Source organism: Ursus americanus, chromosome 2 (assembly GCF_024610735.1).
Source record: "Ursus americanus isolate L20-20 chromosome 2, mUrsAme1.1.p, whole genome shotgun sequence".
NCBI lineage: Eukaryota > Metazoa > Chordata > Mammalia > Carnivora > Ursidae > Ursus > Ursus americanus.
The window spans coordinates 8,774,912-8,887,813 of record NC_142128.1 but is presented as its reverse complement, the minus strand read 5'-3'; the positions used below and the strand labels follow the sequence as shown (position 1 = coordinate 8,887,813).

At 55.0% G+C, this 112,902-nt stretch overlaps 5 protein-coding genes and 1 non-coding gene across 17 annotated transcripts; 5 read left to right on the top strand and 1 right to left on the bottom strand.

Moving 5' to 3' along the window:
• Window positions 1–5,996: 5,996 nt before the first annotated feature.
• Window positions 5,997–14,689, bottom strand: SSC4D (scavenger receptor cysteine rich family member with 4 domains). The gene is made up of 10 exons (XM_045786243.2): window positions 14,512–14,689; window positions 12,887–12,922; window positions 12,311–12,616; window positions 11,531–11,608; window positions 10,489–10,803; window positions 9,346–9,423; window positions 8,702–8,776; window positions 8,260–8,571; window positions 7,112–7,189; window positions 5,997–6,469 (listed from the first exon to the last, which is right to left on the bottom strand). Exons 1-10 carry the CDS (start codon window positions 14,675–14,677, stop codon window positions 6,153–6,155), a joined length of 1,761 nt encoding a protein of 586 aa, XP_045642199.1. The 5' UTR covers window positions 14,678–14,689; the 3' UTR covers window positions 5,997–6,152.
• A 15,287-nt stretch (window positions 14,690–29,976) lies between these two features.
• On the top strand, window positions 29,977–30,082 carry LOC123784795 (U6 spliceosomal RNA). Its single transcript, XR_006777555.2, has one exon. It is a non-coding gene; the product is annotated as a U6 spliceosomal RNA (small nuclear RNA).
• Window positions 30,083–31,382: 1,300 nt separating this feature from the next.
• ZP3 (zona pellucida glycoprotein 3) lies at window positions 31,383–39,343 on the top strand. The gene is given in 9 exon segments (XM_045786273.2): window positions 31,383–31,703; window positions 33,320–33,438; window positions 35,048–35,151; window positions 35,225–35,402; window positions 35,502–35,619; window positions 38,230–38,321; window positions 38,448–38,590; window positions 39,124–39,303; window positions 39,306–39,343. Coding segments are annotated over 9 exon segments (1,278 nt in total). The 5' UTR covers window positions 31,383–31,397.
• Window positions 39,344–48,270: 8,927 nt separating this feature from the next.
• Window positions 48,271–84,313, top strand: DTX2 (deltex E3 ubiquitin ligase 2). Of its 10 annotated transcripts, none has more exons than XM_045786248.2 (11): window positions 48,271–48,407; window positions 49,644–49,730; window positions 60,584–60,940; window positions 63,074–63,710; window positions 69,633–69,733; window positions 74,334–74,474; window positions 77,914–77,987; window positions 79,364–79,522; window positions 80,097–80,258; window positions 81,921–82,010; window positions 83,078–84,313. In XM_045786248.2, the coding sequence occupies exons 3-11, from the start codon at window positions 60,673–60,675 to the stop codon at window positions 83,303–83,305; spliced, it is 1,860 nt and encodes a 619-aa protein (XP_045642204.2). In that variant the 5' UTR covers window positions 48,271–48,407; window positions 49,644–49,730; window positions 60,584–60,672; the 3' UTR covers window positions 83,306–84,313. The 10 variants fall into 10 exon arrangements, with proteins under 10 accessions (XP_045642204.2, XP_045642200.2, XP_087724143.1 ...); XM_045786244.2 differs by having other exon boundaries at window positions 49,566–49,730; XM_087868017.1 differs by lacking the exon at window positions 60,584–60,940.
• A 1,063-nt stretch (window positions 84,314–85,376) lies between these two features.
• On the top strand, window positions 85,377–94,059 carry UPK3B (uroplakin 3B). Of its 3 annotated transcripts, XM_087868001.1 has the most exons (7): window positions 85,377–85,721; window positions 85,865–86,014; window positions 86,234–86,471; window positions 87,532–87,611; window positions 88,443–88,572; window positions 89,040–89,864; window positions 90,452–90,652. In XM_087868001.1, exons 1-6 carry the CDS (start codon window positions 85,634–85,636, stop codon window positions 89,197–89,199), a joined length of 846 nt encoding a protein of 281 aa, XP_087724127.1. In that variant the 5' UTR covers window positions 85,377–85,633; the 3' UTR covers window positions 89,200–89,864; window positions 90,452–90,652. The 3 variants fall into 3 exon arrangements, with proteins under 3 accessions (XP_087724127.1, XP_087724129.1, XP_087724131.1); XM_087868003.1 differs by lacking the exon at window positions 89,040–89,864 and having other exon boundaries at window positions 90,452–94,059; XM_087868005.1 differs by lacking the exons at window positions 88,443–88,572; window positions 89,040–89,864 and having other exon boundaries at window positions 85,379–85,721; window positions 90,452–94,059.
• An 8,525-nt stretch (window positions 94,060–102,584) lies between these two features.
• Window positions 102,585–106,870, top strand: LOC123777236 (uroplakin-3b-like protein 1). Its single transcript, XM_045773751.2, has 6 exons — window positions 102,585–102,700; window positions 104,259–104,411; window positions 104,601–104,820; window positions 105,347–105,423; window positions 105,704–105,824; window positions 106,602–106,870. The coding sequence occupies exons 1-6, from the start codon at window positions 102,619–102,621 to the stop codon at window positions 106,708–106,710; spliced, it is 762 nt and encodes a 253-aa protein (XP_045629707.1). The 5' UTR covers window positions 102,585–102,618; the 3' UTR covers window positions 106,711–106,870.
• The last annotated feature ends 6,032 nt before the right edge of the window (window positions 106,871–112,902 follow it).

The window sequence follows — 112,902 nt, the reverse complement described above, 5'->3', positions numbered from 1 at the left end:
AATGTCCAGAACAGACAAATCCACTGAGACAGAAAGTAGATTAGTGGTTGCCAGGAGCTGGGGGAAGGGGAATGAGGAATGCCAGCTAATGGGTATAAGGGTTTTTTGGGGGGAGGGGAGATGAAATGTTCTGGAATTAGGTAGTGGTGATGGTTGCACAACCCTGCAAATATACTTAAAAAACCACTGAGCTGTATACTCCAAAAGGGGAGAACTTTATGATATGAGAATTTTAGCTCAATAAAACTGTTATTTAAAAAGGAAAAAAAGGGGACACATGGGTGGCTCAGTTGGTTAAGCATCTGCCTTCAGCTCAGGTCATGATCCCATGGTCCTGGGATTGAGCCCCGCATCGGGCTCTCTGCTCACTGGGGAGCCTGCTTCTCCCTTTCCCTCTGCTGCTCCCCCTGCTTGTGCTCTCTTTCTCTCTCTCTCTCTCAAATAAACAAACAAAAAATCTTTAAAAACAAAAAGAGAAAGGAAGAAAGAAAGAAAGAAAGAAAGAATGAAAGAGCAATGAGCACAAAAGTGGCAGAGTGCTTGCAAAACAGGGAGGAGAAGGAAAGAGGTAATAGGGAGAAAGGGAGGGTCCCAGCACTGACATAGGCTGTTAGAGCTAGAATAGAGAAAAATGACTGAGAATTATCTGGAAATGTGAATGTGTGTGGGGGGGGGGGTGGCGGCGGTGGTGGTGCGTATGACTATATAAGGGCTTTGTAAAAACAAGGCATCTAGTTTTCAGTTTTCAGCTATTCATTGGGCCCTTGCTCCAAATCATCAGCCAAGTGTGGTATAGGCACAGCCTGGAATTGGTGAAACCAGGAATGAAGGGCTTAGTTAGTGAACAGGAGAAAGGAGAGTTACAGGGGAGGCCAAAGCAGATGAAAGATTCAGAAAGTCAGGTGTCTGGGTGGCTCAGTCCGTTGAACATCCGAACCTTGGTTTCGGCTCAGGTCATGATCTCACAGCTGTGGGATCAAGCTCCACGTAGGGCTCCAAACTCAGCACGGAGTCTGCTTAAAATTCTCTCTCTCCCTGCCCCTCTCCCTCTCATGCGCTCTCTCTCCCCCAAATAAATGAATAAATCTCAAAAAGAAAGAAAGAAAGCAATCAGCCAAAGTCAGGAGTTCTTGGCAGAATCTAAGCTCCTGAAGAATTCCTGCAGTTTTTGGTAGGGATGCTGGTATCCTAATATAATGGGAGATAGCCACCTGGATCCTTTTTTTTTATTTTATTTTTTTCAGAGAGTGCCAGGGCGGGGCAGAGGGATAGAGAGAATCCCAAGCAGGCTTCACACTCAGCCTGGAGCCTGAGCTTGATCTCAAGACCTTGAGATCGTGACCTGAGCCAAAACAAAGAGTCAGACGCTCAACCAGCTGAACCACCCAGGTGCCCTGGTGGCTGGGTCCTTTTAAGTAAATTTTAAGAGGCACAGCGCATTCAGCAAGTTGAAAGAGGTGGAAGATAGTCAAGAGGCTGACATCTGGGGCACGTGTATCATTCATTTTCCAATGGACTCCCATTGCCCTTAGAATAAAACTTCTCCCCACAGCCTAGAAAGCCCTGAGCCATCTGGCCCTTCTGCAGGCCAGGCTAAATCCCCACTGAAGGACTTAGAATGTTCCTCCCCAAACCCTTCTGTGGCTAAAAGGTTCGTGGCCACCTCCCTCTCATTACTGAGGCCCAACTCAAGCCTCACCTCGCTGGGGACCTTCTCTGACCACCCAGTCCCTGCCTCACACCCGCTTTATGGCCTTTACAGCACGAATCACTAGCTCAACTTCGCTGACTACGGATACGCTCAGGGGCTTATCATTGGTCTCTTCTCCTCTTGAAAGGAAGCTTGCAAACAGGAAGCTGCTCCAGGCCTCTTCTTGCTCTGGGCGCTGTGCTTGGCCTGGTACACAGGTGCTCCAGAAATATTTGCTCATGTCTTTCACTCACCCAACAAATATTATTTGAGCAGCTGCTGTATGTGGAGTCCTGTGCACCAAGTTGGGCATGACAGCTCCAGCCACAGTCCTCAAAGGCCCCCTGAGCTAGTAGAAGAGACAGCCAAGTCAGCAGTCTCAGCAGGGCTGAATGCTGTCCCCAGGGAGGTACAGGGTACGAGGCTGGCTGTGTCTAGCGCAGACCGGGAGGAGGAGGTTTCGGAGAGGGCCTTCTGGAGAAAAGGAAAGCTAAGACACGAGGCTAAATAAGAGTTGACTCAGGGGAAGGAGGGAAGAGGGTGACGTGTATCCCAGGCAGAGAGAACAGCATGTGCAGAGGCCTGGTGGGAAGGGAGCCCAGACATTAGAGGAATTGAAAGTAGTTCAGCCTGGCGAGAACCTGGCAGCAAGTGGCAAGAGATGATGCTGGGAACACAGGCAGAGCCAGGCTGGACAGGACCTTGCAAATTGAGCTAAGGAGTTGAGGAAGAGCACTGGGGAGCCATGGGAGGGGTTTGAGCAGGGCCATGACAGCATTGGGCTTTGTAAACATCTCGCTGTTGTTGTGTTGTGGGGAATGGGCTGGAGACAGGGAGCCAGTGAAGAAGGCATGGTGAGAAATGTGGGGTGGGGAGATGTGACCAGATTCCAGCAAGGGTTGGGAGATAGAATCAGTAATGTTTGGTGACTGATTAGTTTTGGGGGGTGGGGATGGCTGGGGATAACACCCAGGTTCCTGGCTCAGGCTAGTGGTTGGTAGTGCTACTTACCAAACAGGGAAACCCAGGTTTAGGTGGGGATGACAAAGTTCTGAGTGGGACAGGCTGAGTTTCAGGAAAGCCTGTCCTACTCAGGGACGGCAAGTCAGCAAGCAATTATTATATGAGTTTCTCAAGGGCAGAAGCCCTGTCTTATTTATCTATGTGCTCCCAGTCCAGGCAGGCCCTAGCCCACAGAATACCAAAATGGACCCCAGAGCACAGCCATAACAAGTTGACAGCACTAGCCTTGATAACTGGCTGGAAAAAAGGCTTCAGATAAACCCCACAGTGCAGAAAAATGTAGGAGCCTGAGTATGTCAGACAGGATGGTCTAGGTTAGGTTGCTCTGATAAACAACGCCCACTCTCGTTCACAATAACAAAGATTTATTTTCCACTCGCTCTAAGTCCATGGTGAGCCAACAGAGGTTTTGGTCCAGGTGACCCTCACTCGGGGACACAGGTTGATGGAACCTCTACCGCCTGGAACATCAGAGGTCACCTCGAAGGAAGGAATTTGGCAAACCGTGCTCAGGTCCTTGAGGGCTCCTATCTGAGGGGGTACTTCCACTCACGTTTCACTGTCCAGAGCATGTCATAGGGCCATGCCTCACTTCAAGAGGGCAGGGAAGTGCAAATCTACCATGTGCCAGGAAGGGGAGCACTGGACACGTTGGTGACCAGTATTAAGGGGCATCAAAATCTTAGGTTTTAGAAGAGAGCACCTGGCTGTCTTGGTGACTTTTTGAACTCAGGGTTGTGAGTTCAAGCCCCACGGTGGGCATAGAGCTTACTTAAAACAAAACAAAACAAAACTCTTAGGTTCTAGTAGTGGGTCCATGGAGTTGGACAAATCAGTGTCCCTCTCTGAGCCTGTTTTCCCTGTCTGTAAAAAAAGATGATAATCGGGGTGCCTTAAGCGGTTAAGCATCTGCCTTCGGCTCAGATCATGATCCGAGGGTCCTGGGATCGAGCCCTGCTTGGGGCTCCCTGCTCAGCGGGGAGCCTGCTTCTCCCCCTTCCTCTGCTCCTCCCCCAGCTTGTGCTCGCTCTCTGTCTCTCAAATGAATAAATAAAATCTTTTTTTAAAAAAAAGGCTGATAATACTTCCTTGCAGGGCTGCTATGAGGGTTGACAGAGCGTCGATGAAAGCAGTTTGTTCAGATGGGAAAGAGGAGTCCAGGGATGGGGAAGCTCTGATACTTCTCGGGATGAGGGAGAGGCACACTTGAATGTCGGTGTGGCCAGAGCGGCTAAGCAGAATCTGACTGTGCTGCACGCGGCGCTGGGGGCTACAGGGTGGCTGGAGGGTCCCCGTCCCTCTGCCCTGCGTCCCTGAGTCCTTCAGTATTTTTGTTTCTTTCATTGCTCTGGACCTCATCCTTCCAATGACACAGTGGGTCTCAGAGCTCCCTGACAAATGGAGACAAAGCCATTACTGCCAAGTGCTGATGTACTGTGGGGCTAAAGTGTCTGCCTCACTCCTTGGCTGGGAGCCAGGGCCGAGGTCTGGAGCCTGTGGAAGGCAGAATAATGCCCTCCTCCACCCTCCTCCCCCAAGATGCCCATGTCCTAATCCCTGGAGCTCCTGAACATGTTACTTCACAGGGCTAAAGAGATTTTGCAGACGTTATTAAGTTAAGGCCCTTGAGATGGGGGAGTATCCTGGATGATCCAGGGCCTCCCATAATCACAAGGGGCTTCAGAGGATGGAAGAGGGTGGCGGGAGCGTCAGGAAAGGAGATGAGGTGATGGAAGCTGCGGTCCAAGAGATGCACTTGCTGGCTGCAAGGAGGTCACGAGTGGGCGTGGGACGCAGACAGCCTGGAAAGGTATGGAAATGGATTCTCCCTTAGATTCTCCTGAAAGAACACCAACCTGCCGATACCTTGAGCTTAGCCCAGGGAGGCCCACTTCAAACTAGTGACCTCAAAAACCATAGGATGGGGGCCTGGGTAGCAGTTGGGTGAGCATCCAACTCTCGGTTTCGGCTCAGGTCATGATCTCAGCCCCAAGTGGGGCTCCGCACCCAGCGAGGAGTCTGCTTCTCCCTTCCCCTCCGCTCCTCCCCCTGTTCACTCTCTCAAATAAAGAAATAAAACCTTAAAAAAAAAAAAAAACAACACCCTGTAGGATAACGAATTGGTGTTGTTTTAAGCCATTCCGTTTGTGAGGATTTGGTACGGCGGCCGTGGGAAAGCCAAGAGCCTGTAGGCCGGACGTGGAGGGCAGGGGCTTGACCAGGACAGTTGCTGTCACCCAGCAACTTGACCAGGACAGGCAAGTCACCCACCCTGAGGCTGAGAGGGGTTTTGGCAAGATCCCCCACTTCTCTATGCCCTTGGAGCTCCAGGTGAGAAGCCCCAAGAGCAGCCCCTGGGGACGCCCCAGTGTTGCTCTGCTCTCATCTCTCTGCCTTTTCTCGAGTTTTGCTTCTAGTGACACTGCCCACCTTGCCATGTGCCTTGGAGCGGATCCTTTCCTTCAGCAGGACCTAAATTTCTCTATATGCAAAAGGAAAGCAGGGATGGGCTAGGGGACCCTCTGCGGCCTTCCAGGCCTCATATCGTGAGTCAGCATTTCCAGGATGTGTGGGCCTGCTGAGAGCTCTCTGATGATGCTCTTGAACCAGCCTCCACCCCCGAGCGGGTTTCCTCCAGAGTCCTAACCAGTCTTTCCTGCCGCTACAAATGATGCGCTTGTGCCCACAAGTTAAAAGACGGCGGGGGGGGGGGGGGAGGGGACAATGCTTTATTGACTTGGCACCTATGAACAGGTGGCTACAGGCCCCCAGGGTTCTTTGCTGCTGCAAAGTGGAGGCTCTGTGGTGGGGGCAGCGTAAATCAGAGATGCTGGTTCCAGCTGCATGGAAGGGCCACTGTCCCTGCGTTGGCCCCTCCAGTCCCCTTGTCCAGCCAAGCACCGAGTCTGGGCCCTCATGGAAAAGGCCAGGGCAATGACCCAGGTTCTTCCGCAACCCCATGCAGGCGAAGGTAAGAGCTGTGGGCCTCTCCTGCCTTCCCTCTTCTTGGGGATCCCAATATGGGGGGGGGGAAGGGAGATACTCCATTTACAGAGAGCCCCTGAGCCTCCTGGACCAGGGTCCAGGAAGGCAGGGTCAAGTGGCTATAACAGGAGCCCCATCAAAGAAGAGAGTTAAGAGTCATTCCCTTCCCCCCTCCCCCATTTTATGTTTTGGCTGAGCAGAAAGTGGGAGCTCTCATTACACTGGGCCCATGGTAGTTGATGACAGGTGAGGTCACACAAGAAGTTGATGGGTAAGGCTCATCCTCTAAGCAGGCTCCCCCAAGCAGGACCGCATTGTCTGAGCGGGCTCTCTCCCAGGCAAGAGGAGGGAAGGGTAGGGTGAACTGAAGCTGTCACAGGAGGAGGGCTTCCTGGAGGAACAGGGGCAAGCCACAGCAGGCTCCCAGAAGAGATGGTCTGCAGAACAGGCTGGGTCACAATGACTGGCACAGGACACTCGCATCCTCACTGTGGTCACAGTTGTGGGCATCCCAGCGTATGTGAGAACAGAGCAGAAGAGCACTCTCGTCCCCACGGCACTTGACATTGTCCAGGAGGATAGGGCCTCGGCCTGGGCCGAAGTGGGCCTCGCCGGGGGCTGCCAGGGCCTGGCCACAGCCCAGCTGGCGGCACAGGACAGTGGCTGCCCGCAGGTCCCAGGCGTCGTCGCAAACGGTGCCCCACCGTTGCCCTAGGAAGAGTTCTACACGCCCCTCACATTGGTGGGCTCCGTTGGCCAGACGCAGGTGCCCTGCGGAGAGACAAGGATCAGGGCTTGCAGGGGCTGGCCCATGCCAGGCCACTCTCATGCCAGGCCACGGAAGGGGTAGACAGAAGAGGCAAAGGGTGGTGGCTTGAGACACAGCATTTCCCCGGGGGCCGATGGATAAGGGCAGACAAATCAGATTAAAATAGGATGGGCAGCAGTCCAGACTCAGTCTCTGGACGCAAGAAGAACGTGTACCAGCCTTTGTGGGGTGCTGTGCAGATCCCGAGTGCTTCATGTCTGCTTTTAGGCCTCATTTCACAATCCCAGACCCTCAGCCCCAGCGCTGCTCTCTGGAGACTGTGATTGTGTCCCCTGAAGGTCATCATCTCCTCTCACCCACAGGTTTAAAAGTGAATTCTTTCATTTCTCTCTTCAGGAAGGTGCCACATTCTCTTACTTTGGTCCTATCCCTAGAAATCACTAAGATTGCTCCCTTAAAACCCCCCCTACCTCTTTCTGGACACCATATCCCTACTAATGAAAACAGAGACTAGCACTGAACAAAGATTCTCAAACCTGGTGCAAATCTGTTGAGCTGTGCAACCCCAGCCTATCATCTCCCTCAATTCTGGTCCTTCCTATCCTGATGCCTCTACCTCCATCTTCGGGGCTGAGAGCACCTACCGTCCCTGGGCCGAGGAGTGGGCCCCCGGGTGGTCTCAGAACCATCCTGCTGGACTTGCAGTCCCAGCTCCTCTGGGCCTGGCTCAGCAAGCACAAAGAAAAAGAGGTGCCTGTCACATTAGGGAACTTGTTCCTTGAGGCCAGGTTACCTCCTACCCTTCCAAGGGAAGCCTGATTTAGGGGCAGAGAGGACCTTACAGGACCCTGAAGGACAACTGCTCTCTGCCACTTGGATCAGAAATGGGGGTTGTTGGGGCACCTGGGGGGCTCAGTCAGTTAAGCATCAGACTCTTGGTTTGGACTGGGGTCATGGCTTCAGGGTCGTGGTGGGGCTCCCCGCTGGGCGAGGAGTCAGCTTCCCCTCTCTCTTCCTCTGCCCCTCCCTCCCTGCTTGTGCTTTCTCTCTCAAATAAATAAATCTTAAAAAAAAAAAAAAAAAGGAAGGAAGGAAGGAATGGGGGTTGTTTCTTTCACCCTGGGACCCAAAGCAGAACCCTTTGTAGCTACACCTTTGTGGCCAAAGTTATTAGGCCCAGGGCACCAAAGGAGGGGTGAAGCTATCAAGTCCCACACCAATCAATGAACAGAAGCATTTTAAAATAGATCAGACTCTACAAACACCCCTTTCCAATGATTCCTCCCAAAGGTCAGACGCTTGCTCCCCGAAAGCTGATCAACTAACTCTCTCTGCTTACTGGGGCTTTGTCGGTCCTTGACTCAGCAGAGCGAAAGCGCCCCGGCCCTACCCTTCACACAGATTTCCAGACTTTGTCCTCGGCTTTCTGCCTCTCACCTCCAGCCCGCCCCTCACTGCCGCAGAGCCGGCGCCCTCCCCCAGCCCCACCCCACTCTCACTGCAGAGGGCGCTCCCTTCCCGGCTCCGCCCGCGCCGCGCAGCCGCAGAGCGCGTCGATGGTCGGCCTCCGCCTCCCTCTGCGGCCCCGCTCACGCCGCCGTGCCGCAGAGAGCCCTCACGCACGACCCCGCCCATTTCTCAGAGCCCGCCTTGTCCCGCCTGCGCTGCAGTACGCGCCTGCGCGCGGCCCCGCCCATTCCTGGGAGGCCGTGCCGCGCTGCCCCGCCCGCGCTGCAGTAAGTGCCTCTGCTCGGTCCCGCAGAGGCCTCACCTGAGCAGAGCGCGCTCTCACCTGAGCAGAGCGCGCCGGCGTCTTCATGGTGGCCACAGTTGTGCTGACCCCAGCCCAAGTGGAAGCAGTCGCTCAGGCGGGCCTCCGTTCCGGCGCAGCCCACGTTGTCCAGCAGCACGGGGCCGCGCCCGTAGCCGAAGTGGCCGAGGCCGGTGGCGCCCAGCGCAGGCCCGCAGCCCGCCTCGCGGCAGGCCACGCGCGCATCCGCGAAGTCCCAGTCATCGTCGCACACGGTGCCCCAGCCCCCGGCGTACATCACCTCCACGCGGCCGCGGCACGGGCCTGGGCCGCCCACCAGCCGCAGGCGCCGGCCTGCGGGGCGCAGAGGCCCGTGGCCGTAGGGGCTGGGCTGCGGCCCTTGGCTCCCAGAGCCCCAACCCCACCCTGCCCCACCCTGCTCCACCCTCCCCCACCCCCACAGAACCCCGGCCCTGCCACTTACTTTTCTTCCCCGCGGCCCAGGTAGCTGTGGTTAACAGTGCCATCTCCCTGGAAGGCAGGGCACCAACTCCTGTAGCTGCAGAGACAGGGCATCTAGAGCATTTGAAGGGGACAAGGAGGCCTTCTGGCCTGCAGCAGGGCACAGGGACGCCTATGAGATCCCCCAGCTGTATCACACCTGCACCCCACACTCAGCCTCAATCCTAGTGTCGCCGTGTTGTCACGCATGGTCCTCAGGAGTCTTGATTGGAATGAACCGAGTCCTATTTCCAGGCATTATCCTGATTTCAATCCCAATGATAGTTCCAGACCAAACTCCAAATGTGCTTGTAGCTTTCATTCAACCTTTAGCTCAACCCTCTCAAGGCCTCTCAATTTCCAATCTCAGCACTCACCCAAATTTTACCTCAGAGCTTTGAAGAAATCCCTTACTATCTCCTCCCACCTTGCTGAACTTTTCAGAGTTCTGGATTTCATCCTTGCTCCACCTGCTCATCGTTCTCTCACCCACCTCTTTACCATCTGGCCTAAAGACCTGGTTGGCTAACCAGGGCCCCCTTCCAGTAGATGGAGAACAGCCTTTCTAATTCCCAGCCCTGCCCACCTTGCCCCTACCATTCCAGCCTGGAGGGCTGGGCTCCTTACCCTCTGGCTCTGTGTGCCAGGCCCAGTCCTCTCTTGTGGCCAAGGGTGGCAGTGCTGTGAGAGTCGGGGGGTCCAGCACTAGAGCAGAAGAGAAGGGATCAGGGTCAGAGGCCAAGGTTTCTGGTCAGCCTTGGGCTGTCAGGGGACGATGGGGGGATCTCCCTGGAGAGGATGACAGATTTTACTTCCAGAGTTAGGGGCTCAACCCTGGCTGGGGTCCAAGGTCTGCCCTACTTGACAGTGTTTGTAATTTACTTGTGGTGCACAAGTGTATGCTCCACAGTATCAAGGGCTTTGACAGATGTACTTTCACTTCTCTCCAATGTTTTCCAGAAGCCCAATGTGAGCCCACCAGGGAAGGCCATGCAGGGAAGTCCTAAGGGGCTTACAAAATAAGATTTCATTCCCATCTCACAGATAAATAGGACTAGAAAGGACAAGGGTCATGCTGGAGACTGTGCAGCAAGCTTAGCTGTGGCTTTGCCAGGGCTCAGTATGTGAGCACGGGTAAGGCTCTGCCTCACGGGGCTTAGGATTTCCTATCTGTAAACCAGGAATGACGGCCCCTGGTTTGCTGTGAGGCATGGGCAAACAATTTGTATCTTGTAGAGTGGAGACCATCTGCAAAGTGCCATTTCTGGTCCTATTATTCCTATTTGCTCAGAGAAACTCTCAAAATGGGAGAGGGACCAGGTGGGTGAAAATACTGTTATAAGAGTATCCAGGATTACAGAGAGCTATGTATGCTGTGTAAATCTGGGGCCACCCCTGGGCTGCAGTGAGAGAATTCTGGAGTACCTCTGGTGCAATTCTAGAGAAATATTACTTCACTCTTTAGTGTTCCATGAAGAGTACCTAGAAATTGCTAGAAAATTCCGGGGGCATTCTTGGGGTACTGCTAGATAATTTTGGAGTTTTGCTGGCACAATACTGTGAAACCTACCACAAAGACTACTGGGACTTTCAGAGGCACTTCTAGAGCAATACTGAGACGTTAAAAGTAATTTCGGGGTCTTCCTGGAAAGCACTGCGGAGCGTCAAGGCAGCCACCAAGCCCCGCCCGCCTCCGCTTCCGCCTCCGCCTCCGCCTGTATCACAACACGGCCCCGCCCCGCTCCCCTGCGTCCCGCCCCCAGCCCGCACCTGCGCAGAGCGCGCCGGCATCCTCATGGTGGCCACAGTTGTGCACGCCCCAGCCCAAGCTTAGGCAGGCTGCCAGGCGGGGCTCGCCGCCTTCGCAGTGCACGTTGTCCAGCAGGATGTGCCCCGTGCCATAGCCGAAGAAGGCGTTGGTGGTGGCGGCCAGGGCGGCCCCACAGCCCAGCTGGCGGCAGACCACGGCAGCGTCCGGCAGCCCCCAGTCGTCGTCGCACACAGTGCCCCACAGGCCGCCATGCAGGATCTCCACTCTGCCCTGACACGGGCCCGTGCCCCCCACCAGGCGCACGCTGCCCTCACCTGGTGGGGTTGGGGCCAGGGAGCATCTCCCACAGGGCTCTGCCTCCCCCTGCAACAGCGCACCTGACCCAAGGCTTCCCCAATGCCTCAGGCCCCGCACGTACCCACAGTGCATGGTGCCCCAGGACCTAAACCCACGGAGGAGCTGTTCACGCATTTACCCCAGGGCACTGCCTCCTCACAGTCCCAGATTGGGCGAGGTTTGTGGGATCAGGACAGATTGGCTTTGAGTGTGTCATTTCCTAACCGTATAGCACATGCTGTTTCCTCACTTTCTACTGCAGTGAAAGCTGTCTCACCTTTCCAGGTGCATTGCCAACAACTTCTTCCTCTAGGAAGCCCTCCTTGATCTCTGATCGATGAGACCCATTTCCTCCTCTGGACTTCCTTGCCTATTTATCTGTCCATCCTTTAGGGCACTTTCCCTTTTCTCGTTCTACATCATTATTCACATTTCTGTACGTATCTTTCCCATTGGATTAAGCTCCGGTCCTCACCTCTCTCACTAAACTTGTGCTATTTTTAATCATCCCACGGGAATGGGCTCCTCTCTCCCCATCCAGACTGTGAGCAGCCTGGGGGGCTGCGGGAGGCAGCATGGGGAGGGAGTGACCCAGCTCACCCATTGGTTATCCCTCTCTTCCCACCGTCAAGAGTAGATATGGGATACTCCCCTTGGGGTCCTTCTCTTAAGACCCAGGTGGTCCCCCATGTTGCCCTTACTTACCTTTCCCATTCTGGGGGGTTGTAGGGGGCACCCTACTGGTGAACACTTTCCTTGTTGGGGGCTGCGTGGGCAAGAATTCTGGGAAGGAAGCAGGGTGGAAGGGGGGAGGATACATGGATCTTTCTGTTCTTCATCCTCACACCCACGGGTGTGTGAGCAGCAGGGCATGGACCCCTAAGGTACCTGCCATAGGGCCTCTGGCCACACAAAAGGTCAAAGCCAGGAACCCTGGGGTATGAGAGGAGAAGGGCCCCCCTGAGTCCAGAAAGCAGTAGCTTCAGATGAGTTCTTTTAGTTTTTCGAGCAGCACCCCATTACTTGAGAATGTATTAGAAATGCAAATTCCCAGGCCCCACCCCAGACCTGCAGAATCGGAAACTCTGGGATGGGGCCACAGTCTGTGTTTTAATGAGCCCACCAGGGGATTGGAAAACTAGAACCATTGCTGTCAAGGTCAGTGCCTCTCAGAGATTTCTGCTGCAGCTCCATAGCAAATAGACCTCACTGCCAGTGTTGTCCCCACTTGTTTGATTTAAAAAATGGGGAGAGGGCACTGCTGGAACATTCAATGCCCTACAGAGAAACAGTAGTGCTGGTTTTCCTTCAGTCAAGCTCACACAATGAAGCAGAAGAACCACTGGGACCGTGACAGCTAGGCTGGGGCTCTTGCCCAGCACTATGCAATGCCACCCCTGGCTTGGTCTTCCGCGTGGAAGTCCCTTCATTCATCCAGCCTGCAACCCTGCTGCCCGCCCTCCCTGGTCACGGGTCTCCGCTTACCATCGCACAGGACAGCCACGTCTTCGTAGTGGAAGCAGTTGTGGACGCCCCAGCCTCGGCTGTTGCACTGGCTCAGCGCGGCTTCCTGCCCGCCGCACTCCACGTTGTCCAGCAGGATGGGGCCTCGGCCTTGGCCGAAGGCGAGGGGCCGCGGCACGGGCAGCGCCAGGCCGCAGCCCAGCTGTCGACACACCACGTTGGCATCCACCACATCCCAGTCATCGTCACAGACGCTGCCCCAGGAGCCGCCGTGCAAGACCTCCAGGCGCCCCCGGCAGCGGCTTGGGCCCCCCACCAGCCTCAGCTCTGTGGAGAGGGTTGAGCTGGCACCAGAGGGATCGCTGGGCCTGACCTGCAGGACGCCCACCTTGCTGTGAAGCCGCGGGAGCGTGAGGGCCTTAGGATCAGTCCCTTCGGGGCCTTATTTCTCTCCCTGTCAAGTGGGCAGACTAGCGCCATCTGTTTGGGGGCCGCTAGAGTTGTGGAGGGCTGGTTAGCCATCACTCTCCGAGGATCTGTGGGAGCATCTGAGTTTGTGGGGGGCAGGGTGTGGGCAGGAGGGGGAGAGGCACCTACCTGGAAAGGGCAGTGGGGTGGGCTGCAGGGCACTGGCTGAAACAGAATGAGGAAGAGCATTGGTCCCCTACCCCCTCCCTGGGCCTCCTGGCCTGGGAACACAGCCTTCCATCCCCCCATGGTCCTTACCATCATCCCCCTTCTCTTCCCCTGCCTTCTCCAAGCTTCTCTCTCTTCCCGGCTGTCCCAGTGGGCCTCCTTGCTTCACCCCTCTCCCATCACCCCAGAGAGATCCACCTGAAACAGGGGTCTGCTTATCCCGCTCCACTGCAAGACTCCACGTGCCCTGCAGGAGTCCCAGACCCCGAACTTTCTCTACAAAGCCTTCTAGTATCTTCTGACCAGCTTCCCCTAACTTTTTTTGGAAACGTTTTATTTTTAAGTAACCTTTACATCCAAAGTGGGGCTGGAACTTGCAACCCCGAGGTCAAGACACACACTCTACCTACTGGGCTTGGTAGGCACCCGCCTCCCCCTGGACTTCTTTATATCCCATCAGTCTTGTCTCCGGGTCTTTAACCCTGCAGTCTCCTCTGCTTGAACAGTTCTGTTTATTACAGCCCTGCAGCTCCTTCCAGACACAGCTCGGAGCCCCCTCCCCTGGGAAGCCTTCCTGGAGCCCTCAGCTAGAAGTGCTCTTTGTTTCCTCTGGATCCCTGGGCACCATCTCCAGGCCCTTTTCTGAGCCTTCTGCCTGGTGATGGGGCCGTGCCTGTCTCATCTCAGTGTTTCCCACCACCCCCCACCCTTCACCCCAGAGCCTGTTACTGGGCAAATGGTCAGTAGCTCCACCTTAAGTGTATCAGTTGGCTTTGGGATTCATTATAGGATATCCTGCAAAAGATTTACCTGTACAAGCCCTTCTGTTTCAGCCCTCATGTATGTATTTGCCTGGCACTGCGCTCATCACTTTCTGTGGCCTGGCTCCCTTAACCATTAGGACGATGCGTGAGATGCGCACATGGGGGACCTTAGGTTTACGGAGTTTAGACAACTCGCACAAGGCCACACAAGTGAACAGGGAGGAGAGCTGGGAGTCCAACCCGGACAGCCACACTCTTCTGCACCACACAATTCTGGGCACGTGGCCTGAGGGGCGGGGAGGTAAACCAGGAAACTGGCCTAGCGTGGGACATTGAAAACCCCATAACAGCCCCTCACTTGTATGCAGGGAGTTACAGTTCTCAGGAACATTCGTGTACATTACCTCATAGAATCCTTGCAACGGTGCTCCGAGGTGTGTACTAGTGTACCCATTTTACAGATGAAGAAACTGAGACTCAGTTTCTTCTTTCTCAAGTTAGGATCGTCCCTAGGTCCTTTGGTTCTGTGTATGCCACCAGCTGCCTTTCGAACAGCCATTGCTGAGCCCACTCCTTTCCCTCCTTCCCTATTTCCAATGTCCCCTAACTGCCCAGACTCTGTACATTGAGCCCTCCCCTCCAGCACTGAGCCCTCCACTTCCCCAACCCAGACCCTTAACTTTCATCAACCCCGAACAAATGTCAGCTGGAAAGAACTTCGGAAACCACCTCATTGACAAACCATGTCCCACCATAATTTTACAGCTGGGAAAACCGAGAGCCAGAAAGGGGATGGGTCAGGGGTGCGGGGAGGGCACTCACCCAGCGGCAAGAGGAGGAGGAAGGACAGGGCTGGGGGGAGGGATGAAGGGGTGTTGCTCCTGTCTCCCGGCCTCCACCCCCTGCTCTTCTCTGCCAGCTGGGGATCAATTTGCATCTCTGCTTCCTTGGGCATCCAGCCAGGGGATGGCCTTTCAGAGGGTCCCATCAAGGGGCAGTGGGGGAGTCACAGCTGGAACATCTGGAATTAAAGATACCCAGTCACTTCTTCCAGCTGGAAGGGGCCCAGTGAGAACTTCAGGGGGATGTGACATTTCCGCTTGGATCTGGCATTCCGAGTGGAGGCAGCAGCAGGGGCGACAGCTGGGACCTCTGGGAAGGATGGAGCACAGGACTCTGATGAGGAGTGAGGTCTGGCTGGAGCAGAGGGTGTGTGAGAGCAAGTGACAGGAGACAAAGCTGGAGGGCTGCCTGGTCCCAGACCAAGACAGGCCTGGAGGTGGTGCCGAGGGCTCAACGCGTCCCAAAGCCCAGTGTTGGTGCCACTGGTGGTAATCTACACAATTTTAGCGGGCAATAAAAGGATGTTTACTCTTTTCTTTCTTTCTTTCTTTCTTTCTTTCTTTCTTTCTTTCTTTCTTTCTTTCTTTCTTTCTTTTTACAGTGCTTTTATTTATGGCAAAGGCTTCTAGTTTTCCATTTATTTGGAGCGATATAAAGTTTCTCTTTAAAGTTAATCTAAATAAGAAGAAATGAGTCAATTTAAGGGGAAAAAAAATCAAGGAAATATGGCTCCCATGACTCTCAAATATGCCAAAATGGTGAAGGGGTGGGAGAGTAGATGCCATTTGGGATGCTCTACCCTTTTGGGGTAGGAAGCCCTTGAACACGCTTTCTTAAGTTTTGGATTGAGTTGGGGCACCTGGCTGGCTCAGTTGGAAGAGCATGTGACTCTTGATCCTGGGGTCGTGAGTTTGAGCCCCACGTTGGGTCTCAATAAATAAATAAATTTGGGGGGGCGCCTGGGTAGCTTAGCTGGTTAAGCCTCCGGCTCTGGATTTCAGCTCAGGTCATGGTCTCAGGGTCGTGGGATCAAGCCCCACGCCAAGCTCTGCACTCAGCACAGAGTCTCCTTGTCTCTCTCCCGCCCCCTCTCAAATAGGCGAGTGCATAAAAATCTTAAATAAATAAATAAATAAATAAATAAATAAATAAATAAATAAATTTTGGATTGAGGTATACCAGCCCCAAAGTGCGTCAATTGGAAGTGTAGAGCTCAGTGAACATTCACACCATGTAAGCAGCGCCCTGGTAAGACCCCCACATCCCCTTTCCTGGCAGACCTGCAGCAGGAGTCCGATACCGTGTGTGGACAGTAGTGGGATGGTTGGGGGGCGATGGGGGTCTGGTTTAGCGGATGGGTCTGTTTGGGATATACTGAGAGGGAGATACCTCCCAGCAGGAGATAGCCCCCATCTCCCCCTAGCTTGGCCTCCGTCCTGGTATACAAACAGTCTGGTTGGGGAAGGATTGAAAACCAATCTGGATGTGGACATGGGGTTTTCAATACTCCATTCATGGGGCCCAGTACAGCCCCCAGTGAATAATCAGCTTTTGTCTTCCCTCTGCCTGACCTGGGGACAGCTGGGAGACGGGCAGTTTGAGGACGATGAGGAGGGGTAGCCATGGGCCAGTCTTTGCAGAGGGGCTCCTTAGCGATCTGGTCCTGCCCCTGCCTCTCACCCCCTGGGACCCCAGGTGGAAATGAGGTTTAACTGTTCCCTGCCATCCGTGAACTGACTCTCTGAAGGTCTCACACTCCCTCCACACCCTTTATTAGTGCACATTTGCCTTTACAGCTCGGGGGAGGGGGCAGGCAGCATAACACAGTGCTTAGAAACATCGGCTCCACCACCTACTAGCTGTGTCACCGCACCTCCATAAGCCTCACTAACCTCATCTGTAAAATGGGGCTAGTAATACACTTAGCTCCAACAATCGTTGCTGGGTTAAAGGAGCTAGTTTATAAAGGTTTAGCCCAGTGCCTGGCCCACCATAAGTGTGGTAGCTATTTTATTGTTACTACTCTCTGTGGACCTTTGAGGGCAAGGGCCACATCTTGTTCGATGGCAGCATCTGGCACAGGGTGGGTACTCAGGAAATGTTTGTTGAATGACTGAATGAAGTTTAGGGCTGCAGAATCATAGAATGAAGCAGTCAGAAGAGGCCCAGGAGATCATCAAGGTTAATTTCACATCTGACCCGTAGAAATCTTGTCATTCTCTCTCTCTCTCTCTCTCTCTCACACACACACACACACACACACCAGCAAAAGTGAAGTATTCATACCTGGGGGAATGTTCTGGGCTCTTTCTGTCCCCTCTTCCACGGTCAATCCAAGGTCAAATCTCAAATCACTTTTTCTGCCCCCAGGAGTTTAGGAGGGGGAAGGATCCCCCAAATGCAAATCAACACAGACCTTTCTTCTTCTTTTCTTTCCAGAGCTGGAAGATGAGCAGAGGCAAAGTCCCCGTCCATGGAGCTGGCTGGTGGCCCCAGCCTGTCCCCACCCGACCTCGGGGGCAGAGGGAGGCAAAGGGAGAGTGGAGGTGACCCGCACAGTCTGGAGCAGAGAAGGGGCACCCAGGCAGAGGAGGAGCTCAGGGGTGGGGGGCAGGCGTGGACTCTCAGGGCCAGGCAGCCCCTCCTTCCCCTTCCTCCTACCCTAGGGCTCGGGTTTCAGAAAGGCAGCTCCGCCAAGCATCCCTGAGCTCCTGCAACAGCCCGGATCCGTCCTTAATCCTGTCATCCTGGGGAGTCCCCTTGATCAAGCCCTGACCCACGTCCCACGGGGGGTTTGGAAACATGGTCACAGGAGCCAGAGTGTGTGCGGTGGGCTTCCCATGCAGGTAGGGCCTCTATTCTTGCTGCTGATTTTGCCTTACTGTTATTCGTCTTGAGTTCTGGTGCTTTTTGAGCTTTGGGGCTTCTGTCGTTATCAGTGACGACAGGACCTGCACCACAAACTCTCAAAGCCAGAGCGCCCCCGCAGGGCACTTCCCCAACCTGGCGGGACATCCACGTCAGCCCCAGCAGGGGGTGCACTTTAAAAATATATACAGATACCTGCCACCACTACTTCTGCTACGGACGTTCACGGATAGGGGCCCCCAAAGTGTATTTTTGAAAAGCTCCTGAGGCTCAAAGACGTTTGGGGACCAGAGATGTAGTCCAAACCGTTTATCCTGCAGGTGGGAAGACGAGGCTAAGAGAGGGAAGGGGATACACGGCCCGGGTGCCTCGAAGGACTTAGTTTCCTGGCTCTTGGGCCTGATCCTGCTTCCCATTTCTTGGAGAAAGAGAAAACTCTCTGCAGGAAGGTCTGCCATCACCCTGCTCCCCAAACCATACAGCCTCGTATGTCTGCACCCACCCCTCCTTCCCTCCTGTCTCTTTCTTCCACCCCTGGTCTGACAAACGGCTCCCCCGCAGTCCAGACCCCATGTCCTTCTGCCTCGTCAAGGACCTCCCTCTCTCCATCTGTGCATCTTTTCTCTCCCATATTCAGCAGCTCTTTCCCAACTGGATTCTTCACACGGGGCTTCCAGCATCCTCTGGTATCTGTCAGTACAAGCAACCGACAGAAAACCCTTTCTGAAACACCAGCCTGTGGCTGGTGGGTCCTCAGGGTGGAAAGGGTCTGGCCCTAGTCTCCCTATTATGCTCTGTCACTGGCTGGAGGAGGCCTGGGAAGTGACGCCTTGGTTCAGATGCTCAGGCCTTGGAAGGTGCTAGAACTGGAGGCTGCCAGCCACCTGTGCTCCTCACAGCTCATCAGCAAGTTCTTTCCACCGGAGAGATCCGAGCAGGCGAGCATTGGTGTCTCTTCTTATAAGGACACTAATCCTGTGGGATGAGGGCCCTACACTTATGACCTCATTTAATCTAAATTACTTCCTAAAGGCCCTATTTCTCCCACTCTCTCTCTCTCTCAAATAAATAAAATCTTAAAAAAAAAAAAAAAAGCTGGGAAGACTTTCCCAGAAAACCCCCAACAGATATCCCCTCAAGTCTCCTTGGCCAGAATCAGTCACTTGCCCATTGCGATGTGACTGGTAAGGGAAGGGGAGCCCTAGGCTCAGTTCCTGGCCTCCTTCTCTGTCCATACTCCCTCTCCAGGAAGCCTTGGACAAGCTCAAGGTGTACAATTCATTGGTTTCAGTATATTCACAGAGATCTACAGCCATTGCCATAATCTAATTCCCGAACATTTTCATCACCCTCCAAAAGAAACACTGTACCCATTAGCAGTCAATCCCTCTAGTCCTTAGCAACCACCAATTTTCTTTCTGTCCCCATGGATTTGCCGATTTTGGGCATTTCAGATCAACGCAAGCCTGCGATATGCGGGCTTTTGTGTCGGCTTCTTTCATTTGGCATAGTTTTCAAGGTTCATCCATGTTGTAATGTGTGTCAGTACTTTGTTCCTTTTTATTTATTTGTTTTATTTATTCATTCATTCACTCACTCATTCATTCATTCATTTAAATATTTCTTTCCACATTATCATTTTTTTTCACATCATCATGTTTTTAACAGATTTTATTTTGGGGGCGCCTAGGTCTCAGCTGGTTAAGCATCTGCCTTCTTCAGCTCAGGTCATGATCCCGGGGTCCTGGGATCAAGCCCCGCATCAGGCTCCCTGCTCAGTGGGAAGTCTGCTTCTGCCTCTGCCCCTCCCCTCCCCTCATGCTCTCTCTCTGGATCTCTCTCTCTCAAATAAATAACTAAAAATCATTTTTAAAAAAGATTTTATTTTTAAGTAATCTCGACACCCAATGTGAGACTCAAACTCACAACCCCGAGATCGAGAGTCACGTGCTCTCCCGACTGAGCCAGCCAGGCTCCCTTATTCCTCTTTATAGCTCAGTAATATTCTGCTGTATGGAGGACTACATAAATGAATTGATAGAGTCCTGTCTAGATTATATAAGAAACTCTCAAAATTCAGCATTAAAAAAATCAAGCACTCCAATTAGACAACGAGCAAGCCATTAAAGAGACATTTCACTGTCGGGGGATATACGGATGGTAGATGAGCACATGAAAAGACATGCTAGGGGCGCCTGGGTGGCACAGCGGTTGAGCGTCTGCCTTCGGCTCAGGGCGTGATCCCGGCGTTATGGGATCAAGCCCCACATCGGGCTCCTCCACTGGGAGCCTGCTTCTTCCTCTCCCACTCCCCCTGCTTGTGTTCCCTCTCTCGCTGGCTGTCTCTATCTCTGTCAAATAAGTAAAAAAATCTTAAAAAAAAAAAAAAAAGAAAAGACGTGCTAGCCATTAGGGAGGCACGATTTAAAATCAGTATGAGGTGGGTGCCTGGGTGGTTCAGTCGGTTAAGCGTCCAGCTCTTGATCTCAGCTCGGGTCGTTGGTCTCAGGGTTGTGAGTTCAGGCCCTGCGTTGGGCTCCGTGCTAGGCATGGAGCCTACTTCAAAAAAGAAAATCAGTATGAGATGTCATCACACACCTATTAGAAGGGCTAAAGTGGAAATAGTGACAATACCAAATGCTAACAAGGATGTGGAGAAACTGGATCCCTCATACGTTGCTGGTGGAATGTGAAGTCGTCCAGACACTCCAGAAAATAGGCTGGCAGTTTCTTCAAAAATGAAGTATACGCTTACCATACAACCCAGCAATTGTACTCCTGGCCTTTATCTCAGAAATGAGAATTTATGTCTGTACAGGGGCGCCTGGGTGGCTCAGTCTGTTAAGGATCTGCGTTCGGCTCAGGTCATGATCCCAGGATCCTGGGATCGAGTACCGCATCGGGCTCCCTGCTCAGCAAGTAGCCTGCTTCTCCCTCTGCTTGCGCTCTCTCTGTCAAATAAATAAGTTATTAAAAAAATGAAATTATGTCCATACAAAAACCTACATATGAACGTTCATAGCAGCTTTATTTGTAATAACCCAAAGCTGGACACAATAACAATGTCTTACTGTAGGAAAATGGTATCAAGCCATGCCCGGCACAGCTATTCCACGGAACACTTCTTAGTAACAAAAAAGAACAAACTATTGATAGAGACAATAATCTGGGTGGCTCTCAAGGGCATTATGCTGAGTGAAAAAGACTAATCTCAAAAGGTCACACACTGTATGATCCCATTTATATGACATCCTTGAAATGACAAAATTATGGAGTTGGAAAACAGACTAGTGATGTCCCAGATTTAGGGATCGTGGAAGGGAAGGGGGTAGGTGTGGATAAAGGGGTAGCATGAAAGAAATCTTTGTGATGATAAAATAGTTCTGGGTGGCTCAGTCAGTTGAGCGTTGGACTCTTGGTTTCAGCTCAGGTCATGATCTCAGGGTCCTGGGATAGAGCCCCGTGTCAGGGTCTGCACTCAGTGCAGAGTGCACTCGAGATTCTCTCTCTCCCTCTCCCCCTGCTCCACCCCCGTGTGTGTGCGCACTCTCTTTCTCTAAAATAAATAAATCTTTTTTTTTAAATTTAAAGATTTTATTTGTTTATTTGACAGAGAGAGAAACACCCAGCGAGAGAGGGAACACAAGCAGGGGGAGTGGGAGAGGAAGAAGCAGGCTCCTAGCAGAGCAGGGAGCCCAATGTGGGGCTCGATCCCAGAACGCTGGGATCACGCCCTGAGCCGAAGGCAGACTCTTAACGACTGAGCCACCCAGGCGCCCCTAAAATAAATAAATCTTAAAAAAAAAAGCTCTGTATCTTGATTGCCATGATGGTTACAGGAATTTGCATGTATGATAACACGGCAGAACTATACCCACACATTGTATAAATATCACATTCCTGGTTTTGATATTGTACTGTAATTGCATAAGATGTAACCATAGGGGGGCTCCTGGGTGGCACAGCGGTTAGGTGTCTGCCTTTGGCTCAGGGCGTGATCCCGGCGTTGTGGGATCAAGCCCCACATCAGGCTCCTCCACTATAAGCCTGCTTCTTCCTCTCCCACTCCCCCTGCTTGTGTTCCCTCTCTCGCTGGCTGTTTCTATCTCTGTCAAATAAATAAAATCTTAAAAAAAAAAAAAAGATGTAACCATAGGGAAGCCAGGTGAAGGGTACACGGGACCCCCTTACGTATTTCTTCACAATTTCCAGCGAATCTCTAATTATTTCCAAATGAAACTTAAAAAAAAAATCTTAGCTGATTTACTAGAGAAAAACAGACTAATACTTAAGAATAAAAGTTGGAGGGGGCTGGGTAGCTCGGTTGCTGAGGAGTCTGCCTTCGGCTGAGGTCCTGATCCTGGGGTCCTGGGATCCAGCCCCGCACTGGGCTCCCTGCTTAGTGGTGAATCTGCTTGTCTCTCTCCCTCTTCCTCTCCCCCCTGCTCATGCTGTCTCGTGCTCTCTCAAATAAATAAATAAATAAATAAATAAATAAATAAATAAGGCATTGAAAAAGCTCGAGAGAGCAGAGAGAGAGAGAGAGCGCAGGAGCAGGATGGAGGCGCAGAGGGAGAGGGAGAAGCAGACTTCCCGCTGAGCAGAAAGCCCGATGGAGGGCTCCATCCCAGGACCCCGGGATCATGACCTGAGCCGAAGGCAGACACTTAAACAACTGAGCCACCAAGTAGGGATCCGCTGAAACCCATTCTTGTGAAATAAAAGTCTCGTTGTGAAATGCCTTTGCACTTCTCCAAAACGCAGTTTCCACACACACAGAACACGCGAAAGCAAAATCCAGAGGATAGAAGAGCCACATGTTTCCCCATAGAGTCACCAAAGCTGCATTCTTTGATCTTCCCAGAGACGACTGTGGGGAGCACGGTTGGTGAAGCTCTGGTTTTGAAGGAGAGTTTCATAGGACAAGAACCAGGGGCCCATGATGTTCATCCCCCACTTTCTTTCACTAGCAGCCTAAGGGCTGCCAAGGCAGAAACACCCCAGGGGAAAGTGCTCTTGGACTGGGCGGCCAATGGCTTGGAGGAATCTTCTGGCAGCAGCAGCCACATTCTGAGAATTAAGCAGGCCTTGTTGGCCAGGAGCTGCATTGCTCTGATGCAATATTTAAATATTTTTAAATTTTATTTTCAATTGTAATAAAATACATGTAATATAAAATTTACCACTTTAATCAGTTTTTAAAAGATTTTATGTGTTTATTTTAAACTTATTAAAATTATTTATTTAATTTATATTAATTAATTAATTTGAGAGAGAGAGAGAATGAGCAGGGGAAGGGGCAGAGGAGAGAGAGAGAGGCAGACTCCCCGCTAAGCAGGAAGCCTGATGCCGGCCTCCATCCCAGGACCTGGAGATCATGACCCGAGCCGAAGGCAGATGCTTAACCAACTGAGCCACCCAGGAGTCCCTATTTATTTATTTTTAAAATATTTTATTTTTAGAAAATATTTTATTTATTTATTTGAGAAAGAGCTAGAGAGGGTGAGCAGGAGGAGGAGCAGAGGAAGGAGAGAGAATCTTGAGCAGACTCTGAGCTGAGCAGGGAGCCCAAACGGGGCTCCTTCCCACGATCCTGACATCACGATCTGAGCCAAAACCAAGAGTTGACGTTCAACCAACTGAGCCACCCAGGCGCCCCTATTTTATTTTTTATTTTTTTATTTTTTAAAAAGATTTTATTTATTTATTCGACAGAGATAGAGACAGCCAGCGAGAGAGGGAACACAAGCAGGGGGAGTGGGAGAGGAAGAAGCAGGCTCATAGCGGAAGAGCCTGATGTGGGACTCGATCCCGGAACGCCGGGATCACGCCCTGAGCCGAAGGCAGACGCTTAACCGCTGTGCCACTCAGGCGCCCCTATTTTTTAATTAGGCTCCCCGCCCAACGTGGGGTTTGAACTCACAACCCTGAAATCAATTATCTCATGCTCCACTGACTGGGCCAGCCAGGCGCCCCCTCCATTTTTACTTTAGACACTTCTTTATTTTTTAAGGTAATTTTTGAACACCCTGTAATAAAAAAGCCAAAATGTGGTACAAAATATGTTTTCCTGAGCTGTAATCAAGGTCACATACTTGCTTAAGTGGACTGTAAATTTTATATATCATTTGACATTTAATAAGGAAATAGTGAAAAGTTCCCCACACACCTCAGCGCCCCTTTCTTTTGGTACCTTTATTTATTTTTTTTAAAGATTTTATTTATTTATTTGACAGAGAGAGAGAGACAGCCAGCGAGAGAGGGAACACAAGCAGGGGGAGTGGGAGAGGAAGAAGCAGGCTCCCAGCGGAGGAGCCTGATGTGGGGCTCGATCCTGGAACGCCGGGATCACGCCCTGAGCCGAAGGCAGGCGCCCAACCGCTGTGCCAGGCAGGCGCCCAACCGCTGTGCCACCCAGGCGCCCCTCTTTTGGTACCTTTAAATTTCTTTTCACTTCAGTCACTGCACAAAAGAATGTGCCAAATCCCAGCCGATCGAGACCTCCCCAGTCTGGCTGAAGTCTGGCGGCAGAATTAACCGGTAGAATCAGCAGCATGTGGGTTTGTGTGTCTGGCAAATTCCAGCCGCCCTACAATTTATGGCTACTCTTATTCTCCTTCACATACCAGCTATTTTGTCTTCCCAGGGTGACATGCAGAAAGGAAAGTCCAATTTGTTTTAAAGATTTTATTTATTTATGTGACAGAGAGACAGCCAGCGAGAGAGGGAACACAGCAGGGGGAGTGGGAGAGGAAGAAGCAGGCTCCCAGCGGAGAAGCCTGAGGTGGGACTCGATCCCGGAACGCCAGGATCACGCCCTGATCCAAAGGCAGACGCTTAACGACTGCACCACCCAGGCGCCCTGATAAGTCCTATTTTTTTTTAATTTTTATTTATTATTTTTGAGTAATCTCTACAGTATATGTGGGGCTCGAACTCATAGCCCCGAGATCAAGAGTCACATGTTCCATCCCCTGAGCCAGCCAGGTGCCCCAGGAAAGTTCTATTTTTTAAAAAAGATTTAGTTATTTATTTTAGAGAGAGAGAGAGAGCAAGAGAGAGAGATCAAGAGTAAGGGGAGGACAGAGGGAGAGAATCTTCAAGCAGACTCCCCACCGAACATGGAGCCCGACGGATTGAGCCACCCAGGTGCCCTGTCATGGTAGCTACTTTCATTAGTGATAATGAAAATGTCCTAGTGTCCTAAAAAGTCACCTCTCTCTTTAATGCTTTGTGCTTTTTCTTGCCGGGGGGCGGGGGGCGTCATGTTTAGCAAATACATCTCACTCTGTCCCGGGAGGTTGTATTTCCTTCCACAAATTTTATAGTTTTCTTCCTACACATTCAGCTCTTTAATTTATCTAGAATTCATTTTTTTTTTTAAGATTTTATTTATTCGACAGAGATAGAGACAGCCAGCGAGAGAGGGAACACAAGCAGGGGGAGTGGGAGAGGAAGAAGCAGGCTCTTAGCAGAGGAGCCTGATGTGGGACTCGATCCCAGAACCCCGAGATCACGCCCTGAGCCGAAGGCAGACGCTTAACGACTGAGCCACCCAGGCGCCCCTCTAGAATTCATTTTTATGTATGAAGTAGAAATCCAATTTTCCCCCATATGGATAATCATTGCCACAGCTCCTTTTATTAAGTTGTCCATCTGTCCCCTCTGTCATGTGTCATATTTCACATATGCAATTGGCTGTTTCTGGGCTCACTCATCTTTTCACTGCTGGTGTGTTTCTTTCCTATCAGCACCCCATTTTAATTACCATGGCTCTAGAATATGTCTTCATAGCTGCGAGGGTGTGTCTTTCGCATTGTTCTTTTTCTTCAAAAGTCTTGATTTCCTTGATCCTTTACCCTTCTGTATAAATTTTAGAATCACTTTGTCAGGTTCCACACACACACACACACACACACACACACACACACACACACACACCTGTGGGGATTTTGGTAGAGATTACAGATTAACTTTGGGAAAATTGAGCTCTTTATGATACTGTGTTTCCCATCCATGAATATGGAATAGCTGTCTGTGCATTTAGATAATCTTTGATGGCTTTCAATAAAGTTTCATAAAGTATTCCTCAAAGATCTTACGCATCTTTTGTTGGCATGATTTACGCCTAGTAACTTCATATTTTATTTCAGCAATTGCTTTTGGAAACCAGTGAAAAACCTTCTTCTGAAAAGGGTTGCCACGTTTTCCCTTTCACTTGAATCTGACCTAGAGAAGGTTTATTTTTCATTTAGAAATCCTGTTTACCCTTGACCCTGATTCAGCAAATATGAACATTTTGCTGCATATACTTTCTCTGTATCTGTCTCTCTTTTTTAAAAATTTTATTTATTTATTTATTTGAGAGAGAGAGAGAGAACACAAAGGGGAGAGGGACAGAAGGAGAGGGAGAAGCAGACTCCCCACTGAGCAGGGAGCCCGATGCGGGGACTCGATCCCAGGACCCCAGGATCATGACCTGAGCTGAAGGCAGATGCTTAACCCACTGAGCCCTCCAGGCGTCCCTCTGTATCTCTTTATATTCGTATGTGTATAAATGAACATATACAAGCATGTATACACACACACATATACACGTACAAGTGTGCACACACACACATATATATACGTACTTTTTCCAAAAACTGGACACCATCCCCTCACATGAGAAGCCACACGATGGCGGTTTATCCCACCAGTGGGACGATGCCGATTCCACTGATGGTTAGTTAACTTCGATGATGTGGCTCAAGTGGTGTCTGCCAGATTTAGTCACTGTGAAGTAACCATTTACTCCTTTGTAATTAACACAGAATCTTGAGGGAGAAACTTTGAGACTATGCATTCCAGCTTCCATCAAGGAGTTTTTTTTTTTTTTCCTGTGTTGTTCTTATTGTGGTAAAATGTACATAACATAAAAGTTACCATTTTGGGGCGCCTGGCTGGCCTAGTCAGTGGAGCATACAACTCTTGATCTCAGGGTTGTAAGTTCAAGCCCCACGCTGGGTGTAGAGATAACTTAAAAATACAATCTTGGGGGACCCGGGTGGCTCAGCTGGTTAAGTGTTCGACTCATGATTTGAGCTCAGGCCATGATCTCTGGGTCGTGAGCTCGAGCCCTGCTTTCATCTCTGCTTAAGCTTCTCTCTCCCTCTCCCTCTGCCTCTCCCCCACATGCATGCCTGCTCGCTCTCTCTCAAATAAATAAATAAATCTTTTTAAAAATAAAATCTTTATTTGTAAATAAATAAATCTTTAAAAATAAAATCTTTACTGGGTGCCTGGGTGGCTCAGTTGGTTAAGTGACTGTCTTCAGCTCAGGTCATGATCCTGGAGTCCCGGGATCAAGTCCTGAGTCGGGCTCCCTGCTCGGTGGGGAGTCTGCTTCTCCCTCTGACCCTCCCCCCCTCGTGCTCTCTCTTTCTCTCATTTTCTCTCTCAAATAAATAAATAAAATATTTTTTTAAAATTACAAATAAAATCTTTATTGATTATATATTTATATATTTATAAAATATTTATTATGAATAATAATACTATGACTAAATAAATAAATAAAATTTACAATTTTAGTCATTCGCAAGTATATAATCCAGTGGCATCTAATTCATTCGCACCATTGGGCCACCACTGCCACCATCCATCTCCGGAACGTTTCCTCCAGCTTTATCAAGACATAATTGCATAACATTGTGTGAGTTTCAGGTGGACGACAGGTTGATCTCATATTCATATATTGCAAATGATTATCACCACAGCTAACACCCCCATGGTGCCATCAACTAATTTTTATATACATGATAATTCTTGCCTGAATCTATTACTATGATGACTGCAACTGGTCATTTTTTTAAAGATTTAGTTATTTTTCTGAGAGGGAGAGAGAGAGCGCCCCCGAGCATAGCAGGGGGGAGAGGCAGAGGGAGGAGAGAGAATCTCAAGCAGACGCTGCTGCCGAGCACAGACCCCTAGACGTGGGGCTTGATCTTGCAACGCTGAGATCTGACCTGAGCCAAAACCAAGATGCTCAACCGGCTGTGCCACCCAGGTGCCCCCAAATGGTCATTTTCTTACTTTTTTTTTTTTAAAGATTTTATTTATTTATTTGACAGAGATAGAGACTGCCAGCGAGAGAGGGAACACAAGCAGGGGGAGTGGGAGAGGAAGAAGCAGGCTCCCAGCGGAGGAACCTGATGCGGGGCTCAATCCCAGAACGCCGGGATCACGCCCTGAGCCGAAGGCAGACGCTTAACGACTGAGCCACCCAGGCGCCCCACAAATGGTCATTTTCTTTTTTTTTTTTTTTTAAGATTTTATTTATTTTTTCGACGGAGATAGAGACAGCCAGCGAGAGAGGGAACACAAGCAGGGGGAGTGGGAGAGGAAGAGGCAGGCTCATAGTGGAAGAGCCTGATGTGGGGCTCGATCCCATAAGGCCGGGATCACGCCCCGAGCCGAAGGCAGACGCTTAACCGCTGTGCCACTCAGGCGCCCCACAAATGGTCATTTTCTAACTGAGCATTCCCCCTGTGATAGTGTTCTACTGTAAGGAAGTTTCTTCCCTTTTATGGAGAAAATTTTCCCATTTATGTGTTTTCATGTATCGTCCGAATGGATGCCCATAGATTCTTACTTTAGTCAATTGGAGTCCTTGTTGTCTTCATTCATTTTCATAACAAAGTTGTCCCCAACTTGGCCAGTGGGACCGCCCCCCCCCCCAATTCAATTTGGCTTGGGTCCTTTGGACATGTCCTCATCATTTTGTGAACATTTTTTGCCATAACAAGATATTCCAGATTCATCTTGTACTTTCCTGGCCCTTGCCCTGGAATCACCCAGTCCTCCAAGGAGCCCTGAGTCCCCCTGTTAGAGAGGAAGAGTATTTGAAGACCAATATCTGGGCTCTAAGGAATTGTAAGGAAACCACTCTGGGCTGGTGGCTCCGCCTTTGGTGATTCTGGCCACCAGGTGGCAGCACTTCGCAGAAAAATGCAAAAGACCCAGAATCTGGGCTAGGTTGGGAGAGTGGGGGCTCCTCACACCCCCTCACCAATTTCTTCAAGTCTTATTTTTTATTTGTTGGTTTGCAAATTCTAAGCCCAACATGGGCCTTAAACCCATGACCCTGAGATCAAGAGTCACATGCTCCACCAACTGAGCCAGCCAGGCGCCCCATGTCCTTTACCCTGAAGCCTTCTAGGAGGGAATAGCTCCGGGGCACAGAGGGAGAGGGCATGGACCCCAAGGCTTCAAGGAGGCCTTCATTTCTAGTCCCCAGCCCACCCCACTCTATTTCCAGCACAGTCCACAAACACAGCTGTGGGCTATAAGCACAGAGAGGCCCCTCCCCCAGAGAGCCACCACTCCTAAGACAGAGTGTCTCCAACTAGCTGTTCTTTGGGGCTTTGGGCCACAGCTGGCTCCCTCCCTCTGGACCTGGTAGGTAGGTTAAAAAGAAAACCACAGGCCCAAAAAGGCATCACTTGTGTTAAGGGCCCAAGTCAGTAAACCAACTATACTTTCAATCCCTTGGAAATGTAACCTTAAAAAAACCCAAAGATTTGTTTATTTATTTATTTTAGAGTCAGCGAGAGAGAAGGGTGGGGGAATGGAAGGGCAGAGGGAGAGAAAGAATCTCAAGCAGACTCCCTGCTGAGCACGGAGCCCCACGTGGGGCTTGACCTCACAACCCTGAGATCGTGACCTGAGTCGAAATCAAGAGTCAGACGTTTAACCAACTGAGCAACCCAGGCTCGCCAGAAATGTAACCTTTAACTAGCCAATGTAGGAATTTCCTGCGCTAGGTTCAGCACTAGGAAGCTTACTGAAAGACCCCTTCCATTCCCCTTGGGGGGTGACCTTGCCCAAAACAATGAATTCTTTCTAATGATTTCCTTTGTTCCACTTCCTCTCTATTTTTAATTTTTTTTTAAGATTTTATTTATTTGAGAGAGAAAGAAAGAAAGCATGAGCAGGGGGAGGGGAAGAGGGAGAAGGACAAGCAGACTCCCCGCTGACCTCGGAGCCCAACATGGGACCCGATCCCAGCACCCTGAGATCATGACCTGAGTCAAAGTCAGACACTTAGCCCACTGAGCCACCCAGGTGCCCCTCCCTCTCTATTTTTAAAAATCCCTTCATTTCCTGTGGCTCTTTGGGGTTCCCCTCTATCTGTTAGATGGGATGCTGCCTGATTCATGAACCAAACAATAAAGACAATTAGCTCTTTAAAATTTACTGGGTTGGGCGCCTGGCTGGCTTAGTTGGCAGAGCATGCAATTCTTGATCTCGGGGTTGTAAGTTCGAGCCCCACGCTGGGTGTAGAGATTACTTAAAAATAAAATCTTTGGGGCACCTGGGTGGCTCAGTCGGTTAAGCGTCTGACTGGGTTTTGGCTCAGGTCATGACCTCACCGGTGGTGGGATCCAGCCCCACATCAGGCTCCACACTCATTGGGGAGCCTGCTTGAGATTCTCTCTCCCTCTGCCCCTCCCCCAACACGCGCACACGCATGCGCACACGCTCTCTCTCATAAATAAATCTTTAAGAAATAAAAAAACAAAATAAAAATTTTAAGTGCTCGCTTTAGCAACACATATTCTAAAATTGGAATAATACAGAGAAGATTAGCATGGCCCCTGCTCGAGAATGACACTAAAATTCATGAGCATTCTGTATTAAAAAAAAAAAAAGATTAAAATCTTAAAAAAAATAAATAAATAAAATTCACTGGGTTGAATTTTTGTTATTTAACACAGCAAACCCAGAGGGGAGGGTTTCCCCGAGGTGAGCTGGGAGCTGCTTCTCTGTGCCGGCGGCCTCCGCACCCCACACTGCCCCCCACAACCCATGTTGGTTAAGTCAAAGGAAGTTGGGGGGTAATCTCTTCCCTTCACTTATTATCCCACGAGTAAACTAGAGTACATATTAAAAAAAATACCCCCCCCAAAAAAACCACCAAGGGACTGTTTAAGCAACTTAAACCTATGGTTTGATTACTTCAGAAGTAAGCATTTGCAAGTGAGTCCACACTTCTGTGGGAATTAGGCGCCATTAATTTTTTTTTTTTAAGTTATCTCCACACCCAACGTGGGGCTCGAACTCACGACCCCGAGATCAAGAGCCGCATGCGACTGAGCCAGTCAGGCGCCCCGGTGCGATTAATTTTTGTAGTCCTCCTCCCCTCCTTCCTGGCAGAGTAGTCCATCAGTGTATGTTGACCCTGCCAGTCTTTCTTCACCCTCTCCCACCAGGACTGGTATAGTAACCACCGGACCTTCTTCTCTGGTCCTACCCCCTCCAGCCAGCGCCCCCCAGGCCGCCCTACCCGCCTAAACTGCCACTCTCACTCCCTCCTGGGGAACCGTGGCTCCGGCACCTCTGAGCTCCCGGGCTTTTCTCCCAAGCCCGCCCAGTGCCCTCTCTTCACCTCTGTTCACACAGCTGCTTCTACCTAAACTGACCTCCCCTCCTACCTCCCGTAAAATTGGGCAACAACCCCTAAAATTCCCTGGTCTCCTAATGAGGCCTCTTCCTGTTCTCTCACTTGGAATGGGCTCCATGCCACCCCTGATCCGTCCCACCCTCCTCCAATCAAGGCCCTTCTCCCCATCTCCCCCGTAGACCTGGGACTGCTCTTAACTCCCTCGCTGGGCCAGCGAAGGGCTGACACATGGGAGTGGGAGTAGGGAAGGGGCAAGACGCTATGAGTGAATACGCTGCCCGCCCACGCTTGTCAGATTTAACTCGAACACAAATCACTTGGGAAGAGAGTAAAACACCAGATTCTGACTCAGTAGGTCTGGGGGTGGGGGCTGAGAGTCTGCAGTTCTAACAAGCTGCCAGGTGATGCGAAGCTGCTAGATTGGGGACTGGCCCCCTGATTGGTTGGGGAAGGGAGGCAGGTGGGAGCCCAGGTGCAGGTGGCATCATCCGGGGTATAAGACCGCTGGGTGGTGGCTGATCAGGAGTTACCAGGGGGAGTGACTGGAGGAGCCATGGGGCTGAGCTATGGGCTCTTCATCTGCTCTCTGCTCTTGGGAGGCACGGGGTTGTGCTACTCCCAGACCACCTGGTGGGGTGAGACCCCCTACCCATTGCCATCTAGGCCCCCCGTGGTGGTAGAGTGTCTGGAGGCCCAGCTGGTGGTCACTGTCAGCAAAGACCTGTTCGGTACTGGGAAGCTCGTCAGGCCTGCAGACCTCACCCTGGGTCCGGAGAACTGTGAGCCCCTGGGCTCTGTGGACACGGATGATGTGGTCAGGTTTGAGGTCGGGCTGCACGAGTGTGGCAACGGGGTGCAGGTGAGACTTGGCCCCCTTGGTGGCCGTGGGGAGTGTGGATGCAGAGCCAGGGAGAGGTGGGGCTGGGCCAGAGCCCTTTCACTGGTTGAGGGCAGGGGGCAGCTGAGGCCTGAAGCTTGGAATTGGTGACTTGATGGTGGTTGAAAGTACTTGTCCCTAGTGGCTGGAATCAGGTAGGAGGGTTGGAGTCCAGAGACGGCCGGCCTGTGCACTTTGGGCCAGACAGGGAATCTCCCACTCTGATTCCTGAAGGTCTGTGAAGCCCTGGAAGGCATCCAGGAGAGATGTGGCTTTGAGGGAGGGGGCAAAGGGTGTCATGATCACCTCTGTGTTAAGGGTCCCGGGGGGTGGGGACGCTTAACTCAGGAGGCAGGTATTGAAGAGCTAAGTAATTCAGCCTACAAGGAGGGGCTTTCAGCAAGGCAGGGCTGGACTGGGCCCAGGATCCCTAGCTGGTCCCGGATTCCCTGGGCTTCCTGCCACCCCACAGCCTGTCCTCTCCTTTGTCCTGGGCTCTTGCCTATCTGGCCCTGGACTCACAGCTCAGCTTGGCTAAGGTAGGGGCAAGCTCAGTAAGTACCTGGAGCCCTTCTGGGGCTCTGATCCTCATGTTGCCCGCATCCCCAGGGCTTGCCCTGAGGCCTCCTGGCCCTTGTTTCCCCAGGAAGAGGACAGGGAGCCCAGAGAACCCCAGGTGTTATTTGAGGAATCATTCTGGTTGAGTAACTCCCAAACTTTGGTCATTAGAACCACCCGGGGAGCATTTAAAAATCCTGATTCCCGTCTCCTGGGCTAAATCAGGCCAGCAGTGGGAAGCCAGCCAGCTAGTGAGGTCCTTAAGGCCCCCAGGTGACTCCAATACACACAATCGGGGCGGGGGGGGGGGGGTGTCTCCCAATTCTGTCTGATAAGCATGACCTGGGGCCAGGCCCTGTGCTGTCTCACCAGTTGGGCGGGTAATTGGTTTAATGCCCTGAGCTTCGGAACAGAGCGACCCACAGATGATGATGCTGGTCCTTTTGGGGCCTCGCTAACAGAAAGCTAGGACTCTACCCTAAAAATGGAGCAGTTTGGGCAGGGCCAGGCAGCACGGTCACCTCCCGGGTGGCCCCTTGAAAGATCCAAGTATCCGGTAGCACCTGCCTGAGTTCTTCCTGCCTCAGGCAACCACTGACCCAGTTTCCCTTTCTGTGATGTGGGTATGAGAAGTCAGAAAAGGAAGGGCAAGTTGAGTCTTAATTGCTGTGGCTGTGAGTTAAAGTTCCTGGAACTTTCTGGGTTCTTCCAGGTGGCTTTCTTGGTCCCAGGCCTTCCCTGCCCCCCTTCCACCCCCAAAAGGAAACAGTGTTGGGATGGGGCTCAGCAGCCTGGGAAGGGGAGCACATGCCCAACACCACCCCTGGTTTTCAGGCACCGCTTGGGGCCTGACAGCTGATCCAGACCCTCTGAGGTGGCATCACAACCCCCGGAGATGGAGGTTGGAGGGTGGTACCTGTTCAGGCTTTCCCATGGGTTAGTGGGAGGGTGGGCTTGGAGTCCAGGGCCCAGGGCCGCCCTCCCTGCACCCTTGTGTGGGCCGGCGATGCTGGTGGGGTAACAGCTTCCATTCCGCTCAGGTGACCGACCGTGCTCTGGTATACAGCACGTTCCTGCTGCACAGCCCCCGGCCCGCGGGAAACCTGTCCGTCCTGAGGACTAACCGCGCCAAGGTTCCCATCGAGTGCCACTATCCCAGGTCAGTGTGCGACCGGGCCCCTCTGGCGGCCTGGCTGCTGTAAGGTGTGAGTAGTTAGGTTGACGTCACGGCCCTCTGCCCCAGCTGGGAGTGGGGAGCCTCCTGAGTCTACCTTGAGCTTCTTGGTGGAAGCTGCAGGCCCAGGCCCACGTTGAAGTTCTGAAGAACTCTCTGGGCGGGGGAAGTTCTAGGCTTGGGCTATTGCAGCCTGCTCTTTGCCTCTGGCTTCCCCCAAGACACCCACAAAGGTGGGAGAAACCACTTAAGCCTTAACACCAAGCACGTGCCTGTGACCTTGGCCCCTGGGGCATGAGGAGAGGGTGACTGTGGCTCATGATGACAAGGCCACAATGCCGGGTCCTGTGCGGCTCAGCTGAGTGCAGCGCCCACAGGCTGGCAGGAGGCAAGGGAGGTGGTGCTGATACCTTGAGGGTGTGGGCCTGGGGAGGGGTCCTGGTAGAGGCTCCCAGAACAAGCTCTGGCCTGGGAGGGTGCCTCCGGGACAGGTGGGACTGACAGTCTGGGCAGAGTCACACACTCCCCCAGGGGGGTGCAGCGTGCCACTAGTGGGGCTTGGAGCCCAGGGCCTAGTCAACAAGCGAAGGGGGACAGAGGGGTTCTAAAGGCCCAACCAGATCCAGAGAAGGTGCTCAGGCTCACAGCTTAGCAGGCACCCCTCCCTGAGAGCCCAGCTGAACGGGTAAGAACTGTTTCTCAACCCAGAAGGACCTCTGACAGCTGGAAACGGGGGCAGATGGCGTTGGTGAGACCAGCCGAGATGTGGTGGAATGGGTTCTGAACCCCTGGCAGCAGGGGTGGAGGGAGCTCAGAGCCCGACCAGGTCGGGTGGGGGAGGACGGAGGACCCAAGGGCAGGAAGGCCAGCTGCCCCCATACTAGTTTGAGAGGCTGAAGGCCTCCTGGGACCACGGCTGCCTCGCTTTAGGATGTCTCTGCCTGGCACTGACCTGAGAACATGGGCTTGCCTGGCTCGATGGCGGCGGGCAGTGCAGGGTCTGCCCCAGGCTGGGATGCTCTGTCCTCACTCCAGATACCCGAGGCCTAGACGCAGCCTCTTGCATGAGACCTAGTGGGGTTGGCAGGGCAGACCTCGGCTGACATCCCACTGCTTCCAAGGACCTTCCCATCCTGGTATAGGCTCAGACAGTCCCCGTGGCCTCTCAAAAACCAGAGCCTCTTTGTATTTATCTCTGAAGGGCTTCACCAGCACCCCCCCACCCCGCCTCGAGAACCCTGAGCGGTGCGGAGAGGGCTGGCTGCCTCAGACCCAAAACCTGACTCTGGGGTTAACCCTGAGAAGCCGACCTGGGTCTAGAGCCCAAACTCTGAGGTCAGGTGTATCCCATCTTCGTGCCTCAGCTGCAATGTCCTCACAGCTGGAGGGAGGGGCCCACTCACAGGTGTGGAGTTTGGGAGGGGCAGGGGGCAGGCTCAGACTTCGGGTGTCTGTTCAGCTGCCTTGGACTTGCTGCCTGGCTGGGCCGCAGCTGAGGACCCTGCGGTGACGTAGAAACGAGAGATACACCCTCTCCGTTGACGCCAGGTGGGGTGAGCTCAGAACAGGTGTGGACAGCTGCCTTTCTCCACAGACACAGCAATGTGAGCAGCCAGGCCATCCTGCCCACCTGGGTGCCCTTTAGGACCACGATACTCTCAGAGGAGAAGCTCGTTTTCTCCCTCCGCCTGATGGAGGGTAAGCAAGGAGGGCTGGCGGAGGGGGGCTGGCAGGGAGAGCTCTGGCGGTCTCACCCCTGTGTGCTTTTCAGAGGACTGGGGCTCTGAGAAGCGGTCCCCCACCTTCCAGCTGGGAGACGTAGCCCACCTCCAGGCCGAAGTCCACACTGGCAGCCACGTGCCACTGCAACTGTTCGTGGACCACTGCGTGGCCACGCTGACACCAGCCCGGAATGCCTCCCCTCATCACACCATCGTGGACTTCCATGGGTGAGGGCTGGGTCACCTCTCTAGGGAGCCCTGGTAACACCCTGACCTCCACCACCTGCCTCAGCCCCCGACTCCATTGTCCACTCCTTCTCTTCAAAGCTGTCTTGTGGATGGTCTCTCTGATGCCTCTTCTGCCTTCAAAGCACCCAGACCCAGGCCAGAGACTCTGCAGTTCACAGTAGACATGTTCCACTTTGCTAATGACTCCAGAAACACGGTAATTAGCCTTTAAAAAATAACTTGGGGGCACCTGGCTAGCTCAGTGGAGCATGTGACTCTTGATCTCAGGGTTGAGAGTTCAAGCCCCACGTTGGGTGTGGAGCCTGCTTTGGGGGGTGGGGAGAGACTTGGAATAAGATTGAACTATAGGGTCAGGCTGACCAGGTTTACTGTCTGCTGTGGGTCACCAGCTATCTCCTTAAGCAATGACCTGATAGCTCTGTTCCTGTCCCCAAACTCTGAACTCAGCAGATAAAGCCGTGGGCTCTAATGAGATCTTCAAGGAAGAAGCATGAGTGGCACAAACCCTTATAGGGAGGTAGGAAACCCATGAAAGGTGGGGAGAATCCAGGGTCTTCAAAATAGAACAAACCAGGGGAAGAGCTAATGGTTCGGATGAGATGAGGACCACCTACCACGGCACCTGGTGGCCAGGTCACTAACCTGGTCTTTGCCATGGTGGGCAGGGCCGGAAGCCAGAGGAAGGGTTGAGCAAAGGGGTTGACAAAAACAGGTGTCAGCTTTCCTGGAGGCTTTTTGGAAGGGCGAGGAAAACAGGTACGGATTTCTCTTCCTACGGTAGTCTCATGAACGTGATCGTAGACTAGACCAGTGACTTTTGAAACTTGAATGCATCAGCGGCATCCGGAGGGTTTACTGAAGTAGGTTGGGCCCCACCCCCAGGACTTGGTTTTGCATCTGTAACCTCGCCAGGTGGTGCTGATGCTGTTGCTGCTGCTGGCTCTGGGAACCACCCTTTGAACCGCTAAGCTAGAAAGCCCAGCCTAAAACTTGGGGGTGGAGAGGGAGGGAGCGAAGACATGGACTGCTTCTGATGGCTGGGGCAGCAAGCACAGGTAGCACTGGTCTCTAGCCAGAAAGTGCTGGTAGAATTTCACAAATAAAAATCAAGTAGCTCTTAAATAAGTTTCCTGAGCTAGGAGCTCGGGATGTGAAGTTTGGAATAGCTGGTCAGGAAGTGATCGTAGCAGGGATTTCCCCCCCTTAATTCTGGCTCTATACTCATCACCTGGAAAGGTCATATAATCCCATCTTTTCACTTAATTGGGGTGGGGACTGGCATCCCTTTTCTAACATTGTATTATGGAAATCCTCATCTGATGAAAGAATTTCACACAAATACCCATACACCTATTTAGATTTCTACCATTAGACTAAAGGATGAATGACAGTAAAATACTGTCTTGTTTTACTCGGAAATCATCAAAAGCTACTTAAGCTCCCAGGGGACTCTAATAAGCAACTGGGTTTACAAACCACTAAACCAAAGGCTTATATGGCTGAGGGGCATTAAGGGGTAAACACGGTGAATTTGTGGATGACACTGAGGCTACCACCCCGTGCCCAGCAGGTCTGTTCTGAGAACAGGAAGTTTGATACAGGCTGGCCAAGAGCAGGAAGGGTGTGAATCGAGGCTATTGGTGAGATATCCTGAAGTTCCTGACGGTGGGTCCTAGGTGGGATGGGGCTGCGGATAAAGGAGAACGGGCTGAGAAAGGGTCCTGGCCCCTAGATCGGTGACCTTGTAAGTCCTAGAGTGGAGGATCCTAGTCGGGGTGGGGAGTGCCATTGACTTCAGAGGTGACCTACTGGGGCGAAGAGGAGATGAGGTTTCATATGGGTGGTGCCTATCAGCACAGGTGCAGCCTGAGCTGGTATCTCCATCTCTAGGGATTGGGGGGGGGGCACCGGAGACCAAAGGATGATGTGCATCCGTGGAAGGCAGCCTTAGCTCGGGGAGGGTTCTCCCTCAACAGTAAATGGGATGGTTTGGCTGATTGTGTCCAAGGCACAGAAGTAAACCTTCACTCAAGAGGAACAGAGAACCATTCTAGAGTCTTAGGCCCCTGTTAACATCAAAAAATGTACTGGGAAGAAGCATGAGAATAGAAGCAGTGCTTTCCTGAAATAGGGATTCTGAGGGACCCTAGAGCTCTCCTCCGCTGGGGCAGATAGAAGGCTGGTGGCCTGGGGTGCCTGGCGGGCTCAGTCAGTGGAACACGTGACTCTTGATCTTGGGGTTGAGTTCAGGCCCCACGTTGGGTGTAGAGATCACTTTAAAATCTTACAAACAAAACCAGTGGCTAGAAGTACATCCTACCCTTGTTCAAATTTCTGAAGTGGCTTCCCTGCTGGTACACTCAGCCACTAGGTGGTAGCCAAGGTTTGTGGCTCTGCAGAAGACTTCAGAGAAGGTGGTAGAAATTCTCTGTCCTTGCAGGGTTGGCAGGGGGTGCCAGAACACTACCTGGAGTATGGCGGGGAACCTCTGCCTGGGGATGCCTCTGCTGAGAGGACCAGGGCTGACCTGAGCCCTGGCTTTGTGTCAAAATTTCCCCTATCCCAGGTGGTAGGGTGGTAAGTGGTTAGACAGAGTCTGAGAAAGCGAGGGGGGTGTTGTAATAAAGCTGGTAGGTTCCGATCTAGAATCTGAGCTGCCACTTCTCAACTCTTGGGCAACTTCACCTCTGACCCTCTACTCCTATCTCTAAAATGGAACTCCGCCAAGGGTTAAGGATTAAAGAACTGGTTTGTTCAAGCCCCTGGTAGAGCCTGGAATTCCAGTAACAGCTGCTCTCACTTCTAGATTTACATCACCTGCCATCTGAAGGTCACCCCGGCTGACCGAGTCCCGGACCAGCTAAACAAAGCCTGTTCCTTCATCAAGTCCACCAAGAGGTTAGACGTGGCTGGGGTTGAAAGCCTGAGCGGCCTCCCTGGGGTCTGTTCCCTTAGTATGTACGTCAGCTGCGGGCTGGTTCCTGAGGGCAACAGGGCCATCCGATCTTGTCTTCCCCCGTTCAGATGGTTCCCTGTAGAAGGCACTGCTGACATCTGTCGCTGTTGTAGCAAAGGCAGCTGTGGACTTCCAGGCCGTTCCAGGAGGCTGTCCCACCTAGAGAGAGGGTGGCCCAAGTCTGCTTCCCGAGCCCGAAATCGCAGGCACGGTAGGTGTTAGGACCCTGGCAGGCTTCTTGCCCTCTCCTCCGTCTAGGGTACCGCTGTCCTTGCAGGGTGACATTCCTCCTTGGTCCCCCATTTAAGGCTGCTCACCACTGGGGGAATGATGTTTTGGGCTTTCTTACATAGAAGCCTTGGGGGCTAATGGGGGGGGCTCTAAACCCAGCATCAGCCAGGGGTTCTGAGTAGGGTATGATCGGGAGTGTGGGGAGATAACGCAGTTTTTTTATTTTTATTTTTAAAGATTTTATTTGTCAGACACAGGGAACAAGCAGGGGGAGAGGCAGGCAGAGGGAGAAGCAGGCTCCCCGCTGAGTGAGGAGCCCGATGCAGGACTCATCCAGTCCTGGGACCATGATCTGAGCCAGAGGCAGCCGCTTAACCAACTGAGCCACCCAGGTGTCCCATAATGCAGCTTTTAGAAGAAAACCTACTAGTTCAATCTGAAACAGAGCAAAAACCCTCCATCTGACCCCTGGTTCGGGACTAAGGTGACCCTCAGGTGTCCTGTGTCTTTCAGTGACTGAAGAAGCAGAGATCACCGTGGGGCCTCTGATCTTCTTGGGAAAGGCTGGTGATGGTGGTGTGGGGGGGTCCACCTCTCCTCCCACCTCTGTGATGCTGGGCTTAGGCCTGGCCACGGTGGTATCCCTGACTCTGGCTACCATTGTCCTGCTCCTGGCCCGGAGGCCTCGCCCTGCTTCCGCTCTGTGATCTGCCCTGTGTCTGTTCCCCAATAAAAGAAGAAAGTGAGCTCTGGGATGCGCTGCAGTGATGTCAGGGGAGGGGGGGAGGGGGGCAGATGGGAGAACATTGCTGTGGGCTCCAGTAGCACCCTTCAGCAAGGACTGTTGGCACCTCCAGCGTCGGGTGGTCTGTCCACAGCAGAGAGGCCAGACTGGGTTGTGAAGGCAAGCCTGCATTTTCCTGGCTTTGGGCAACATGGCCTCCCTGGGAGCAGGGCTCACCTTCCCAGGCAGCAATCATCCCATGTCTCCAAGGAGGCCGAGATGTCAGCTATTGGGGGCAAAAACAGGGTGGACCTTGCCAGCCCCCACTGGGCTAGCAGAGGGTCTTGTGTCTCTGGACCCCGTGCACCTGAAATGGGGGGGGTGGGGGGCAGGGAGGAAAGGACGGAGTCTGCCTCTCTAGGGGCAGCAGGCTAGAGGCCCAGAGGTGACCAGGTCCAGGGCAGTGGTCACCTTGGGCCTGATGCTGCTGCAAGGGAGCATATCTGGGGTGCACGGTCAGTGTGAGTGTGCTGTGGCCAAGCCACAGGCTCTGAGGTAGGCGCCTTGGAAGGGCTGAGCCCTGCTTGAAGCTTCCAGTCACTGGGGGGAGCTCCCTTGTTCCCTCTCTGATCGAGCTGCCTTCCTCTCCTAGGCCCGAGGGATGCCCAAGCAGCTTGTGGCCCCCCCCCTCCAGGCTGGGGGTCCTGTTCCCTCCACTGCTAGCTGTGACACCCCGCCCCCTTAGCCGGCTCCAACCTCATCCCAGACCCCAACCCCTCCTTCTGAGTAGGTGAAGGCCCCTTTCAGGAATCCCAGCTTTGCCAGTTACCTTCTGTGAGCCTGAGGCCCCTCATGGGCGAAGTGGGGCTGGCACTTGTCGGGCAGGCTTGTTGGACGTAAACTGATCGGAACCAAAGGAGCTGAATTACTGTGTCTGGAATGGCAGCCTGGGGCCTGGCTGAGGGCAGGGGCTCGGCTGTGTTGACCAGAGCATAGACAGATGTCTCAAGCACATTCAGAGCAAGCCTTTGTGACTTGGGGTCTGAGAACAGGGCCCTTGACCTTGGTTCTTGCCCTTCCAAGTGTGGTCTGTGCACACTATTAACATCACCTGGGGACTTGTGGAAAGGCAGAATTTGTGGCCCCATCCCGGATCTAATCTGCGTTTTAAAATCTCCAGGTGATTCAGGTGTCTGAAAGTCCACTGGGTCAGGGGATTTGCATCAGGAAGGAATCCGGCCCCCGCCCCAGCAAATCAAGGTGTGCTTCGTGAGGGAGCAAAAGGCTGGAGGTAGGAGGGGTGGGCTTCCTGGAGCTGGTGATCCTGCAGCAAATCCTTAAAGATCCAGCAGGTCCTGGCCGGACAAAATGCGAGAGGTGGGTGTGGAGGGAGGAGAGGAAAGGAGAGCGCTTTCTTCTGGAAGAATGGAGGGCCTGGATGGCCTGTAAGGGGTGGGGTAGGAAGGGAGGCCTCCCAGGGCCACTAACAATGTGAAAAGGAGCTACGCAATGGACGGTCCATGTCAAGACCCACAGGAACAGCAGAACATGGCCTGGAGGCAGAGAATCAGCCTGGCTCCCTGCCACTGCTGGCCTGGCAAGTCACTTCATCTATGAGACACGCTGGCCAGAGGCTGAGTGAGTAGAGTGCTCGATGGCTGCCTGACTCACGCAGCAGGACCTGGGCTTGCGTCCCATCGCACCCAGCTCTACTCCTCACCGCGCCTGTTTCCTCCTACTTAGCGTCATTGCCTTTCAGATGGGGTTCTCCACTCTTCAGGGTTCTTGGGAGGAGTAATGTGGTACTTGGGGTCCAATGAAGGGACTCAGGACAAGTCTCCCCGAAGTGTGCTGCTCGGCCTTCAGCTCAAGCTAGGCCACATGCCAATGGGGACCCAATAGCTCAAGAGAAATCTTTGCCCCTCCCTTAACTATCTAGAAGTATTGAAATGGGGGAGGGGGTGTCTTTTCCAGAATTGGAGGTTTTTACCAGAAATTTTGTCTGAGTGACCCATCTTTTTTTTTTTTAAGGTTTTGTCAGTACAAGCAGGGGGGAGTGGCAGGCAGAGGAAGAAGCAGGCTCCCCGCTGAGCAAGGATCCAAATGTGGGCTTGATCCCAAGACCCTGAGATCATGACCTAAGCCAAAGGCAGACGCCTCACTGATTGAGCCACCCAGGTGTCCCCAAACGCCTGTGATTCTTGCCCTGTGAACTGCCGTACACTGCCTACCCTCTCCCTTAGCTCAGGATGGCCTATATACTTCATGTTACCTTTGTCTTTGGGAACCCCACATACACAAGTGGTTCATACCTACAAAATTAAATCCGATTTTTTTGCCTGTTAACCTGTCTCCTGTCAACTTCTAATTTACCCACATGAGTTTGCACCTTAGGAAGTCAAACCGCACCAGGCTGAGCAAATAAGGAGATCACGGGGAAAGGCTTCCAACGCAGTGACTGCTCGAGAAAGAGGGTGGATGGGTTCCTTGAGTTTAGGGTTAGGATGACTAGATCAGGAAGCCCTGTCTTCCTACAGAGGTGGGCGTAAGGTGGCACATGCGTCTTAAGGAAACATGCCTAGACTTCCCTCATACATCGTGTAAATGAGGCTGGGTGGAGATTTTAGTGCTCTAATGAGGTAACGGTGATTGTGGGTCATTCCAGAGGTCACTCCATGGTCCATCTGCGCAGGTGCGAGTCAGGTATCACTCAAAAAGGTCAGGGTGGTCTGGCCCTGTGGGAGGTCTGGTCAAGGCAGCTGCCGTCACCTGAGGGGTGGTTTCAGGGTTCATTTGCCTGAGTTCAGAGATAAGCCAGGAAGAGGAGCAAAGAAGAGCAGAGGGGGAAGCGTAAGACAAAGTTGAGTACAAGCAGGTGCGCGGTGAGCGGTCAGGTCCTGGGGTCTAGCTGGGGACAAAATCCTTAGACCAGCCGGAAAGACCTTCTGGAGGCGAGAGAATTCGCACTCCCGGCCGCCAGCATGTGTTCATGCAGAAATGCTCCATGAGCTTCCAGGACACGCCAGGGGGGACTGTCCCCGCAACCGCCACCCATCCGTTATCTGCCCTCCTGTTTCTGGGGCTTACAACATCCTGGGAACTCCTCTCATTCAACTTCTGCTGTCCTCAGCGGGAACAGGAAGTGGCCGTATCTGGTTGTGGGGAGGAAATGTGACTAGAATGTGACCCTGGATGTCAGCCCCAGCCAGTTCTAGGCGGGCCTCTGCGCTGTGTGAAGCTGGCCTCCGGGCAGGGCCAGAGAGGCCGCCTCCAGCAGTGAGCGCAGAAGGCCTTGCCTTCCAGACTCCACTGGAAGTTTGGGGAAGTGAGGAAGCTAGCAAGCAGCGGAGGGTTGTCTGGATTTCCATTGCTCACAGCCACTGTTTCCCCGGCGTTTGGGGAAGTTTCCTATTACATCCAGTGAAACTCCCGGTAGATCAACACTTTGTGGGTTTAAAACTTTGCCTTGGGGGCGCCTGGGTGGCTCAGTCGTTGCGCGTCTGCCTTCGGCTCAGGGCGTGATCCCAGCGTTCTGGGACCAGGCCCTGCATCAGGCTCCTCCGCTGGGAGCCAGCTTCTTCCTCTCCCACTCCCCCTGCTTGTGTTCCCTCTCTCGCTGGCTGTCTCTCTCTCTCTCTCTCTCAAATGAATAAATAAAATCTAAAAACAAAACAAAACAAAAACAAAAAACGTTGCCTTGGTGCTTCCTGGTAGCCAGGGGAAAAAAGGAGAGGGGGTTGTTGAAAAGGACAGTGCGGGGCGGGGTGTGGGGGGAATAAAATCATGCTCGCATAAACACAAAATGAAAATGTGTCAAAGGTCTTGTTGTAACTCCTTCCTTGAGGGAAACCACAGGATGTTAAAACTGGTTCAAAGGAGAATCCGAAGAATTACATAAAGGTAATCAGGAATGCAGAAATGAATTCGCTGAGAGATGCAAACTTGGCTTCCTCCAAAGGGCAGAAATCAATTGCATCTCCCCGGACAGACGGGAATCCATTGTAAGCATTTGCATTACCACCGGCTTTCTGCAATATACAGAATTGCAAAATACCTTCAGGGTGCCTGGGTGGCTCGATCGGTTAAGCGTCTGCCTTTGGCTCCAGTGGTGATATCGGGGTCCTAGGATGGAGCCTCGAGTCGGGTTCCCTGCTTGAGCGGAGTCTGCTTCTCCCTCTCCCTCCACCCCTCTCCTCCCGCCGCCCCCCCTTCATGTTCTCTCTCTCAATTTTAAAGAGAATAAATTTTAAAAGGCTAGGCAAGGCAGACTTTTATAGAACCAGCTAATCTGGAAGGTTGCTAGAGGACATCCAGTCATCTTTTTGCCCATGTCCGAGACAGACACTTTTGCCTGATGAGTGTTGGATTTTTCAGGTATTTTTAGCAAGAGATTTTAAGCAGCTCCTAGGGACTAATGGAAGTCTTCAGGGGGAGGCTGGATACCACCAGAAAGATAGCTCTGTCTCTCGGGGGGCCTCTTGCCCTCAGCCTTTAGGCTTGGAAACCTGGCTTGTCCACACACCACACTGAGCCCTCTCTTGAGCAACTCTGGATCCCAAACCGGGATGCCAGGGTATTAACTTACAATGAGGACAACTGGGGTGGAGGGCATAGGTCGAGTGAGATTGCCTAGTGTTAAACTTCTCGGATGAATTCGCTGTGAATACACATCAGTTATTTCAGACTTGCAGCAAGGGAACCAGCAAAAAGGACAAGCCAGTTCAAAACGTGTTCCAAGGGGCCGGGACTTACATAAGATGACGCTTTTAGGGGCTTCACTCCTGGGGCTGCAAAGCCATCATGCTTTTGTTGGCTGTGTAGGTCACACCTGGGTCCAGGGTGGGCACCGTTGCCCAGAGATGCCAGGTGCTGTTTATTAATCAGAAATAATGAGCAAGGCAGCTGTGGCTTCTAATCAGACAATCCCTCCAGAGTGTCAGATGGAGGCCAATTAGCCGAGGCACCAAGCAACAAAATTCTGCCTTTCCAAGCAAAACATCAGAAAGTGCTCGAGCCCCTTAGCGGAGATGCTGGGCCCCCGTGTCTAGCCTTTTCCCAGATTTACATTGATCTTTTCTTGCTCCTGGGTGAGCTGGGGTTGGTTCCAGGATCAGAACCTTCGGAAGCAGTAAACCCTGGAACCTGGAGTGGAGTCTGAGGACTTCGGGAAATAGGCCACTGTCGCTCCCTGTTCTGTGGCCAACAGCCACATTCTTTCTTGGGCCACGTCATTCATTCTCAGTTGCTAGGGAGCCTTCCAAGGCCTGCGGGGCGGCAGCACAAACTTCAGCCTTTGAGACATTAAAACAAAACAACAAAAAACCCCACCACCAACCAACGAAGCTCCCCTTCTGGGCAGACGATTTTGTTAGGAGAAAGAGCCAATGCCAGGAATGTGGCAGCTCCTTTCACTCCCAGGAGCACTTCATGCCGGGCATACCTAACCTGCCCTACTGTGTGTGTGTGTGTGTGTGTGTGTGTGTGTGTGTGTGTGTGTGTGTGTTGGTGGGGGACACTCTCACATTTTTCAAACCAACACAAACAGGTGCACATTCTCTACGCTCTGCAAGTTCCTTTTTTACTTAACAATAGATCTTGGCCACCGTTCCATTAGCTCCTATGAATCTTCCTCATTCTTCCTACTCGTTTTCCAAGGTCATTTAACCAGCCCCCCTTCTGCTGGGCAGTTGCTTCCGATCCTTTGCCACATACATTGGTTTAAAGCTCAATTTGCAAGGGGCCGAGCCCGTTTCCCTCCTTTCCAGCTTCCTGGGGTACAGACATCCTGCTTCAGCCTCGGAACACAGCACACATGCCTAAAAATTTAAAGTCCATGTCCCCCTACCCCCATTCTCCCTCTTGCCGCTGTCCTATTTTCTTCTTTTCCCGACCAAAACTCTTTATTTTTCCCAAATAAAAATAGTCTTTCTTTTCAGGTTATAAAAAAGGAAACTATTCATTGGGACACACTCAAATGATGCAAGAAAAGTACAAAGAAAGTGAAAATCACCTGCTATCCTGCTCGTCGGATGTTACTGTGTTGGCTAGTGTCCTTCCGGGCACACACAGCCACGGGCAACCTTATGTAAGTCGCCTCATTCCACACGTGTGGGTTTATCCTCTTCCGCCCCCCGCCCCGATGTGTGGAACACAAAGGCTGTGCTTGGAAGAGCGGTCTGCACTCCTAGACTGCACGACCTTCGCAGCCACAGACATCTATGTGCATCTATAGAGGCCCTGCTTCTCTGTGGAAACCACTTTGGTCATGAATGGCCTCCCTATAGCGACGCTGGAAGTCAGGGGCATTTCCTGAAGACCGCGAGATGAGAGAGCCCGGAACTGGCAGGCAGGGGCTCTGGGTTCTGGAGTAGGCACCCCTCCCAGCAGACCGCTTGTTGGGTCTCTCAGAAGTGCCTGTCACCACTGAGTGCCACCTTCATGGGACGCTCCCTTGATTCTCTGCCACCATGCTCACCCCGGGGTCCCCCCGTCCAGCCTCCTTTCCAGACACTTCTATGTCTCCTCTGCTCTTCAAAAGTCAGTGTTCCTTAGTCCTGGACTCCCCTCTTATTATCTTCTGTGGTCTTTCCAGGTGATCTCAATCTCATTGCCTGTGACTCCCCAATCCCTCTCTCTACCCAGATGTTCCAAAGCCTCCCAGCTGGCTGTTCTTGCCCACCTCCCTACCTCACACTCAACTTGTTGACCGAAGCCCTCCTCCCCTTTTCTAGTATGCTGTACCTCACGGGAAGGCACTCTATGCACCCAGACTTCCAGGCCGTGTCCTACAGAGGTAGGAATACCTCTGTGAAGCTTCTCCACCCTGGCATTCCCCCTGGCTCCCACACTGGTCCCCAACCTGGGTAGCCCCATCAAGCCTCCCTCAGAGCTCCAGCTCCTCCAGCTCTCTGAGTTTAGATGTCCTCCCCTTTCCAGAGCCTAGGTTCCAGAACCTGTCCAGCCCAGCCTGCCACCGCTGTTCTGTTTGAGCCTGTGTGTTGTGTGTGTGTGTGTGTGTGTGCAGTGGGATTTGGGGAACAATAACTATCACTCAAGCATTTCACTGAGGAAAAAGGAAGCACTTGAGAGAATACCTTTTGAGTGTAGAAAGGCTTTTCTAATGCTTCAGACTATTTCGTCTGCACCACCCTCCCCGCCCCCACCACTCCCGAGAGGTCAGTCACGTGGGGCTGCTCAAGTCTGGAGTTAGACACCACTTTGGTTTCAAGACCAGCTCTGCCAGTTGCCGGCTATGTGACCTTAGACACGACGCTTAAACTGTCTCAGCGTGTCCCCATCTTTAAAATGAGGATAACGAGGGGGTACCTGGCTGGCTCATTCGGTAGAGCATGCCACTCCTGATCTCAGGGTTGTGAGTTCAAGTCCTACGTCGGGCGTGGAGCCTACTTAAAAAAAATGGGGATGACGTTAGTACCTACCTCATTGAGGGGATTTACTGTGCGGGGATGCATGTCAAGTGCTTGGCACGTGCTAGGTGCTTTAGAAATGTTGTAGGTGGTTTTGGCTGAGAATACTGAGATTCTGAGAGAAGAAGGGAAATGTCCCCATCCTAATCTGTAGTCACTGCAGTCACCTAGTGTAAATCACAGATAGAAAGTCACTCTTCAGTTCTAGAGAGGGCTAGCATCATTGGGAGAACCTGACTTCGGTGCCTCCCTGGACTCAAGACCTATATCCTCAAAGTCAGGTCCTAGGTCATGAAGAGTCCTGGCCGAGGGTCCCAGAAGTGGGCCCGCCACAGGCACTCCTTCCACTGCTTACTGACTTTGGGTGGAGTAGTCCCCCTCTCTGGGCCTCAGCTTCCTTTTCTATAAAATAAAGTTTTGAACAGAATGATGGGGGGTGGGGGGAGGTGTCTCTTCCTTAAATCCCTGAGGAAGTACGAGTGACATTAGATTTATGTAAAGATACTCAACTGGAGTCCAAGATTCAGAGAACTCCGAACCCCCGAAACTGTGTGCAAGATTGTATGTGTGACCTGCATGTGCACGTGTGTGCACATTTCTATCTGAGCATATTTTGGGAATAGCTTTCTTTAGCTCTGTAAAGGAGGTCTGTGATCCCAAAAGAATAGCCAGCAACCTGGTTCAGGCCTTGTATCTGGACTACAGCAACAACATCCAAAGCGGTCTCCAGCTCCGTTCTCTGTCCTTTAAACCTATCCTCCACCTACTACACAGGGTATCCTTCTAAAGTGCAACGCCGGCTATCGTTTCCTTGCTTGAATCTTTCTCTTGGCTCCAGTTGCCTAAATTGCTTGCATGGGCATTTAAAGAGAATCATAATCTTACCCAGCCTGCTCCCCACACTCATATCCTGACACACCCTAATCTGTTTTCTCTGTCCTCAGCCCCTCTGTGTACCCTCCTGCCCTGGTCACAGGGAACATTTCTCTGCTTCCTGAATGCGTCGAGCACTTTCACATCTCTCTTCCTTTGCAAGAGCTTCCCTGTACTCCATCTGGCAAACCCCTGTGTGTGCTTCAAAATCCAACTCAGGCGCCCGACCCCTTTGTGATGTCTCCCTGACAGCTCCCCCAAATTAACCACACCCTCTGTGCTCCAACTCTTGTGCTTAAACTCACATTTATCCCACTGTACTATAAGTACGCTTTTGAGTGTCTGTCTCCCCAAGTAGATATGAAGCTCTCCCAGAAGAGAAACCAAGTTTCTGACTCACGTTTTAATCCCCAGTACCCAGCACAGGGCCTGGCACCACGTATGCACGGGTAAAGACGATCTAAAATGAGTCAGTAAGTTAATGAAGAAGTAAGTCAGAGAGCGAGCAGACTAAGAAGGAAGAATAGATACACCTGAACAGACGCGTGTCGGGTTGCGTCCCGCCCCGCCCCCAACCCACGGAACTACATTTCCCAGAAGGCTCCGCGTCCTGGGCATGCGCACCGAAGCGCTAGGAAGCTGCGACGCCGAGTTTCACTCTGGCTACCTCCTCAGAGTCGGAGCTTCAGTCGGAGCAGTGCCCAGGCCGAAGCCGAGCCGTAGCCCGAGTGCGGCGGTGCCCTCAGCCTGCCCCCTCGCCTTCCTCGGCCTCGGTGAGAGGGGCGGGCAGGCCACCTGCCTGTCGCCAGGGCTGGGGTCCCGGGGACGCGGGGGAGACCAAGCCGAGCTGGGACCGGAAGGGGGCGGGCGTGGGACTGAGGGAGGGCTGGGCCGGGGAAGAGCCCCGGGGTGAGGTCCGGGGGGATTGGGAGGACCCGCCGCCGGGCTGGGGCAGCTGGAGGCGGGAGCGGGGGAAATCGGACACGCTGGCAGCTTGGGACAGGACCGGGTGCGAGGGTGAACGCCGGGTGGAAGCCGAAGGGCTAGCAGGGGGAGGGGCGCAGACCCTGGGAGTTTGGGGCGGTCGCGAGGAGGGTACCCCTTCCCACAGGACAGGGACGAGGCGGTGGGGCTATTGCCCCCGGACTCCGTGGTTCGGGGTGTGGATTCTGCTGGGCTCTGCCTTCAGGTGGACGACTCGCTGGAGCCCGGGGCTGTACTTTGGAAGACTTTGCCCCCTAACTCTGCTTCCCTCGCTTCAAGGAGGGGTCGCGCTCCAGGAAACTCCTGTTTGCTGGGGCCCTGGGTTACTTTTGAGGGGTGCATAATGTATGTGGAAGAGGATTGAGAAGACGCTGTTTTCTGAAGCTGTCCTTTCGTCCACCGCCCCCTCCCCTCAAGCCAGCTGCTCTCCTCCACACTAGTTCCACTTCCCTAAGTGCCAGTAACAATGGAAATAGTGTGTGCACAGGCGCTTGGACCGTTAAGAATTAACTCAGAATATTTCTGCCTGCCATCCTAACTCCCCTAGAGTTCTATAAGATGGACTTACTGGTAGTCAAAATCAGGCTTTACCATCGGGGCAACTCTAACTAGGCCTCTTGTTCGTTCGCTGTGTGACCTTGGCCAAACTTTCACCCTTTCTGGTGTGCTAATTTTCCTGGATACTTACACTGCAGACTGGCTTGTGAAGTCCGTTTAGGCCTTTCTGTGAAAGAGCTGAGGTGTTTGTTTTTTTTCACCATCCCCTTGATTATTGAGTGGGTAGAGGGAGACTGTTGTACCTTCTGCCCTGCCCGGGCTACTGGAAAATAAATCTGGTGGTTTCCAGTCCCTAGCCGCAGCGCACAGACCCATCATCTGTGCATTCGTTTTCACTGACTGCTGTTTCTCAATTTAAAACCTGATCATCTTTTTCCTTGTTGGCAAAGGTGCCCTGGAATTTGCGTTGCTGAGTCAGCAAGGCTTTCCGATTTGCTCAGTTTTTATTGTTTGCGTTTTATATCAAGATGGGAACTCAAACAAGTCATTCCTCCTGAGGATCTAGTGTCTCCATCAAGAAGGGACAGTTTGTGCCAGCTCTCCAGAGAGAAAAGGTAAGAGCCACAGGGACTGCTCATTGCTGCCTTCTGGATCTGGTTTTCCATAGAGGAGATAGAGACTGGGGAGGGTGGAATTTGAGGTCTCCGGGATGAAAGTCAGCCTTGGGAGCCGGTTGTTGATTGCCAACTGTCTCAAATAAAGTCAAGTGCTTTCTTGCCAAGGGCTTCTCCTGTTTAACCAGTCTTAGAGCATGCTTTCCCCATGGTTTCCACTTAAGGCATGCTTTATGAGGTGAAGGACACAAGTCATGATTTTTGCATCTGAACTGGAAATTTTTATTTCTTTTGCTGCACGAACAAAACTGGGTGCTGCCTTTGTGTCAAGCTCCATGCTCAGTGGCGGGGCACCCTGATAAGCAACAAGAGCTCTGTCATCTGGGAGCTCATCCTTTGGTGGAACAGTCGGACCATAGACAGTGGCAAGGCGTTGTCGGTGTGCTATGTGTTGAGGCGGGAGGAATCACAGAGCAGAACCCCACCACCACCACCACCCCCGCCATTTGTCCAGGAAGGCGTAGGAGGGAAGGTCAGCAAGCTATTGGAAGTGGATAACTAAGGTGAGTTGTGCAGGGGTAGGACTTGAAAAGGAGGGGAGAAGCCGGACAGAGGAGTCGGCATCTGCAGAGCCCAAAAGTTACGTGGTGCACCTGGGCCACTGTAAGTAGCTCACGTGGCTGGAGCAACAAGGGATGGGTGTGGGGCAGAGGAGTCTGGTGAGGTAGGCAGAGGGCTGAGTGTGGAGGGTTTTGTGGACCATGCCAAGGCTATGGGGAGCAGGAGTTTAGCAGAAGAATTCCATGAGGGCATTTTAAACGAGCACACTGGCTTTAAAGTATGGGATGGATTAGACTCGATTATGCTCTTTGTGACTGTTTCCTTACACTATGCCAGCTTCTTTTTTTTTTTTTTTAAAGATTTTATTTATTTATTTATTCATTTGATAGAGATAGAGACAGCCAGCGAGAGAGGGAACACAAGCAGGGGGAGTGGGAGAGGAAGAAGCAGGCTCATAGCGGAAGAGCCTGATGTGGGGCTCGATCCCGGAACTCCGGGATCACGCCCTGAGCCGAAGGCAGACGCTTATCCGCTGTGCCACCCAGGCGCCCCACCATGCCAGCTTCTGATAGAGGTGGAGTTAGACATGAGATGTTGCCCTCAGTTTGCTCCTAGCCTCCTTGAAGAGATAGAATGGACGCAGAGAACTGTAAAGGGCAGACAAGGGCTGTGGAAGTTGATAAGAGGGTATTTTCTTTCACTTGGGCACCTTGAGGCATCATGGAGGTGCTGTTTAAATTGGGTCTTGAAAGCATGGGTAAGGTGAGGATGTGTGGCCAGGTGGGTGGGATTCTACATGGAGCTGAGGCATGGAGGTGGGGAAGCTGGATGTCTGTGGGGGGAGCAGTCGTTAAACTGTTGGAGATGGGTTAGGGAAGGGGAGACGTAAACAAAAAGAAGGTATTAAAGGCAAGTGTGCGGGCAAATACTGTTGATAGGGAAGGACCAGACTGTGATGGGCTCTCAGTGTCAACCCAAGGAACTTGAAGTGTATTCGGGAAGTCGACTTCGGGAGGCTCAATCTTGCACCTGCCTCTTAGGTGGACCAGGAGAGACAGAGTTGGAGAAGCCAGTTGGAAGAGAATACTTATCAGGGTGAGAGGCACAGAGGTCCCAAGCAGATGCTGGCAGCAGGGGCTGAGGAGGTGAGGAGGGAAGAGAAAGCAAGCCAAGGCAGCTGTGGGGCTGTGGGGGAAAGGTGGTGAGGAGCTAGAAACCCAGGTTTTTCTCCTAACTGCCTGGGGCCAGGGAATCCCCCGGGGGACGGGGGAGGGGGGAGCAGAATTAGGAAGGAAGGTGAGTCTGGCTTCCGACATATGAAAGGTGCCAAAGAGGCCAACAGGAATGGAGCCATGGGCCCCACAGAAACCATGTGCCAGGGCTAGTGCTTGGTGCTTGGGCCGAGATGTGTTTAACTGCATTCCAATCACCCAAAACAAAATCTTGAAAGTGTACGTATAATGGTTTGATCTTTCTTCCCATCCTGAGATAACCATTATCCCTAAGTGTTTATGTAGTTTCATTGTACCTATGTGTTTCTAAGGAAAGTAAAAAAATATTGCTAAGATTTTTCCATGTTATTGCACGTCACCTAGTTCGTTTGTTTTCACTGCTGAATAGTCTGGCGTGAACACACCACAGTTCACGCATCTCATCTTGCGCTGATGGGCACTTAGTTGTTTCCAGATTTCTGCTGTTGCAGATGTGCTGCTCTGGCCGTTTCCACACACACCTGTAGTCCATGTGCAGGAGGCTTTCTTGGGTATGAACTTAGGGGTGGTGTTTTGCTGGCCTATAGGGTAAATAAACGCGCTGCTTTCATAGCTGCAGTTTTCTGAGGTGGTTGCACCAGCATATGGGACTCAGTTGCTCCACATTCTTGCCATCGCTCACTATAGGCAGACTTTATTTTTGCCGATTGAATGGATTTAATGTGGGATCGTTGGGATTGTGATTTGTGTTCCTGAGCCCTGATGTTGGATAAAAATAAGCTCATTGGCGTCTGTTTCCTGTGAAATATTTGTTCATGATTTTTGCCAACGTTTTATTATTTACGGATTGTAGGAGTTCTTTATAGATTCTTGATTTTGATTCTTTTGTTCGTGTTGTGAATATTTTCTTTTTCTTTTTTTTTTTTTTTTAAAGATTTTATTTATTTATTTGACAGAGATAGAAACAGCCAGCGAGAGAGGGAACACAAGCAGGGGGAGTGGGAGAGGAAGAAGCAGGCTCCTGTGGAGAAGCCTGATGTGGGGCTCGATCCCATAACGCCGGGATCATGCCCTGAGCCGAAGGCAGGCGCTTAACCGCTGTGCCACCCAGGCGCCCCGTGTTGTGAATATTTTCTTACAGCTCGTATCTTTCTACTTTAAGACTTCTTTTGTTGAACCGTTCTTAATTTTAACATAGTGAAATTTTGTTTGTTGGGTTTTTTTTTTTTGTAGTCAGTGTTTTGTTTTGTTTTTTTGTAGTCAGTGTTCTGTGTCTTGTTTAAAACATCTTTTCCTGGGGCGCCTGGGTGGCGCAGTCGTTAAGCGTCTGCCTTCGGCTCAGGGCCTGATCCCAGGGTTCTGGGATCGAGCCCCGCATAGGGCTCCCTGCTCTGCTGGGAGCCTGCTTCTCCCTCTGCCCCTCCCCCTGCTTGTGTTCCCTCTCTGGCTGGCTGTCTGTCTCTCTCTCTCTCTCTGTCAAATAAATAAAATAAAATAAAATCTTTAAAAAAATAAAAATAAAACCTCTTTTCCTGACCTTAGTCCTTGCCTTTACGGAGCCTATGCCCTAGTGGAGGGCCAGGTAGACAATGGCACTCAGACGTTACGTGCACATTGGTTGTTGGCAGTGGGTGTAGGAAAGTTGTCACAGGGGAGAGAGCCTCGAGCTGCAGCTCCTCCTCAGGTGCTGGGGAGAGACGCGTCTGCAGGGGCCAGAGGCACTTTCCTACTTTTTGACAGAGAAATGGATTCAGAGAAGCATTTCCAGGACTGTGGGCGCGCGGTGATAGGTGTTGGGGGAGCGGTAGACTAACCACTCCAGTTAGTTTGCACGTCGTCTGTGGCCGTTGCCACACTATCGTGGCAGAGTTGCCCGGTGTCCTGCAAAGCCTAAAATATGGACTCTTTTGGCCCCTTAGAGGAAAAGTTTGCCGACTCCTGCCGTGGGGGGTCGTGGTAACTGTGGTAATCGGACGAGTGTGTCCTGGCCACCACAGTGGTTCAACTAGTTGTTGCCGGGTGGGTAATGAATCTAGGTCAGCGCTGCAAATGTTGCCAATTTTTCTGCTTTCCAGAAGGCAGAAATCTGGATTTCTTTTTTTTAATGGCGAATATTCCAATTTTTAAACAACAGTTCAGTTAAAAAAAAAAACAAAAACCAAAAAACCCCTGAAAACTGTGTTGGCCAGGAAAAACCTATCCCGCAGGCCGATGCGTCCAGCATCAGCATACCTCTTCTGTCTCGGTGGACTCTGGAAACAGATTTGGGTTTCCTTAGACCTGTGGATTCTTGGGCAGGTTGCTTATCTTCTTTTGCTTCCTGTCCTCATCTGTAAAGTCAAGCAAAGACCCGTGTCCGGGACAGTGAGGCTTGAACAAGCACCCGTGTAAGGTACTCAGTGCGTGGTGCCTTGTAAGCTCTTGGTTGGTGGCCATCGCTATAACTCCTGTCACTGCTTCCACGGCTCCCCCATTTTGACCCCCTGGGGAGGCCTGGGGACCAGGGCTCTGTCCTGACTAGCTGCCAGTGGTCACGTTGCTCCTGGCAGAGAACAGGCAGCATAGTAGTTCTCGGTGCTGGTGGAGCAGGTTGCCTACAGGGAATCGAAGGTGGCTAGGGCCTGCTCCCTGGCTACCCTGTGGCTGGCTATTTATTTAGTGAGAGAGAGAGAGAGAGCCAGCGAGCGCGCACGTGCCCATGAGCCACAAGCAGGGGGAGGGGCAGAGGGAGAGAGAAAATTCCAAGCAGCACCACCCCCGCCCCCCCCCCCCCACCGCTTCAGCACAGAGCCTCAGGTGGGGCACGATGTCACAACCCTGAGATCATGACCTGAGCTGAAATCAAGAGTTGGACGCTCAACCCACCGAGCCACCTGGATGCCCCTCCCCACCCTGAGCCCTGTTTGGAAGGTTCTGCTCTGACCTACCCCTGGAGGGATCAGGCAGGCACCCACCAGGGGTGGTCCCTTCCCTTCCAGCAGCCTGGTGTGTAAGGGACAGATCATGTATTAGTGTCCTTCCATCTCTCAGAAGCCTGGTAAGTTCTGGGTGGCACCGGCTTGAGCAGTCTGTTTTAGAGACAAAAGCCCCATCTTGCAGTGTCTGCCTATTTCGGTAGTTCAGGCGCGTGGATGGTCTGTTTCATGCCTTTTCTTGGAACTCAGAGCTGGGGATGTGTCTTGGCAAAGAGGTGCCTGGTACTTTGAGGAGGTTTGTTGTCTGCGAAACCACACTGGGGTAGTTAGCAGCCATTTCAAGTAATGATGCTAAGTCATGGTGGTGGTGGTGGTGGTTGTTTGGTTTATATTTATGGTCTTTTAAGAGTGCTGGGCATTTTAAAGAGATGTGTTGCTGATAACGGAAGTAATACTTTCTCACTTTAGAAAATGTGAGCAGTTCAGGTAGGTAAGAAAGTTGAACCAGAGGCCTCCTACGGTTTCTCTAGTCGAAAGGCGCCGGTGTGAACACTTGGGTAGGTTTCCGTTGGGTTCCCTCTGTGCTTCTCTTACCTGGTCAAAATAGTGCTATGGCAAATATCTTTATGTCAGGGGTTTTCTGTAAGCTCCTTAGATAGATTATTGGGTCAAAGCAAGTAAAACATTTCTAAAGCACTCCGTACATACTACCACACTTCTCTGGAAAGGGTTTATCCTTCCGGGTAGGAGGACTCTATGTACTCCTGCCAGCACCAAGTATTGAAATTAAGCTTTGTTTTGTTGTTTATTTTTTTAAAACTATTTTGATAGGCAAAAAGCAGTGTTCCAATGTTTTAAATTTGCATTAAAAACAACATTTCTAGTCAGGTAGAACATTTCTTTGCCGTGTTTGTGCAGGATTGGCCTTTCCCGGGTCTGTGGGAAGGCTTCCTGCCAGGGCCCGGGTGGCTGGTTGCGCTGTCCCGAGGTCTTGGAAGGTCATGCTCCTCTTGTCAGCTGCGGGGTGTGGAGTTTCAAGCCGACCTTCTCGGAAAGGCCCCAGAGGAGAGGCGGCTTAGGAGATAGGCCTGGGCTCGCTGGGTTCCCGTCCATGCTCGTCAGAACTCTTCCGTTCTGCAGAACAGCATCCTGGGCCTCTGAAGAAGTAGGCATGGAGGCCATTTCTGTGTCAAAAACAGCAGCCCACGTTCCTGCATTTTACGAATCAGTGAGCATTTGCAAATAGGTTCCGGTGCTCATCAGAGGCCGGAAACCCGTCCAACCACCTGAGTGGTGGAGCCTACAGAAGGGAGGGTGATTGTCCCAAAGTCACCCAGGGTGGAGTGCACTTGCCCTTGCCCACTGTGTGTGTGTGTGTGTGTGTGTGTGTGAGAGAGAGAGAGAGAGAGTGAGAGAGCCGAGGGGGCTTCTGACCGTTATGTCCATCTCCTCCCAGGACAGTGGAGGGTGGGAGCCAGCCACTGTCCCAGTGTGGACGAGAGGGTGAACTGCTGAGCCCCGGCATGCATGAAGCCGGTACATACTTCGGTGGGCTTTGGAGGGATGAAACGGGGTCCTCGCATGTTGGCAAGGTGACGATCACTCCATGTGAGCACTGCCTGAAAAACCACACTCGGGGCCCTCTTTCCAGAGGCCGCAGCCGTCGTGGGATCCACTTGTGTGGTTTCTGCACCCGGAGGCCCACACTTAAGATGATTTTCACTCAGATTCTTGTGCCAGCTCAGATCTTGTTCTGAAGCTCTTCTAAATCCTCTGCTGATAGAAAGACTCTGGGACACATGTAACTTTTTTCTGTTGTGCGAAAACACCTCCCTGGTAGGACAGCAGCAATCCTCTGTTTCTCACCGCGCAGCGCTGTGGACAGGATTTGCAGGTAAATCCGGCAAGAGGATGCCAAGGAAAGCAAGAAGGTATTTCTTTTGTTGTTGATATTGTTGATATTTTCTGAAAAGGAACTTTGGGCTCATCCTAAGAAGTAATATGACCACTGTGGAACATCTGTAGCTACAGAAAGAGGTAAACACAGCAAAACAAAACCATCATTCCATCACTCCTGTTAACATTTCAGAGTTGTTCCTTGCAGCCTTTTTTATTTTTTTATTTAATTTTTTAAAGATTTTATTTATTTATTTATTTATTTATTTATTTATTTATTTATTTATTTATTTATTTATTTGAGAGAGACAGTGTGAGAGCACAAGCAGGGGGAGCAGCAACGGGAGAGGGAGAAGCAGGCTCCCCACTAAGCAGGGAGCCCAGTGCAGGGCTCCATCCTGAGGCTGTCTGCTGTGTGTCCAAAGGTGGACGCTTAACCTACTGAGCCATCCAGGTGCCCCTTAGCCTCCCCCCCCTTTTTTTTTTTTTAAGTTTATTTATTTTTAGTAATCTCCACACCCAGCATGGGGCTTGAACTCACAACCCCAAGATCAGGAGTCTCACGCTCTTCCAACTGAACCAGCCAGGTGCCCCAGTTCTTAATTTCTTTTGGCCTCAGTTCTCTCACCTATAAAATGGGCGACAAGCCCTACCTTCAGCGGCACTTGAGGGTTGAGAGATCCTGGAGGACCAGAGCGCCCCAAGTAGGTGCTCAGTAAACGACACTCCCTCCTGCCTAACAGCAGAGCGGGTGCTGTTCCGAATCCTGGATTTCATATTTGTCGTGAGCGTCATCATAGGTCCATAAGCCTTTTGTAAACATCTTTCAAGACTCGTATTCCATCATCAGGATATATACTGTAAGTTCTCTAAGAATTCCCTTATTGTAGGTGCTTAGTTCCAGGTGCTTTTTGCCCGTGGCCAATTATAGTAATGATTATTTTCATAATTAAGAGCACCCTCAGTAGCCCCTGTCATTAAGAGCTGAAACAAATTAGGGTTTGAACTACAGCTTCACGATGGCTGCAGAGAGTGGGCGCCTTGACACGGCCCTGGTGCGTCTGTAATCGCCGTGTTCAAGGAACGCCAGTGGGCGTTTCTGGGCCCCGCTTCAAATGTGCCCCAGGTCCCAGGAGCAGGAGGTTCTCCTCCCTTTTGTCCGCTGGTGTTTCAGACCCCCTGGGATATTAGGCATCCAAAGAGCTGAAGCCCCAGCTTTGGGTCAGCCCCAGCTCTGCCTTCAGGGAGTTCCTGTTCCAGTGGGGAGACAGACACTGAAACCAATAAATGCGGTCGTTCGCATTCGGGTATGTGCAACAGGCTTGGAAGACGCCCAGGGGGTTGGAGCCAGCGCTTTTCTGGTGAGGGTGCGGGTTGGAGGGCTCAGGAGAAGGGGCTGTTGCGGCTGAGTCTGGAAAGATGGGCACGGTCGCTTGGGTTCTTTGGTGGAGAGAGGACTGAAGTCTGGACACATGTAGCAGCAGGATCAACAGGTAGGAGGCGGTAAGCATTGGCTTTGAATGTTCTGGCACTTGCTAGAATTGGTCGTGGCTGGACCTAAGGAGGAGGCCGTGGTATGACGGGGGACAGTGACCGTGTGCCATGTAGCCTTCCTCTCTGGGTCTCCAGTACCCCAACAGTGCCTGGCTGAGGGTGAGCCCTTGGTGTGTGGAGGCCCAGTGCTTTCATGAAGAGCCTCAGCTGCAGTTCCAGCCCGTATCTCTCAGGCTGTTTGGCAGAGTTCTGCGAGTTGGTTCATCTGGGGATGTGCGGACATGCTGGAACATACCACGTGTGCTGATATACGGGAGGCCCCCGCTGCTTGAGAGATGAGTGATGCCTGCCAGGAGGAAAGTCCGGGCTCAGGATTAATTGGCTCTGAAACCAGTCCTATGATTTGTACCTGGATGTGGTTACAGAGACTTCTAATTGCAGTCACTGAGCTAATAAACCAGCCAGCCCAAGGGCATCCCAGGTCTGCGCCTCCAGAGCGGGCTGTGTGCTTTCGTTGGAGCAGTCGGCGGTTCCCTGGCAGCCCTGGCACCCGCAGGTGTGCTCGGACTTCTCGCAGGCCTGACTCATCCGTCGCCCGCGTTCTCAGGCTGTGCAGCTCAGCGCCGCCCTGAGCCACCGCTCCTCCCCCGGACTTGAAGGGTGGGGACGGAGGTCCTGGGGTGGCAGCGGGGGTGGGGTGCAGGGAAAGGGAGGGAGGACAGGTGTGCCGGCTGTCTGTTGTGTGCCTGGCGCTGTGCTGGGTACTCTGTACAGAGCTGTCGGAACGCCAGTGAAAAGCACTGAGAACAGATGTTGGCATCACCATTTTCAGGTGGGAGAAAGCAAACTTGGAGAGCTTCGGTACCTTCGGCAAGATGATACAGCAAGTAGAGTAAGCCTGTGCCTGTTCGTTTTCACGCGCTGCTCCAGATCTGCCTTCCTCGTGGGGCAGGGGTCTTGGGCCTTCTTGAAACCTTGGTGGTGCAGTCCTGTCTCAGGGACAGCAGCGAAAGCCCAGGGTCCCAGCCTTATTACGAGTCGTGTAAGCAAGTCCCAGCCACTCCCTGGTGCTCGGTTTCCTCATCTGCAAAATGGGGAGACGATTCAGTGTTTGTACGTGAAGGGTTTGTGCAGGAATCAGAGCAGGTGGTGTGACTGGGAACCCTGGGCCCTGGGGTGGGGTGCGTGCTCTAACAGTTGAGGGTGCTCAGGACTTGGGATGGAGTCTCCTCTCTCCTCCCTTTCTCACCGGGGCCTGTAAGTGGAGCCCGAGGTAGAGTCGGGCTGAGCTTTCCTGTCCAGGAAATGGGCATTAGAGCTGGGTTGATCCTGTCACATAGCAGTATCTGTGTGTCCTTCAGTAAGACCTTTTTTTTTTTTTTTAAAGATTTTATTTATTCGACAGAGATAGAGACAGCCAGCGAGAGAGGGAACACAAGCAGGGGGAGTGGGAGAGGAAGAAGCAGGCTCATAGCGGAAGAACCTGATGTGGGGCTCGATCCCATAACGCCAGGATCACGCCCTGAGCCGAAGGCAGACGCTTAACCGTTGTGCCACCCAGGCGCCCCCCTTCAGTAAGACCTTGACCTCTTTTGAGCCTTGTCACAAAGTGGAAGTACCTCCTTGTCAGTCTGTTAGGCGTACGTGAGACAAGTGTGTGTGGCGTTTGTCACTAAATTGGTCCTGTTCCTCCGGTACTCTGGAGGCCTGGCACGGTGCATTGCTTCACGGTGTGGTGCTCATCTTCAAACAGCTGCAGGCTACTTCCTGTTCAGCTGTGTTTTGAACTGATGTGTATATAACACTTAGGACATGACAAGGCCTCTTCCGGGGCTGGTGATACAACTGCAGACGAGGCCGATTCCCCGGCTTGCTGCTGTCCTAGGGGCAGTAAGATCTGGAACGTCATTCTATCCATACGTGTCTGTAGGCATCAGAGTGCTGGTTGGTGCCGCAAGCAGCTCACATGATGGGTGGCCAGGCAAAGCCTCCCTGAACCACGCAGCCTGGGCCTCCAGGCTGAGTAGAGTTGACAAGGGAAGAGGATGGGATGGGGTGGCCAGGAGAGGAGCGTCTCAGGAGATGGATGCAAACTTTCTGGGCTTGGCCGGTGGTCAGCGAGGCCCAGCCTGGGGTGCAGAGAGGCCGGGCTTCAGCATCTATGAGATCTTAGTGTTTCTCTAGGGTACCCTTTGTGGCTAATGATGCCTCCTGGGGCAGCCTGGAGACCTTGGCAGAGCTAGAACCGTGCTTTGCGTCCAAGCTCTGCCGTTGACCCTCTGGGTGTCCTTGAGCCCTCCCCCTCTCCAGTCCTTTCTGAGACGCAGGTTTTTCCCATCTGTCGAATAGCACGTGTCTCACAAACAACTCCAAACCCGCTTTGGAAACAGAGTCTCCACCACACAGTGTAAGTGAGGGGTCACCACGGCCTCAGTGCATGAGGGATTTGGGCTTACTCATGAAAACACAGGCTAAGAGGATACACTCAATAGTTAGGGCAGAGGGAAATGGTTAGTAAAAAGAAGCTGGGCTGGTGATTAGCACACAGAATTCACGCCACTGAATCTCCGCGAGCATTTGCAGAGGCAAGTAGGATGCATGACTGACTGAGTTCTTCCTCTGGCTGCCTGAGCAAAGAGACAGGATCAGATACTTGACTCACAACGCTCTTAAGGTATTAGGGGGAAAAGTGATTGTGGAAAAGTAGAGTTTTTTTGCCCCCGCACTGAGGCCGACTCTGGGGGACGTGATTGGTAACTGTTTGTCCTATTCACAGGTCTTCTGGAAGCACTGGGCAATGACCCTGAGACTCCAGCCCAGAGTGGTCTGAAACCATTTGGGAAAGCAGAGGGAGTTCGGGGGAAGATGGCCATGGCCCCAGGCCCTTCCCTGGCTCAGGCGTACGCCAGCCCCGTGGCAGTGGCTGTGTGGGAGTGGCAGGACGGGCTGGGCACCTGGCACCCCTACAGTGCCGCCGTCTGCAGCTACATCGAGCAGCAGTTCGCCCAGCAGAAAGGCCAGCGCTTTGGGCTGGGGAGTCTGGCCCACAGCATCCCCTTAGGCCAAGCTGACCCCTCGCTGGCCCCTTACATCATTGACCTCCCCAGCTGGACCCAGTTCCGCCAGGACACTGGTAAGACACTTCCTGCCTCTAGTATGTGTTGGAGCGCCCGTGTTGGGGTCATATATAGGAGAGACTCTCAGAGCTTCGTCCTGTTCCTGAAACACGTTCAGTTGGGAGGCAGGTGCTGTGAGTGGTACGGGTACCACAGTATGAGATGTGCCGCTCAGTGGTCAGGAGTACCTTGAGAGCACAGCGCAGGGGCCCTCTCAGCGCCTTCCCCCTTGTTTCCCAAACCCAAAATGCCTGTGTCCACCTGCAGAGATTGGAGGGTCTTGCAGACAGGCCGGCACGGAGGTAGCATGTGATGCTAGTAACCGGGGCCTGGTGATGAGTCCTGCCTCCGCTGCACATGTGTATGTGACCTGGTTACACAGGTTACTGCACTCCCCCATGTGCTCATGTGTGGGTTTTTATATGTTTTGATCAGTATTACTGAGAATGGAACCACCAACTTCCTCCTAGAGCTGTGTGCCCTGTCCCTCTAACCCAGGGGTTCTCAATTAGAGGGGATTTTCCGCCCCAGGACATTTGACAGTGTTCGGAGACATTTTTGATGGTCACAGATGTGGGGCAGGGAGCCACTGGCTTCTGGTCGGTAGAGGCCAGGGGTGCTGTAAAAACGCACAGTCTAGCCCTGTGCCAAAGAATGCTTGGCCCAGGATGTCATGGGGCTGGGACTGAGAAATGCTGCTCTGGTCCCTACGGCAGGGTCCTCGAGTGTGTGAGGGCTAAGGCTTCCAATCAGTTGGATACAGAGGGAAGTCCCTGCCTTTCTGATGTTTGCAGTCCAGTGAGCAAGGGAGCACACAAGATACATAACGTGGAAATTGTGTATCGTGTTAGGTCACAGTGAGTGTTAATCAGGGAATGGAACTGTGAAGTATTGGGAGAGATGAAAGTTTGAACTCAGGTGGCCAGGTTACCAGGAAGGAACGAAGACAGACCCAAGGCAGGGGCAGGCTGTCTCTTGAAGGAACTTTGGCTTTTATTCTGAAAGGGGGAGTGGTGGAATTTTTGGGCAGGGGAGTGCTGTAATCTGATTTGGAGGTGAAGAGTAGTAGCCCTCTGGCTGCCACGGAAGCAAGGGTGAAGGTCAGGAGACCAGTAGAAGCGAATTGTGGTGATCATCTTTTGGCAAGTGCTATTGGGAACATGGTCCAAATTCATTTTCTTCTTTTTTCTCTGTAATCTTCAGGTTCGGTTTATTAAGAATATAAGCTAACCACAGGGTGTTTCCCAGTAGTTGTTACTTGAGAAGTCACAGGGAATGGTACATCCATGTAAGGGACTTATGTAACCATGAATAATGAGTTTTATTAAGTTTTAGAAACATAAGAAATACTCCCTAATAGCCCAAAAAGTTTTCAGTGTGATCGTCCGCTCCCTAAGTGTACGTGCGTAGGAGACCAGATGGGAGGAAATGCATGGCAATGTATGGTTGGTCTTGATTGTTGGATTATGGATGGTTTAATTTTCTTTATTTTTTTCATTTTTTTTAAGTGGGGCTACGTTATTTTTCATCACTAGAAATATTTTGAAAAAGCCTGGAGTCTGAGCCACAGCTGTTCTTTGACCTAAGTTCTCAGCATCCCCCACTCTTACCAAGAAGCGCAGGTCCCCGTCTGTCACTAGATCCCTGTGGGCCCAGTTTCTTTCTTTCTTTTCTTTCTTTTTCTTTGTCTTTCTTTCTCTTTTTCTTTCTCTCTCTTTCTTTCTTTTGTTCTTTTCTTCTTCTGTTTTTTAGATTTTATTTATTTATTTGAGAGAGAGCATTTGAGCATAAGCAGGGGGAGGGGTAGAGGGAGAGGGAGAAGCAGGCTCCCGGCTAAGCAGGGAGCCCAACTTGGGACTCGATCCCAGGACCCTGAGATCATGACCCGAGTTGAAGGCAGATGCTCAATTGACTGAGCCACCCAGGCAACCCCTCCACCCCAGTTTCTTTACCTAGAGGGAGCTTTCTGCCCTTCCTACCCAAAATTTGGAAAGCATAACCGGTGCCAGTCCTAAGGTCAAATAGCAGCATGACCCTATACACACTGTGACTGTGTTGGTTTATTTTGGTTGTAGAAAGAGAATTTTTAAACTCCTTCTGTTTCGGGGGGCTGGCAGATTGACCATTTATGTGTCTTCCTTTTCGAACAGGCACCATGCGGGCTGTGCGGAGGCACCTGTTCCCCCAGCAATCAGCCCCCGGCCGGGGCATCGTCTGGGAGTGGCTGAGTGACGACGGCTCCTGGACGGCTTATGAAGCCAGTGTCTGTGACTTCCTGGAGCAGCACGTGGCCAGGGGCAACCAGCTCGTGGACTTGGCTCCCCTGGGGTACAACTATACCGTCAACTACGCCACCCACACGCAGACCAACAAGACTTCGAGCTTCTGCCGCAGCGTGCGGCGCCAAGCAGGACCCCCGTACCCGGTGACCACCATCATTGCTCCACCAGGCCACACGGGAGTCGCCTGCTCTTGCCATCAGTGCCTCAATGGCGGTGGGACTGGCCCGGTGTCAGGCCGCTACCGCCACTCCATGACCAACCTCCCCGCATACCCTGTCCCCCAGCCCCCCCACAGGACCGCCATTGTCTTTGGGGCCCACCAGGCCTTTGCCCCGTACAACAAGCCCTCGCTCTCTGGGGCTAGGTCTGCACCCAGGCTGAACACCACCAACCCCTGGGGTGGGGCGCCACCCTCCCTGGGGAGCCAGCCCCTCTACCGCTCCAGCCTCTCCCACCTGGGACCGCAGCACCAGCCCCCAGGATTGTCCACTGCCAGTGGAGCCAGGTATCTCGTGTTATTGAGGGTCGGTTCGTGTACCTGCGCGCCGCGTCGGCAGGCTCGGGTTTCTGCTTTTATCTAGCTGGGGAGACGCGCCCGAACACCTGCAGGCCTGGGCCCTGCCGCCTTGGTTGTCGCTGCTGTGGCACGTGGTGCCCAGGTGCCGGCCCTCCACAGCCTTGCCTTGCCCGGAGCCTGCCTGACGTCCTGTAGCTGGGTGCTGGTGGTGGCCTCGTGGGTTAGAAGCAGCAGTGCCTTCCTTCGCGTGGGAGAGTCGGGCTCTCTGTAGGGCAGGTAAAGGCCTCCGAGCTGCGCCTGCGTGTCACATGGCTCAGCTGGGTACCTGAGGGCATTTCATCGACTCCTCTGTGCTGGGCACCGAAGCCACAGACGTGGAAGGTTCAGTCCCCTCCCACTCGGCCAGGCGAAGGCCGTGAGCCCAGTTTTGGCGCTTAACGGTTGAGGAGAGAGCAAAATGCTGCGTGTGTGGTGGGTGGCAGCAGGTGGCTTCCGCGCTGGTACAGTCGGCCCAGTGTCTGGGCTCTGCGCCTGGAGGAGGATGGTGAAGTGGGCCCCACCTGGACTGGAAGGCACCGAACAGTCAGGGGAGCCCTGGAGTGGCCAGTGGGGGGGTGTTCCTGGGGTGCCGGGAGACGCGTCGCTGACGAGGGGCCTTGTTAGGGCACGTTATTGAAGGCGTTGGGCTTGGAGAACATTCAGAGACTTCTGAACGTTAGCCGGGATGGGGGCTGGTTTCTGAGAGGGTGACCGGCATCTGCACACGGGCCTGTGGCCACCCTGCCTCCCCTATTGGATTGGACTGACGTCGGCCTCGAGTATGTTTTAAAGCTGGGTTTCAGAGGACCCTGCAGCTTCTATAAGGCACGGCGACGACTGCCTTTCACTGAGTGCACACAGCGCGCACACGCAGGGCGGCGTGAGCGAGTGATTTCAGTAATCCTCGTAATGGTGGTGGTGTCTCAGCTTACGGGTGAGCACACTGAGGTTGGCAGGACAGCCAGCAAGGGGCAGAGCTGGAATTCAGCCCAGGCCCCAAAGGAGGACGTGAGGGCCACACAGAGATCGTGAAGCTCTGTTAAAGGCGGAGTGAGGGGGAGACAGAGACGTCCTGAGGGATGAGTGTGGAGGAGTCCGTAGGCAGGAGGGGGTGGGTCAGGGCATCTTCCTGGGCATCTTCTCCTTCAGGGACCGGGGGCATGTGGACCAGAGGTCTTTCTGGGTGGGGTGACAGGAGCTTTCCCTTGGCCTTCTCCCTGGATTTTCACATAGGCGTTAGCAAGCGGGGCTCTGTGCTGTCCCTGCCCCACCCAGTGTTCTGTGAGGCCCCCTCCAGGATGTGGGTCAGAATCTTTCAGAGAAACGTATGCTGTCTGCCAGCCCAGAATGGTTATCAGCAGGGCTAGGGCTTCTTCTAGGTCAGTTTTGCTGAGCCTCCTGGGGCTTCTTAAGTTCTTACAGAATTATTTTGAGGCACATTTCTAGATAGTTCTAGAGCTGGGATTCTGGGATCAAGCCAGGTGACTTAATTAATGGGCTTTGTTGCTTTCTCCTGGTATGGGGCTCCCATTGGTCTCCCCTGATACTTCTCTGGCGTCCCCCCTCCCCAGCCTGAGGGCCCAAGGGACTGCCAGAGTGGGCCCTCCTGGTACAGGCCAGGTGAGTTACAGAAGGGAAGGTGTCTGGGCCAGACGGTCTTACCTCTGCTTCTGGGCCATGCGTGTTGTTACTTGCCCTGCTTGCCTTGGTTGTAAGCCAGGCGGGGAACCAGGCCAACTGGCTCTGTTAGTTGAAACCGCCTCAAAGGGGCCTGCCTCGTGAGGTGGGTGTTATCTTTATCTCCTCCAGCTCTTCAGGAGCTGGGAGAGGCCTATCCCTCCCTGTTTTGAAAAACAGGGTTTCCCCATGTTTGTAGGGCGGGCCTCTTCAGTTAAGCCAGAGGGGGGCTCAATGAATACCTGGCCTCTTGACCCAGCAGAGCCAGGCGAATCAAAAACACGTGACACCTTGGTCTCCCTAGGGGCCATGGTACAGTTCTCCAAGCTGAATGTATGTCAACTGCGTTAGGTGGAAATTTCCCAGAGGGCAGCAGGGCTGGTGGCACCATGGGCTGGGGAAGCCTGGGAACCAGACGTATTTACTGGTAGCCACTGGGAAGAACATTCGAGTGAGCGAAATCACAATTTGTGGAACCCATGTGGTTTTTATTTTGGAACCCGTGTGGTTTCAGATCGCTTCTTGCTAAACCTGGGTAAAACCTTGGCTGTCGGACTTCCTTGTGCCCCGGGAGCCTTTCTGAGTAGGCAGTAACGCGCTGAGCTGCCGGGTTTAAGAAAATTTCCTGGTAGCTGAACTTTATCCCTTTAAGCACCAAAACTTGTGTTTTAATGATGTTGGACAGAAACTTTCCAAAGTGTGTCATGCACACTCTTGTCTTCTTTAGTAGAGGGTGTGGTGGCTTCACGTTTTGATGACTTGAGGTGGTGATCATGACCTGCCTTGTGTTGCAGCTTTGGTGTGGCTGGGCTTCGGGGCAGCTTGACCCTGGCCTGAGTGGCCCTCGGACATGGCTCTCCCAGTTTGCTTCCATCTGCTCCATTCTCGCTGCTGCTATTCTCCCGGCCTCTAAAAGCACTCCGCCTGGCTTGCATGCTGTCCGCCTGGCTTGCATGCTCCAGTCCCAGGTCCCGGGTGGCCAGGGGAGACGGGATGCGGTTTCCTCCTCACTGGCTGTAGGCCCTTGGGTCAGCTCTGTTCCCTTCCCATGTCTCTCTTCCCCCCCTCCTAAGATTAAGGAGTTGGGCTGGGAAGTCTGAAGTTTCTTTTTGCTCTAATATTGTGGTTTTTGGGATTTCCGTGGGGGCCCTGCGGGAAGGTGCCTGGCGGCCCTTCAGCTTTCCTTTATATCCCCTTGGCTCCTCTGAGAATAGGGTGACACTGGACATTTGTATTGGGCTGCAGATTAAGCCTCACAACCACCCTGAGGGCCTTTTGGAATTATTTGCCTCTTATAGATAGAGAAATTAAAGCTCAGAAAGGGGACTCAACCTGGCTGAGGGCACACAGCATGAAGCCAGAGGTGGTGCTGGAAGGGAGTGGCTCCAGACCCCACATCTAGTGCTCCTTGTACGGCACCTGCTGTCAGGGCTTGTTCGTTGGTGCTGGCTCACTGGCCTGTGGGGAGCTGGTGGGAGGCTTTGCGTTTCCTTGCTCCAGCCTCCCATCTCTGCCCCTTGCCCGGGAGTGTCACATCCAGCCTTTGCAGAACACTGGAAGTCCTCACGTCTCATGTTCTGAGCTCCATTTGGAAGCTCCTGGAGATAGTCCCAGACAAGAAAGCCAGCTTGGGCCTAGTAAGTAAACCCACGGACAGGGGAGGCCGTGACTGGAAGGAATTCTCAGGGAAGGGCACTCTATGGGGCAAATAGTGCCCATGTTAGGAAACATTCTGCCCTTCTGGTCTATTGGAGGATGGTGGAGTGGGATTCGTGACCTCCAAGGTTCTGTTCACCTTGAGAGTCCCCATCTTGGGAACCTTTTACTGCTCTCATCACCGCAGAGAAACATCTGGGGGAGGAACTGGGATGAGTGATAGGGGAAGTGGCAATAGTGAGAGACCCACAGAACTTAGTCACAGTTCCTGGCCCCAGTTCCAGAGTGAGCTTCCCAGTGGGAGCCTTAATGCCTGTCTGCTTTCTGCTCCAGTTCTCAGTAGTGGAACCTAAGGCCTTCTCCCTCAGATATGTGCTTCTCCCCAGCAAAGGAGGACCCCACTTCTGGGACCCCCTCTGGGTCAGCGATGAGTACCCAGCTAACTTGGAGTTGTTGAGCCAGGCTTCGGCTTTCCGGCTTCCTGGCTGAGAGGGCTCAAGCTCTGTGTCCCCTCTAGAGGTGGCTTGGGAGCTGAAGGATGCCTGGAAGGGCTCTGTCCTCTGGAACTCCCTCGCCTCTAGAACCTGAGAATTGCAAAGACCGTCAGAGATTATCTACTTTCCTTTAAAAAATCAAAGTGGAGACACAGGCTCAGGATGGGGCATGGTGGTTGCTCCGAATTAAATGGTTTAGTGGGGCCAGGAGCTCAGTTAGGGCGGGTATTCTGAACGCCCAGCTCTTCCATTGCATTATCAGAGCTCTCCAGAGCCAGGTCCTTTGTTCTCTCGGGCTTGAGAGTAGCTGAGGAGGGCAAGAAGCCCTGATCTGGGTAGTGTCACCCAAGTGATTCTCTTTGGAGAGAAGACAGAAATGAAAACAGAACAACCTCTTTACTCAAACAAATACCGGAGCACCTGCTGTGCTCCCAGCCCCGGGCCGGGGCCCTGGCAGCTTCAGCACCGGCTGAGCGTAAGGTTCTGGTTTGGATCAGAACCAGCCAGCTCCCTTTAGTTTCCGCCAGCGGGATCTGTGCCCCCCGGGGCTGGTGGTGGGGAAGGATCTGGGGCAGCAGCTTCCAGAGGCACTGGCCATGAACCAGGCAGGTTGTTGGTTTGCTGGCAGCCGCAAGGGTAGCACAGTAGATCAGAGCTGCCCATCCTTTCCTGAACACCTTCCCGGCTCCAGGCGAGGCCCAGTGGAACAGACGAGTGTGGCCCGGCCCTGTCCTTGGGGAGCTCCAGTGTGGGGACTGTGCGAAAGGGTTTCATAACCCTTCTGCTGTCGCCATCTTTAACATGGGCAGGAATGGACTGGAAAACCCAGGGATAGGGGTGGCGGGTCAGCGGCGGAGGGTGGGGGTTTGTCAGGTCTCTCAGGCCATCTGAAGCAACCATTCTCCAGTGTGGGGCTCCCCCCAAACCACAGTGGCATAGATTTATTATCATTTGAAAAATACAATGGCTTAAAACCAAATGAATGACCCAAACGTAGTTCCTGTGGGAAGCAAGACCCTCATTTAAAAAAACAAAAACAACCTTAATTTTGAACTGATTTTAGATTTACAGAAAGGTTAAAAAATAGTACAGAGTTTCCATCATTCCCTTTCTTGACTTATCTTGTAAAGCCAGACAGTTGCCATCATGGCGGCATTACTATTAACCAAGGACTTTTCTCCATTTTCACTTTGTCCAGTGTTGCTCCCGTTCTGTCCCAGGATCCTGTGGGATCCCACCTCACATCCAGTTGTCTGCTCCCCATCCTCCCTTCAGCAGGAGTTTCTCCATCTTTATCATCCATAACCTTGACACTTTTGAAGAGTTACTTTGTCAAATGTCCTTTAATCAGGGCTTGTTAGTTGCTTTCTCACGCTTGAGGTTATGCAGTTTTGGCAGGAACCACAAAAGTGGTGTTATGTCCTTCTCAGGGGTTGCTGATATTGATTGGTCATATCACTGGTGATATTGGTCTGGAGTACATGTTAGAGTGGTTTCTGCTGGATTTCCCCTGTCCAGGTACCGTCGAGTCCTCATTCTGACAAAGCTAGTGAGCTCAAAATTCTTTTAGAATTGTCTTCAGAGTCTGCATTGCCCGGGAAAACATATTTTGGACAGTTAAGGCTTCCTTCTTGATCGCTTGTAAACTGCTGAGTCTCCCACTCCAGCAGTGTTCTTTCCCATCACGGCTCCGGCCCCGCCTGCTGATGCTTCCCCGCCTTTTCGCCTGGTTTGGAGTTTGACTTTCCCTACTTGATGTTGGCCGTGGTGGTGGGCTCCGCATCCTCGGTATTCAGCTTCTCTAGGTGAGTTTGGGTCTGAGAGTGGTGAAATTCAGATTTCTTTGCTCCTCTTTCCAGTTATCAGGGTCTTAAATAAAAACAACAGCCGTCCAGGAGTGCTCACTCACACAGAGGCGGCCATGCTAAGTGAAGCCGTGAAGGGGCCCCAGCCGCTCCCCAGTTTTCTCATCTTGGGCTGGCTCTGGCTCTTGTTTCTGCTAAGTTGTCTCCTCCATTCAGCTTTGTTCTCTCTTCTCCCCAAGTGCCTCCCTCCCCAGCGGTCTTGCGAGCGGCCCTGGGAACGTCCCTGCCGTGGTGCCCGTGCAGATGCCGAAGCCCAGCCGGGTCCAGCAAGCCCTCGCAGGTAGGCACCCTGCTGGTCTTGGGTTCCAGAGCGGGCTGGGTCTGGCAGGGGGCAGGACGTGGAGGCGGTAGGAGAATGCGTGGGGCGGGGGTCTCGTTACCCTCTCCGTTCTCCTGGGGGGGGGGGCACGTGGCTCTTTTCCGTGGTGGCATACCTTCAGTGAGCCTGTCTCTCGGGGGGCGGCCTGCCTGATGACAGTGGGTACCCTGGTGTGGACTTTTCCCCATCTTTGAAATTTCCACATCGCTTTGTTTTTTTAATAAAGATTTTATATATTTATTTGACAGAGGGCAGGAGAGAGAGTGAGAGAGAGAGAGCACATGCGGGGGGAGCAGCAGAGGGAGAGGGAGAAGCAGGCTCCCCACTGAGCAGGGAGCCCAAAGCGGGACTCGATCCCAGGACTCTGGGATCATGACAGCAGAAGGCAGATGCGTCACCAACTGAGCCACCTGGGTGCTCCTCCACGTCACTTTAATTGCGGTTTGACTCACTTGTCCGTCCTGAAGTGCTTTACGCATCTCCCTGAAGGGGCCCTCTGGGGACTCAGCTGTCTTGGCTGGAGTTACGCTTTGAGTAAGTGGCTTTGTGTCCACCTCGATCTTTTGTTAATCATACACCTTTGAACTTCTTAAAATTCCTTTTATAGGTTAGGGAGTTACTGGAAGTTACTTTTTAATGAGTGGGAAAGGCAAAGTGTCATAGAAAGGTAGGCAGGGGGAAGTGTAGTGAGGTTGAAGCAGGAGAAGAAGATAACCCAAGTCTGTGTGTTAAGTGACTCACCGTAGGAGCACGGGGGGGGGGGCGGTTTGAGGGAACAAGCCTGGGGCAGGGAGACCCGTGCGGAGCCCAACTCCATGGCTCAGGGGAGCTAGCGAGGGCCTCACTCGGGCCTCGGCAGTGGTGGAGGTAAGAGCTTCTGACTTGGTGACTCGGTGGGTCTCAAGAGAGAAGGAATGGAATGAGGCCCAGTGTGTGGCTGTCCACGTTACCGAGGCATTAAGGAGGGGCTTTGCGTGTATCTTCCTTCGTTTCTTCCCAGTAACAGCTCTGTGAGGCCAGAACTTTTATTCCCATTTTATACTTGAGTAAACTGAGCCTTAGAGAGTCCCAGAAACTTCTCAAGATCAGCTGGCCAGCCCTTGGCAGAGCTGGGACTCAGCCCCAGGCATTCTTGGCCCCAGAACCTGGGTTCTCAGCAGTTACACTGTGCTGCTCCCAAGTCCGGTGGGAGCATGGGGAGGGGCGGGGGGCGCCGCCCGTGGTCGTAGCCCGGCGGAGCTGTCCCGGAGGCAGTGGGCATTTGGGTGTGCAGCTCAGAAGAGTAGTCTGGGGTGGAAGCGGGTGGCCTCTGCCCCCGCATGGGGGGATGTATGAGCTTACAGACTGCGGGTGGGATGCTGGGAAGAGCCCTGGAAGGAGATGGAGGGACCACTCAGAGAGGTGGTAGATGACAGGAGAGTGGGGGCCCTCTGGAACCTTCAGCTGCTCGGCTGTCAGCCCTCTGCTGGGGCAGAGAGAGCAGTGAGCACACATGTGGTGATTGCAAAGCTCCTGCCCACTTGAGCTCTTCCTGTGGCACCAGATGAGCCAGACCCGCGCATGCGTGCGTGTCACATGTGCGTGCGTGCATGCGTGTATGTTGCATGTGCGTGTGTGCGTGGGGTCGTGGTCTTATTGGAGAAAGGCTGTGGGTGACCAGGCACATGGCTGAGCTCCATTCGACTAAATACAGATGCTGTAAAAACCTTTCTAAACGCAGCTCAGAAGTGGTCTGGTGATTGAGTAGCACTTGCTGCCTGTCGTCTGCATCCCAGACTGTCCTCAGTGTCCCCTGTCACCTTGGCTCTCAGATCAATCCTGGAGGTAGGCGGGTCTTTTAACCTCCATTTTCCTCATTGGGGAAACAGGCCTCAAAGATGGGGGAGCTCGGTCCTGGCCAGCAAGGAGTGGAGACTGGGGCCCATGGCCAGATGCCAACTTCTCTTAACACAGGCTCTGCCTTGGACCTGTCGGTGGGACCTAGTCTGAGGTGCCAGGGAAGGAGAGATCCCGAGCCAGCGCCCAGAAAATAGGGTCTGGAGAATTTCTTTCCCCAGGCCACGTTTATGGACTTGGGAATGCTCAGGCCGCTGTGAGGTGGACGTAGGGTTTTGCGGGTAGGTTTATAAACCAGTGGTCACGCTGTGGAAGGACTGGGTACCCCTCTACGCAGGCCGAGGAAGGCCATGGAGGAGCTGCCTCCAGGTCAGGCCAGCAGTGTCTCAGGACTGCTTCACCGGCTGCGTCCCGGCCCAGCCCTCTCCTGAGAGTCTGCGTTTCATGCTGCTGCAGCCCGCCCAGGGCCGGGCGGCCTGCCCAAGGCCGGGCAGCCAGGGACGAGCGGAGCTGGGACCCAGCTCGGTAAGGTTGGACCCGAGCCCCAGTGTCGAAAAGAGGTGTTCGCACGTCTGACCGCTGCAGGGGCTGCTCTCTCTGGGGGTCTGGTGGATGAGTGGGGATCCTCTCAGGTGATTGGAGCAGCTGTGGCCGTCCGAGCTGCTACAGGTATTTGGGGATGTTAGGAGTTTGGGACGCCATCCCTGAGCCCTGCTGTTGGGAAGATGTGATAGCCCATTCCTGGTGTCCCCCTCAACCCATCCTGTCCAGTGGGTGTTGCTTTTGCAAAGTGTAAGTGTGGGGTGATTTTCACTTTCTCGCAAGAAGGCAGACCCACGGAGCAGGCAGCCTTCTAAGTTGAGACTTCTGTGTCTGTGACTTGAATTCAGGGGAGGGGTCCTGCATGGACAAGGGCAGAAGCGTTGTTCGTGCTGGCCTCACAGAGGCCACCCAGAAGCATTTAGGGGTATCTTGGTTCCCCAGCAGGCAGGTACTGTGCACCTCCTGTGACCAGGCCCTGCCCTCGGTGCTTAGTGCAGGAAGACAGCAGTCGCAACACCCATACGTGGGTCCTTTCAGGTAGTAAGAACGCTAAGCAGGGTGAAGGAGACAGAGACGGAGGGCGACGTGGCCCTTTTAGTTGGGGCGGTCAGGGAAGGGCTGCCTCCTAGGTGACGCTTGGGGAGAGGTCTGGTTGAAGTGGGGCAGTGAGGGAGGGGAGGAGGTCATGGTCAGTGCAATTCAAAGGCCCAGGGTTCTACTAAAGCACTGTTCCCGTCCCTTCCATCGTTGTGCCCCCGCCCCTACCCCCTGTGCCTGCTTATCATTCGGTCCGCCTGACATTCAATTCAAACCCACATTTGAGCTCAGGAGCAGCCAACCTTGAGACGCTGGTGGCATTGCCTGATGAGCGAGTGCCCGGGGTGCAGCCTTGGGCTTCTGATGGTGCGCTTTGGTGTCTCTTGCGAGTGCAGCCGCCGCAGTGCTCCCTGCCCACCTCTGCTGTGCTGCCCAGGCTGCTGGCTGGCCTCTGCTTCTGTCCCTGACTGGGCATGTTTGCCACATTGAGTCTTTGTTCCTAGAGGCCACGGTGGCCGGCCCGGATGGGTCCCAGGGGCAGGTTTCCCCTCACCCATCTGCATCCCCTCCAGAGTGGGCAGCGCCATCTGCCCGGCCCATCTAGGATCTCCGCTTCTGGCCCCGGGCTGCCCTCGGTACCTAGCCCCTGAGCCTGATTCTGAGCGCTCGGAAAGTCCCCCTCGGGGAGCCCAGAGCTCCCTTGCCCTGGGGAGGAGGTGTTCCTGAGCTAGACGGAGGGCAGGGAGGACTGGGTAGGTGGTGCTGTGGATGGCAAAGCAGGCTGAGGGTGTAGCAGGAACAGGGGCTCCCGCGGGAGGACATGCTGGGTTCCGGGAAGTGTTAGGTCTTCAGGGAGTGCCATGGGAGCGGCGTGGGCTGAGGGTCCGCCTAGAGCGTGTGTGGAACGTCAGGCTGAGGAGTGAGGCCTTCCCCCTGTGGGTGTGCCCACGGTGCTGCCCTCCAGGACAGAGAAGCCTCTTTGAGCCTTGACTGAGGGCGCTAGAGAAGGAAGCCACGGCCCGGGACCTTTGCTGCCCCAGAGGAGCGGCCACAGGAGCCGTGGGGAGGCCTCAGTCGGGGAGCAGGCCCGGGGCCAGCATTCCTGCTCGCCCACCCTAGCAATGGCACTCGAAGCCCCTAGCCAGGCCAGATGGGGTGTGGAAAGCAGGTAGCGCCCCAGTGGAGGCAAGGTGACCAGGAGCCCAGAGGGCACGGCCAGGGGGAGCACAGAGGGGGGACTGTGAGCTCGAGACCCTGTCCGCGTCTCCATAGCTTGCCCACGTCCTTCCATGTCATCCCTCTGCTCTCCTTCTTGCGCCTGGCACAGGGAGATCCCACCTGGAATGGCCTCGTGCCCTCCTGAAGCAAACGGCCTCGCCCTGCCCCCTTCCCCGCGTGCTGTGAGTGCGGGCCGGTTGGTGGCTCATACGGACACCTGTGGCGCTCTGACGAGCCGGGCGTTTCGCTGGTTCCTGGCCTGGAGCTTAGCTGCCTCGAGCGGCCGATTCCTCGGGAAGATCAATGGGTCCTGTTGGCCGTTCACAGTGCCACCTGGACTCAGCCGGGGTTTGTGGACGTCACATGCCAAATGACTCCTTCTAACGTTTCTCCCCTCTCTGCATGTCTGATCTCGCACCCCGTGTAGGCATGACGAGTATTCTGATGTCAGCCATTGGACTCCCTGTGTGTCTTAGCCGCGCACCCCAGCCCGCCAGCCCTCCCGCCTCCTGTCTGGCCTCTAAAAGTCACAGCTCAGTTAAGAGATTGAGGAAAATGTCCATGAAAGGTAGTTCCTGCTCACAAATACTCTCTGGCCTCTGCTAAGCCTCCGAGTCTTGCTGCCTCTGACTCTCCTGCATCGATTGCTCATCTCTGACCCCCACGGCCCTTCTCCGCTTCCTTGACCCCCAGGGGAGGGGCTCAGTGGCCCTTCCGCCTGCCCTCGGTGCAGAGGTGGGCCCCGGAATCTGCTTTCTGCTGAAAACCCAGAGTTCAGCTCCTGTGTTCGGGGCACAGTTGGAGTGTGAGGGGCCTGTCCTTGAGGACACAAGCATGGGGTGAGGCCAGCTCAGGGTGGGGGTGATTCTGTCCCTCCCGGCAGGGCCGGCATGCGTCTCAGGAAAGGCCCCCAGCCCTGTCTGGCCACCACACGGGGCTACTTCAGAGGGGTCCCCCGATGGCCCCTGCCCTATCACATGGCTGGGGAGGAAGGGGTTTCAGAACCATGGAAGGTGCTGTGGGTTTTAACCAGACTTACGTGAAGGGGCCTGTGGGTAGTAAGTTCTAAACCTGCCATTTCAAAAGCCGATGCCTCCACGTTTGGGCTGGAGACACACAGGCCGCTGAAAGCCCAGTGACCTTCCGCGTGGTATGGACAGGGAGCACGGCTCTGGCCTAGCCAGCCTGGGCTCCAGTCTTGGCTCTCCTCCGTTGTCTCACGCCTGTGTCTCCATTCATGAGCCGGCACCTCCTACTTAGCAGGTCGGTCGTGAGAGGAATAGGAAATGCACACATGAGGCGCCCAGCACGTGGTCATGGGGTGCTCTGATGATGCCCACCACCTGTCTAACCCCAACCCCTCAGGTGGCAGGGAGGCCAAGGGAGTGGTGGGGCTTTACACGCCATTCCCCACCTCACCCCGGGCAGGGCAGGCCCGGAGCTTCCTGAGACACTCATACTTGCCCGGGAAGAACACAGGCTCTGGCAGACACACTGGCCTTCCTTCCTGGGCTCACATGTCCCTTTCCTGGGGTTGGAGGTCACCTGGCTGGCCCCCTTTAGAGAAGTGTGGCTCATGGAAAGCCACCTTGAGTTCTAAAAGGCTGCCCAGGCAAGGGCGAGTAGCAGGGAAAAGGGATGCTGAGCCAGGCCTCACCAGAGGTGGGCCCAAGGCTAGTCCTGGCAGATGGGGTCCCGGGGTTCTTCTGCAGACTGGCCTGTAGCCACCAGGCTTTTCTAAAACCCCCCTCCCCTTACTCTGAGTAGAATCCCAGCTACCAGGATGGCTGTCAGTGCTGGTGGTCATTGTGCTCTGGCCTGGCTTTCTCACCAGTGACCAGTCAGTGGCCCAGAAATCTGTGTGTACGTGTCTGTATGTGTTGGGGGGAGGGTGCGTGTGTGTGACGTTTGCGTGTATGGGAGTGTGTGGGGTGCGTGTCTGAGGGGGGACATTTGGGTGTGTGTGGGGTGCATGTGTGAGGGGGTGCGGGACATTTGTGGGGGAGTGTATGGGGGTGTGTGTGAAGGGGTGAAGGTAAATTTGGGTGTGTGGGGGGGGTTGGAGGGAACATTTGTCTGGGGGTGTGCAGTGCATGTGTGGAGGGGACATTGGAGTGTGTGGGGTGCATGTGTGGGGGGGAGTGTGGGGCTGTGTATGAGGGGTGGAGGTACATTTGTGTGTGTGGGTGTGTGTGTTGTGTCAGGGTGGGGGGTACGTTTGTGTGTGGGGTGTGTGTGTGAGGGGACATTTGTGTGTGTGGGAATGTGTGGGGTACGTGTGAGAGGGGGTTGGGACCTTTGTGTGTTGGGTGAATGTATGGGGACATTTGTGGGGGGTACGTGTGTGATGGGGTGGGGAGACATTTGGGTGGGTGTGGGTGTGTGTGTAGGGGTGTGTGTGAAGGGGTGGAGGGGTGTGGGGGGGTTGGAGGGAACATTTGTGGGGGGCGGGGGGGGTACGTGTGTGAGGGGACATTTGGGTGTGGGATGCATGCGTGGGGGGTGGGGGTTATGTTTGTGTGTGGCTGTGTGTAGTGCGCATGTGTGAGGGGGTGGGGGACTATATGAGGGGATGGAGGTACATTTGTGTGTGTGGGTGTGTGTGTTGTGAGGGGGTGGGGATACGTTTGGGGGGGTATGTGTGTTGGGTGGGGAGACATTTGTGTGTGGGTATATGGGGTGCTTGTGTGAGGAGACATTTGCGTGGGAGTGTGTGGGGTACGTGTGTGAGGGGGTTGGGGGGACGTTTGTGTGTGGGGGGGTGGTATTCCTTTGTCCGTAGCTGCCTCTCAGGTAATCGCAGTTCATGCCTTCACAACAGTCACAGTTTGGGTCAGGATGAGGTCTCCATTTTTAGATGAGGGAGCGGAGATTCAGGTGATGTGCTTTGTCCCAGCGTGACAGCCCGAATCAAACCTGACGTCGCCTGCTCCCAGCCTCTGCTCCCCTCCTAGCTGTCCCCTGGCCTTCTCTGGTTTCAAGGGCACTTGGCTGTGGAGCCCTCACGCTTGTCTGTCTCTGCAGCCGCAGGCTGGTGGCTCCGAGCTTGGGTTCCTCTGGTGACAGAGGCTAGGAGCCGGACGTGCTCAGCGATCCGGAAGTGGGAAGAGGAGCTTTCCCCGGCTGTACTGGTCTTCCCGGGCCCTCCTCTCTGCTCCCGCACGGCTTTTCTGTCATTCTGCCGCTGCCTCTGGCTGGAGAAGCCCCGGGCCTGGCCAGTTCTCTCACCAGCTGGGGGAGTCTCTCATTTTGGGGATGTGGGGGGCCCATGTGGGGCCGGGCTCAGGGTCGTTGCAGGCGCAGGGCTGCCCCTCCCAGCTTTGTGCACGTGGGCGGGCTCGAGGAGTGGGGTGGCCAGGGCGCCCTTCCTGCTGCATCTCGGCTCCTTCCCGGACTTGGCGTGTCGCTGAGACGCCACAGTCCAGGGCCAGGCGAGAGAAAACCGTGGTTTGTCGTGACCGTATCCGCGTGGCATCGTCTGCAGTCAGCGTGCACACAGATGCCCGCCGGGCACGCACCCGCTGCACGTTCAGCTCCTGGAACTTCTCTTGCCTTGGCTTTCTCACGAGCGTCACGGAAGTGGAGCGAAACAGCATTGCGGGAACACGCTCAGAGTAGTTTGTTGTGGAGGCCGCTGTGTGACTTTTCTGTGTGTCCTCCGAAGAGCCTGGGTCCAGCCTCCTGACCGAACGTGCGCAGGGATGTGGTGGAGGCCTGGCGTGTGGCTCCTGAGGGCTGGGACCCGCAGCTGTTGCTGGTCCTCGTCCACTGCCTCCCGGGCTCCTGGGGCCGGGCCACCAGGAGGTGGACCGGATGGGCTCTGCCAGGCCGAGCTCCGAGCCTGCGCTGGCGCCGTGTCTCCTCTTGCACGCTCGCCCCTCCTGTCTTGGCCCCTCTCAGTGTCCCTCCTGGCAGCTTGGGCCTCTCCCTTGTCCTCCTTCCTCTCTGGACTCAGCATCTCCAGTTCATACTCCTTGGGACACCGCTGATGTTCTTCTCTCTTCTAGGAGGGACTCCAAAGCCAGAGCCAGAACAGGTGATAAAAAAGTATACCGAGGAACTGAAAACGGCCCCAGACGAGGTATGTGTCACGGGAGCCACACACTTCTGGTTTGGTCTGGGGATGACGGGGTGGCCCCAGAAGAAGACGGGGTGGTACCAGCATTTTCTCTGCCGGGAGGGTACTTGCCAAGGTGCGCCTGGGCGCCGGCCGTGGTCTGAGGGGGCAGGAGGCGGCCTTACCAAGGGGAGGTGGCCTGGTGTCGGAGGCCTGCATTCTGATCTTAGCTTTGCCGCTTATGAGCTGTGGTTCTGAGCAAGGCTCCTACCCAGGCCTCTGTGTAGCCCTGTCCCTGTGCCATCCTGGAGACAAGGGATGGGGGAGCCCGCCCCCGTCCCTGAGGACCGAGCTGGGGGAAAGCGAAGTGGCTTTGTCCCCATAGCCCCATTGCCCCTCTGGCTATGGGGAGAGCCGGTCAGCCTTCCTGTCGTTACAGGGCCTGCCAGACCCCTTGGCAGCTCCGGTAGGACCCGAGCCTCTGTGCTGAGCCGTGTTTTGGGGGCTGCTGTGCCACTGGTCTCTGATTTGAACGGAGAGTCCCGAGGGCTCTGGGGGTGGGGGTGAGGGTTGTAGGTGGGGGTTGTGGGTTAAAGGGCGGTGGAGCCTGTACAGAACAGAGGCCCCCGCCCCGCCTTCCTCCCTCAGGGCCGGTAAAGGTTTAGTGACCTGGAGGTCGTCCCTGTGGCCGCGCCCTCCCTCCAGCGCTGTGTGTGCGTCCACCTGAGAAGACACAAATCTGTGTCCTTGCCTCACCCTTGCTCTCACCCCCACCCCCGCAGGACTGGGCTGCTCTGCGCTGGCCTCCAGCCTCCACGCATCTGCGATCCTGCTGGCAGCCCCACCTTAAAACCCCTTGCCAGGGTCCCCTGGCATGCGATACCAAGCCCAGCTCCTGAGCTTAGCAGTCAGAGCCTTCAGGGACCTGGTCCTGTCCCATCCCTTTTACAGCCAACTCCCCCCTCACCCCCTGCGGCTGCCACCGTCCTTGCCAAACTATGCTGGTGTCTGCTTCAGAACATTCTCTTGCCTTTCCCTGCCATGCCCGTTCCTGTCCTTGTCCACTTTGTCCTTTTTCCCTTGTGACAGCCAGCTTTGGGGGCCTCTCCTCTCAGTTTCCTGCCCTGTTGTTTCCCCTCTCCCGGCCTGTGTCTGCCAAGGCCCCCGTGCCCCCTGGGCTCGTGGCTGCCTGTCATCCCCTCTACTGTAGCGAGTCCACTGAGGGCACAGATCCTCTTGACTCATCTGTCTTCCCCACCTCTGGAACAATCGACTAAGGGACTGACTGCCCATAATCCTGGCGTTTGAGCAGATGAAGGCCTTTTCCTGTTAAGACCGCCCTCTGCCCTTGTGGTGCGGCGGGCCGTTGGCGAGCGTACCTTGTGCTGGTCTCCCTCCAGGACTGCATCATCTGTATGGAGAAGCTGTCTGTGGCGTCCGGCTACAGCGACGTGACCGACAGCAAGACCATTGGGCCGGTGGCCGTGGGCCGCCTTGCCAAGTGCAGCCATGCCTTCCACCTGCTGTGTCTGTTGGCCATGTACTGCAACGGGAACAAGGTGCCCGCGCGTCTGCCCCCACGGGCGGCAGGGGGAGGGCGTGACCTGCCCACAGTCCTTCTGCGGCCCTGCAGAGGGGGCCCAGGATGCTCTCAGAGGCAGCCTCAAGAGGTCTGGAGGCCTGAAGGTGGCAAGTGACACCTGGCCGCTGTCCTTTGATGACGTTTAGCTGGAATGGACAGAGGTTGGGGGGACTAGAGAGAAAGACCCGAGTCACGTGGCAGACCTCGGGGCCTGGCGTTGCCTCTCCCCGCAGCATCCCCGGGCTGCCCCATACCAGCCAGGGTGCCACCGCCAGCAGTTGCTAGGTCACAGGGTTTTTTGTTTGGTTTGAAACCTGTTTGACGGTGGAGACTTTTGTGCACCAACCTGATTCGCTTATTCAATGCTCGTCTCCCGGTACCTTGCCCCCGAGTCGACCATCTTTCCAGGGAAGCCGTCAGGGTCGGGTTTCTGTGCTGGGAAGGAGTCGGGGGAATAAGTGGGGACCCGCACCCCCCTGCACTCCAGGGGGCCGTGCTAGGCCCTCTCTCAGGGCCACCAGCTCAGTCCGTGGTGCTCTGCTTTGTGTCAGGATGGAAGTTTGCAGTGTCCTTCCTGTAAGACCATCTATGGGGAGAAAACTGGGACCCAGCCCCGGGGGAAGATGGAGGTATTCAAGTTCCAAGTATCCCTCCCCGGTCACGAGGACTGCGGGACAATACTCATAGTTTACAACATTCCTCACGGCATCCAGGTAAGGGGCCCCGGCACGAGAGGAGCCTCCTTGGACTGTTCTGGAATCGGTCTCTCTCACTCTGGGGCACTCTTCTTCCTACACTGTCCCTCTCCCAGCAGTCTGATCCCTGGGGCACTCAGGATGCCCCAGCTTCCCAATTTCAGGCTCCCAGGAACCAGGAGGCACTAGTGTCTGGGGCTGGAACAAGTTCATAGGGCTGTGGAAGCAAAGAGATGGCCTTCAGCTCTTTCCCGATGCAGGGAGGGCATCCTGGACGCGGAGACATCGTAGCTCAACTTGTACTGGGCAGAAGGCTAAAACGTACAAAGCAGGAAGAATGCTTGTTTTGAGGGGCTGAATAACGGGGGAACCCACAGGGCAGGGAGGTGCCAACAATGAGGACTGCTCTTGAGAGACCAGCTCCGTGGCCAGATCAAGGCCTGCCTTGGTGTGGTAGGGCCGGCTCTGATGTCAGGAACAAGACAGGAACCCGAACAGAAGGTCTCAGGGTCCCAGTAGAGAGCCGGATAGGAGCCCTGGGCCCTTTGGCCTCCTGCTTGGGCCAGGGCTGACCTCAGAACTGGTGGCAGGTGGGGAAGATACAGGGCAGTGGAGGCCAGGACTCATAAGGGCCCATCTGTGACAGGTGGGGTGTCTCTGTTTTGTTCAACCACATGCTTTTCCCTGGTTTCCCTCCACTTCTCAGTGGGTCATAGTGAATTTTAAAAACATTCCAGGGGCGCCTGGGTGGCACAGCGGTTAAGCGTCTGCCTTCGGCTCAGGGCGTGATCCTGGCGTTATGGGATCGAGCCCCACATCAGGCTCCTCCGCTAGGAGCCTGCTTCTTCCTCTCCCACTCCTCCTGCTTGTGTTCCCTCTCTCGCTGGTTGTCTCTCTCTGTCAAATAAATAAATTAAAATCTTTAAAAAATAAAAATAAAATAAAAACATTCCAGGACGCCTGGGTGGCTCAGTCGTTAAGCATCTGCCTTCGGCTCGGGGCGTGATCCTGGCATTCTGGGATCGAGCCCCACATCGGGCTCCTCCACTGGGAGCCTGCTTCTTCCTCTCCCACTCCTCCTGCTTGTGTTCCCTCTCTCGCTGGCTGTCTCTGTGTCAAACAAATAAATAAAATCTTTAAAAAATAAATATATACATACATACATACATACATTCTAGACGTCTTTAGAGCCAGAGCAGGGGAGGGGGTGTGGTAGTGTCTGTGGTGTGCCTCTGAGTGGGGGAGGACACGAGCAAGGGCCTTCCACTGTTCCAGCCCCCTCCCCTTCTGTCCTGTTTGCTGCCCCTGTCCCAGGCCCCACTGCAGCCCTGTCTCGAGCAAGGAGTCAGGGCATCAAGAAGGAGGACCTTGCCATCGAGGCCACAGAGGGGCACCAGCGGGGTGGGAGCATGTGCCCCAGCCTTTGTTGAGTTCCAGTCTCATCAGGGAAGGGCGGGACATTAGCAGGAGCGTCTGACGCCAAACCGAGTGCCGTGGGGTCAGGGTTGGCGGTCACTGGGGAGAGGGCGTGTCCTGTCGGGTCTCTGAGGGGCAGGATTTGAGACACAGATTTATTTGGTCACGAGTGCAGGAGTAGCCCCGGCTCGGGGGCAAAGGGTGGGCTGGGCTGCTGGGCACCTCTCAGGACACTCCCATGCCTAATGTCTGTTTCTCCTGCAGGGCCCAGAGCACCCCAACCCGGGGAAGCCGTTCACCGCCAGGGGGTTTCCCCGCCAGTGCTACCTTCCAGACAATGCCCAGGGCCGCAAGGTGAGGAAGGGTCCCCCCCGCTGGTAGGCCTGTGCTTGACTGCTTGTGGGCAGTTCGAGCAGATGTGGGGAGGGCCCAGCCTGTTGGCCATATTGGCCATACCTGCTCTGCCCTGCTCACCTTCTTCTTTTTCTTCTGGTGCTGGCTGGGGTGCTGGCCCCTCCTTCCCAGGGGCCGCTGTGCATTAGGCATGCTCCACCAGGAGAGAGGACTGGAGGGGAGGGAAGGCCTCTTCCAGCAATCTCTCGGGTCAGGTCACCCACGTGATGAGATCGGTGGGGTGGGGGTGGGGGGTTATAGGAAAGGACTGGGTGACTGGGACGGCCTGCGGAGTCCCTTTTGCACTGAGACTAGGGAGAGCATTGCCGGCAGACAGAACAACTGGTGAGTGGCAGCAGGTGGGCCGGGCTGGAGGCTGGGAAGAGTCTGGGGGAGGACCAGAGCCCCGTGTGGGGGTAGTGGGGCATCAGGTGCCCCTAGGCCACCCTGGGCCTTGCCGATGGGAGGTTTGAAAAAGCTCCGTCTGGCTGCTGTGAGCCCGGCCTGCAGGTAGCTGAGCGTTGGGGAGCAGAGAGGCACGGGTTCCCTTGGGAGGGAGAGGCCGACTTGGAAGTAGGGCAGAGTTAGCCCGGCCCCGGGTGTGGCTTGAGCAGCAGATGGCGGCGCCCTCTGCGGTGGGGGTTCCTCTTGGGGGGGTCAGGTCAGCAGGTGGAGTTCTGGGAGAGGAGTTAGGACTGGAGCTGGAGGCCAGGGACCCCAACAGATGGGGCTCCAGGCCCAAGACTGTGGATAGGGTCACTTTGGAGAGCGGCCCAGCCCTGGCCCTGCCAGTGACAGACAGAGGACTTCGTGCCCCTCCGTGTGCCCCACGCAAAGCTGGCATTGGGTGGGTGGCTGCCGCCCCCTGTCCTGGCCCTCATTGCTGGGGCAGGTCAGACCAGGGAAGGGGGAGCGAACAGGGGATGCTGGCCCCCCGCTGCTCCAGGGTGAAAAACCCATGCCCAGGCCTGCACTCACTCACCAGACCCTCCCTCTCTTTCCCTCCCGCTTCCCCTCCCCCGTGGCAGGTCCTGGAGCTGCTGAAGGTGGCCTGGAAGAGGCGACTTATCTTCACAGTAGGGACGTCCAGCACCACGGGAGAGACAGACACAGTGGTGTGGAACGAGATCCACCACAAGACAGAGATGGACCGCAATGTGACAGGCCATGGCTACCCTGACCCCAACTACCTGCAGAATGTGCTGGCCGAGCTGGCTGCCCAGGGGGTGACCGAAGACTGCCTGGAGCAGCAGTGACCCCCAGCCTGGCCGGCCCCATCCCCGTCCCGCCCTGCCTGCCTCCGGCAGCCAGCCACCCTCTCCTCACGCTGCTGGCTGGGCTGTCCCTGGGATGGGCAGGCAGGAAGGTGCCTTTCTTCAGAGGCTGCAGTGTTTGTCGGGGGCCTGCCTTCCGCCCCCCTCCCCTCCAGGCCTGGACCTGCATGGGAGTTGGGCAAGCCTGGGGAGTTGTACTTGTGGGGGCTTAAGATGCAGCTACCTCAGTGCGTGGGGCCCTGCCCTTGGCGGGCTGCTTTGGGTCCATGGTGCCGGGGGCCCGGCGTGGGGTGAGGCGAGACTGCCCCATCGTAGCCAGGGCAGGCGTGGGTTCCAGGTCAGCTTCTCATACCTCAGATGTTCCGTTTGCAATAAATGCCCTATAGCCAAAGTCAGCAGGCCCTGGTGTGTTTGTGGGTGGAGAGGCTGTGCATGGGCACGCGTATGCGCATCCCGCTGCCTCTGAGCAGGAGGGAGCCTGCAGACTGCCCATTCGACCCGCATTCCCCAATGACCAAGGCCACAGTGAGGGCCGAGAGCCCGCCCCCTGACCTGTGCTGCTGCCTGGTCCTGACTCAGTTCTCCCAAGCAAGTCTGCCAGGCCCACCGTCCCGTTTACTCCTGACTCGGCTCACACATGGCGGCGCTGCTGCTGTCTTCCCTGTTCTGGATGAGGGAACAGGTTCGAGGATGCAGTGACTGGCCCAAGGTCCCAGGCTCGCGGTAGAGCTGGGGCTGGAGCTGGGCCCAGGCTGGTCTGACCCCATCCTCAAAGTTCTAATTCTTTTCCACCCTCTTAGGAGGATCAAATACCCCAGCCTGCTGTCTGCCTGGGGGCAGCGATTGTGGCCCAGGGACACCAGTCACATCCTGAGTGGGCAGGGGGTACTTTTGCCTCAGTAAGCCCTTTCCTCCACAAGAAAAAAAAAATTCTATTTTATGTGTTGGTATAAAGATGAGTATATTATATATTAAAGCATTTTTCTTCCATCTAAAAGTTTGGGTTTTTGGGGGCGCCTGGCTGACTCAGTCAATAAAGCATGTGACTCTGGAGCTCAGGGTCTTGAGTTCGAGCCCCATGTTGGGTGTTGAGATTACTTAAAAATAGAATCTTTAAAAAAAAAAAAAAAGTAGTTACCCTATGACTCAGTGATTCCACCCCTAGGCGTGTAAACAAGAACAGAAAACAGGTCCACACAAAACTTGTACATGAACGCTCGTGGCAGTGTTGTTCACGACAGCCAAAAAGTGGGAGCAGCCCGACTATCTCCGCTGAGGAGCTGGGAAACAAAATGCCGGGTCTGCATACAGTGGAGGGAAAGTTCTGGAGCCCTAGGGAAGAACGGAGGCCTGCTACAGGCTACAACATGGATGAATGTAAGCGAGGGAAGCCAGCCCCAGCTCGCGGCTTGTCTGATTCCGTCCATGTGAAATGTTCAGAAGAGGGAAGTCCGCGGAGGCTAGGCGGAGCTGCGTGGTTGCCGGGGGAGCGGGGGTTGGGGAGTGACTTTTAATGGGTACAGCGTGTCCTCTCGGGGTGATGCACATGTTCTGAACGGGGTGGTGATGTTTGCACAACCTTGTGAAAACCCACTGAGCTGTACACTTTAAAAGGATGAATTTTATGTGAGTTCTATCTTTTTTAAAAATTATATCTTAATAAAAAAATAGAATCAAAAGGAGTGAAGTGGGACGCTTGTCAGCTGTCCAAGGTCCTTTCTCTGACTCCAGACTCCTGTTAGACAAGAACATGGCCTCGTGGAGGGAGGGTGGAGGGAGGGTGGGATGCTGAGATGGCAGTGGGACCAGGGGGGCTATCCTGGGGCTGGAGCTGGACGGCCGGGTGGGACCTCTGCATCCTGCTCCTGCTCCCTGGGTGGGGCTGGAAGGCCGGAGGGAGGCTCCTGGCACCTGGGGTGCAGGAATCTCAGGCATGTGGCCCTGAGCCCATGTTGCCAGAGACTGGGTCCTCCCCGGGGCAGGGAGGCTGGGTGGGGCCCCAATTCCTATATGGGACTCTGGAGGCCTGGCTGGCATCTGGAGGTCTGGCGGCATCCCCCTCAGTCCGGCAGTGGGGCCTGGCACGGGCCTGCCCCACCTACAGCCCTGCCCAGCTCCCTCAGGATAGGCTGCGCGTGGGAGAGGGTGGGGTGCATTTGCATTTTCAGGTCTTTCCAGGCCTTGGCCAGCCTCACACCCTGACTAACCAGCTCCTCCGGGCTCAGGCGCTAGGGGTGGGGGTGTGGCAGCCGGTAGCCAGATCAGCCCCAGGCTGTGGATGTGGAAGAAGGCCGAGTTGGGGCGGCCACCATGGGGCTCGCACAGAGGCAGCTTGGCCCATCGCTTCTCCTCCTCCTCGTGGGGGCGCTGGTCTGGCCCACGCCCTGTCTGAGCCTGGGTGAGTGGGGATCCTGGGATGAATTCACCCGGCCAGACCCAAGGGGCTGGGACACCCACTGGGGTGATGGGATCCTGGGAGCCCACCTGTCCAGTGGGGGAGAGCAGGTCCCAGACCCCTAATGCCTATCTCCTCGGCTACAGAGCTGATCCCCTACACGCCACAGATAACAGCCTGGGACCTGGAAGGGAAGGTCACAGCCACCACGTTCTCCCTGGAGCAGCCCCGCTGTGTCCTGGACGGGCTTGCCAGCGTTGCCAACACCATCTGGCTGGTGGTGGCCTTCAGCAACGGTATGTCATGGTGCGGGTTTGGGGCTGAGGAGAGCCGCAGGGTGGTGGGCCAGGCGTTGGACTTTATCCTGAGGGGCTCTGAGAGGGGGACAAAGTAACCTGGTTTGTGTCTGGAGGGAGCCTCTGGGCCCGGAGGCATGGAGGGCCAGGCTGGGGGGCCTTGGGCCCAGCAAGGGGCTAGGCTCTCTAGCCCCATCTGTCTGTCCCTTTCTTCTGCAGCCTCCAGGGACTTCCAGAACCCACAGACACTAGCTGAGATCCCAGCCTTCCCACGGCTGCTGACTGATGGCCACTATATGACGCTGCCTCTATCCCTGGACCAGCTGCCCTGTGAGGACCCCAAGGACGGCAGCAGGGGCGTCCCCCTGCTGCGGGTGGGCAATGACCCTGGCTGCCTTGCTGACCTCCACCAGCTGCCCTACTGCAACAGCCCCCTCCCCAGCCCTGGACCTTACAGGTGGGTCTCTCCACCTGGCCCCCGGGACAGGGGCTGTGCTGGGGGACAAGGGGTCTCAGGGAAGAGGGCTGCCCTTCCTAACCTCTCCCCAGACCCTTCCTCTTCACAAGCTTTTGTTTATTCCTCTGTGGAGTCAAGGAGCAGCACTCATCCCAGCTGGGGGGCAGGCAGAATGTGGCCTTTCCGGGAGGCCTGCCCACGAAGAAGTGGGCACCACAGGGCTGGTGGGGACAGGGTGGGGTCTCGGGCCCAGAGTTGGGGGGTGGGGGCTGCCTGGGCCACAGGACGGGCCCAGGGGTCCTCAGGGAGTCCAAGTGGAGCCAAGAGAACCAGCACGGGGTGCAGGGAAGGTGGGGCATGGTGTGAGCTGGGCCGGCATTTCCATCCACAGCCTCCCTTGGCCCCCTGCCCTGCCCCTGCCCTGACAGGAGCCCTTCCCACCTCCCCCATGCCCACTTCCTGGCTCGGTCTCCTTTCACCTCCTGCCCCCATTCCTAGCAGCCACCAGAGCTGGCTGCCTCGGTGCCAGCCCACCTGGGTCCCTTCACACTCAAACACCTCCCAGGGCCCCCCACCTGGCGCAAAGATACAACCTGAGCTCCTTTGCGAGGTTTCTGGTGCCCTCAGTGCTCAGCCCGCCTCTCCCTGGGATCCCAGGCTCTGAGAGCACCCTGACCACACCCCTCCCTCCCTGGACCTTTGCTTAGGGTGCTCGAGCCTACCGGGGCGCCTTCTGTGGCTTCCTAGACACCACCTGGCCAACCCTTTTCCCTGGGAGTCCTGGGGCTCCCAATCCATCTGACCCGCTGAGCCACCCTGAGGCACTCTGTATGTGACATTTAGTAACTGGGGCCACCAAGCCAGATGGGGTGTCTGGAGAACAATGGCTCAGAGGCACTGGGACCGGACCGCTGGCAGATCCGCAGAGCGGGACCAGGCCATGGGTTGTCCTGATGTGCCCCAGAAGAGCCTGGCCCAGACCTGCATGGGGCTTGGCCACTGTGGGCACCCTGCCCAGGGCAGTTGAGGCTCTGAGCCTCACCCCTTCTCCTCTCCACAGGGTGAAGTTCCTCCTGATGGACACCAGGGGATCACCCCAGGCCGAGACCAGGTGGTCCGACCCCATTGCTCTCCACCAAGGTAGCGCTGGGGGAGGGGGCGCTCTGGCCCCGGTCGACCCCTGTGGACTAGTCACCCGCCCCACCCCCCACCCCCGCCAAATGGTCATGTTCAGCCGGCCTCTCCCTCTGCTGCCAGGAGACTGGGGGCCTGGAGGCAGTGTCCAAGTCCAGCCCATTCCCCAAACAGAACCCGGTGCTGGGGAGGTAGGGCACCGGGTCAGCCTCATTGGCAGAGACACCAGCTCTGTCCATGCTCAAATGTTGGTCAGCCCTTGGGTGCCCAGGTCCCAGCCCAGTCGTGGGCAGAAACAGCCTTCCCCTCGAGCGCCAGCCCTGGGACAAGTGCTGCCAGGTGGAGAAGGGCCAGGACATGAGGGAGGCTGGGGTCAGAGTCAGGGCCACGGGTTCTGGGAGACCTCTTTCTACAGGGCCCTACAGGGCCAGGGATTCACCAGGCCAAGGAAACTGCTGTGGAAGGCCAGTGTCCACTGTGAGGGACACCTGGGAGGCAGGCTACAGAGGCCAGGGTGTTGGGGGGGGTGTCTTGTCATCTGAAGTTCTTGAATGCCAGGCTCCAGGGAGCAGGGCAGGCACGTGGTCAGTCCTGAGGTCTGCTGCAGCTCTGCCCGCCATGGGCAGTGCAGTGGGCGGGCACACTGGAAGGAACAGCCTAGAAGGTGAGACTAAGTTACTGGAGGGGTGGGTGGTCCAGGCTGGCAGGGCACAGATGCCCGGCTGAGATGGACAGATGGGCGGGCTCAGGAGGCCGTCAGGCCTTGAGTGTGAGCCTGGGCGGGGAAGTGACTGCCCTGGGGTCAGGGAGCAGCCTCTGAGCAGCTGCTGTGTGCAGGGAAAGCCCCAGCCTCCATCGACACGTGGCCAGGGCGGCGCGGTGGTGACATGGTCGTCATCACCTCCATCCTCTCGTCTCTGGCTGGCCTCCTGCTCCTGGCCTTCCTGGCAGCGTCCACCTTGCGCTTGTGAGTGATGACAGCCCCACGGGCCTCTCTCCCACCCCAAGGAGCCCTCCCCTCTCCCTGGTCCCAGCACCTGGAAGCCCTACACGAACCTTGCGGTTTTGAGTTGGCAGTGCCCCTTCCAGGGATGTTTGGGGAATTTCCGCCCCAGGTCTCTCTCACCTGGAGGGCAGCAGGTGGCCCAGCAGCTCCTCTGAAGACAGGTTCAGAGAAGGGGACACCTCTCTCTGCCCTGCCCTTCATTGTGTCCTTGGCCCTGGCCTTTCTCCTCCTGGGCCTTGCTTTCTCTCCAAGGAGCCCTCAGTCACTTCAAAGAACCGATACCAGGGCAGTCAGGGCAACCACCTGGAGGAGGTGGGCCAGCAGCTGCTTCTAGAAGAAAGGAAAGGGAGAGGCTGCGGGAGGAGGCCCTGACTTAGCAGTGGGCTCCACCCAGCAGGGACCCAATGCCGCCTCCTCTCCCCATCTAGCTCCAGCCTGTGGTGGCCCGAGGAGGCCCCGGAGCAGCTGCGAATTGGCTCCTTCGTGGGGAAGCGCTACATGACCCACCACATCCCACCCAGCGAGGCCGCCACCCTGCCCGTGGGCTGTGAGCCTGGCCTGGACCCCCTCCCCAGCCTCAGCCCCTAGCCTGGCCCATGTGGCTGGGGCGTGGCCACAGGGAGTTGGGGCAAGGACCTGGTGCTCACTCCCCACCCTTGCACCCACATGCCCCTCCCCATTGCACTCCCCCCCCCCCCCGCCCGCCCGCCTGCCATCCCACTGATGTAGGAAGATGTTAGGGTTTGTAGCCCACCACCTAGAAAGAACTCTTGAGACATCTTTGTTGCCAAAAGGTGGTTTTATTAAAGCACGGGGACAGGACCCACGGTCAGAAAGAGCTGCACTGACTGGGTCGTGAGGAGTGGCCCATTATATACTTTCAAGTTGGGAGGGGGTTAGGGATAGCGTAAGTCTTTTAAGGAATTTTGGAAGCAAGGTTTCCAGGATCCTGAGGGGGCTAGCTATTATTGTTAGGGAAAGGTCATTTATTACTGTTTAGTAAAAACTGTCACCAGACTCTTCGAATGTATATCGCTAGGTCACGTACTTGCAGGATGATTGCCAACATGTATTTTGGGGATTTAGAGATACAGGAAGTTTCCAAAGGAATTTTTATGCGTAAAGTAGACTTGCAGGGTCCGGGGGGGGGTCAGGCTAGGATTGCCTTTTGCCCTTAGCAAAGTGTCAACATCCGGGCAGCTGAGTCCCTAGAGGAATGTCACCCTGCCTGTTTGAAGGACTTGTCAGTGGTCGTAAGTAATAAGGAAATTTAATAATTTTTCTTCTGCCTTTGTCCAACACTAGCAGCCCTGTCTTTGCCTTTCCTGTTCTGCTCTCCCCAGGGAGGGTCAGGGTCAGGCTAGCATGCAGCCCCCATTTCCATCCCTACCTCTGTTCTGCCTGGCCTCCTGCAGGAGAGGTTAGAGGAAATGTGGAGACGCCGCCCTGACCAGAAGCTTCCAGGCTCTGGGTGGGGGCTGCAGGTAGCCTCGCTCTGTGCAGGGGACTGGGCCAGGCCCATCACAGGGTGTATGGGGCCCGAGCCCCCTCTGTCTCTCTGCCCCACCTTCCAGTGGCTGGGGACTTGAGGCGCCTCCATTGTCCCTGGGCGCGAGCCCTTTCTGTGGGGGGCCAGAAGGTCAGAGTGTAGATGCACATTGTGACCGTCTGACCACTGATTCCACCACTTCCAACCCCATGGCACACACAGATGGCTTACTCATTATCACGCCACGAGCATTTTTTTTTAAAGATTTTATTTATTTATTTATTTATTTATTTATTTATTTATTTATTTATTTATTTATTTATTTATTTATTTATTTATTTAATTTGACAGAGAGACAGACAGCCAGCGAGAGAGGGAACACAAACAGGGGGAGTGGGAGAGGAAGAAGAAGTCTCCCAGCAGAGGAGCCTGAGGCAGGGCTCTATCCCAGAACGCCGGGATCATGCCCTGAGCCGAAGGCAGACGCTTAACGACTGAGCCACCCAGGCGCCCCCCACGAACATTTATTAAACACCTGCTGTATGCCGCTGACAGTGTTAGACATGGGGTCTCAGGCAGAGCCAGTCTTGATCTTGGGGAGCTCACTCAGCACTCTGGACCTGAGATGACCATGTATCCAGATGTGATCTGTTACTGTTAGGACTGTCAGGCCTTCAGATTGTCACATACTCTCGGGTTCACGCTTCTTAGATGATCACCCCAACGGGCTCTCTCAGGCCGGGAGCCCCGCCGTCACTCGCATCCCCGCTAGCATCCGTCTCTTCGCATGGCCGGTGGTTTCTGCTGTGGCCACACGGGGGCGCCAATGCGCCGCAGCCGGCCGGCCCCGCGCACGCGCACTCATATTCACAGAGCGGCCGGACGCTGCGGGGTGGGGGCTGCGGCAGTGACTGACCTGAAGCCGAAGAGCAGCGGCCACTGAATGGAGTCCCCGGAGGTCAGGGCTCTAGGCCTCAACTCGGCCAAGCCAGAGAGAGGACCAGTCACGCTCCCGCTTGAGGGCCTACTGTGTGCCGTCCAATCTGCACAACCGCCACCCTCTTCTAGACGGAGAAACTGAGGCTCGGTGACTTGTCCTCACGCTCTGTCCACCGCCGCCGCGCCGCTCCTGGCTTCTCCAGCCTGACCGCGGGTCCCAGCATGCAGGCTCCTCTGGAGGGCGCCCAGCGGTGGCCCATGTATGCCCTCCCCCTTCAGAGGTGAATATACGTTGGTCTGTCTCCTCCATCACCGAGGGGTGCCTGGGCTGGTTGGGGGAGAGGAGTGTCTATGTCCGGGACCCAGCCTGTCTTCAGCCCGTCCAGCCCCCATCTGCCCTGAGCCTGTCCCTTTGACTGGTAGCCCTAACTGCACTTTGGGGGTGCCCCACCACCTAATGAGCCCCAGGGAAACCCACCCTTGCATCTCAGGGCCAAGAAGCCAACCACCAACGCAGCTTCCGTAGAGTTAGCAGGGCTTCCTCCCAGGCAGACATTTCAGGGAGGTTTTGCTGTCAAAACCCATGAATGCCTGGGCCCTAGTGGTTTATCCCCCATCCTACCTGCACCCCAGCAGCCACAAGACCTCCTCCAGGTGCAGGCAGAAGCAGGTTCAAATGCAGTCAGGAGCTCAGGCTCCAGTGTCCTGGGTGACATCGGCCGTGGGAGCCAGCCCCTTCGGGCAGCCACTTTTGAAATTCTGCTGCTGTGGAACCTAGGACACTCTTGGCCCCTTGGAATCAGAGAAGGGTTAAAACCAGCTATGTCCAACAGAGCCCGTCTCCCACTGTTCTGTCCAGGCCTGGCTCCAACACCAGAGGCCCGGACACCCCGCTCAGGGCCTGCTCAGGTGGGGATGGTGAGGAGCAAGAGGCTTGCAGTGTTTGCTGAACGAACCAGCCCAGGGCCGGAGCATCAGGCAGGAGCAGGAATCGCCCCAGGCGTTTATAGGTCCCAGGGCCGTCTTGTGGCTTATACTGATCTTAGACACAGCCCCAGGGATGGCCCATGTGTGCCCAGGGCTGCTCCTGGCTTCTGAACAGCACCCCGGAGCCCCGTGAGGAGCTGTTCTCACCCCATCCAGCCATCTGAGCCTTGACCGTGAGGACAGGCTCCAGACAGACATTGCAGCGCCGTGGGTAAAGCATAGCCCAGGGGAAGAAAGCGACCCCACCTGAAGGTCAAGGGGCTTCCCAAGGGTGACTTCTGAGATCAGTCTGGAGGGGCACATAGAAGTGAGTCAAGTAGGGGGGGAAGGAGGAAGGGAGAGTCGGGGAGACCAAGTGTAAATGGTTTCACCCTGTGGGGCCACGGATGGTGCCCAGTGGCTGGCAGCAGGGATGAGGAGCCTGGAGGCCCGGATGAGGGGGACTGGCCTGGTCTTCCAGGCACATGGAACCAGGCCTGAACCAGGGCAGAGAAAGGGAGTTGGAGAGGAGGGGGTGGATTCCAGAATATTCAGGAGGTGGCCTGAGGAACAGGGACTTCGTAGATGAAGGAGATGCTCTAGGAGAGGCCATGCTCAGGTTGCTGATGGCGGGGGGGGGGCTGGCTGTGACTGCAAAATGGAGGTGCTTTACGTCCTGCAAGTGGTTCTGTCCCCCAGCCTGCCTCAGAGCAGACCTCAGAAAAGGGGATTCTGGGGATACCATCTTAGCAAATGGGTAAGTTCAAAAGAACGTTAATATTTTACAAAGATAGAAGCCTACCTCGGGTCAGCAGGAGGGCATCCTGGGAGCCCTGAGGACGGTGGGTGATCTGGCCCAGGGCTGTGGTGGCAAGCAGATCAGGGAGTCACAGAATCCACATGGAGAAGGGGCAGCAGGATTGGTCATGGCCCAGCATGGGCACCACCCCAGTGGGCCCCGGGGAGACAGCACAGGGCATTCTGCTCCACAGTCACGCTCCAGAGGGTCACCAGCTGGACCCACCCTGCGCAGGCCAGCCCATGACAGCCTTGAGCAGAGTGTGTAGTGAAAACCATGTTATGGTGAATCTTTGATTAAAGAGCCTTTTCAGTTTTCCCCAGGACTGTATTTGAGGGAGGGCCTCCAAATCCGTTGGCCTGTAATGTAATGGCTCAGTGGCTAAAAACAAGCTCATTGTTAAAAAAGGAAAAAACAGCGGTGATTGTGGGGTGATGACTCACAGATGACTCATCAGACCAAGAATCAAAGGAATCAGGATGACAGCAGGTGGAAACCAGGCAGGGGAGGGGGACCACTGCTCCCTCTCACCCTCTGGGTTCACTTTGTTCCTCTTTGTCTCTGAACCATGCATTCCTGCCCATCCCTGCGATCCCCAGCCAGCCACCCCATCTCTAACTGGTCTCTCCACCTCAGTGTTCCTGACCCCCACACCAGTCCTCCTCCCAGTATCTGGAGGGGCCGGATGACGAACCTGACGGTGTCCACCTTTGCTCGCAACTTTCAGGGATTTCCTGCTGCGAGACCGGAATCTAGATTCACCATCTCAGTTTCGAGGCCCCATCAATCCATCCCTTGCTCCCTGTATTCCAGTCACACAGGTCCCTGGCTAGCCCTCCTGCCACAGGGCCTTTGCACTTGCTTTCCCCCCTCAGTGTAAAACACCTCTCCACTTTGTTCCTCTAGATCATTCCTCGGCTCCTGTGTCTCTTCTTCAGGGAAGCCCTTCTTAACCCTTCAGCTCTCTTGGATCCCTGTTCTTTCCCCTCTCTGCACATTTTCCATTTTGTAATTAGACATTTAAAAGGGTGGGTTTTGCATCTCTCCCACTGGACTGGAAAATCTAGGAGGGCAGGGAATGTGTCGGTTTGCTCACCGTGGGGCCCCTAGAGCTAGCACGGTGCCTGGCTCCCCGGTGGGTGCAAATGAACATTTGTCGACTGACCGCTTTATAAAAGGCAAATACATCTTTGCATTCTTTTCAAAAAATATCAGCTTCATTGAGATCTAATTCAAATACCATGCAATATACCTACTTAAAGTGTTCAGGTCTCTGATTTCTAGCATATTCACAGGGTTGCAAATCACCATCAACTTCAGAACATTTTAATCATCCTGAAAGATACCGTACTATACCCATGAGGCAGGCACCTCTCTGAGTCCCTGGCAACCACTCACCTACTTCCTGGACGGCTCGTAGAAAAGGTGGTCCTTTGTGACTGGCGTATTTTGGGGGGAAAGAAAACAGAAGCCCTGACATTTATTTGCCCGTCATGGGTTCCGTCACTCGCTGCTCCTCTCATTTGGATGAATCACTTCTTAATCATTTTTAACTGGGTTAAAAATCCCAGTGGTAGGAAAAGTGGGGTCTCTTTCACCCACCCAGGAAACCGTCAGGGAGGCTCAGTCTCCACAGGGCCCAGGAAACCCCCCCACCGCCCCGCAACAACAGCGTGTTCTCAGCCACAAAGAGCAGGAACCAACCTTGGCAAGCTCAGTAGGGAAAGAATGTTCTAGAAGAGATTGGGAAGCTCCTAGAAACTCTGAGAGAGCCAGGGCTGGAGATCAAACTGCATTCTTTGGGTCCCACCGTGGGAGCTTCTGGGCTGGTTGTATCCGGAAGCTGGACATGGTGGCTGCTGCCCTGGCCAGAAGGGCTAGCCTTGGCACCCATCCCTTTGTCTGGGGTGGGTGCATGACTGGTGGGCACCTTGGCTACATGGGTGCCTGGAAAGTCACACTCTCTGGCAGCCACAGTGAGAGGTGCAGACTCCAGCCCCCACCACAAATGGGCCATGCTGGGTGCCTGGGTGTGGGTGAGGGGCTGACTGAGTCCTTGTGGAGGAGGGACACCTTTTCGTGACTCTCCAGTGCTGGCTCTGGAAAGACACAGAGCAGAAAGACAGTTTCCCAGACATAAGAAGGGAGTGGCCGGAACTCGACAGTCAGAATGGCAGTCGTTTAACACTCGGAAGGTGGCCGGGTAGTGTGCTTTATATTCACTGTAATGAAAGAATGTCATTCAATGCTGGGGGCTCTTCAGAGCTTTACTGGCTGTGACTGTGGCCTTCTAGGAAGGCCCCCAGGGCCAATGTGGGGGAGACCGAGGGCCTCTCCAGGGTCTGACCCTTGGACTTGTGACACCTCACTCCTCACTCTGCAGCCTGCCTACCCCACCCAGTGGCTCCCTGGAAGGGAGGGGGAGAGGGGAGTGGTGTGGGGGCAGAGGGGCAGTTACTGGGGACACATTTCTGGGCAGGTCGATGGACCTGGGGACCCAGCCCAGAGACCCTCCAGGCCATACGGAGGGCTCAGATCCAGTCCCTGTCCTTAGGAAGAGTCCCACACACGGGGGAGGTGCCGCCACTGTGATAGACGGAATTGTGGAAAACCCTTACGTGGAAACTCTAACTCCTAGTGCCTCAGAATGCAACTGTATTTGGAGACAGGGTCTCTAAAGAGGGAATTAAGTAAGGCCTTTAGAGTGGGACGTCATCCAATCCAACCGGCGTCTGGATAAAAGATGAGGACACGGACACCAGGGATGTGGGCACAGAGGAGAGACCGTGGGACCAGGCATTGGGCAGCCGTGTGCACCCCAAGGAGAGAGGTCTCCAAAGAAACCGACCCTGCGCCCTGGATCTTGGGCTTCCAGAGGGAGAAAACAGGTACCTGGTGTTTGTTTTTAAGTAAGCTCCGTGCACAACACGGGGCTTGACCTCACAACCCCGAGATCCAGAATGGCACGCTCTACCGACTGAGCCGGCCAGGCGCCCCAAGGCTTGTTTGAGCACCCGGTCTGTGGCGTCGAGCTACGGCCGCCTGAGAGGACTGATCCATCCACCGTTACACCACAGTGGGCGAGAATGTTCAAGGAGGTGGAGCGCGTGGAGCAGGGGTGAGGGTCAGAGGTCATTTAACTTGGAGCCAACAGGTGAGCTGAGGGCAGGGGCTTTTGTGTGTGAGGCTTGGAGGCAAGGCAGGGCCTGGGGGACCTCTGGGCAGGCTGAGGACTTCAGAATGGACTTGGCTGTAGGCTGGGGTCCACCTGCTCACTGTCTCTGGCCCAGCTTTCTGGGTGGCCTCCCCTAGCCCCCATACAGAAGCCAGAAGCCCCTATAGCCATGTCCGGTCCCTCTCTTTCCATCCCCCACACTGGTCCCAGCCTGGATGCCCCTGATTCATGGGGCAGAGCCCCGAGCACGAGACAGGAGTCCGGGGTTCTTTATGCCTTATTTGCTGGGGGAGCCCCACCAGGTAGCCCCGCCCTGGCCTCAGCTTCTCCTCTGCAAAATGAGCGAAGACCTCCAAGCTCCTCGGCTCAGACACTCCAGTCCTGGCCTCCCCGAAACCCCACTCCCTGTGGGTGACACAGGCTAGAGTTACCCACGGGAAAGAATGTGTTGCCCCTGACAACCATTCTTCTCCCTGACTTCTCTCCCTGAGGGACAGAGAGGAATGCCTCATTAGTCATCCTGGCCTCTCCCTCCTTATCTCCAGCCCTGCTCCCTCTGCTCCCCAGTGGAGGTGGCTCAAAGCCCCCACGAGTGTTTCATGGAACCCCCAGGCTCAGCCTTGCCCTCCGATCTCATGCCTGGAACCCTGTCCTTGTCTGAGCCCTAACTGCGTGGGACCGGGGCAGTGGAAGAGCCCCCAAGGGCAGCGGGTGCCATGGGGTGCGGGTGGGGGGATGGGCAGGAGGGGTTGGGGGCTGAGAGTGGGCTCAGGGCATCAGACATCTCCGGGTGCCTCTTCCGAGTGGGGTCCTCTGCCGGCAGAGCTGCTGGCCTCTCTGATAGCCTATTGGAGGGATGAGTGGATAAAGGGCCCACCCTTTTCCCAGCCCCCACTTTGCCTCTAGAGCTTCTGCCCACAGTGGTCCTGGCACATAGTAGCCCCTCAATAAACAGTGTGGGAGTGGCACTGAACGTAGCAACCAAAAAAGCCTGTCTTCTGACCTCCAGTGTCCTGGTGGGGAGACGTAGGCCCAGAGCAGGAAGGACTTGGCCTGGGCTTAGGTGGGTCACAGATGAGCCGGGGTCGCTTGCCTCTTGGCCCCAAAATTGTGAGATTTCACTCCAAGGAGGCATTTTCCTACTAAAAGAGCTTTCTGGTTTATGATTCCAGGTGTGTGATGCCTTTTTTTTTTTTTAAGATTTTATTTATTTATTTGACAGAGACAGCCAGCGAGAGAGGGAACACAAGCAGGGGGAGCGGGAGAGGAAGAAGCAGGCTCCCAGCGGAAGAGCCTGATGTGGGGCTCGATCCCAGAACGCTGGGATCATGCCCTGAGCCAAAGGCAGACGCTTAACGACTGCACCACCCAGGCGCCCCCCAGGTGTGTGATGCTTTAACTAGACCAGGTAGGTGGTGAGCTGCCTGTCTTGAGGGGTGTTCGAGCAGACCTGGGAGGGGTCAGTGCAGTAAAAAGATTCAGGGCCAGGGTGGGGTCAATGAACTGTGGGGTCTTTTCCCCTTGATATTGGCACAGATGGCTCTCTGTCATGGTTTGGTGAGCGGCCCCAAGACCAAGACTCTGGTGCAGGGGGAAGGGACTGGGTCATCTGCACTTCCCTTCTCTGCATGAGGACGCCCCACCCTGCAGATTTGGGGCACCGCTCTGCTGGGGAGGGCGGAGAAGAGCTGGCTGCCCCTGGAAGGGCCAGCGCTTCGCTTCTCCCTGTGCACCTCCACGGGACAGGGTGTGATGGTTGCCATGGAGCTGGGGCCTTGTTTGGTGACATGGAGCTGGGTGGGCCTTTGGGAGCCTTTAGCTGGCTGCTCTGTGTTTGGGGGTGGGTAGAAACCCCACCTCGTCCCATGAGTCACCCCAAAGGTACTAGGCAAGGTAGGTCCTTGGGAACAGACTATTCGCTAGGGCTTGGCATGCCCCCACCCCGTTCCTCTGGGCATTCTGGGCCCACACCCTTCACACTGGGACTCACTGGGGCTGGGGACATCTGGGCCAGGAAGAGGGGACACAGCAGAGAAGCTGGGGTGTACCCTGAAGCCACGACATGGTAGCTGTCAGCCCGATGCTGTAAAACAAGATGGTACCCATGGGCCAGCTGGCCAGATGCACAGAGCAGGGAGGGGCCAAATTAGCAGTCAGAATCATTACTGAGCACGACTGCTGTGGCAGACCCTGGGCTCAGCACTGGGGATGCAGCGGGGGAGTTACTGTTAATGGAGAAAAGACACATTCGTCAAATAACCATACAGCCAATTATTATAGTCGGGGAAGTAGCTGTAATGGCCTGATACTGATGCCCGAATAGACAGATTGATCTAAGAAATGGATCAGAGAGTCCAGAAGCTGACCTGAACACACACACACACACACAAATCAGGCACGGATGTCTCTGTGAACTTCGAGGTGTAGGATACACCAGACTTCTTTGTTTTCTGAATCCTAGCAACTCTGGTTCCCGGTGTCCACTCTCTCGGGCTGTGGGTCCGATATTGGTCACTTTGTGTGTCCTCTGTCCCCTCCTGAGCTTGTGCCAAAGTCCCAGCATGGACCCAGGCTAGGAAAATGGCCATGGGCGGAGGTGGTGTCTCCGGCCTTGGGTCTACCCTGGTCCTTCTTGTCACTGTCATTATTGCTGTCACATCATGGCACGGCTGGGAGCTGCCGACTCTGGTGACATCCAGTTGGGCCTGAGGAGGGGCCGGCCCTCAGCTTGTGGACCAGGCTCCTGTCTGGGACGGTGGGTGACAGCATCCCCCAGCCTAGCTGACCCCGTGCTTCTCTGCTGCCTGGGTCCCCTGCTGTCACCCACAACAGCCCAAGGATGAATCTTGCAGGACTAGGGAGGACTCCTGGAGGCCTGGGAGTCTGGGAAGGAGCCCTCATACCCGTGCTTGGCAGGACCAACTGAGCCAGTGGTACCCCGAGTGGGCTGTAGAGACCCCGGTACATATGGGAGCTTGTCCCGGGTTAAGCTGAGAGGGGACCCTAAGAATTGCCTGTGTCTGTGGTATATGACAAAAATAGCATTTCTTTTTTTTTTTATTTGTTTTTTTAAGATTTTATTTGAGAGAGAGAGAGCGAGCACAAGGAGGGGAGGGTCAGAGGGAGAAGCAGACTCTCCACGGAGCAGGGAGCCCGACGCGGGGCTCCATCCTGGGATTCTAGGATCATAACCTGAGCCGAAGGTAGTTGCTCAACCGAGCCACCCAGGCGCCCCAAAAATGGCATTTCAAATCAATAGGGAATGCACTGATTTTTTGGTATTTTATTTTTCTAGTTTGGGTTTTTTTTGTTTTGTTTTTGTTTTTGCCTTTTTTTTTTAAAGGAAAGGATTACTTTTTTTTTTTAAGATTTATTTATTTATTTATTTGACAGAGAAAGAGACAGCCAGTGAGAGAGGGAACACAAGCAAGGGGAGTGGGTGAGGAAGAAGCAGGCCCCCAGTGGATGCGAGGCTTGATCCCAGAACGCCAGGATCACGCCCTGAGCAGAAGGCAGACACTTAATGACTGAGCCACCCAGGCACCCCGCCTTTTTTTTTAAGTAAGCTCTGTACCCAATGTGGGGCTTGAACTCACGACCCCAAGATCAAGAGCCACATGCTCTACCAACTGAGCCAGCCAGGCGCCCCAGTTTTGGGGGTTTTATGGAGGCTTCATTATGTAGGCATAATTGATTAAGCCATTGGCAACTGGGGAGTCATTCAACCACCAGCCCCAGTCCCCTTTCTGGAAGTAGGGGGGATGGGGCAGAAAGTTCCAGTCCTCTCCTCTGGCTGCTTCCCTGGAACACCAGCCCCCATCCTGGGGTTACCTAGAGCTTTCCAAATTTCCTCATTAACATAAACTCAGGTGTGGTTGAAAGGGGCTCATTATGAAAAACAAAGACATATTTCACCTTTACTACTGCGGGAGACCACAGACAAAGACCAGTGTATCTCACAGTAGCCACAGTTAAGTGATAGGGGGACACACACCAAACCGGGGACAGAGGGGGCCTAGGGGTGGGGGCAGGAGAGAGAGGGACACGGGCAGGAAGAGGGAAAATACAAAAGGAAGCTCAGGGGGAAGTGCAGGGCGCTAATTTAAGTGTAGGCCACAAACCGAGAAGGGAAAGTAGCCGCGGTCCCGCAATGCAACACGGATCTCAAAGGGACAGAGTCCTGCGTGAGCCCCACCTGGACCTGGGGCCAGTCTCCACCCGGGCGGCAGGGAGGTCCTCTCTCGGTTGGGCCCTGTTTTCTCATCTGTATGATGAGATTAGTCAAAATGCCTGCCCTGCCCGTTTCTGGGGAGCTGAGGAGATGAGTTTCCGAGCAAGAACTCGCCTTCAGGAAGATAAAGCAAGCTCTCCCCTGTTATGATGTCTGTCTCAACGCCTTTTAAAAAGGTAGAAAGAGGGCGCCTGGGTGGCTCAGTCATTAACCCTCTGACTGTGGCTCAGGCCTTGCTCAGTGGGGAGCATGCTTCTCCCTCTCCCTGCCGCCCCTTCCCCCCCGCTTGTGCGCTCTCTCTCTCTCTCTCTCTCTCTCAAATAAATAAATAAAATCTTAAAAAAAAAAAAAAAAAAGCTTACAGGGCGCCTGGGTAGCTCAGTCGTTAAGCGTCTGCCTTCGGCTCAGGGCATGATCCCGGCATTCCAGGATCAGGATCGAGTCCCACATCGGGCTCCTCCGCTGGGAGCCTGCCTCTTCCTCTCCCACTCCCCTGCTGTGTTCCCTCTCTCGCTGGCTGTCTCTCTGTCACATAAATAAATAAAATCTTAAAAAAAAAAAAAAAGCTTAAAAAAATAAAAAGCTGGGGCGTTAAAGAAAGCCCTCCCAGGGCTGGGTCTGACCCAGACCCTCGGGTTGGCCCCCCACTCCTCTTCTCCCCTCTGTGCACCCCACGAGTACAGGAGGGCCAGTGCCCGCAGCTGGGGCAGGGCCCTCAGGGCAGAGACTGGCCGAAGCAAAGGCTCAGAGGTGCCAAGCAGCGGGAGCCTTAAAGAGGTGTCTCACCCTCTGGCAGAGCCTCCCCCCACACACACCCAGGCTCAGCCTGCCCTCATCTGCCTTCCCTGAGCTTTTGCTCTGGTTTCGGTCCCCAGGTCCCTGGGGGTTGAGTCAATCACGGATGGAAGTACAGTGATTTCAAATCTTGAAAAATCTGAAACTCTGTGCTAGCCTGCCCAAGGAGAGTTGGCCGCAAAAAAATCTACGAGGCAATTACATAGTTGGTAGGAGTATTTACCCCTTTTGAAGTTCACTGTAATAGATAATTGGCACCATTTAAGTACTTTTGGGGGAAAAAATAGTGTATGTGGGCTGGCAATCAAATAGCATGTAAATGCATTATAATCACTAAGAGGATTTATAATTGTTTTAAAAATGTGTTTTAGGGGCACCTGGGTGCCATAATCGGTCAGGTGTCTGACTCTTGGTTTCGGCTTGGGTCATGATCTTGGGGTCGTGAGATCCAGCCCCGCGTTGGGCTCTGTGCTCAGCTTGGAGTCGGCTTGGGATTCTCCCTCTCCCTCTGCCCCTCCCACTCATGCTCTTTCTCTCTGTCTCAAGTAAATAAATAAATCTTCTGGAAAATAGAGAGAGAGAGAGAGGGGAAGATAAATGTTTTTTTTTTTTTTTTTTAAAGATTTTATTTATTTATTCGACAGAGATAGAGACAGCCAGCGAGAGAGGGAACACAAGCAGGGGGAGTGGGAGAAGAAGAAGCAGGCTCATAGCGGAGGAGCCTGATGTGGGGCTCGATCCCATAACGCCGGGATCACGCCCTGAGCCGAAGGCAGACGCTTAACCGCTGTGCCACCCAGGCGCCCCAAGATAAATGTTTTTTAAAGTAACTCCCCAAAGGAGTTTGGGTTTCAGGAGGGTGGCTCTGGCCAGGGGCAGAGGTTGGGCTGAGGGAGACTGCTGCTTGGGGCAGGGGGTGCCCCATGAGGGGCTTCTGCTCCAATCCAGGTGAGAGGTGGTCAGTACATGCTCAGCACCACCCCCACCCCCACTCCTGGCCCCCGACCCCATCTGGGACCCTCCTGTCTGGGGAAGAATTGCCCTGTCCTGGCAGCAGCCAGGCTAGAGGAAGAAGAGAGGACGGGTCCCCTGGATAAGGAGAGGAGGAAGGGCAATGTTGGGGAGTCCCCCCCCCCCAGGGCCCAGGCTGAAGGGAGTGCCCCCAAGCTTGCCTTTGGGCGTGACTGTCTCATCAGGCTCTGCCCTGGCTGGCTGGGTGACCTCGGACAAGCCCCTTGAGGGTAACTGCCTTCAGCACGGCTTGGGACCGTTGGCCGGACTGTCACGGGGGCTACCTGGACCTGGAGCTGCCGCCTCCCTCCCGGGGCCCTCCCTGGCCAGGCCCACCCCGCAGTCAGGGGTGGGAGGGTCCGGGCTTGTCCTGGCGGCAGCTATGGGATTGTTCTCTTCAGACCCCTCCCTGGGATGCCAAATCCATAGGGCCAGCGCATTCTGCCCCCAAACCTGTCCAACCAGTCGTTTGGGAAGAGGGGGCACCTGGGAGGAGCTGCGGGAGGTGCCAGAAGCAGCCTCCCTAATCCCCCGGCAGACAGCGGAGGCTCTGGGACAGACCCTGGGACAGACGGAGGGTCAGACGCTCGCTTGGCCTGGCCATGGGGCTCAGTGGCGGTCGGTATCGGCTGCTGATGCCACTGTTGCTGCTGCTGGCCTGCCTCCAGCGGGGGACAGGCCTGGGTGAGTGAGGGGGGCTGGGCATGGTGCTTCCGGTTTCAGAGGGACAGACCCACCTCCCCCAGCTGCCTCCCAAGCCCAAGTCTGGGGACTGGGTCCTGGGTGGGTCAGGGAAGATGGCCCACCAAAGAGGTCACAAGATAGACACCTGTCCCCACACCCCAAGATGGGAGAGCGAGCAACGAGCAACGCTGCCTCCCTCTCTTTAGGGTTCTCATCCCCATGCGTCCTGAGCCCCCATCCCATTCCCGCCAGCGCCTCCCCTCCTTCCCCTCCTTCCCGTCCCTGAGGGGAGGCTTAAAGACGTTTACAAGGACAGCCCCAGAGGAAGCTCTCCAGGTGGCTGCAGGCACTGGTCACTGTGGGCTCCTAAACTAGAGGCGCTTAGAGGTGCAGCCCCCCATCTGGGCTGCTCCCCTCCTTCTCCCTCATTAAGCAGACATTAAGTACCTGCTGTATGCAGGGTGCACTGGGCCTCAGAGACCAAAGTGGGGGCTCTGAGGAAGGAGAGGCCTACCCCTGAACCTTCGGAGCTGAATGAAATGGAAATGAATCATACTGAACAGAACTGAGGTGGGGGGACTCTGGAGACTGGCTGCCCTCCAGTACTGGGGGCCAGAGAGAGGACAGGCACTGCCCTCAGGGGAGCCTTCTGGGCAGTGAGGCTGGTCCTGAGTCTATGCCGCCCCCACCCCCATCTCTGGCATGGGGGCCCAGGCTTCCCTGCCCTTCCCCCAAGTGAAGCTGTGAGGGGCTGAGGGGGGGACGAGGTCCAGAAGGGGAAGGTGTCAGGGGCGGGGTGGGAGGTGCCACAGCACTGGGCCGGGAAGAGAGGATATCCGGTGCTCTCAGCCAGAACACCTCCCAGAGGTGCACCTCTGGGCCTGGGATCTTGTTGGGGACCTCTCTGTGTCACCCCCTAGCCCTCCAAGCCCCTCATTCCCCTCCCCAGACAAACCAACCTGGACCATATGGGTGGAGCTGGAGGGACGTGAGAGGTGGGTAAACTGAGGCCCAGAGAGTGCCAGAGCTCAAGGTCACTGGCTCTGTCAAGTCAATCTAGGGTTTAGGCTCAGGCTCCCCTAAATCTGAGTCTCACCCCAACAAGGCTTAAGACCCCTTCCCCAGAACTGTGCGTGCTGCTGGGGGAGGGGCCTCTTGTGCCTCCCTGCCTTCCCCAGGCCCTGCCCCGGGCAGAGACCCCAGTGACAGGTGGGGCAGGACCTCCCTCCCAACCTCCCACAGTGCCTACCCCTAGTAGGCTAGCAAGGCAGGGGACACCCCCACGTCCCATGGGCACAGAGTTGCTGGGGAGCCCTCCCGATGCAGCTTCCAGGTAAAGCCTCCACTCCTCCCTCAGATCGGGGCTCCCAAATCAAGTCTGTGCCTCCCCCCTCAGACTGGGGCTTCCAGAACCATGACTCCCCCCTCAGACTGGGGCTTCCAGAACCGTGACTCCCCCCTCAGACTGGGGCTTCCAGGACCATGACTCTTCCCTTAGACTGGGCTGTGGGGGCTTGGCTGTCCTGCTGAGCGCCTTCTGTCTGCCCCCCTGCCCCAGAGCGCATCCGCTATATGCCCCAGCTCGCAAGCCCCACCCTGGCAGGGATGCTCACCCAGACTACCTTCACTCTGGAGCAGCCAAGGGGCCAGTTCAGTCACTTCAACATCTCTGACTTGGACGCCATCTGGCTGGTGGTGGCCCGCAGCAACGGTGGGTGCTGCGGGGCGCAGGCCTTGGTTTTCCCTCTGTGGAATGGGCGGGAGGCCCGGGAGGAGCCGCAGGTGTGGGGGGAGGGGAGGCAGGTGTGCAGGGGGTGTGGCAGGAGGGCTGTGGGGCCTGGCGGGAGGGGCGGAGCCCTGCCCCCACCGCCCCCGCCGTCTGACTTGCGGCTCCCCTCAGCCACCCAGAGCTTCACAGCCCCACAGAGGGCGGAGGACATCCCCGCCCCCGCCGACTTCACCCGGAGGGGCTACTACCTCACGCTGATGGCCCGCCGGTCGCTCTACCCGGGCAACCAGCCCGGGAACCAGCTCCGGGTCCTCCGCGTCGGCAATGATACCGGCTGCCTCCCTGCCAGACGGGGCTGCAACGCCCCGCTGCCGGGCCCGGGCCCCTACCGGTGAGCTCCCTCCCGGGCCCTAACCTGAGCCTGGGGCCGCTCCCCTCTGAGTGCGGGGCTTCCCCCCCCCCCCAGCCGCGGGGGAGCGGAGGGCAGGAGCCAGGGAGGACTTGGGGAACTCTCCCTCCTTTCTCCAGCAGAGGGCCCCCCACTTGAGCCTCTGCCCCCGTGGGCCCTGTGCGCTGGGAGTTTCCCCATCCAGGCAGAGTGTGCCCCCGCCCCATTTCCCCTCACTCAGGGCTTGAGTCACTGATGCGGGGCACTAGGGATCTAGACCATTCCACACACGTTTCCTAAATGAGGACATTAAGGCCCAGAGAGGGTAAGGGACGCACCCAAGGCCACAGAGCTGGGAAATGTCACAGCTGGAATTGGAGCCCCTTCTGGTGGGTTCTAAGGCTGGCTTTTCGGCCCAGTCCCCACTCGTCCCCCCCATCCCCCCCCTCTGCCCAGGCCCTAGGAGTCAAGGGGTCAGACTGACAGGCGCCAGGGCCAGAGGCTCACCCCGAATCCTGTGTCTCCTCAGAGTGAAGTTCCTGGTGATGAGTGACAGGGGGCCTGTGGCTGAGACAGAGTGGTCCAGCGAGACCCGCCTGCAGCAAGGTATGGGGCCAAATGAGCAGGTCAAACACTGGGGCTAGGGGCCCCTGGGGCCTGGGGGACTCCCGAGGATGGGCTGGGCTGGGGAGGATGGGCCAGCCCCTCATCAGAGCCACCATTACCACCCTGCTGTCTGCAGGCGCCCCTCCCCCAGTGTGGGCGCCCCCAGCTAGGGCAAGGGATGGTTGGTGTGGAGGCTGTTCCAGGGCCTCCTGCTCAGGTCGGGTCTCTCCTCCCTGCTCTTCTCTGCCTGTCTGGGCGACCCCCCCTTCACACCCCTCAGCTGTGGCACTGCAGGCTGCCCCAGGGCCGCAAAGTGCGGGCACCGTGGTCATCATTGCCATTTTGTCGGTCCTGGTGGCTGTCCTCCTCACTGCCCTCCTTGCTCTGCTTATCTACACCTGGTAAGTGGACAGGGTCTGGGCACCCTGGGAGGGGTGAGGTCTCTGACCGGGACCATCTCCTTTGCCCTTCTCCCTCCCTGCCCAGAAGACAGCAGGTCATGGGGAGGTGTGTGCATGCATGAACCCCTCCTTTGTCCCTCTCTGCCTGCCTGTTGCCCCGGTGGGGGACAGCGGTGGCAAGGGCAGGTTCACGCTCGCGGAGCTCGCACCACTTGCCCCCTGGCGGCAACAGCCGGAATTGCGAGTGGGGGGCTCACAGCAGAGAGTGGGATACACCGAAGTACAGAATTGCTTTTAGTCCGAGCGCTGAGTTTTACCTCAAAACTTCATCCAGAGCTCGGATGCTGGGGCCTGGTGAACCAGAGGTGCCCACAAGGCTCCCTAGAGGAAACGGGAAGCCAGGTGCTGGGTGGATTTGGTGTGGAGGGGAGGAGAGCAGCTCTGGGAGGGAGAGGGTGTGTCTGGGGAGGGGAAGGTTTCTGGCAGCCAGGCAAGCTGGGGTCTTGATTCCCAGCTGAGGCAAAGGGCTGTGTCCTGAGGGCCAGAGGGAGCCAGTGGCGGGCTTTGATCAGGGGAGACAGACAGATCCTGGGGTGCAGGGAGTAGAAGAGAGTGGGAGTGCCGGGAGGGCACAGCGGGATTTGTGAAGTTTAGAGGAATAGCCTGATTCCCTTTGGTTCATCCAGCCTGGCCAGTGAAGCCTCAGTTTCCCCAATGCTCCTATGGCTAGAACTCCTAGACTAGCTCCTAAGTTCACCTTCTCTCCCCTCCTTGAAGCTATGACACCTGCGGGAGCACCCCCATTTCGGGCCCAGAGCAGCCGGTGTGCGTGAGAAGATATGACACCCACCACGTGATCAGCCCTCCAGCTGTGGGGGGCTCCTGAGGGGTCCTCCTGTGCCCCTCGGCCTCCTCCCTGGTCCAGGCTGCAGATCCTGGGCTGGGGGCCTGCCCTGCCGCTTCTGGAGCCCCGGGAAGAGAGGGTTTCCAAGTGAGGGTGTCCTTAGCCCGAAATTGGGCCTGTCCTTGTCAGAAATAAATGTCCCCAGCAGCCCCCTGCATGCCTGTGTTGTACACCTGAGCAGTCTCCCTGAACCCCAGCTTCCCGGGGGCGGGGGCAGGCACTCAGGAGGGTATAGCACCAGGGGTGAGGCTCCGGGGTCCGAGGCCAGCTGAGCCATCTGGGTCCAGGTGAGCCTCTCTTCTGGCCTCAGTCTCCCTCTCTGGAACTGGCCTCACTGGGCTGAGGTTACACTAGACCAGTGAGGTCAATGCGTTCGTCCCATCCTGCGTGTCTGGCAGTAGCTGCCCCATGCCCCAGCATCCTCCCTGTGGTCCTCTCTCCAGCTGGCCCTCCCTGTGGCCCCCCTCTGGCTGGAGGGCTCAGAGCCTCTAAGCTTCACACCCAGCCCGAGGCTCACGCTGGGCGTGAGGTCGTGACTCCTAGAGAAGACTGCGCTTAGCGTAGAGCTGACTCTGACTCCAAACTTGATTCTGGGCCGTCCAGCATTTGTGACCATCAGCCCCACTGTGGGCCAGGCTCCGCAGGGCGGGTGATGCCCCATGCAGGGTCCTGCCCCAAGCTGCCCTGTGCTGTTGGGGGAGGAGAGGGACACCAGTGCCAGAGATCCAGATGAGGCTTCAGAAGTGGCTTTCTGGGCAGGTGTAGCCTTGGAGAAGGAGCAGCCCTGTGCCAGGTGGGGGGGAACAGCATATGCAAAGGCCAGGAAGCCACCAGGGGCTGGTGGGTGGGCAGGTTTGGGGTGGCCTGAGGATAGGGTAAAGGATGTCAGGGAAGCTGGGGTAGCCTGTGCCACGTGCCCCTGGGGCAGGGGTCAGGGAAGGAAGGCGCTGGCTGGGCTCCCAGGTGCCTCTCTTGGGGAGGTGCAAATGGCCCTAATTGGTTTACTAGCCAGTGCAGACACATCCGCTCCTGCTCTGGAGGAAATGCTCACATGACGGTGGGGGAGCCCGGCTGGGAGGGGCAGGGAGGGGAGGGGGACAAACAGGCTTCCACCCTCTGCCTAGGTCAGCCTTGGCCTCTCCAGAGCCTTTTTGGAGCAGCCACGAGCCCCAGCCCCGGGGGCTTCGTGACTCCGGACACATCGCTTACCCTCTCTGGTCCTCAGTTTCCCTTTATGTAAAAAGCGGGGGTTGAGCTGGGTGACTCAGGTCCTCGCTGCACAAACCGACGCCCTGTAGGGTCAGGCCCGGCAGGAAACAGATGGCATGCTGTCTGGCAGGGCAATTGAGAACGTTTACAAAGGTGTGGTCAGCGTGCTAAGGGAGCCAGGCCACTGATGGGGCCAGAAGCTCTCTCCTGTACCTGAGGGGCCCACAGGAGGGAGTGGTGTTTCCAGAGCCAGTGAGCAGGAGTCCTGGGGGAGGGTCTGCCCAGCGGGAGCATGGGCTGTGGATAGAAGGACGCAACCACCAGAAGGAGTTGGGGCGGGGGAGAAATACCCCTGCCTTTCTCCTCCGGCCTTCTGCTCTCATGCTGGCGGCTCCAACGGACCTCACCGAACCACAAGCCAGAGGGCAGGGGCTCTGGGGGGTGTGGTCCGTGAGCCAGCCTCCTGGGACCGGAGCAGCACGGAGAAGGGCCAAGAAGGGACTCAGAGGATTATTATGATCTGTTTTATTCACAGCACCCCTGACCCCACCCAATTCTCCAAGTGTCCGGACACCAACTGGGCGTATTAGGATTTAATTCAACTCTGACACTATCTGAAGTATGTGCAGACCCCACAGGTAAAGGGCTCGGCCCCCAAGACCGCCCCCCGCTTCAGATCCCGGTAACAAGCACTGGGGGCCCAGGATACCCACACTTCTGTCCGACTGGGTTACAGTGCAGGGATTCCTGGGACCCCATCCTCAGACTGGATGATTTGCTAGAACGGCTCACAGACCGCAGGAAAGTGGTTTACTTACTATCACCAGGTTATCATAAAGGCTACAAGTCAGAAGCCGCAGACTGGAAGAGGTGCATAGGGAGAGGCAGGGGGGAAGTTGTGTGGAGCTTGCATGCCCTCTCTGGGTGCATCACCCTCCCAGCATGTTCACCAACCCAGGAGCTCTCTGAACCCCATCGTCTAGGGTCCCTGGGAGAGGGTTCTCCCTCACGTAGGCACGATTGATGAAATCATTGGCCATTGGTGATGGAACTCAACTTTCAGCCCCTTGTTATGAGGGTCACCTCCTTAGCGTGGACTCAGGTGTGGTGGAAAGGAGCGCGTTACAAAACAAAAGGTGTTTGGGGTACCCGGGTGGCTCAGTCGGTTGCACGTCTGACTCTTGATTTCCACTCAGGCCATGATCTGAGGGTTGTGAGATCGAGCCCCGTGTCAGGCTCCACGCCCAGCCTGCTTAAGATTCTCTCTCTCCCCCGCTGCCCCTACCCTCATCCCCATACTCTCTCCCTCTCTCAAAAAAAAAAAAAAAAAAAAAAAAGATGTTCTTGTCACCCCCTAACATTCAAAAAATTCTAAGCATTTTGGGAGCTTTGTGCCAGGAATCAGAAACAGAGATCAAATATAGATTTCTTATTGTATCATGATATCACAGAGGGGCACAGGCCACCTTTGTGCCAATCCTGTGGAATCAGTCCCTTCCCCATCTTTGTGGTCTCCAGACCAGACGGAAGGGCGGACAGATGATCTTAAAGTCCTGTCCCATACTGAGGGCTGCCTGAGGCCAGAGTGGGGGTGTGCAGTGGGGACTCTGCCGGAGACCATCCCTGAGGCCTGGAGGACAGGGACCCTGGGGACCTCTGAATGGATATTCCAAAGCCTCCAGGCCACCATACGACCCCCATAGCCAAACCTAGAGCTGCCCCCTGCCCCCTTACCTCCTCCTGGTTCCCTGGTCCTCCAGCCCCCAGGCCAAATGCTAGAGAGGACCCTGATTAACCTCTGTCCTTAACTGCAGGCCCCCACTGAGGACATGCACCATTTCCTGTGACCGACACAGCCTGGCCACAAAGCCCAAGCCACCCTCCTTGGGATCTGCCTGGTGCCGAGCTCAGAGCCCAAGTTCGAGGGTGTGTGGGATTTTTCCCCCTCCTGAGCTCCCATGGAGCCTCAGCCTGGGAGCCCAGGACAGGCTGGAGGGGAAGGCCTGAGCCAGGTGGCCCCATAAAGCCACTGACCACGATCCCCAGGAAGCAGAGAAGGAGCCATAGCTCCTGTCGTTCCCTAGCCTGTTCGCTCACTCACTCACCCCCACACCCAGCAGTCACTGACTCCAGCCTTGTTGGGCCATGTCTCAGGCCCAACTTGGTGGGGGCTAGACGATGGCAAGGGGGCCCTCGTGGGACGGAGGGGTGTGCACTGCTGCCTGGAGCAGGGGCTGCCGGGTGACACTGACCGCTGGCCCACCCAGCATGCCAGCTCTCAGGGGCACAAGCCTGGGGTAGACAGACTTGGGGACATCATCACGGAGTGACGTCCAGTGGGTCCCCTGCCACCTGCCATCAGCCTGATAAATGGACCGATGGATTCAAGCAGGGGCCTTTTTCTACCCCTGTCTTTCTGACCACCTGTCTGTGTCCCCCTCTTGCTTCTCTGCCCATTTCTTGCCCCGTCTCTCAGCTCTATTTCTAACTCTGACAAGCCATGGGAGCTCGTCTCACTTTCTGGGGGAAGCCGTCTGAGCCGGCCCAGAGATGGGCAGGACTGTCTCCCAGCAAATGGCAGGAGGAAACCAGAAAACCGGCTTCTGTTCTGGGTTTGGGCTCAGTACAGGAAAAGGACAAAAATGGAACAGAAAGGAGAAGGGAGGGAGAGAGTGTGTGTCAGGGATGGGGACTGTTCCTGGCCTGTTGCCTCAGCCCAGCCAGTCCAGAGAGCCTCCCCACCGAGCCCCCTCACCCACGGGCCCGCTCCCAATGCCCTTCGCAGACTCCAGCCTCCTCATTTCCATGTCCTGGCCCCTAGCCAGACCCCAGTTGTCCCCAGCAGCAGGAACCCACGTGGCCCAAGTGGACAGTCATGGGAAATCAGGCTGCTCCCCCCTACCCCGCAAGTGCATTTATACCCCGTCTCTGGGGTGGGACCTAGGGCTCTGCTGGGAACGCTGGCTCACACAGAAGGGTCTGAAGGCCTGGAGGTGCCAGAAGCCAGGCACGCAAGAAGGATGATGAGGCCTGGGAGAAGAAGGGATCAGCTAGTCCTGGAGTCCAGGGGTGGGCTGCTTCTGCTTATGACCTGACCAACTTAAGCTTCCTGGGGGGTATTTCCACCCTGGGGCACAAAAGTGCAGCCCCACTTGAGAGATGGCACTCTCCAGGGTCCCAGCCACCCAACTGGGAGGCCTCTCCCCTGGAGGACATTCCAGCCAAGGGGGTGGCTCCTCCACTCTCTCAGGACCCATTGGTGAGCCCCAGGCCAAGAAGCAGGTGCTCCTGGGGTCCCCCTGGGGACGTGCTGTCTCAGGGACCAGATCTCTGCTTGCCGGGTGGGTTTGAGCTGCCCAGAGTCAGGTCCAAGGTCCCCATGCCATCTTGACAGCCTGAGGGCTCACGCAGGATCATCCCCTTGCCCTCCTGCTGCAGCTCCCGCCTCCTGCCTCCTTCACCGGGAGTCCAGACCCCCCCTGGTCACTCTAGCCCAGCCCATCGAATGCCACACACAGAGGATGCGTGAGTCAGGGGAGGGGCTGACTCTTGCACAGCACCTCCTGGGTACCAGGCACTGGTCCGAGCAATTCAGATGTGAACCCCCAAATCCTCGGGCAAGCCCGTGATAGCCTCATTTTACAGATGAAGAAATGGACGCGTGGTGAGGGCCATCAGAGGAGGAAACACAGGGGAAGGGAACCCAGCTAGGGGAGTGGGGGTGAGTAGGGAGGGTCTCAGAGCTCGGCTGTGGCGGGGGTGAGGGGAGTACAGGGCTCTTGGAGGGGAGGCAGGGGTGCCCAACTCTCCCACCCCTGCCTCTGATCTGGACAGCAGCCTGGATGGTCCCCTTACCTTCCCCAGCTCCCACCCCCAGCTTCCTCAGCAGGAGGAAGAGGCAGGGCGTTTCCACCCCTTTCTGAAAGGTTCAGGAGGTTAATGAGAGCAAAGCACGGAACTCCACTCAGGAGATGAACTTCTGGGAAGTCAGGAACCCGGGTCTGGGCTGAAGGCCAAGGGTGGGGTGGGCAACAGCACGTCTGGTCACAGAGCCTAACTACCCGCGGCCCCAGGACCACAGCTCAGCCCCTGTGACCAGCCACGGGGCCCCCCGGGGAATCTTCAAGAATGTCAGAGACCTCTTCTCTCCCCACGGCTCCCCTGCTCCTACCAGGGTTGTTTGGGAGGTGGGCCCTCAGGGCTGACACGACTTTGGTTGTCCCTAACTCGCCTGCCTTGATCCTGAGGCTCAGTTGGCAGGGGTGAAGGGAAGAACAGGTTCGAGGACCCAAGCAGCAGACAGACTGGACCTTGAGTCTACATTTTCAGGCTTTTAATCCCTAAGGTGGGGACGTTCATCTCTATGTGTCCCCAGCTGTCTGATGTGCTCCCTAGACTGCATGCTGGGCACTGGGGGCAGGAACAGCTTACCCACAGTCCCTGTCCTGGCAAGGGGGAGGGTGGCCAGGACAGAAGGACAGATCCCAAGTAGACAGTTCTGAAGTGCCATGAGAGGGGCTCATGGAACAGTTTTGTGTCCTCTTGGGGGTACGGAAGGGCTCAATGTTTGCTGAACAATCCAGTGGACCCTTCAGCTGTGATAGGGGGCCCTGGGCCCATGGGGGCGGTGGGAGCCAGATCAGAGCTGCCCTGCTCTGCCCAACAAGGCTGAAGTATCTGGGGTTTCCACTATTGGGCTGCTGGAGGGAGGTGAGGGGCCATCTGGTGGGTCCACTGGGGAGAGGTGGGGACGGGTGTGAAATGCCCAGGGAGGGGCCTCAAGAGTTGACCTGTTCAGGATTCTACCCTAGGACTCTGAGATTCTGCTCAAAGGTGTTTCCCCGCGAGAAGGGAGTGCTCGTGTCCCACAGAAGACACACGAAGAACTTATGTTCGCAGCAGTCTCATCCATGATGGCCCCAGACTGAACATAGCACAGGGGTCCCTCCACAGGCGAAGGGAGAA

Coding starts and splice junctions, on each gene's coding strand:
- LOC123777236 (XM_045773751.2), top strand. CDS start 102,619: ATGGGGCTCAGTGGCGGTCGGTATCGGCTGCTGATGCCACTGTTGCTG. Junction 102,701..104,258: donor CCAGCGGGGGACAGGCCTGG/GTGAGTGAGGGG, acceptor CCCCTGCCCCAG/AGCGCATCCGCTATATGCCC. Junction 105,424..105,703: donor CGAGACCCGCCTGCAGCAAG/GTATGGGGCCAA, acceptor CACACCCCTCAG/CTGTGGCACTGCAGGCTGCC.
- DTX2 (XM_045786248.2), top strand. CDS start 60,673: ATGGCCATGGCCCCAGGCCCTTCCCTGGCTCAGGCGTACGCCAGCCCC. Junction 60,941..63,073: donor CCAGTTCCGCCAGGACACTG/GTAAGACACTTC, acceptor CTTTTCGAACAG/GCACCATGCGGGCTGTGCGG. Junction 79,523..80,096: donor TGTACTGCAACGGGAACAAG/GTGCCCGCGCGT, acceptor GCTTTGTGTCAG/GATGGAAGTTTGCAGTGTCC.
- UPK3B (XM_087868001.1), top strand. CDS start 85,634: ATGGGGCTCGCACAGAGGCAGCTTGGCCCATCGCTTCTCCTCCTCCTC. Junction 86,015..86,233: donor GGTGGTGGCCTTCAGCAACG/GTATGTCATGGT, acceptor TTTCTTCTGCAG/CCTCCAGGGACTTCCAGAAC. Junction 87,612..88,442: donor CCCCATTGCTCTCCACCAAG/GTAGCGCTGGGG, acceptor TGCTGTGTGCAG/GGAAAGCCCCAGCCTCCATC.
- SSC4D (XM_045786243.2), bottom strand. CDS start 14,677: ATGGGACCCTCTGAAAGGCCATCCCCTGGCTGGATGCCCAAGGAAGCA. Junction 9,424..10,488: donor TGCCGGCGCGCTCTGCGCAG/GTGCGGGCTGGG, acceptor CTTCTGCTCTAG/TGCTGGACCCCCCGACTCTC. Junction 8,777..9,345: donor CTGGCACACAGAGCCAGAGG/GTAAGGAGCCCA, acceptor CTGTCTCTGCAG/CTACAGGAGTTGGTGCCCTG.